Below are 122569 nucleotides of genomic sequence, written 5' to 3'. Positions count from 1 at the left end.
ACACTTTCATATGCAAAAACGTGGACTATCATATGCAATTTATGAAATTTCTTTCTCTTCTCCAAAAACGTGGACTATCATATGCAATTTCTGGAATTTCTTTCCCTTCTCCAAAAACGTGGACTATCATATGAAATTTCTAGAATTTTTTACTCTTCTCCAAAAACATGGACTATTATATGCAATTTCTGGAATTTATTTTCCTACTCCAAAAATGTGGACTATCATATGCAATTTATGAAATCTCATTCTCTTCTCAAAATTTGTGGACTATCATATGCAATTTCTGAAATTTCTTTCTCCTCTCCAAAAACGTGGACTATCATATGCAATTTCTAGAATTTCTTCCTCTTCTCTAAAAACGTGGACTTTCATATGCAGTCTAAGAAAAAAATTTCCCCTCTCCAAAAACATGGACTATCATATGCAATTTCCTGAATTTCTTTATCTTCTCCAAAAATCTGGACTATCATATGCAATTTCTAGAATTTCGTTCTCTTCTCCAAAAACATGGACTATCATATGCAGTTTCTAGTATTTCTTTCCATTCTCCAAAAACATAGACTATCATATGCAAATTTTGAAATTTCTTTCCCGTCTCCAAAAACATGGACTATCATATGCAATTTCTGGAATTTCTTTATGTTAACCAAAAACTTGGACTATCATATGCAATTTCTAGAATTTCGTTCTCTTCTCCAAAAACATGGACTATCATATGCAGTTTCTAGAATTTATGTCTCTTCTCAAAAAACATGGACTATCATATGCAATTTTTGAAATTTATTTCTCTTCTAAAAAAATGTGGACTATTATATGCAATTTCCGGAATTTCTTTCTCTTCTCTAAAAACGTGGACTATCATATGCAATTTCTTGAATTTCTTTCCCTTCTCCAAAATCGTGGACTATCATATGCAATTTTTGGAATTTCTTTCTCGTCTAAAAAACGTGGACTATCATATGCAATTTATGAAATTTCTTTCTCTTCTCCAAACACATGGACTATAATATGCAATTTTTGGAATTTCTTTCCCTTCTCCAAAAATGTGGACTATCATATGTAATATATGAAATTTATTTTTCTTCGCCAAAAACGTGGACTATCATATGCAATTTATGAAATTTCTTTCTCTTCTCCAAAAACGTGGACTATCATATGCAATTTATGAAATCTCATTCTCTTCTCAAAATTCGTGGACTATAAGATGCAATTTCTGAAATTTCTTTCTCCTCTCCAAAAACGTGGACTATCATATGCAATTTATAGAATTTCTTCCTCTTCTCCAAAAACATGGACTATCATATGCAATTTTTGAAATTTCTTTATCTTCTCTAAAAACGTGGAATATCATATGCAATTTCTTGAGTTTCTTTCCATTTTCCAAAAACTTGGACTATCATATGCAATTTATGAAATTTCTTTCTCTTCTCCAAAAACGTGGACTATCATATGCAATTTCTGGAATTTCTTTCCCTTCTCCAAAAATGTAGACTATCATATGAAATTTCTATAATTTCTTACTCTTCTCCAAAAACTTGGACTATTATATGCAATTTTTGAAATTTCTTTTCCTACCCCAAAAGCATGGAATATCATATGCAATTTATGAAATCTCATTCTCTTCTCAAAAATCGTGGACTATCATATGCAATTTTTGAAATTTCTTTCTCTTCTCCAAAAACGTGGACTATCATATGCAATTTCTAGAATTTATTTCTCTTCTCTAAAAACGTAGACTATCATATGCAATTATGAAATTTCTTTCCCCTCTCCAAAAACATGGACTATCATATGCAATTTCTTGAATTTCTTTATCTTATCCAAAAACTTGGACTATCATATGCAATTTCTAGAATTTCGTTTTCTTCTCCAAAAACAAGGACTAAAAAACCAAGATAGGTTAAAGCTTAGTCCAGTATTAAAAGCATCACAGGTTTGAGATCATCCCGGCTAAAATCTCATAGGTTTTTGGCTAGCCCGACTAAAACCAAAGTATTGAGCTCAAAGTTTTTTTGTACTTAAAGACTAACTGCTCCAATATCATGTTCGTAAAAAGAAGACTAACTGCTTTAATCCACCATTAGGAAGGAAGATCGGCCGCTTCACTCTCAATAATATATTGAAGAAAAAATACAAACATCCATATCCATCATCTTATAATATTTGGTTGAAGATCAACCACCATTTCCTTGTATGAGGGGTTCGTGAGTCTTTCCTACTAAAAGTTCTAAACTATTATTGGAGACTCTTAAGATCAATTCTTGGGGACATGATTAGGTAGTTTTTTACTAAACTTGTACAACTCTTGGTGAGCTTCTTCTTCCCTTGAACTCTTTAAATTATGCAATTTATTTTCTGTTATTTACTTTTCGTTGTCCAAGTTTTTCAAACGTTGTTTTTAAATATGAAAAAGTTTTAAAATCACATTTTTTCAAACCATGCAATTCACCTCTCTCTTTTGTGTGAAGTCTCAATCCCAACAAGTGATATCAGAGTCTAACTCATGTTTAAGGACTAATCGTCTCAAGAGGAAGATGACTTCCAATACATGATCTTTTCAAATACGCCACCACTTTTTGAAAATAGTAGTTTTTATATTTCTTCAAATCTTAAATCATAAATTATGGGAAACAATAGTCAATGGTCTAGTTTACTCTACTCATCTAATATATGATGAATTGGTGGAAGAACTCTATTCTCTTTGGACTAACAAAGAAAGGAGTGAGATAGATATAGATATTAAAACCAATAATTTTATAATATTGTCTTTAAATGATAATAAACATTTTGATGTTTGTCGGTGTAAATCCGCCAAGGAAATACGAGATACTTTTGAAAAGATTTATGGAGGTTCTTCAAGTATCAAATAAGAGAAGATGAATACACGAGGTGGAGAATAAACATATATTAGTCAGGAATGTTTTCCTAATTTTAGAATTTAGGAAGTTTTGTTATAAACTGTTTTACTAACAAATATCTAAGAATTAACATTTGGAAACTCAATCCAACTCTCAAATGAGTATATAGGAGTCTTCATGAATTTCAGCAAAAATCAATAAAGAAAGAAATCATAGAAAAGATAAAGCAGTTGTTCAACTATTTAAATACGGACAAATCCAAACCAAAGAATCATCATTCTCTTCTTTCTCCTATCATAGAACTCAAGTTCAACCCTTCGAAAGACCTACTTGGTAGTTAAACGATCTTTGGAAAATTCAACACCAAATAAAGGATCCTCTTGTTCAAAGATCGACAAAGAAGACGAATAAATTTACTTAAAATTTGAATAAAGAAGAGGGGGAGAGACATAAACCTCAGGGAGAAACGTGAAAGAATTGTCTTCTAATGAAGAAGATATAACATGCTCAAAGGCACCCAACGAGGGAGATACATTTTCAAGATTGGAAAAAGAAGATCATAGAGAAGATAAGTTTCCATTATATAAATGCACTCACTGTGAGAAAATTGAACACTTGAAATCTTTTTGCTTTAAATTAAAAATATCTAAAGGTAAATCACCTTAGATCTTATGTGACTAATGTGCATGGGCCTAAAGAGATTATATGGGCATCAAAGGTGAAATCTTAAATATTTTGAAGGTATGTTTTGGAGCTTGAAACTTTAAAGATTATTTAAGAAAGTTAAACAAAGAATCATTATACTCTAAAAGTATACAAATATTTATGACAGCATCTGATCCTGAAAACAAATGATGTCAAATGTCAACTGTTGTGATCAAAGCAAAATATTCGAGAATATCTCAAATTGATGATCTGAAATGATCATTTGAATGAATAAGTTTGTAATAGACTTATACATTTTGTGAGTTTACCAACTCTTGCATCTAACGATACGCGAAGAAGGATACACCATACGGTGTCTTCCCTTTTGGGAAATATTTATCAAGATTTTTCTTGATAAGAGAGATACTATTATTTTAAGGTTAAAATGATCAGGAAAATCTGATTAAACCCTTAAAATAATAATTTTAATTATTTATTCATTTAAAATAAATTATGTCTAACTAATAAAGATGAGTTATTTTAGTATTCTCTATGAAAGGGGTGCAAGAGAGTGATTTGAGAGTTCAAAGCTAAAAGCCCAAATGGAAAATGTTAAATTGGGATGATCTAATATATTAGTATGTTGACTTAATTGATTAGATCATTTGAAAACTGAAAAAATCGAACATTTGAGATCCCCTCAACGGATAGTTGGAGGAGTAAATGCTCTAACATACACTTGCAACAGAAAACTCTCATTTTTCACCGTTTCTAATCGATTAGAATGTGGCTATAAAAGGAAATAAGTTCTCACTATGTCATTCCATATTTGTTTCACTTATTTATTGCATACAAATGCATAGTTCACTCAATCATCATCATCAAATAAAAAATGGCCAACAAAAGAATTCATTCTTCTCAACCATCATCCCCATACTCCTCTAAAAACTTCACCTTGCAAACCCAAGAAACCAACTACAACCTCTTCTTCTCTGAAATAGAAATCATTTCCTTCAATCATCTAGACGAAGAGCTCTTAATAAATTTCTCTTTCATAGAAGCATTCACCACTCCAGGGCTAAAAGATTACATCTTTGAGAAAGCCGAAGAGAGGTACCCATATTTGGTAATTTTTACGCAAATATCTCTTACACTGGTGGAATCATCAACTCCGAAGTCAGAAACGTCCAATTACCTTATCCCTTGAAGACTTCGCCAACATTTGCAACCTCCTATTTATATAGCAAGATTATGATGAAATGGATCTTAAAGATAACAAATTTAAGTTTGACATTCTTGCTCACACAATCCTCGTTGATCCCACCTCCATCACTCCACCGCCCTTTAATGTTAAAAAATTTCATCTAAATGTTAGATTAATTCACTACACCATAAACCATATTTTGTTCCCAAAGAAGGGAAACTATAACACAGTCCTAAAATTAGACATCCTAGTTGTCTGGTTCTTAGAAAGCTAAGTCCCAGAAAATTGAGCAGATGGTGTACTCACCCACATGCTAGAATGAAAAAGGAGAAATAACACTCTACTCTATGTTAAACTCATCACAAAAATCCTACACCACACTGGTTATCCTTTTGTAGAAGAACTCATTCATGTACACACAAAGATAAGGCAAGTCGTAATAAGCAAAATCGAATATGCAATTCAAGAAGGAGAATTTGTCCCTCAATGGCCAAAAAGTACAAAGGAACAAAGAAACACTTATTCATCCAACCCTCATAATGAAATCCATGATGAGCAAAGAAAAATTAATGCAAAAATTAACATGATCATCAAAATAATGGAAAGGAAAAATATCATATCTCCAATGGCCTCTAGTGAAGACGATGATGTTGAGATAGATTAAGTGTTTCTCAGTTGTAATAATTCTTGCAAGGTTCTTTCTTGCACCCTTTAAATTATGAAATTTCTCTTTTCCACTTTGAATGCTTCGTTGTACTTTTGAATCTTGTGCAATTCCCCCTTTTGTATTTTTAATTATTCGTAATAATGTGAGTATGACATTTTCTTTTTCAAAACATCTAAATTTCCCTTGTTTTGCATATTTACTTCTCGCAATGCATCTTTACCCGCCTTTTTGATTTTAACAAAGGGGATAAGTATACTTTCAAGGGGAGGGTATATCCTCTATCTAACTTAGGGGGAGTTTAATCACTCAAAATATATCTATATTGTTTCTTTTACCACCTCCCTTGATAGATGCATTGTCATCATAAAAAAGGGGGAGAATATGGAACCTTGTTTTGTTGAACCACCTTGTCGCGGCTGGCAAAAAACACAGAGACGCCACCATATTTTATTCATTCTTAAGGAATATGGAAAATAATAATAAAACCCTAAAGAAAAAGATAAGACAAACATCATAATCAAATAAGGGTTCGGGAGTCGGTTACTGAGCAGAATGTGTTAGGCATCCCTCACATTCCATGTACTCAAGGGGATCCTTCTTTAATTCTAGGGTTAAGGCATGTTTTCTTAGGGAACGTTTGCCTAATTATTTCTTGCATAATTATTTACTGAATATCTACGGAAGAAGAATTTAAAGAGGGAAAATGTTAGTTTTAGATTAGGGGACTCATCGTGGCTTACAACCTTGTGCCTACATATCTCTCATCAAAGAATGAGAGAAATCAAATTCGTTGTAGTCCGGCTCTTTGTTGGTTGGTTAATTTTATTTTAAAAAGGTCTCAACACTCGGGAGCAGAGAATATTTAGTTTGAAAAAGTTCTCAATGCACGGAGGCAGAGAAAAGAATGTTGGATGAGTTTGATTGTTTTTAAATATTTTTTGAGTCGAATAGTCAACCACTAAGGCATTACGCCAACCAATTAATTACTCGAGAACATTGTGGAAATCTTAATTGAACTTATGATAACAGCTGACAATTAGCTCCTTGTTCTACTTGTTCAATAACCTAAGCATTAGATGCATCAATTTCAGGATGAATATTGGCTTGAGTAAGTTTAACCGAAGCAACTACATCAATCTATGAGAGTTTATTGTACTCGTTGAAAAGCATCTAATGTGCCAGAAGAAGAGCTTCAACTTCTTCAAGTTGCACAGAGTCAAACTTGTTCTCAATCACTTAAACAACATATGCAAAGTCTTGAGCACCTTTAAGTATAACATCATTATATTATTGAGTAGGTAAGTGATCTTTAATTGAAGAAAGTGAATCAACTAAAGCTTTTATTTGTACATGATATTCTTCAACAGATTTATCGTATACTATCGCATATCTGAATTCAACTCGAAATTGCCTTACATTAGGACATGTTAATTTTTGGAAATGAGCAAAGATTTGTTTCCAAAGTTCATACAAATTCATACAAATGTACACACCCTAGAACTCGAGAAAGAATGGAAGATGATAACAAGGATTGAAGACACATCAGAAGCCATTGATCTTGTGTGATCCAAGTACAATATAAAGGAGTTTTGCAGTTAGCAACACGATCTTCTTCAGTGAGGAAATGAAGGTATGTCACAAAGATATAGGTAATTCTGGAGATTATTGGTATTGATGAATGGATCAACTTGTTGACGCCAAAGAAGGAAATTCTTTTCATTAAGTTTCCTAGTGATCTTCAACTAGAACGACATTAAAGCCACCGAAGCTAAGAGAACCTGATTATACACCAGAGTAGGCATCAAAACTGATGTTAGAGAAGATGACGACGTGGAAGCCATGAATCAGAATCTAAGCTTTATGATATCATATTGAAGTGTGAGTGTGAGTGTGTGTGAGAGAGAACTCAAACTGAAATTTGTTACTATGATTATGATAATTACTCTTACAACCGAATAGAACTTATAAATTATATGAATCTAATCCCGTGCCACTACTATCTTATCCTATACCCCATTATAACTAACTACAAGTTAGTTAGGAGTTAGGATGACATGGCACGCTAGAGGAATATACTCTTATAGATTTATTTCTAAATAACCATGTTTTCCAACAAAACTACTCAAATAACAATGTTTCTCCACTGTTTTCCAAAATACCCATGTTTCAAACAAAAATTATTTTGCAACGTAAAACTCAAACCAATTGAATTGGTGTCTGCATTGTAACCTTGAAATTTAATATAGATAAAAACTTTTTGGTTACAACAAAAAACGTACACAAACATGCCTAAAACAACAATATAAACAATAAATAAAAAGATTTAACACTACAACACATTTAAGAGCTTACAACAGTTAAAACAATATCATCTAGTGTAGACATCATATCCCTAACATCATTATCATTTTTAAATGGTACTCATGTACGTTAAATATCACCATTGTTATCCAAAATAAAGATCTACGAGACAAGTCTGTCAATTCTTCTAACTCTTTCACCATCATTAATCTCAACGTTTAACCAAGTTCCTCTCAAGTTGTTCGAAATTCCAGATGTTCTAAAAATGCATCTTCATCAGAGACCTATTACTCGAATAAAAAACATGCCTATTTCTTTTACTACTTGTGTCAGAAGAAAAAATAATACAAAAAAAATGGAAAGTGGTGTAAAAAAAATTGTTCATATTACATCTCTATTTATACAAAATGGTACCTATTGAAATATAATATCAATTAAAAAAAGTAAAAAATAGCAAACAATAGAGACGTTAGAAGAATTGACGTCACCTTTGAAGAAGAAGGTGGAGACGCCAATTAGATTGACTAGGTGTATTGGAAGCACCAATGCATATTACTTATCTTTTAAAATATCCAATAGAGATGCCAATTTAACTGGCTTGAGACATTGCAAATTTTTTTATTTGAAACATCCGTATCTTAAAAAATAGTAGAAAAGAATGATTATTTAAGTAATTTTGTCTATTACCCCTCCCTTTTTATCTCTCGTATCCCTCTTTTTATTTATAATAGTTGCTATTTATAAAAAAATGGTAAAAAGAATTGGTAAAAAAAACAAACGAATATTTAAATATTGGTAACGAAAACAATGTACAATATGCATTGAACCTATTCACACAAAAGAATATTTAAATCTACATATTAGAATAATTGTACATTATTACATTTATGTCTCTTAGAGCACCTTTTCATACAAAAGAATATTAATACAATTAGAGTATATTATTACATTTATATGCATCAATAATATGAAGTTTTCTTTTGTAAACAAATTGTTAACTAAATATAGAAGTAAGTAGATTGGTCAGTAGCATTTGTTGTGTCTTTGCAGAGGATAGATCTGGCTTCAATCACTGAGCGAGGAGGCTCAATATCTTTCTCTTGCAATGCATTTCCTCTTAACCTTTGCATCTGGGAAGCAAATGTGTCATCCAATATCTACAAATTTAAAGAAGAATCAATCAAGAATATTAGTTATTGATTATAACCAAGTACTACAATATTGCCTATTGAATCCAGCAAGAACACAAGACAAAAAAGACAGCATAAGATGATTCTAATATTCACTTACCCCCAGAGCGTAGCAAGATCCGTTGTACCATATTCTATTTTCTTTCCTCCCTTCTAGAAATTTCAAAATAATCTAGCACATTTGTTCATAATAATTTAGATTAGATCCGAGGAAAAAGTTGGAGTCAATGATGAAGTAAACACGTAAGTAACATGTAAGGTTGATTCACCTGTCCCATTCTGTCCCATAATCCACGACATATTGCTATGAAAATTTGGCTGGTAAACACCTCATGAAGGTTGGAGATGAAGTCAATGAGTTGTGAATTCAACAACTGCATTCTTTCTCGAACGTCTGCTTCTCCATCCGATTCCCTTGTTTCCTCAAGCATCTTTTTTAGCCGCGTGCTCTTATTACCTTGAACCTGACCGATTCAAAATGTTTTTTATGGTATAGAAATACCATGTTTTATACAAGGACATAGAGCTATATAACACAGAAAAGTGGAGTCTTAACGAGTTTCTTACGTTGTTGACAATATTCCCTATTATTGCTTGCAAATAAGTTTTGTATCTGGTTCTTAATAGCACGGTTATTCCGTTCATTTGCTCTCCAAACAATTTCTTGTCTCCCATGACAGGTAGACAGGATGCCCATGAATTTAGGATGTCTTCCACTCTACAATGAAGTATATCAAGAATCCTCTTAATGGTGTTCAAGAATATTCCTAACTGGACATTGAAATATCAATTGTAAGAACATGTATCAGTAAGTAAATACTTTAGATAGATAGAAGCAACCTAAATATATAAGAAGCATGAATGCACAGAGCTTACTTGGTTAGGAACCAACTGAACAGTAGCTGACTGTCTTCTTGCTAGCTTTTGAACTTGCAAGTGAAGTCTCTTTGGTATGCTATCTTTCAAAGGAGTTAAGATGTCGCTATATTGTTTTTCAAGTGATTTCACAATCGCCCTTTCAATATTTGCAACAGCCTTCCAGAAAGAAAAAGGGAAAATACAAAGTCAAGATATTGCTATTTATTAAACAAGATCTTAAATGCAAAGACGTGATTTAGGACTTACATTTTCCAAATACAACGAGTATTGAGGCCATCTATTGATTACTACTTCATATTGGATTAGGTTGTCTTTAATGTCCTCATACATTTTCTCAGCAAATGGAGAGGTGGAATGGTTTGTTGTTACTCCAGCCCATGGAACCTGTGTCATTTGTTTTTATTAAGGAAATGTTAATTCACTCATAGAGTTAAGTGTTTTGTATATAGAATAACTAATATAATGACTCCACTACCTTTTCTGCTTTACAAAGATCTAGCAAATTAAGTTGCATATCCTGTATCCAAACCATGATGTAGTTATGGAACAGATTTCTGGAGTCTACACCTCCCTGCACAGGTCTGAAAAGAAATGATATCGTTATCTTGTGAGGTCTAAAAGGTATTGTGCTGAATGTAGCGGTGCGAGGGGAAATGTTCTCATTGACAAGCAAACCTTATATTCCATGACTCGAGATCTCGTTCAAAGTCAGCAGTTGCAACCAGAAGCTCATTCACGTGTGCTTGTGGACTTGATGGTGGCCATGCAGAAAGGAAAGTTCTTAGCCTTTTACACAGTTCTGTGCTGTATATGGCTGCTGTGATGTTTGCCAGGTCAATTGAACTGAAAATTGAATAATTGATCTCAAAATGTAATCAAAATTGATATTGTATGAAGCAAAAAAGAAGCTAACCGCAAGAAACTAAAACCAAGAGAAATTTTAAAAACGAAAATTCTTGTGATACTTAAGACAGACTAACCGCATCTCCTAGTGTAGAAAAACAAAATTTGCATGACTGTAAAATTGTATTGTCTACTTGTAAATAAGAGACGGTGTAGAATTATGCCAAATACCTGGGAAAAATATGCTGACCGTGGATTGTATTATGGCTGTTGATCTTTATGTCTGCCTGAATTTCATTCCTTATAGAAATACAAAGATTTTTCATTTTCAGGTATGCCGTTGAGATAGTAATGGTGTCCATTGGGTAACTTTCAGGAGCTCCCGACATAAATTCATCGGTCTCCATCATATGTTTTCTACACCTTTTCCTTGCCGCGGTCTGTCAATATTAACACTCCATTTAGATTTCAAAACAAAAAATCTCATACTGATGTCGTTGCACGAATGATCTAGAAGGTATCCCTAAATCTTTTCAAGACTTGAAATTACATTGAACAAATGCATCGTCTATCAATATAATGACTATATAATTACCTGCAAATAGTTCTTTAGAATAGTTTGAGCATCTGGAGACAGTATATCATGAAGACTACTGAAGACCTGTAAAGCAGGATGTAGAGCTGGTGCTGCAGAATCGGCTGCTGGACCAAAATGATCGGTTAGACCCGTTGACAAGTTTTCATCGAGGGATTTGTAATTCTCAAAAACAGTCGCTAGTAGTCTTTCAATTTGAGTTTCACAATCCAAAAGTATACTTCTCTGTGAGAACAAACAAGCAGAGGAATTGTTAACCACAACTAGCTAATTCCAAAGTGATGAATTACATTAATTTAGATCTGAGATGGCAAATAAGACAACATCAGTTATTCAAAGAACATGAGGAGAGACTCCGACTGTTTCCACTTTTACAAAGGATTTCTCCTATCACAAACTCTCAAACTCCCAAATATTACAGAATGTGCTTCCTCTTATTTTTAAATATAACTTACTTAACTTCTTCAAGTGTTCTCCAACTGTTTCCTATATCTAACTGTGGAGCACAAGTATAAGGTTGTCTACTCTAAGTTCTAAGTTAATCCCATTGTAATATCATGTTAAAAACATGAAATTAAGTAAACTAAAGTATAATTTTGAGAAGTTACCTCTTGCCTGGTCAGACTCCTCTCACTTCTGGCCTTCATTAAGGGATCAAGCAACTCTTTCACAAGCTCTAGGCAGTCCTTGGTTGGAGTTGCCACATTCATCACCTGTAATAGATATCTACAAGAAGACCACCACAAGGTAAGTGAAGGATAAAAAATGAAAAGCAATTTTATGGTGTGTGAAGAATGTTCATAAAACTGATTCTTTTTAGCTGTCAGGGGGCATCGCCAAATGACATTTCAGTTACCTCAATTTTGAGTATGAATTAGAAACTCCATAATAGTCCGCAAATTCATCTAACAACCATTTCCATGGCCCATTTAGCCGCAAGTTTCTGGAGTGGAAACGCTGTGCATGCATCGCACCCTCCAACAATATATCATAAGCTTGAGTTTCCACAACAGGACCACTCTGCAAGAATTATAAAAAACAGGAAAAAATGACAAGATCGAATATGCTCAGACTTATAATGAATAGCAAGAAGCAATTATGTTGGTGGTTACTGGCAGTAACCCAAGTAAAACTACTTATAAGACGTGCCTTTAAAGTAAATAACTCCAATTAGTCCTCATTGTAAACAAACTGGAATAACTTTTTTATTTTATAGCTAGATTGATAACAACTTCATCTCCATACTCAACATTTAGTCTTTGAAAGAGGATACATTTCATCTATAATGCTTGATACAATATCAGTCTTTATCCGGTTGTCAACTTGGAAGATTTTCTTATATTTACAAACTAGAAAAATTTCTTTGTTAAACCAAGACTCATTGAACACTAAAGTAAATTTTGATATAAGTATAACCTTTATATGATTGTTGTCATCACTTGTCATTGTACTTCCAATGGAGAGCTGGATTTTGCCAACACATTCATTGTCATCATGATTTATTGGCCACCACCGTATTTTGTCACTCTGCGCATATGTGATTCACATAATTATTACATGAATTTGGATTATATAAGGGGAAAGAAGAGTAATTTTGATTAATGAATATGGCAGTGGAAAACATACAGGATTATCATTGAGGTATGAAATTGGAATTCTTGCTTCACCATGGATTGTCTTCTTAGAATCTTGGACTTCCACGAGTAAGGCATCCCCTTGGCTTAAGGGGAAACTGAAATTATATGACAGTTATAAGATCCTTGAGATTATCAAAAAAATTAAGTGTATTTCTACAAGAAACATCGGAACTTAATGAATAATGTTTGGCTTTCAACTGTTAAGAATTGTTCCTTATGTAAAGTTCCTTCAACAATAGTCTAAAGACGTATATCATGCTAAGATGTATTTTCACATGTTTCTAACCACCTGTCAGCAGGTCAGTTAGAAGTAGTATTACTAGTAGGAACATAAAATTATGAAGTGGAAGATGAAACTTACAAATCATGATAATCTCCACTCCCAGGGCGAAGAAAAATTGCAGAACACGACTCTGATGCATTTTCTTCTGTTGCACTCTTGAGTTGGATCAAACAATACAGTGGCTCTACAAGAATAAAACAGATTCCTTAAACTCATTTATAGATATGCAATAGCAGGATTAACCTTTTAAAAGCAAAATTAAAAAGCTCAATTTATCAGCTCGTGAATGGTAAAGCAAAAAAGAGTTGCAAAAACCTTCCTCAAACGTGCACTAACCTTCTGTCGTCGCTGAGAATGATGATGACTTCATAGAATTTATACCACTTTTCACAAGGGATGAAACTTGCCGGACATACTCCATTCCAGCTTCCTTATACATTGATCCTCGGTTTGAAAATGTTCCCTTTAGTTTTCGTCTTTGTATAATACGAAGTTTCTTTACTGCAAGTTTCACATGATACCTCAAATTTAGTGATTATAAAATAATGTGTCCTAACAGTTCAAATGTTTCAAACACTATCATAATTATATTAGTCATTTTTCATAGTGTGTGTACAAAAATAAAACATTTACATTTTATATTTACCTTCCACTCTTATTTTCCCTACAACCTTCTTAGTCTTGAGAGGTGCTATTTGCTCTGAATTCCTTGTACATCCTTCAGTTGGCTTTATACCTCGAGGTTGTAATAAAAACTCATGCAATCTACAAAATTAAAGAAATGATTGAGCATAAAAAATGAAGTCAAAGAAGTGTTTTTTGAACAACCGAACAAAACCTACCCAAAGGCACTTCGAAGAGCCATACACTCATCTTTAAGAAACTCCGGTGCCTCAGCACAGCCTCTTGCCCATGCTTGCAGGCATAGACGAATGCAGGCGTCATAAGTGATAAGGGTTTGCCAGGCATGTTGACTATTGCAACTGCTGAGATGACATGCCATCAAAGGAAAAAAGGATATCAATTTAATATTCAAAATGATAATATGTAGATTCAAATATCAGACTTAAGACACTTGAATTGATAAAAACAGCTCTGTGATAATTGTTGCATAAAATAGAAAGCAAAAAAGTTTATGCAACAGCACCTGTTGTTGAGATATTGTAAGCGTGGATGAGCATGCCTTTCTATGTCTCCTGTAGAAGTTGTTTCCCGTCTGCACAATTCAACATCAGAATGTCACTCACTGCATTCAATAAGGAAACAAATTCCAAAAAGGAAAGCAACACAAGCCAACAAAAAGAAGGGGAATTAATTAATTGCACTACAGCAGTACCTTTCAGCAACATTATTAAATTTTTGTTCAATTGAACACTCACTCCTTCCTCCATCATCACAATTCACAGAATCTTTTGAAGTCCAAGATGACCTATGCGTCAGAGACGTCTGAGTCGTTTCATCCACTTCATTCGTCACAGAGCCTTCTGAATAAGGAAGATCAACTCCACTGTTAAAAATAGGAGGAGCACTCGGAGTGGCCAAATCAACCTGATCACTCAAATTACTCAGATTTCGAAACCGAACACTTCCTCCTCCCACTCCAATTCCACTTCTACTCCCACTTCCACACGGAGTCATTTGCTTTTGAGCATATTTGTTAAAACCCAATTCTCCATCAGTAAATCTCCTAGCACTAACGCTATTCGGAATTTGAATAGTTATATTTTCATTAACCAAACCTTTCCTCAAAATCCCACTAGGTTTCAAAGATTTAAGCTTTGTACCACTGCCAAATCCAAACAACCGATCCTCATCATAACACTGCGCAATCGGAGTATTCAAAGAATCAAGAACCCTCTCTTCATCTTCATCATAATCATCATCACTCTCAACAACCGGACACGACAATGACGCCACACTTTCATCATCATCACTTATTACACTCCCATCACGATCATGACCAACATGACGATCACTAAACCCGAAGGCGAGGTTCCGGGTCGGTAGAAAAGACGAATGGAACTTCAAAGGAGGCAAAGAAGGAGACTTTGGAGTTAGATTACTGGAAACAGTGGCAGAAAGAGATGATCTTGGAAGGGTTAATTTCTCTGCTAAAGGAGAGCGTATGCTTGGACTGTGAAGATCTTCAAGTTTTACTTGTGATCCCTGTTTTTTGAAGGAAAAAGTTGCAGAGACGATTAATCAAACAGTTAGAAGGCATATAAAAAAAGAAACAGAAAGAAGGTTACAAACCCGATTGATCCATTGGATAGCGGTTTCGTCTAAACCTTCAGTGAACATTGTATGAGTTAAGAGAAGAAGAAGAAGAAGAAAAGGTTGTTTGAGCTCGGAGAAGAAACAATGGAAGGTGTATGAATGAAGGTGTTAGAGAGAGAGAGAGAGTGAGGAGAGAGAATAAGATTATTATTATTATTATTACAGAAGAGCGAAGCCAACGGCTAGTTATTTTCCTGTTCTTATGGCTTTTGATTCGTTTCTTTATTACAATATATTTTGTGTTTTTTTGTGTCATAACTCAATCAAACTAAAAGTATTACTTTTAGGAGCTTTTTGAGGAATCTTTTACGACAATAATCTATTTTCACCCACAAATTAAAAGTTAGCTGATGTGAGTATTTGGTTAATATTACCATGGAGTCATATATAAATACTGGAGTTAATATTTGGTTACTATTACTAAACACACTTCTTTATGTCTTAATCTAATTTCTTTATATCATTCTCACTACTAATGATTTAGTTGATTTAGTATATTTTTAGAAGAATAAGGAGACTTGATATTTTTCGTACAACCATCTTCTATCAATTTGAACAACATACTTTCTTATACATGTTATTTGTTGTGATTTTTGCATCATCAATTTATTTGTTGTGATTTGCATACGTTGTTGATTAACGGAAGATTTTTGCATCATTGACCTGTGTGTTGTGATTTGAATACGTTATAGTAAATGACTAACTAAAGATTTTTGCATCATCGGCTCATATGTTGTGATTTGAATACGTTATTAGCCATTGACTAACTGCTCCATATGGCTGTGAGAGTTAAATGAAGTGTGTCAAGAATAAAATGTGACACGATTTTATGAAATTCTATAAAACCTTTGGATTTCATTATGATTTCTTATTCATTTTTCTTCTTGGATTCAATATTCATTTTGAACAATATAGATTTGAGGCAAATGCAAGCAAAGCTAATGGTCCGTTTGGTTGGGGAAAATGGAGAGAAAGAGAGGGAAAGTGAGAGAATATTTAATATTATATGCGTTTGGTTCAATTTTTAGTAGTGTGTTTATTTTCACGGTAGAATATGCTGCAGATGTGCGTATAGCTAAAACTAGAATTTCTAACTTCTTAAATTCATGATAAAATGACATTGAAACATACTTTTTTATTCTAAACGTCAAACTGGATTCAGATCCTCTTCGATTGGTTTTCTACTGCCAAGCATTCAACTGAATATCCAACCATTCATTGAGTCTCATAACTTTTTTTTTCTTTTAATTTATTTCTTCTTACCAATTTTTCAGTCCTTAAATTAGCATATGAGAGGCCGCATCACCAAATCCGCAACAAGCAATCTGTTTTCCGTCAAACCTAACACACCGTAAAAAGAGGAGATAAAATAGATGGATGGGGAGAAAAATGTCAGTCAAACCATTTTTTGCTCTCTTGATTTGAGAGGATTCGAAGGAAAAAGGAAGTATTTCATATTAATTATAATTATAACACATGAAGATTTCTCACCTCATAAACTTTATCTCTTCTTCTATTACATTTGATATTTCTATGCTAAATATTACTATGTATTAACATAATCGAATTAATGCTATTTATAATAAAACCTAACATACTAACTAATGGGCTTTTTTCACAAGGCTCATTACACAAGCTAACTTAATAAACAAGCTAACTTAACAAATTAGGGTTTAAACACTAAAACCTAATTTAACATGCTAACAACCCTAACATCTTTGACACCAGCATGTGAACAACCTTCGACTTCATGCTTAATCCTGTCGAACCAAGAAGCTACCCTTCAACCATACTAGAGTTCGATTCAATATCTCACAAATCTCCACCTTGGATATAACTCTACATCAAGGGAACATATTAGCTTTCTTCAAGCAGCTTTATCAACTGCATACAGTGGAAAAACTTGCAACTTGCCAATGACTTGGTGGGCATATCAGCAGCATTGTGATATGTCGAAACCTTCAGCACTTGGACTTCTCCATGCTCGATTACTCCTTTGACGAAATGAAACCTCACATCGATGTGCTTAGTTCGCTAATGATATGTTGAGTTCTTCGACAAGTGTATTGCACTTTAACTATCACATTTAACAGTGATACCTCGACCTTGAAGTTTCATCTCCTTCGCAAAATCTTCAAGCCACAATGCTTCTTTCATAGCTTCAGTTAGGGCAATATACCATGCTTCAGTGGTTGATAGAGCAACAACCTTCTGAAGTGTTGCTTTCCAACTAATTGCAGTGCCAAACATAGTATAAAACAGTTAAGAGTCAAGGGCGTACAAACTAAATTATACGCCCTTGACTTAAATACTTGTGATTACCTTTATCTCTTTGGAGTTAGATAATAATGAAGAGACATAGAAAAATTAGATGCCATTGACCTAAATACTTGGGATTACCAAGACAAAGATATAAGTTTGGGGTTGCTTATAAAATAACAACATTTTAAGTTTACGGTGGTAGTCTTAAAGAAAATTCTAATAAAGAGACTTAGAAAAGCATTGTGAAAAGAATGAGTAGCTTTAAAATTGAAAGTCAAGTCTCTATAAGCTTAAGATTATCACTTTAAAATGTTGCATGATTGGTAGAAAAAAATCGTGTATCCGAAAAATCTGGTGAATAAAAGGATTTAGTGCCTAACTCCATGAACTAAGCCTACTTTCAAAAATTCATCTTACCTTTAATCGAAGTCATGTTACAACCCTTTAGACATCAAAAGCGTGTGCAATAATTTTGATTTGATAAACTATTTGGAAACTGTTCAAACTTATGGTAAAATAATGTTTACATGTTGGTTGAGTGATATTTGTTATTAATTGAGAGAATCTACGAGGAAGATAGAAAAGTTCATTAGATATAAACATGATTAGTGTCTTTTGATTTACCCCTCTTGAAGTTGGAGAATGAATGTTGAACTTGAGCATGATCGTGAAAATACTCTATTAAATAGCATTGAACTTAGACATTATTGCAAACTAGGTAAAGTTACTAAACTACCTCAAGGATAAAGAAAGATTCAAGTTTGGACTTGTAATAATAGTCAATCATAGCATGCCTTTTAGCATATTTTACTTTAATTTTAAGGGATTTTACATCTAATTATTTATGTTTCTGCAGTTTTTATTATTAGGATTATGAAGAATTATGGAAAATAACATATTTGTGCCGAGATCGTCCTAATGAGAAATAATCTACAGTATTTTTACTATAGAAGTTATTGTGACAAGAATGGAGAAGACAAGAACAAAATAACGGAAAGAAAATAAGCAAAATAAACAAATTGGAGAAATTTCATGAAGTTGAAATTTTTTCGGAGTCACTAGAAAAAACACACTACACCATATAGGAAAGAGTAACACATTATGTTGATATCGTAGTTAACACGTCAAGTAATTGATAAAAACACATAGCGTAGACAGGTCAATGTGTTACGTTTAAGAGAAACTAATTTTTTTCTATAAACTGTCGAATTCGTTCTATTGTTAGGGTTCTAAATTTTATCTCTTTTGCCATGATTTCTCTAAAAATGATTGGTTAGTTTTATTACAATCCAGTTTTTTAGAAGAAAAAAAAATAGAAAGTTGTATTTTCTTCACAAATAACAAATCTTCCATATTGCCCTTCTACAAATGCTAATCAGTAATGTTCAAGCTCACCATCTGAGGATTGTGCTCTTACCTAGTCTTTGCTCTCTTTCTTTTTTCATTTTAGTTAGTTGCTTTCCACTTTGATACTATCTTTATCCGGTCAAAATGAAGGAGGTTGCTATTCCCACCTACTTACTTCCAACAACAACATATGTGACAATGATTTCAAAATTCTAATGAAGTAAAACTAGAATACATTATAGGGATGAGCTGTTAAGGAAAAAAATTGTCTGTTACTCACTGCAAGGAGGTTTCCTAGTTTATAATACTTAGTCAACTTGTACCTACTCACTTCTCACCAACCAAACAAAACAACCACTGCCTACATAAACCTCAAAAGCCTTTTGTTCCTTAGTCATATACAACTCAAACTCTACAAAGTACAAACATGACAACAATTAATCCACAGAATGACTCAAACTTGGTTATTGACTCAGTCTCAGACCCTTTGAACTGGAATTCAGCTGCGAATTCACTCAAGGGTAGCCACTATGACGAAGTGAAACGCATGGTGGCAGAGTACAAGAAACCAGTTATCTGTCTTGGTGGGGTGGAGACACTAACTATATCTAAGGTTGCTGCTGTTGCTAACAGTAACTCACATGTTAAGGTTGAACTCTCAGAGTCTGCAAGAGGTGGCGTTGAAGCCAGCTGCGAGTGGATCGCGGAAAACATTGAAAAAGGCACTGCCATTTATGGTGTCACCACTGGCTTTGGTGCTGCCTCTCATAGAAGAACTCAACAAGGCTTAGCTCTTCAGAAGGAGATGGTTAGGTAAGGTTCAAATTCAACTTTCAAAAATTTGTGCAGAGTTCCTATTTGTTATGTAATTGAAACTTTTATTGTTTTCATAAGGTTTTTAAACTGTGCAATATTTGGGCGTGAAACTGAGTTGTCTCATACATTACCTCAGTCGGCAACAAGAGCAGCTATGCTTGTGAGGGTTAATACACTTCTTCAAGGCTATTCAGGCATTAGATTTGAAATCTTAGAAGCTATCACCAAACTTCTCAACAGTAATGTCACCCCAGTGTTGCCATTACGCGGTACAGTTACTGCTTCCGGTGATCTAATTCCTCTGTCCTACATCGCTGCATTGCTAACTGGTAGGCGAAATTCCAGAGCTGTTGGACCCTCAAAACAGCCCCTTAATGCCAAGGAAGCTTTCGGTTTAGCAGGTCTGGATTCCGGGTTCTTCGAGTTGAAGCCTAAGGAAGGCCTTGCTCTTGTGAATGGCACAGCCGTTGGATCTGGTGTCGCTTCTACGGTACTTTTTGAGGCAAATATATTAGCTTTGTTATCAGTAGTTCTATCAGCAGTTTTTACCGAAGTCATGCAAGGGAAGCCCGAGTTTACACATCATCTTATACACAAACTGAAGTTCCATCCGGGTCAAATCGAAGCTGCTGCTATCATGGAACACATTTTAGATGGAAGCTCTTATATAAAAAACGCGAAACTGCAGCAGCCAGATCCATTGCAGAAGCCTAAAAAAGATCGCTACGCTCTTGTAACTTCTCCGCAGTGGCTCGGTCCACAAATTGAAGTCATCCGGTTTTCAACCAAATCGATCGAACGAGAGATAAATTCAGTGAATGACAATCCTCTGATTGATGTCACAACGGATAAGGCACTGAATGGTGGTAATTTCCAAGGCACCCCAATTGGAGTTTCGATGGATAACACACGTCTAGCTATTGCTTCAATAGGAAAACTCATCTTTGCGCAGTTTACTGAGCTAGTCAATGACTTGTACAATAACGGGTTGCCATCAAATCTTTCTGCGGGTAGAAACCCGAGTCTTGATTACGGTTTTAAGGCTTCTGAAGTTGCCATGGCTGCATATTGTTCTGAACTTCAATATTTGGCAAATCCTGTAACAAGCCATGTGCAAAGTGCTGAGCAGCATAACCAGGATGTGAACTCTTTGGGGTTGATTTCTGCTTTGAAAACTGTCGAAGCCATTGAGTTATTGAAGCTCTTGTCTTCCACATATTTGGTTGCACTCTGTCAAGCTATTGACTTGAGGCATTTGGAGGAAATTCTTAAGAACAGTATCAGAAATACTGTAAGCAGAGTTGCAAAGAAGACATTAAACATAGATGAAGAAGAAGAAAGTAATCCATTTAGAAACAGTGAGGAAAATTTGCTCAAAGTGGTTGATAGAGAGTACGTATTCTCCTACATAGACGATCCCTTTAATGTTGCGTGCCCGTTGATGCCGAAACTAAAGCAAGTACTTTATGAACACGCACATATCAGTGCCATTGGTGATAAGAATGCGAGCTTGTTGATATTTGAGAAGATAGGAGCTTTTGAGGAGGAATTGAAGTCTCTGTTGCCAAAGGAAGTTGAAAATGCAAGGGTGGCATTTGAGAAGGGAAATCCAGAAATTCCAAACAGAATTAAGGAATGTAGGTCATATCCATTATACAAGTTTGTGAGGGAAGAATTAGGGATAAGGTTGTTGACAGGAGAAAAGGATGTCACACCAGATGAGGAATTTGAGAAAGTGTTTACAGCAATGTGTCAAGCAAAGATTATTGATCCAGTTTTGGAATGTCTTGCTGATTGGAAAGGAGTTCCAATTCCAATATAATCTCCAAATATCTAAGAATAATATGCTGGCATAACCTTTTCTTTCTTGTGTTATCCATGTAATGGCTCTTGATGTAAACTTTATACAAATTATGAAGAATGAATCAATAAAAAAAACTAGCATGTCATCATCACTTTTAAATAATGGTCATGAATTATCATAGTTTTTTACTATCACATAATCATTTCTAAACTAGCTTGTAGGGTGATGATTGTCCCCACTTATAAGTACATGTGCAAATTATATGGTGAGCGATTGCAAAAACTTGATAGCAGGCGATCGACCGGATATTAAACGAGACTCTAATATTATATTAAAAAATATAGTTGGACCTAACTCAACTCTACAAAACCGATTTGTAGGTGATGATTACCCTCACTTATAAACACATGTTCAGGTCATATATTGTCTGATGTGAACTCTTAAAACAATATAAAAAAAATTTAATATCCTCTCCATTTTGTATTCTCTCCAATTCTTCAATTACTAAAGTTGTGTGTTACTAAAGTTGTATGTAAATAACACACATTTCTAAAACATGTTACACATATTCAGGATTTACATGATAATTAAGGTAACAAAACACATGCAACTAAAAAGTCCTTGAAACTGGAACAAAATAATGGCAGAAGCATAAGAGCATAAATCATGAAGAAATCTACAAGTAACTGTTTAATATTTGTTATCAAAATTGAAATGAAGAAGAGATGAGACAGTCTCACAATTACAACTTTACTAAACTAAAGCACATTAAACAAAATGGTTTGAAAACACTAGTGGAATGAGTAAAATACTCATAGAAGACAAATACAAGGGGAACAAAGTGCAGATTACATTGCAATATAAAATATATGACATCTTTTTAAGGCAATAAGCAAAGCATCTGATTTCCCTAGTCAATATGCAGAAGTTATATCAATTGAGAAAAATTCCCCCTTCCAGCATGCCTTTTGTTCAGTTGATAAGAGATGGAAAAAAGATCAGCCTTAATCTATCTTTACCGATGAGAACAAGTAATGCACAAAGTAGAATGAGACAAGGAAACCAATGGTTCCAGTTGCCAGCATGATTGCAATTGCCATGAGCAGAGAATAGCCAATATAAAGTACAGCAGAGATAGGTCCACTCAAACTCTGCAGGTCAAAAACCAAGTAGTTAATGGAGTACAGAAAGACATAAAGAGAAACAGAGCCTGATGCATAGAATGCCTTCCACCACCACCGCCAATCTTCAACACAGAGATGCATATATGTGAGGACCACAGACACTTCAGCACAAACAATAGTCAACAATAGAAGAACAACCAACAGGAAGCCAAATACATAATAAAACCTCCCAAGCCAGATGCTAGAAAGGATAAAGAAAAGCTCAATGAAAAGGGTTCCAAATGGAAGTGTTCCGGCACCAAGAACAAGAAGCCATGATGGATATTTCCGTGCAGGAATTTCTCTTGGAATCTGGTTAGTTCGCACGGGATATTCAATTTGCTCAGCTTTCGTCCCCATAAATCCTCCAATGAGAGTGAGTGGCACTGAAATGCAGAACCAGAGGAAGAACAGCTCAAAATACAAGTAAATGGGAATGGCACCAGTACTTTTGCTGCCCCAGAGAACAAAATTCAGTGCTGTTAGAATCGTAAAAGCAATTCCAGGAAAAAAGCATGCAGCAAACCATGAAATCGATCTCCACCCTTCTGAAGTTCCCTTCATGGTTCTCCAGAGACGTACACTTACATACCCGGAAGCAATCCCCAGGAAAAGATACAAAATTATCATCCCTGTTAGCAGCATTCCCCGAGAAGCTGGTGACATGAAACCCAAGGCTGCAAAAACAATAGTAACAGCAGCCATTCCAAGAATCTGAACCCCATCTCCAACCATCACACAGAGGAGCCTTGAGCAACAAGGCTCCCTAAATACATCACCCACAACAAGCTTCCATCCAGAAAGCTCTTCATTCATCTGAGCCTGTGTCTCTTTGTCCAATTCCTCATACCTTGCTAAATCCCTTCTCACTGTTCTTAAGAAAATAACAAAAACAATACCGGCTAGGAAAAAAATCACCATAAGTGAGTTTAGGATAGAGAACCAATGTACACGGGAACCCTCCATCTTCAAATAAGCATCCCAACGAGACGGCCATCTTATATCACTTTTCACAAACTCAACTTCATACGTAAACGATATCCTCTCTTGCTCTTTTATAGGTTGATACTTGTCAAGCTCAGCCGGGCAGTTTATCGAAGAGACATTGTCATACATGTGGAGCTTTGTCATAACTTCAGGATCACGTTTGACACTACAAGGAACAACATGAAAACCAACAATTTCAAATCCAGATTCTTTCTTACTATCCCTTTCAATAACACCCATACCTTCCTCCCCAGTACCAATAATCTCAACATCATTTCCTTCATATTCATGAACCAAAACCCTAAACTTGAGATGGTTAATAATGTAATCAACACTACCATCCGTCGGCGTGTACCCAATAGGAAACCCCGTCCACTGGATTTTAATCCCATTTTGACTAGCAAACCTCATAACAGGCAAATTATCAAGGATCATATTAACTTGATAAAGATCTCGGGTTCTCTGTTTCAATAGCTTCACCTCATGCTCATTCAACGGAGCTGTCGTACATAGATAAATCGACTGATTAACATTCATCCGAAAAAGGTAAGGCGAGTTATCAATCTGATCACCCATAAGAAGCTCTCCAAGATTCTCGGCACTCTTCTTAATACCGCCAAGAGGTTGGCAATAAGGAAGACTATAGTAACTAAATGGAAGCTCAGTTTCAATAGAAGTCAATGAATTAACTTTCGCAAATATTCGATCTCCATTCGAATACGTATGCATGTAACTCCCCGGTAAATAAAAAGCATTGCTAATTTGAACAAACCCAATAACAAAAACACAAATCCAACAAATCAAAGACTTTCCCATTATTCTCATAGTTGCAAAAATTCCAGCTTTCATGCAAGAAACTTCGAATATTATCAGATAACCCTAATAATGCATTCAACGCCAAATCTACAATATAAAAAAAAATACACAGGAAACAATTCAGAATGAAAATTAATCAAAAATAAATGAAAATTAATAAATCAGATCACGGAAACTAAGAGAAAACGGATCGGATTAAGAATCAGATCAATATTGATAATCAAAATAGAAAATAATACGCAAGAATTGAGAAGAAGAAATTGGAGATTGTGAGATTAGGGTTACCATTGATTTTGGCGAAAGAGATCTGAAATTTGAAATGAAGATCGTTGGGAATGGGGAAGAAAAGAAGAAACAGAGAGTTGAAAATAGAAAAGTCGGTTAGTGTAAGGAGTAAGTAACTAACTTTGGAAACTCTGGCCTATGGTAAAATGGGCCTTATATTGGATATTAAATGCTTGCATTAGCAATTAGTAGGAGGTGTGTTTAGCATGGTTATAATTTTTGAAAACAAAAGAAATTGGACTGAATGAGATCAAGTGTTACAATATTTTAAAAAAAATACACTTTGATGAGATGGTAAGGCTTTCTTCCTGTTTAGTTAGAGGTTCTGAGATCTTCGTTTAATACCTAAAAAAAGTCATATAATATTCAAGTATAAGAGACTTAAATATCTCGCAAATAATAAATTATAATCATCGTGAGACTAATTAAAAATAAACATACAATAACCATTTTACTTACCATTTTACTTGTTTGTTGTTTTTTTATCAACAATTAATAAATGAGGAAAAACACACTAAGAATATACTAATATTTGATACTAGTTTGAAAATCCACCAAAACCCCTCTTCTTTTTTTTAAAATAAGCTTGAACACGACCATTTCTTTCAAACAAATTTAGAAGGAAAACCAAGAAATAGTCTTTGATGTAACTAGGTTTTTGGGAATAATAGATTAAGTGTTTGAATACTTTGTACGACATGCTTGCTACAATCCAATAACTTAGGCAGATTTAACCTATCTTTGCTATTATCTATATCTGTGCTTCTCTTATACAACAATTTTTTTTAAGGCACTAGTCAAAAAATATTTTTTCAATAAATTAAAAGTTGATAAAGTGCAACATAACTTAGACTTGTTGTAAATTTTAAAGGCAAAATACCTAAAGAACTTAACACACAAAGATGCCAAATATTTCTAGTTCTTTTACATGTCATTTCTTACAAGGATCCATCATGATACAACATGTTCACTTTCCCAAACGACAAGAGAGTGAACTAAAACATGGTTGAGTTTTTTTGATAATAATAATGTCTTACAACAACCAAAGAGCAAAGAAAAGAATATATGTAATTAACAAGATACATATAATATAATACATTCACTCAATGAAACTTAAGACTGGTCAAGACATTGTTGTTGACAGGATCAGCCAAATGATCTAACAAGTTTTGGTATGGTCCAACTCCTGTAACAAGACCTTGAATGAAGTATCCCAATATTGCCAACATAGCTAACCTTCCATTTTTCACTTCCTTAAGCTTCAAATCCTTCAAAGATTTCTCGTCTTTACCGAACCCGAGAGGGTTAAAGAAAGGTCCACCAGGGTAAGCAGGGTTACCAGAACCTCCAAGACCTTTTTCAAGTCCTAAGAAGTATTGTTTTCCCATGGAGCCAGGTTTGTACCAATCTTGGAACCTTCTGTGTTCAGCAAATCCCATGAGCGCCATTTCCAAGACGAAGAGTGTGTAATTGTCTGCCCAGTAGCTGTATGTTCCTGCAGGTGGGATCACGCCGGTTTGAAACCAAGCGAGGGCGGTTTCCTGTGGGATTAGACCGGCTTTGCCGAGTATTTCAGGCGCTATTGCTCCGACTGCTCCCAACATTGCAAAGCGACCGTTGATTATCTCGCCATATGCTAGCCATCTTGGCTCGATGAAACCTCCTGTTCCTTCTGGGTCTGATAGTCCTAGAGGGTCAAATCCATAGTCACCGGGTAGGCTGCAAATGTTTATGCCAAATTAAGTCAATTTCGTAACCAACAAAGTTGCATATCTAAATCTTCTCAGTTAATCATAACCGTCAGATCATTAGAAACGTTTTACTTTTATACACATTTGATCTGTGTGGATAATCAACTTCATTAAGAGCTTATGGTATATCTGCTTATTATGTTATAAGGTATTTCTATAAGAAAAGATAAAATACATTCAAAATATTTCATATAAGTTATGAGTTGTTTTTATAAACAATCTTAAAAAAACTTACAAAATAAACCAAAAACATCTTATGAACATGTTTTACAATTAGAGTTTCGCCTAACACGTTTCATCTATGGACATAAAATCTGACATATATTATTTGACGTGAGACTCTTAACACGCACTCTTACACACAAGACTGGACATGTTAAGCATGGACATAAATGTTAAGTGGCTCGCAATCGAAAACCTAATAGCAGATGGTCTATCGAATCTTGAACCAGGCTCAAATACCATCTTAAAAAATATGATTAAACCTAATTCCACCTTACAAAACCGATTATCCTATGCGTGACTTTTAACAACATGTTATGTCATAAGCAGTTTCTATGAGTTCTCTAAAACTATGTAAGTTACCTTCCATCCAAGTAAGAAAGACTTTGCTTTGATGCAAACCACAAGGGTCTATCAACTCCACCTTGCTGAACACCAAAAAGAGAAAAGAAAGTTATTTTTAATAAACCCTTAGATCAAAGCACAATGAACTATACTTGAATTGAGTAAGAGAGAAAAAGAGACCTTGACAGGAGGAGTAGCAGCTGCCTTGACAACAAAGGAACCTTTTCTAGAACATCCAACTGAAGAAGGAAGTGATCTTGCTCCAAAACTCTGTCTCACAGCCTCAGCTGCAAAAGTAATAGATGATGACGACACTAGAGCTTGTGTAGCCATTTTCTTTCCCTCTTTGTTACACCAAGAGAGTTTTTTTTTCCTTCTTCAAGATGGTAGTAGTAGATGGTTAAGAATGAATAATGGAAGAAGATATGAAGAAGTTTAAGCCACTAGTTCAAGTCTCTAGATGCATGCAACGTGGAGATTCTTGTGGTGAATATTGAATGGTGTGATATAGTAAGGATGAGAGTGTGATCTTATGATCCAACCATGGTTATACACGTAGTTTGATGAATAGGATAAGAGATTTTATTTTGTTGCGTTTTTGTTCTATGCAAAATTGTAGTATTTGTAATGTAATCTTACACGGAAACGGATTGTCTAACGTTGTGGCGGCAACGTTACTCTACCTTTCGTTATCTATTAGCCTTTGGATCAAATTAATGTCTGAAACAATGCCACGTATGCCACTTATGTGATTTTTTTAAATAAATAAAAATGAAAAATTACACATAAATCCAAAAACAAATTTCCTTATACCATATCTCTGCTACCTCTCCTATCCAGAAGGGCATGGTTGTCGGCATCATCTTTTCAAGCCGGCATCATCTCTCTGCAAGCCAACACCATCACACCATCACAACGTCTTTCATTAAGATCACCTCAACTTGCATGTGCTTCATCTTCTCCAAGTTCATGGTTCCATGGCCGATAAGCTATATCTTAAAACTGAGCTGAAATTTTGTAACAATCATTCAAAAATAATGTGAAAATAATTATGATCTTTCATTTTGGCTAAACATACTAAAACTAAAAGAATTGCAAAATCTGTTTTTATTTATGAACATATCTACCATGGAAATATGGGAGAACAAAATATAACAAAGTTGGAGTTTTTATTGGTCATCATCAACTCTATAATGATGACGGTGGTCTTGGAAAAATGCCGGTGACAGCGGTGTATCCTGTGCAACATCAAGCCGGCGGAAGGTAACCCAACCCAACATATTCTGGGTTGTTGTTGCTAATGTCTTTTACTTAAAAAAAAATAGTAAAAAAGAAAGATATGTTGCATATTATGCACCTTTAGATTGATCTGACGGACAATTGTTTTTGAAAGTCAGTCTAACTTTCCCGCTCTAAAGTTAGACAATCCGTGTCCAATCTTACACCTATTGTACGCTAGATTCACTTGTGGATAATGTGTGACATTAATATTTTTATAACTCTTTATTCTACATCCACGTGTAACTTTTTTTTTGCGTTGCAAAATTTGAAAGAGGAAAATTGATTCAATATTTCTTTAGTAACAATTTTTTTAAATAATGAGATTCATACTAAAATAATTGTGAAAATATAATTTTACTTTTGTTTGGTAACATAATTTTATATTGTATAATTATTTTTTTAGTTTTTTAATTTATTATATTATTATATTTTAAAATTAATAATAAATAAGTTTAATGAGAATGTATTAATAAAATCTCCAATTATAGAACATATAACTTTCTTTTACTAAATTAAACATCAAAAAATTTCTGGTGGAGATGGTAAAATTACACGTTTGGTAGTTTTGGAAGATCCCCATTTGGATTCTTAAATTTTGAAAAAATTTCAATTTTATAATTTGAACATTATTTAGTTATTGTAAATAATCAAGATAATTATAAATATTAAAAAAATTGGATTTTAATTTTAAAAAATAAAAATAGGGATCAATATTGTAATTGAGTCAAAAAATAAACATAAAAAATCAATGTCAGATCAATCTAAACAATTAACAATTGTACGATCAATTAACTTACGATTCAATCCATGACTACGAACACCGCAAATCATACTAAATATTCAGACATTAATTATCTTACGGTACTCACGCAACTTAAAAGGACATTTACATTTCCTTGTTTTGGTGTCATAAATTTCAACTTTCGAATAATTTATTTAGATTCACCACTTCTTTCGTATCTCATTGTAGCAAAAACACGTCTTCTATCTGAACCAAAATCCGACCTAGTGATTACTATTTCAAAACCTAATTTGTCAACTTCCGCACAAATCCATTTAAGCATATGATCATGTAATGTAAACTCTTATTTAATGCTAAATTATTTTCCAACATTAATGTGTACAACACCGGGGGTTAGGAATCTTTCGACAAACCATCATCTAATGCATTAGCTTGGTTTACAACATCAATGTGCATGCCTACAACCAATGAAAACTAACGGAATATAATCCCATGTTTTGTTTTGTTCATGTGGCAAGATTGATACATATGATCAGGTTGCAATGTAAAATGTGTTATACATGAATAAAACAAATCTATTTAGGTTCTAGAGTTGATAGAGGATGACATTAGATGAAAGAGTAATTGTCATCAAACATGTTCTGGCTAAATGGTTTAGAGATTACTAGAAAAACTTTGATGAATTCATCCTATAAGCATAGTTGCCATGAGCTTTTGTGTATATATGAATAAATGTTTGTACCAAAAAGAATAAGTGTACATGTTTTAATATGAGCTTTTGTGTACATTTATAAATAAATGTTTATTAAATACGTGACTAATTAAAATTATTTACCCCAAACAAACATTGAAGTCTAAAACCATGACCCAAAAGCTATATTTATTTATTTAGTTATAAAATAAAATACAAGATGCAATTTCCCCCAAAAGACTCTTGTACCAAATTCAATAATATTCTGCCTAAAATTGTAAGATAGGGTATGGAAGGGGGAGGATCGGGATAGAATAGCTTTAATACCTTAGCAAAGAGATTCCCAATTGCTTCTATTTTTGGGCTAACTTTGCTGTTTAAAATCTAGCATTAAAAATGACAAACTTTAGTGTGTAATAATACATCCATGGCAAAATTCAATCAATAATGCAACAATCTTTTGATGAATTGCCCCAAAATAACTGACATGAAATGTTATTTCTTTGTGGGGCTAGGAGTTATGAGCCTTGTGACAACATAGCAATCTGGTGGTGTGATGTTTGTGTAATAGATGTTATTTCTTTGTTGGGCTAGGAGTTATGTGCCTTGTGACAACATAGCAATCTGGTGGTGCGATGTTTGTGTAATAGTTCTGGATTGTTTCTGTAATTTCAAACTCAAACTTCTTATAGAAATTAATGGCTTCTTCGTTGTTTGTCTGCACGTGCAGGTAAACCTCGGAAATGTTCTGCTTTGAGCAAAGATCAAGAACATGATTCAGCAGCTTGGTTCCTGCATAAACCAAACGATTCATGTCACGTTTCTAACAGCACTTAGATAGAAAGCTTAGAGGACTTGGCACATTTCGAAACACTAAACATGGATAGGCGTAAAATGAAATGTTCCTAATATGAAGCTAACACGTTACAACGTGATCTTAATATGTGTTTAAGGTATTACGGCAGAAATGCACACTAAAATGAGTCATAAGCATATGTATGACCAATTAAACTTTCAATCATCAGTAAACAGCAAGGGGAATGTATTAAATTTGATTCTTACCAATACCAAGTCCACGGTAAGGTGCTAAAACACCTAAAGTCATAATGTAAACCCGAACTTGGCCTCCACCTTCCTTCTTCTCAAGCCGGCAAGCAATTGCGCCAACACAAATGTCACTGTAGTAAGCTGAAAGAAAGTACAATAATTAATGTGTTAGACACACCCTAAAGGTCCCTTATATACCCACATCTATGTATCATCGATATTATCATGCAAACTGAAAGCAGAGAGATATCAAACAGGACAGTTGGATTAAAGCAAAGCTTGCATTCCAAGTTCTAACTAAGTCAAAACATTCAGAAGTATACAAATGTAATGCAATATAAAGTAGTGAAGATATATAGAACTCGTGCTGGATTAAAGTAAAGCTTCCACAATTTTTTCTGGATGTGGATGAAAGATCTTTTACCATAAGTAAAGAGAGCTTTCAAAGAAAAAAACGATTCCTATAACCTCCTTAAATCAAGCAGTAAAACAATGAAAAGAATCAATATAAACGAGTTCTACCATTAGCATTCTGCACATACACCGAAGAAACCGCGAGAACTATCCTATCATATGTATTCTATGCTCTTCTTACAACTCTTAAAAAGGGGTTACTGTTCAGTATAGGGAAAATGAGTAAATATGTTTGAATAAAAGAACCACGGACACACCGAATATGACCCTGACACTGACACGGCTAATAATTTGAAAAATGAATAAATTAAAGTAATAACAACTGTTGGTTCAAGAGTCTGATACCGACACGGACACTCCTTTTTTCAGAGGTGTCAGTGCTACATAGGTTTGAATCTAAATAAGTTAGACATGAATTCATAATTTTATGTATGCAGAATCAAAATTCCTAACAGAAATCAACAATAAGAATATCACAGAAGCCAAAAGATAGCATGTAGCAATTTTGAACTGTGCAGATCAGTTGCAAAAGAAAGTGAAATGCAAATCAAACAAGTACTACTAAGCCTTATCCCACTACATGGATCAACTTTGGCCGTAATGTTCTATCCAAGTTATTCATCAACAGATCTTTCTTAATAACGTAAAAACAGATAGTAAATTAGAAAGAAACCTAGTTTGGTGAAATCAGCGGAAGCAAGTGCATCGGAGTAGTATTTATCGTTGTAACGAACGGGGAAGAGAGCAAGATTGAGCTTCTTGAGCTGCATAATGTTCTTGTCCCTTACTCCATCCAGTGAGATTGAGACTTCTCGTCCAACTCCCATTCTAGGTCAATTCAATTCTGCAAATAACAACAACAACAACGACGATGTGTTAGGAAATGGAAGTTACGGTGTCGACTACGGCGGCGCAAATCGGATTTTCCGATGCGCTGCCGCACCGGAAAGGGGAAGGGAAATTAGGAATAGAAATAGATGTTAATTGATTGAAAACCTGGTTGTTTCTGGTGACGTTGCGTCTTACGAGGGTTACCTCCGGGTGCGTTTTATGGGAAGTTGAGTGCGACTACAGCTTGCTTGAGAAATGATAATGGAAAAGGGCAAAGCGGTAGTAGCGGCAGCTGCTTGCATTTTGTGTTTTGTTTTTATTTCATGATGAATTGGTGAATGGATGGATTGATGGGCTTCTTCACAAGCTACTGAATTGGGCTTGTCGGGTATTTTGAGAAAGAGGATTACTTTTTCCACCAATGGAGTGTTTCCTCACCCCTGTGAAAAATTTTAAGGCAGGGATTTGTTCTCCGAATTTGTCTCAAACTGAATTTTGGTTGAATTTGTGTATTTGTTCTACAATTCGATTTTTCTTTGTGTTTGTTTGTAAGGCAAGGATCTTGATGTGACATTGGAGGATTTCGAGAGTACTTGGTGCGAGAGAAGTATTGTATGGTGCTAACTCCTTTACAGTAGGCTTATGCTAACGACATCATGACATAGTTTTATAGGATGTCACACCATATCATTACACCAAACACTCCTGAAAAGGCCACCTAGACCAGCTAATTAAGAGGTACTTGAGGCTAGGGATGACCGCACTGAAGACGAGTTAGCGGTCTGTCGACGTATTGTGGAGATAGGGAGATCAGGCATAAAGACAGGACTTTTTGAGGATGGCAGTTCTAGTTGGCCCTCACGGAAGACATAATTGTCGAAACACATAATGCCTTGCAGTATAGGCGGGGGATTAGACATGCGTGATTGATTTTTGTTTGGTTGTATTATTTTGTATTTTTGGAACAACTAATATATGGTCGATACATTTTGATAATTGTATGACTTATTTCATAATTGTGTATTATGTTTGAATCAATTAATTTATGTGTTTTTCTTCTAATTCATCGCATAAAATGGCCTAGAATAACCTACAATGACCTAAAATATGTTGACTTTATAAAATATCAAATTTAGCGCATAAAACCAAACAATTCGGTACAAAGGGTATTTCGGAAATGTGTCTCTGATTACACTCAAATATCATACGGAGATGCATCTCCGGACTATATTTTATTCAAAATGGATTGGATATCAGAAAAACAAGGATTTGTGTGATTTTGGGTGCACCTCTAATGTTTTTAGAGGTATGGGGTGCACCGTTAAGGTTTGAAAGAGCATTCCTCTTTGAGAAATCAGCGGCCCTATAGGTGAACCTAAACGATAAATTTTTATCCATTTTTAAAAAATTAGTGTGAGTTTTAACAGATTTTTATAAATATATGATGCGTATTTTGGTCCTACCAAAAATTTCAAAAATTCGGTATATCATATTTTTTCCTTACACCTAAAAATTTGATAGTTATATTAGATGCTCTCCATGAATGTGTTTAGGATGGATGACTCTTATACATATTTTTCACAGTTCTTTATCACTGGCTTGGTTTATGCTGATACACAAAATAGACAAAGAGGTAGGACCGACAAATTGATTATTGGTTGTGATATGGAAGGTAATCACAAGAAGAAAAAAAAGTCAGAAGTTACTTGTAGTAAAGGAGTTAAATGCCCCCTTTAAGTTTAGATTTGCGTCAAGAGGTTATGGTTGCAACATAACACTTAAATGTGGTATTCAAAACCATTAATTAGTTGAAAATTTAGAGGGTCATGATATATTAAGTCATCTAAAACCCAATGAAAGACAATTTGTAAATGAAATGACAAAATACCACATGACGTCGAGGTTCATAATGGTTGTATTGAAATATAAGGATGTTGATAATCTGACAAATGTGTAGCAGATGTAAAAGGTAAGATCAAAATATCAATTTACTAATAGAGGTCCATACACGAAAATGCAACATTTATTAATCCTAATTCATGATTGGAAGTGCATGTGTTGGACTAGAAACGGGGAGGAATTAGATGTTATTTATGATATATTTTTGACACATCCCGATTCTATAAAATTGTTGAATATGTTTCATTTGATTTTGATCTTTGACTACACATACAAAACCAATAGGTATCGGCTCCAATTACTTGAGATTGTTGGTGTTACGTCAATCAAGTTGACTTTATGTGTTGGGTTTGCCTAGTTATAACATGATAGGGAGGAAAATTTTACATGGGTGCTCGAGAAGCTGGAGGATTTGTTCAAATTCGAGAAGTAGATTACCAAGGTCATGGTGATGGGTCGAAAATTTGTCCTAATGAATGCCATTGAAGTTATTTCCCGTCCTTATTCCACCTCTTATGTGTATTCCATGTTTCTAAAAATGTTGATTTGAGAAACATCGAGTCTTAAGCTATTAGAGTCGATCTGGATAATCTTCATTCAGTAGATGACTTGATGCTTTATAGAAGCAAATTTGTCATTGTAAATACTTTTTTCTTCAACAGTTGAGATTGCGTTTTAACTACCTAGAGTCTAGACGATCCAAGAACAACTTAATGCAGAGAGATAGTGTCGATAAGGATCTACTTAGGCGAGGTTCCACGGTTACTATGTGGAGCCACTTTGTGGGACAAGCAATCTTGAGGAGGAACACATTCGCCCCCTTACATGTCTAGATTGGCTTGGACTTGTTTGAGGCTTTAAAGCATCTCTGGTCTAGGGACTTATGTTGTGACTATTTGGAATTTGGCCTTAGAATAACAGTTCAAGAGGTTGGAAGATCAACAAGATTTGGAATATACTCTGACTAGTAGGCGGAGGAACCAGAGCTTGAGGAGTCAAAACAGTGGGAGAAGTCACGAGACTTACACAACTTCGATAAGAAAAAATAGGGTTACCTATATGCAAAACAAATTAAGATAATCTACATTCAATAGAAAACTACAATAATTAATTAAAAATATTGGAAATGGTAACAAATCTGGTCTGAACAAGTTTAACATTGGTTTTTAATGTTAAGTCGAGTCCGGTTATACATAATTGAACCTCTAATACCTTTAAGCTACAAACAACCACAAGCTCATTTCCTAATCTCATCTCCCAACATCACTTCCAAATGGGCCTAAGATGGACGTCACATGTACTCGTTTTGACCGAGATATATAAATGAATGTCTTGTTTATCGGTATATCGAGACTAAGGAATGGCGTGTGGATATTTTATGTATTGTTTTGTCTCTTTCACCTCTCAATTTAAGAGGTTTTCATCATGAGATAGTGAAGAAGTTAATGGAGAAATTAGCCTTCTAATAGAATGAATCTAAAAACCTACCTCTTGCCTTACTATTTGGATTCAACTGAGATATTGGATTATCCATTTTAAATATATATGCCATAATCTCTTGATGAACCAGTTTGAATATAGATGTCATAATCTTTTGATGAATGAGAAGTTAATATTGTTCAATCTTAGTCTTTTATTCTCATTGCATTTAACCATCACCGAATCAACCTTAATAAGACTAAGTACATGTTTGGTTTGGCTTATGGAAAGGTAAAAAACAATTTTAGAGGTGTAAAATTGATTCTGGGTGATTTTAAGATGTTTGGTCAGACAAAAGTATAATTGACTCTGTCTCCAGAATTGATTCTACTTGAAGCTAGAATTTGTAGCTTCTGCATCCATAGTTGATTGTGGATGATTTTTATACTGTAATTTATTATTCAACTCACTTTACATAAATGTATCAAAACATAAATCAATTCTGCTAAACTCAATTCTGACAAAATCAATTATACCAAACTCAATTCTACTCGAATCAATTTTGTCCACCGCCAATCCAAACACATATATTTGACTTCGCGTTACAAAACCAAATCACGTTAAAATAAATCACATTCCAATGCAAAATAACATGAAAATAATGAAGCAATTATTTAGAACTTTTGAATTGATGTACATCCAAACACATAAAATTATGTTTGAGAGTTTGGAGGGGATGAGAGGAGAAATTTTTTGAAAAAGTGTATAAAATGATAAAAGAGTGTATATCATTGCTATATTTTTTATTTTCCGAATACTATAACAACATAAAAAATATTTTGAAAATTTATATAAGCTCCCAAAAATCATTGTTCAATATAAATATTGAGTTCCCCAAATTGTGGAGTTTTTGATAAATCCTTCTATTTTTTAAAACTCAACCGAATTCGATATTCTCCGAATCTTCATTCCTTAGTATAAGCGCGTTTACCACTCGAGTCCAATTATTTTGTTTTATTTTAGTCAGATTTACACACTCGAGTCCAATTGTTTAATTTTATTTTATTCAAATTTACACAATAAGTATTTGATGAATTTTTCAAGCGTGTGATACATTAAACACTACAATAAATTTAATTAATCTTTAAGACGAGTTAAATAAATATCCTTAGCAACCAAATCTTGTGTTCTGCATGAAACGAGAAGACATAATGTTCCAAACCAATGTGAGAGAGGTGGATTCAATTTCCATTTACTAACCTTGTTTCCACTTTCTATTTTCTGTGGGCGTTACTTGACATTTGGCTAGCGCCGGTAGATACCAGAAACAGTGTGCAGTTTATTTATAGAAAAAAATCCAAATAATTTATTATAAATTTCAATTAATTTCTGTAAAATCAAAAGTCCTAATCAAATTTTAGTTGAAATTATTATATTCTCCTATAATATTAAAAAAAAAAAAACAGTAGAGAGAAGAAAGAACACCTTATCGATATCGTTACTCTTCTCTTCATTTCTCTTCTTCTTCTTCTTATCTGTAACTAACTCTCGCCAATCACAATCACCGTTTTCTGTTTACTTCAAATCAAAATCCAACCGTAACTGAATTCTGTTACAATGCCGTGTATTAGTTCCGTCACAGCTCCGTCATACGCCGTTATCCCCTTCACCTTCACCTCTTCAAAATCCACTCCAAATTTTCCACCAACAAAACTCTTCGCCAAGCTAAACCCTAAACCACTACTCCAATCAAATTCCTCAAACTCTCATCGAAGATTTCTAGTAAAAGCCACCGTTTCAATAGAGAAGGAAACTCCAGAAGCTGAACGACCTGACACGTTTCTCCGCGGCGGCGATGGCGACGGCGGTGTGTCTTCCGTTAGGGTTCGATTCGAGAAGATGATAAGAGAAGCGCAGGATAGTGTTTGCAATGCGATTGAAGCTGCTGATGGTGGTGGAAAGTTTAGAGAAGATGTTTGGTCTAGACCGGGTGGTGGTGGTGGGATTAGTAGGGTTCTTCAAGATGGTGAAGTTTGGGAGAAAGCTGGTGTTAATGTTTCTGTTGTTTATGGTCAAATGCCTCCTGATGCTTATCGTGCTGCTAAAGGTGGTGCTGATAATGATCAGAAGCCAGGTCCTATTCCGTTTTTCGCCGCCGGAATCAGCTCGGTAAGTTTTCCGCATTTTGATTCAATGCACAGATGTATTGGAAAAATGTCAGAAACATACATGTGGAATTCTGTGGGTTTTTTTAAAATTTGATTCATGATAGAAGTGCATATACGTGTTTTGGAATTCTGTAAGTTTTTTTTATCGATTCATGTTTGGATAGTTTAGATCAGAATTATTTTGTTTAGGTAGAATTGATTTTGAGATTTGAATCTATTTTGAATCTGGAAATTGAAAATGATAATTCATGGTTAAATCAAGTTTGACTTACTGAAACACGACTCTGGGAGGTTCAAATATGGAACCAAACATATATTGAGTTGGGTATATGAAATTTCAATTTCAACTTACAAGTATAGAATAAAATTTTGGAGGTAAAATCAATTTTACTTGAAATCAATTGTATACTTTTAAAATCATGTTTGTTTCTCTCAAAATTGAATCCAAACATTCAATAACTCATCTGTATTTTTCTCACTGTCTTTCTTTCTATATGTTCAGGTTTTACATCCAAAGAACCCATTTGCCCCAACCTTGCATTTCAATTATCGCTATTTTGAAACTGATGCCCCTAAAGGTAATGCGATATATTTTTTGTTTCTTTTATTCAAACACTGCCGTGTTCATTTCTGAGCTACTTTTTCTCATTATAATCATTTTGGGAAAGATTATTCGGAATTCTCACTATACTATATTATTATATACAAGTACAATATGCATCTGTCACGTACTAGAAATAACACTGCTAATTACTCCTAGTGTGTGTCTAATACATATACTATACTAGCAAGTATGAAACTTGTAGCAACATTGGATAACAGGCTCTTGCGTTTGCTTATATTGATAGTCATGCTATTGCATTCTGCAGATGCTCCTGGAGCACCTAGACAATGGTGGTTCGGTGGGGGAACCGACTTAACCCCTGCTTACATTTTTGAAGAGGATGTCAAGCACTTCCACTCAGTATGTTCTTAACATAATATTGGTATATCAAATTTTATGGTTAAGAGTCAAATTCCTTGGTAAACGGTTTTTTTAAAATAGTTTCCTTTGTTTTAAAATACCACCTTACGACGTCTCAGGTGATTAGTTTTAATATGGTTTTGCATTTTTAGTCAGGTTTTCTTGAATATAACATGTGTAGTTTAGTTCCTTTGAAATGGGCGGCGCTGAAATATTAAGCATAATGATTTGGTTCTGCGTGTTTCTATAAAATGTATCTTCAAATGCGTGAGAAATCTGCTATATCTAATTTCAAACATTTCTTTCTATGTTATATCTGAACTGAACCATGAAAATGGAAACGAAATATTCATTCCATGTTTTCCTAAATTTCTTCCGAAATGTTAACTTGGAGTCGGTGATTACCTTCTACACCCCACCCCTTTCAAATAAGAATCTCTTGTCCAAATTGGTTTAATAAAAGAGAGAATATAGTAAGCTTGAGAGATTCTTCCATATGATTTTCTGTTTAAATTTTATTTTTTTTATTGTATTTATTTAAGGCATTCAAGAACAAGTGCTTGACTTAGTTTACTTCATGCTTTTGTTGCAGATTCAAAAACAGACTTGTGACAAATTTGATCCTACATTTTACCCTCGATTCAAGAAATGGTGTGACGATTACTTCTATATCAAGGTATAGTCTTATCCTTTTTCACATAATGAAGTGTTTTTGTCGTACGGTGTGTTTGAAAAAGTTGAAACGGATCATTAAAAAACAATTAATGTACGGTGTGTTTGATAAAAGTTGAAACGGATCAGTAAAAAACAATTAATGAGCATTCAGTGTTCAGTTCATCAACCTTAAGTGAAAGAGTAGATTTGAAGTTTTCTTGTCTATCTGTTATCATTAGCTTTGATAAATTTTATACATGATGAATTGAAGGTTATAGTAAACATTAAAGCAGTCTGTGTAGTTTGTAGCAATGATGACTGTAGGTTAGAGTGATTTGATAAGAAATGGAAGAGTGTTTGTGATGCTGGGGCATCACGAGCTAGATGGAGATATCATCGCATGAAGTATATGCAGATTATAATACGAATAGATAGGTGGTGTCTTAGATAGGCTGATTCTTTTGCATGCATTGTAACTGCAAGGTTCACTTGATTTCTAGACTCATAAATCCTGCAACAGAAAGTGATAGGACCCTGGGGTCCAATAACGATTTGGGCCATGAAGAGGACCAGGTTTTGGACACTAGCCCTAACCCAAACCGTGGAAGGTATGCTATAGAAGATGACGGAACCTGGCAGTTATTGACATGGCATGAGAGGTGCCGCTTTTATAGGGGGATCTGTTAGGGTTGAGTGTATAAATAATTGGAAGGATAGTAGTACTATTTCATCCATTCATTCATGTAATAGCTTGTTAACTCTTTGATTGTTCAGCAGAGGTAGAGGTAATATTTCTCTCTGAAGGAGCCTGTAATGCTCATACTTATATAATATAACAGTGATAATGATGGCAGAATTATTTTTGTTCTCTAGTTTGTCGATTTCCGTGAACATAGTGTACCAGCTGAGTCAGTATAGTGTCAATTTTTGTTCTCTAAAGTGGTGTAACTATATATTTTTTGCTAATGGAGTCGTGGTATATACTGTTGCTGATTGTATTTCCTTATTTTTTCTGTTCATTCTAAATTCAGCATCGAGATGAAAGGAGAGGGCTTGGAGGAATATTTTTTGATGATCTGAATGATTATGATCAGGAGATGCTCCTTTCCTTCGCTACCGGTAATTGTTTATATATATATATATATATATATATTTGTTGGTTATCAGCTTTTTGGCTGAAAAACATTTAGTTCTTTGATTTATGTGCTTGCCTAAACTATGATTACTCGCAGAATGTGCAAACTCTGTCATTCCCGCTTACATACCTATTATAGAGAAAAGGAAGGATTTACCCTTTACAGAACATCAGAAAGCATGGCAACAATTGCGAAGGGGACGATATGTTGAATTCAATTTGGTACACTTTTTAAGCTATCTTATAGACCAAAATGTTTTGCTCTACTCTTTTTAAGATCATGTTTAAGTTTATGTTACTACTGCTTTTTGGCTACAGGTGTATGACAGGGGTACAACATTTGGACTGAAAACTGGTGGGAGAATAGAGAGTATTCTTGTTTCTCTCCCACTGACTTCTCGGTGGGAATATGATCATGTAAGATTTTATAATCTACTAAAATGTAAACAAGTTGAATATTAGATGCATTCCATTTATAAGTCTTGTACTGAAATGCTGATATATCATTTTGCATGCAGAAACCAGAAGTAGGAAGTGAAGAATGGAAACTCTTAGATGCGTGCATCAACCCGAAGGAATGGATCTAATTTATCAGTTTTGGTAGCTTTTTTAATAATAAGATAAGATAGCTTGTATTCTTTTTCCGGTGTATATCTTGTACTTGTAATATGAGTCGCAACTGTTTTAGCGGTGGGTTGTAAATCACATGTCTTACACTTTTCACCCATGTTGTTAACCAATGCCAATGACAATTGTTTAGACTGCGATGTAATTTACTCACTGTACTATTGTTAATCGAGAACCTACCTATTTTGAGAGGAAAAAAAAAACAAAGGCAGCTTATTCTTGAGTTATAATATCTATTATATATATTAAATCAGAATTTCAATCTCATTGTTTTTTATGTCACATATTTTCATTTGCATCATCTCATTCAGTGTTTGGTTCAGGTGTTACCATGTTTAAGTGGTTTTCTCTCTTACTCGCTCTTTTTATTATATTCATATCATATGCACCCCTTCCTTCTGTACAGACTCTAATACCATACTGTTCGGGAGCCTTACATATCATGAATATGAAACCCAACCTTAAGTGTTTTGTCATCAAAAGTCAACCATAGACATAACACAGACTAACAATTAAAACTGAACTTCCATAACAACAAGGATTGTAGTATGGATCAATGGTCAGATGTTTTATGATACACAAGATTCTCATTAAGAGGCAGGTGTAGAGCATACTTCCATCTATGGGGGAATCATATGAATACAATAACTAAAACTTTAAGGGAGAAATAAGAGATTTTTAGAACATGTTTGTTCTTAAGCACACGAGAGAATTTATGTGACTGCTTGATGAAAATATGTTACAAGAGTTCTCCTTTTATAGCCAAGGAGGGGCAAATAGGACAAAAGCAACACTATTCACAAACATGGCATTCTAAATTATATAAATACCTTTTACGACATACTTATCCCTTATGGATTAGATTATTGTAGTCTTATTACACAAAAAGACAAAAGTTACTATTCATAGAGATTTTTGAAGGACACTTGTCCATTTATTGTGATCTTTAATGGGCACTTGTTCATTTAGTCTTTGAAAATGAGTTCATGAAAGGGAACATATTCTGATCGGATAAATTTCCATCAGAAAAACAACCTCCACATCGAGATGACTCACCCAGTCAGATGTCATCCATCATGTAAGTGTTATCCGCTAATCTCGTATTAGCTTCTACCACCTGTCCTTCAGAGAATTCAGCTTCCATTGGCGAATCTTTTTTCCTGTGTGGCTTGGGCCGAGCTTTCCCCAATTTTTGGTTTTCTAAATTTTTCATGATGTATGCAAGTTGAACTATCGTCGTAGCTTTTTGAATCATAGAGATTGATGCAGTTAACATACTCCAATAATTTCCTTGTGACTTTTAGATTGGGAGGATATTCATCAATGGTTTCCCATAGGTGAACATAACTCTTGTAATTAAGCAGCTTTGTTGTAGGATCTGTCATATAGGGCCTGTGTAGAAAGAAAACAGACTTGAGTTTGTCAATATCTTCTGAAGATAATCTTTGTTATGTGACTTCGTCCATGTCTGGTTTTAATTGATCTCCCCACCATTGTAATGGAGAGTACCATTCAAGAGTAGTCCAAATCAAAGACTTGTGTTTCTCAGGGTCCATTATGTGTTGATACATGGCCTCAGTGGGAATAAGAACATGCATATAATACAAATAGGTGACACATCAGATATACCACAAATGATTCTTTGTGAGTTTAGTATTTGAGTTTATCATGACTGGTAGCAGGAAAGGTGTATCTGAGAAATAAGGACTATGATCTGACAGTTTATTCCTTATGATCTTTGTCATATAATAAAAGAGATTGTTCTTGGCATACTATTTGATATTACATGCGGATTTACCTACGGAGTTACCTAAGAAAAATAATCCGCACGTAAATCCGCAGGAAACTGAAAAATTTTGAAAAAAATAAAGGAGGCGCCACTCCAAATGACACCTTCCTAGTGTACACGCCATCCCAAATGGCGCCTCCATGCTTTTTTAGGAGGAGGAGCCATCTCATATGGCTCATCCTTATTAATTTTTTCTAAAACATGATTATATGCGTAATTTTTTCTAAAACGTGGTTAGTTGCGTATTTTTTTTGAATAGTTGGTTATTTAAATAAAAAATGTGTATTATATCAGACACATAACACAAACTTTATGCGAGAAATTAAAGACAAAGACATTTGCAAAAAACTTGTTAACATGGGTAAGAATCTATGTCTACCCTTATTTAAATATCTTCAACTAAGTTCTGTGTTCTAATTTCTTTTCAATTTTAATAAACAATATATGTATTGAATGAATCTACATATAAATACTATAGGAAGCAGATATGTAAGGCAAACATACAAGCGTTTGATGAAGGGCAACAATGGACCCACAAGACTACAAACCTCGCCGAATCAATGAATTATGTTTTGAAAGACACTAGTAACATACCTATTACAAATTTGGTAAGATCAACATAATTTAGGTTGGATGGGAAACGAGGACATGATTGGACAAAAATGTTGGCTTCGTGGCAAGTGTACACCGATAATTGTATCAAAGGATTGAAAAAGAGGTAACCAAATCCAACACTCATATGCCATGCAAATTGATAATCAAAGGTTCCACTTCTTGGTTCAAGAGACAGTGAATCATAACGACCACCGACAAACCAATAATTTCAACGTCGACCTCCAAAATCAAACTTGTGATTGTGAAAATTTTTAAACTTTCTATATGCCTTGCTCACATATTATTATATATTATTATAGTGTATTCCAGTTTAGGACAAGACTATTATGGACAAATGGTATATTAGAACTTTACTTTTAAAAAGTGGAATAAAATTTGAGAAAAGACTCTATATTAGCATCCAAATGACTCTAACTTGGAATCCATTTCCTCCATATCACTTATATGGGACCCTAGAGAGTATTAAATATACAATGATAACCTAGAAATGGAATAAAGAAGAAGATAGGGAGACATCAAGAATAAGGAAGGAATGATCCACTAGTGCTGTTTGGTTTATTCTGTGACTAGAAAATCTGAATACATATAATCACTGCCAAAAACTCAACCAATCAGCGACAACCACGATGGAGATGCAACAGCTTCTTTCCATGGGTTTTCCCGACGAGTTAGCCGCCCAAGCCTTAGCTGCCACCGGCGGTAAATCCACCGTCAAAGCCACCGAATGGATTCTCACTCACAAACCTACCTCCTCCACCACCACCACCAACAACTCTTCACCTTCACCATCTCCACCACCACCACCACCGTCTTCATCATTCGCATTCCAACCGAAACTCGACCGGTTCTTCCAAAACCCAAACCCAAACCCATCTCCACCACAACACATTGAAGAGCAAGAAACTGAAACAGAGGAACCAACCAAACGTATAAAGCTCTCACAGACACAATCTCAAACACCTACACTGCAAAACAACAAACCCTCCTTTTTCTTCAACCGTTCCAAGAAACAAACTCAAACTCAAACCCACACTCATGAACCCTTATACGAACGCTTACGTCCCAGAACATTGGACGATGTTGTCGGGCAGGACCATCTTCTATCAGCAAATTCCATTCTCCGTTCCGCAATCCAACGCAACCGTTTACCTTCTATCCTCTTATGGGGTCCACCTGGCACAGGTAAAACCACTATTGCCAAAGCTATTGTCAATTCTTCAACAACCACTTCAACATTCTATCGTTTTGTGTCTTTATCTGCTGTTACTAGTGGTGTTAAAGATGTTAGAGAAGCTGTTGATGAAGCTAGAAAACTCAGACTCAAAACAAATCAAACTACTGTTCTTTTTGTGGATGAGGTTCATAGGTTTAATAAGTCTCAGCAAGATTCTTTCTTACCTGTTATTGAAGATGGTAGCATTGTTTTCGTTGGTGCTACTACTGAAAACCCTTCTTTTCATTTGATTACACCCCTTTTGTCGCGTTGTCGAGTCCTTACTCTTAACCCTCTTCAACCGCAGCACCTCAGTTTGCTTCTTAACCGTGCTGTTACTGATAGAGATAAAGGGTTGGTGAAAAGTCTCGGTTTTGGTTCTGATTCTGGTTCTGGTTCTTCCCGAGTTGATGTTAGTGTTGGTGAAGATGTGGTTGGTTTTATAGGTAATAATTGTGACGGGGATGCTCGTGTTGCTTTGAATGTATTGGAGATTGCTTCTGTTACAGCAGCTGCTCGGGTACAACATGATAATGGAGAATGCAAGGATGCTGTTATTGTTGTTGCTGTCAGTGTAGAGGATGCAAAGGAGGCACTTCAAAGTAAGCATCTTGCATATGATAAAGCTGGGGAAGAACACTATAATTTGATCAGTGCATTGCACAAGTCTATGAGGGGAAGTGATGCTGATGCAGCGATTTATTGGCTGGCAAGAATGTTAAAAGGAGGTGAAGAGCCACTTTATATTGCACGTAGGCTTGTACGGTTTGCAAGTGAGGATGTTGGTTTGGCTGATCCTTTAGCTCTTAATCAAGCTGTTTCTTGCTACCAAGCTTGTCATTTTATTGGAATGCCAGAGTGCAATGTGATTCTTGCACAATGTGTTGCCTACTTGGCTTTGGCTCCTAAGTCTATAGCGGTTTATAGAGCGATTGGAGATGCTGAGAAGGTAGTGAGGGAATCTGTTGGACAGAATGAAGGGGTGCCTCTTCATCTCAGGAATGCACCGACCAAGTTAATGAAGGAAGTTGGGTATGGGAAGGGATACATATACACTCCTGATAACCCTTCTGCAACACAGAGCTTTTTGCCACCCTCCCTTCAAGGGTTCAAATTCCTCCATTGGCCTGACAGGAATCCTTCTGAATCTGACGGATGAAAATGTTTAATTCCGATGGAAGTTTTTATGTCATTTTGTTCCTTTTTTTTGTTTCTTCATACATATTTCTCTCCACTACCACCTTTTTGGCATTGCAAAGAAGTGTGTAGTATAGGTATAGGCAGTGGTGGAAGAATGGCTAATGCAAGTGTAATGCATGATGTAGATTTTGACTCAATCAAATGCTCGTTTTGATAAATTTGCCCCTAATCTCTTTTGTTTAGTTTATTTGTAATAATCACTCATGAATAAGCTTCTTCTTGGAGAAGCTTATTAACTCTGGTCTAGAATTTGTAACCAATATATGCAAAAAGAAGGTCTGCTAATGGTCTTCTGTATCCAATATTGATGCATAAAATCCGCTGCTACACAATCTTATACAATTGCGGAATTTCCTCTGTCTGAAGCACAATTGTAAGAAACTTTTGCTCTATGTTATAAATTTTACCATCATTTAGTTTACTGTGTGTTGATCTACAAAGACGTCCTAGTTTGGTGAGTTGCGAGGAGGGTACCATTGCATCCTTGAAGATTTAGTGATGAATGTTAAGGTTGTGTTGTGTCATGGAATTGGTTGGCCTTTAGCAATAGAGGAAAGCATCTCACAAATTTATACAATTGGATGCATTCTCCTTTAGATTTCTTGAACAATGTATAAGGCTATTGCTAAGATGGTTCCCTTTGTATTGAGTTGAGTACCCCTAGTACTCGATTTAATATAATTTTGCTTATAAAAAAAAAGTTGAAAGTCTTTGCATATGTTGTGTGTTGTAAATAAGTTATTTTTATTATTCTTAGTAGAAATTTATATTTGGGCTTTTAGTCCATTAGTTAGGTCCATTAGATTAGAAAAGTCTTATATAAAGAGATTACTGCTTGTAATTTTAAGATACTTGAAATATATTATTTTATTCCAAATATGGTATTAGAGCATGGTTCGAGAGGGTTTTGCTTCCGCATAAAAAAACTCTAACCGCCATAATTGTGGTTCTTTTTTCAAAATCCTAGCCACCTTAATTGTGGTTTTTTTTCTTCAAAATCCTAGCCGCCATAATTGTGGTTCTTTTTTTAAAACCCTAGCCGCCTTAATTACGGGATTTAGGTTCGAAAATACTGTTCATCTGAGGTACTGTTCATTGGACGAGCACCTCAGGTTCAAGTACTCGCCCATCCAGCCACGGGAGGCTTCGTTTCACACTGTGGTTGGAATTCAACTCTTGAGAGCATATATTATGGTGTGCCTATTGCCACATGGCCACTCTTAGCTGAGCAACAACTCAATGCTTTTGAACTCGTGCGTGAGCTAAAGATGGGAGTGGAGATTGCCTTGGACTATAGGATGGAGTATGATGTTGGAAGTAACTATCTTTTAACTACTGACAAAATTGAGAGTGGAATAAGAAGCGTGATGAATAAGAACGGAGAGATAAGGAAGAAAGTAAAATAAATGAGTGAACAAAGTAGGAATACATTGTTAGAGGGTGGATCTTCCTACACTTGTTTAATCCACATTCAAACAATACTTTATGAATTTCACTGTACTAAAATAAATAGTGTATTTTAATTTATATTATGGAGTGCATAACTATATCAGTTACCAGTAAAAAAACAGTTACTTAGAAAATAATGACCAGATTCTGTTTTTATGATGGAATTATATACCATAGTCTGTTATGTTTATGCATGTATTCTATTCTATCATAATTTAAAATGTTGATTTTTCAATCAATTGTAAATTCTGGACATAACTTTCTACAACAGACCTCTTTTCAATGAAGTGAAATCAAGTTGGATTGATTTATTTAGTAATTCAACTAATACCCTCCAACCCCATTTTGTATGTGGTCAGGTGCATAGTTTTACACTTGATTAATAATATAATCAATCAAACGACTTAAACAAGTGTAGGAAGATCCACCCACTAACAATATATTAGTAAAAAAAAGTAATAAATATTATATTAATATTCTAATATAAAAAATGCAAATATGAGGGAGGGAGTATGAAAAAGGTGATACGTGTGTAATTGATATTTATGTAAGGAGAAATAAGGTATTTCCTTAACTATAGATAGCAGTAGAAGTAGATAGATGAGAAATTATGGTAATCATCAGTAGTGTTCCATGAGCCACGTGGATGCATGAAAACAAACCATGAACGGAAAAACATCAACACCGATGACTTCTCCCGCCATCCCTCTCCCCGTCTCCACCACATCCCCACCGTCAACCTCCGCCTCTCAAATCCGCGTCGCCGCTAAACAGAAAGAATGGAACAAAGCAATTAGCACAAGCATCCGTTCACGTCTCAGCAAACTATGCCGAGAAGGCCAGCCTCACCTCGCTCGTCATCTCCTCGAAACTCTTCCCCGTCCTTCCACCGTCGTCTGGAACTCCGTCATCATCGGTTTCATCTGTAACAACATGCCTCTCGAAGCTCTTCTCTTGTATGCTCAAATGAGATCCAAACCAGACATTCGTTTTGATCCTTACACTTTCTCTTCCACTCTCAAAGCTTGTGCATTAACCAATGATGTTATTACCGGTAAAGCTATTCATTCTCATTTTCTTCGTTCTCATTCCAGTTCTAACCCTGGTCCTAGTAGAATTGTTTACAATTCGCTGTTGAATATGTACTCTTCTTGTCAACATCATTATGTCCTCAAGGTGTTTGGTGTAATGCGTAAACGGAATGTTGTTGCTTGGAATACTTTGATTTCTTGGTATGTTAAGACCAATCGGTATCACGAAGCGCTTAATGCTTTTGCTACTATGATTAGTCTATCTGTTACTCCCACTCCTGTTACTTTTGTTAATCTCTTTCCTGGTTTATCGAAATTCGGTGATTCTAGAATTGCTCATTTGTTTTATGGATTTCTTCTCAAATTTGGTGATGAGTATGTTAATGACGTGTTTGTTGTTAGCTCTGCGATACTTATGTTTGCTGATCTTGGTTGCATGGATTATGCTCGTAAGGTTTTCGACCAATGTTTGAACAAAAATACTGAGATTTGGAATACTATGATTGCTGCTTATATTCAGAATGATTTGCCAGTTGAAGCAATTGATGTGTTTGTTCAAGCCTTGGAGTCAGAGGAAGCAGAGGGTTTATGCGATGATGTAACTTTGCTTTCTGTTATTACTGCTGTTTCACAGGTGCAGCAAATTAAATTGGCCGAGCAGCTGCATGCGTTTGTTCTAAAAAGTTTGCCTGCCTCGCTAATCATAATTCTCAATGCTATAATGGTAATGTACTCGAGATGCAATCTTGTTGATACTTCGTTTAAGGTTTTTGATAAGATGTTGGAAAGGGATGCTGTTTCGTGGAATACAATAATATCTGCCTTTGTACAAAATGGATTCAATGAGGAGGCACTTATGCTTGTTTGTGAGATGCAGAAGCAAAAGTTTTTGATTGATTCTGTTACCGCGACTGCTATTTTTTCTGCAGCTTCTAATCTTAGGAATTTGTATATTGGAAGGCAAACTCATGCATATTTGATTCGCCATGGGATACAGTTTGAGGGGATGGAGAGTTATTTGATAGATATGTATGCTAAATCTGGCTCGATTAGGACTTCCGAATTGTTGTTTGAGCATAACTGCTCGAGTAATAGAGACCAGGCCACTTGGAATGCTATGATTGCTGGTTATACTCAGAATGGGCTCAATGAGAAAGCTATTCTTCTTCTTAATGAGATGTTGATGCAAAAAGTACTACCAAATGCGGTGACACTGGCATCAATTCTTCCTGCTTGTAGTTCAATGGGAAGCATGGGATTTGCTAGGCAAATTCATGGATTCTCCATACGTCATTTCTTGGAGAAAAATGTTTATGTGGGAACTGCTTTAACTGACACATATTCCAAATGTGGTGCAATTAGTTATGCTGAAAATGTTTTTGTGAGAACACCCGAGAAGAATTCGGTCTCATACACCACAATGATGATGTGCTATGGTCAACATGGGATGGGTAAGAGAGCTCTTACCCTGTATGACTCTATGCTGAGATCTGGCATTAAGCCTGATGGAGTTACTTTCGTTGCCATCTTGTCTGCTTGTAATTATTCTGGATTGGTTGATGAAGGCCTTCAAATATTTGAATCTATGGAGAAAGTACATAAAATTAAGCCTTCAATGGAACATTTTTGTTGTGTTGCCGACATGTTAGGGAGGGTTGGGAGGGTGGTTGAAGCCTATGAGTTTGTTAAGGGACTGGGTGAGGATGGTAACAGCATGGAAATCTGGGGATCTATTCTTGGGTCTTGTAAAAATCATGGGCATTTTGAATTGGGAAAAGTTGTTGCCAAAAAATTGCTGAACATGGGTAGGGAGAAAAGAATGGCAGGATATCATGTTCTGCTCTCAAATATTTATGCAGAGGAAGGAGAGTGGGAAAATGTTGATAGAGTGAGAAAGCAGATGAAGGAAAAAGGTCTGCAAAAAGAAACAGGATGTAGTTGGGTTGAGATTGCTGGGTTTGTAAACTGCTTTGTGTCTAGAGATGAGAAGCACCCTCAAAGTGATGAAATATATTATATGTTGAACAAGTTGACTTTGGACATGAAAGATGCGGGTTACAAACCACTTTACAGCTTAAATTAAAATATGATTTTGGATTCTATTGAATGAATTGAATAATTATCACAAGTGTTATTATAGTGAGGTATTGGTTGCTTTATGGTCGGAGTTGTTACGAAAGTAACAACTGATAATAGTTTCATGACCTTCATAAATTTATCCTATGTATACCTCAACAGCCACTGTTTTGAAACTCTTACTTAGGTTGTTCATTCATTTGAAACAGACTGTAATTGGTTAAAAAAACAAACCATTCATGTATATTACAAATGTGCAATGATAACTTACAAGTTTGATCATATTTTTATCTCCGATTCAAGAAGCGGTGGCTATATTTAGGTATCATTCTTCCACTTAGCATTGTTCCCGTTATGCAGGATTTTAATACAATATTTGGCTGTAGTCTTGGGACCTTCAGATACAACTGAACCGAACAATTAAAAGCCAGTACTAATCAATCAGTATTAAGTTTATTCACCTTTGATAAAAGTGTACACAAAAAATTGTATGCAGTGGGCACGATATGTTCATTTAAGTTCGGTATGGAACTTAGCTCTTAGATTTTATTTTCTTTTCCATATTAGGTTGAATTTTTTGTTTCAAATTTGTTTTGGCTACAGGTACATGATAAGGCTACAACACTTGGACTCAAGTCTAAAAACAGGATGAGGAGTACCAGAGTTTTCTTGTTTCTCTCACTGGATGCTCAGTAAGATTATCAAGTATTATTTTGAATTTCTTTTTTACACATTGAGTATTTCGGAATGTGGCAAGCTGTCAGATTCTATCACTAGGACCTATCTTTCAATAAGGAGGAAAAAGGTTCAAAGAAGGTTGTGTTTAACAACTCTAATTAGTGTTTTTGTTAATTCTGTTTCTTAGTTCTTCTCCAGGAATACAGAAGTTTTCTAGGCGCTTTGTCCTTAACCATCCTCCATGGTTGTCATTAGATTATGTAAACTTCTGTCTGTCATAGTCACTTCTAGAAGTCCCTAAGAAGGCTTGAGTGGCTTAATTTGACACTTCCAGATAAACTACACAGTAATATTTAGCCTCTCTGCTTATTTAGTTTAATAATTGGATTTTGAGTTAAAACACTTGTGTACTTTTTGGAATTGCAGGATATTAGATATTTGAACAAGGAGTGCAGACTATGTAGAGAGAATTTGAGAGAACTATAACTCTGCTTATCTGTATTACTTTTCTATTCAGGTAATGTGGCAATTACAAAAAGATGCAATCTACTTTGAATTCATCAGTTCAATAATTAGCAAAAATCTGAATGACTGACTACCTACCTGCAATACCGTAATTTTATTAAGTGTATTCGATGCTATAGATAGATGACTTCCTCTTGTGTCTCGAAGCCATGTAATTTTGATCTACATTCAAATAATTTTTTATGAATTTGACTTTGTTAAAATGAATAGTGTATTTAAATTTAGACTATAACGTGTAGAACTATATCAGTTACCTGTAAAAGATAACAGTTAATTAGACTAATGGCTGATTTTTTTGAAAGAATTTCATAGACTTTAATAGCATAGTTTATTATCATATGCACCTGTATTCTATTCTATCATAATTTAAAATATTGATTTTTCAATCAATTGTAATTTTTGCAAATAACTTTATAAAACACACCTCCTCTTTTCTATGAAATGAAAATCAAGTTGGGTTGATTTATTTATAGCGTGTTTGGTACTGAGTTTCATATGTCATTCTCGCGTCCCTATGCTTTTTTGACATGGTATTATAGAAGCTACAAGTTATAGCTTTTGGATAAACGCAAGGTGGCGTTTTGTTAAATGAAATACCAAACATATACTTAGTAATTCAACTAGTACCCTCCAACCATTTTGTATGTGTGGTCAGGTGCTTAATTTTATACTTGATTAATAATATAATCAATCAAATGACTAACACAAGTGTAGGAAGATCCACCCTCTAACAATGTCTTCCTACTTTGTTCACTCATTTCTTTTACTTTCTTCCTTATCTCTCCATTCTTATTCATCACACTTCTTATTCCTCTCTCAATTTTGTCTGCAGTTAAAAGATAGTTACTTCCAACATCATACTCCATCCTATAATCCAAGGCAATCTCCACACCCATCTTCAGCTCATGCACGAGTTCAAAAGCATTGGTCTGTTGCTCAGCTAAGAGAGGCCATGTCGCAATAGGCACACCATGATATATGCTCTCAAGAGTTGAATTCCAACCACAGTGTGAAACGAAGCCTCCTGTGGCTGGATGGGCAAGTACTTGGACCTGAGGTGCCCATCCGACAAACCTTCCAATCTCCACTGTTCGATCTAAGAACCCTTCAGGTAAAACTGCGACCATATCACACAAAGGATAATCAGACACCGGACCCATGGTTCCCTTCGGCGGAGGTTTCCGCATGGACCACAGGAAGCGGGCTCCACTTTTCTCAATAGCATGTGCAATCTCCCTAACCTGATCCTCATCAAAAGCACCCATGCTCCCAAAGCAGATGAAAATTACCGAAGAATGAGGTTGGTCATCGAGCCACTTAATTGTGTCATTAGAATCAATAATACCATTAGGCTTGGGCTCAGGCTTGAGTTTGGTCTCAAGGTTTAATATGGGGCCCACCGGATATATGGGTAAACCACACAGACCCGAGTCTTCCAAGAATGAGTGAGCCGCATGTGGTTCTAGCTCATGAAACGAGTTTACTATAATACCACTAGCTTTCTTGAGTCCTCTTACATGGTTGATGAAATCTGATTCCCACTTCTTGCGGAGTATCACAGTGGGCAACGTGTTTGTAGGAACTGGATTAAAGAAACTCGGGATGTCTAGTTCGTCCTGCTGCAACAACAAACGAGTCGCTTCTAAGTTGTTTTCCAAAAGTCTGTGAAGATGAAGCACCAGACCAAGGTAAGCAATACCAGAAGTGAAGTAGAGAAGGGACGGAACACCAAATTCGTTGGCAACATCAATCATGGTGGTACAAAACATGTCAACAACGAAAGCAGCAAGTTGTCCATTGATGTTGGAAACAGCTTCTTTAACGTTTGGTTTTTGGGTTTCAGCGAGAGCACTGGCAGAGTAACTTCCATCAGGAGTGGAGGAAACATAAGTACATTCAGGGAGGTTAATGACATGGAGATTTTCCAAGTCGAATGCGGACGAAAGGGCTTGTATTTTTTCATCAGTGTTTGGAAACTTGATGACCAAGACGGTTATACTGAGACGGTTATCACGGTTGATAAGAAGCTTAGCAAACTCAAGGGTGGATACTAGATGTCCCACACCTGGAGAAGGGATAAACACCACTTCTACTCTCTTCATCCTAAACACAACACTCAATACAATTACATTACATGTAATTGTTAACTAGCTAGAAGCACCTCATATAGATATCAGTATTGTGAGTAATGGGTTTGCTTGTCCAATAGTGTATTGTGAGTGCTGTTTTTGAACCTGAAATTTTGTGTGGTGAGCAACGATTTAGAAACATGAATTATTATTTTGTCTGTAACTTTAATGGTTGTATGATAGTATGATAAAGCATGGTCAGTGATGCCTTTTTATTGCAGGCTTTTCAGATTTGAATTGAAAATATCTTCTATAGTTGGTTTTCCAAATGTGTGAGGTGACTGTAATGTCATCAAGATTTTAACTTTTCACTTTTCACTTTTTCTTGGAATTTTGTAAAATGAAGATTTTAATTCAACTGCAAATCATCTCAATCTGGTGAGGTATTTCAGAGTTAATTAAAGGGATTGAAGAAACATAGCAGAGACATTGTTAATCTGCGAAGAACAATTAGTTATGATGTTTCAATAACCCTCTTTAAATTATCAATTTTAAACAAATTTTAGTTGTTTTCTACCAACCTTGTACTTACCAAATTTAAACATTTCGTAATTGTTTTCTACAAACCTTATTCTTGAAGCGAAGCTTGTAGTTTTCAATATAAAATTAGACTCAAGTAAGCAACCAAATCATCCCAAACTATAAAACATAGATCCCGAAAACAGACATTTTAAACGCAATCATAAGTGTTTGTGTAAGTGTCCCACAACGTGGCAAGACACATTTTTTTAGAAAAATCGGTACTAAATAGCTCCCAAATAAATCTCTAAGATTGACTGGTTTCAACCATTTCCTATCACTTATGGCTTTATAGATCTGATCTAATCACATTTTAATTTCTTATAATTTGATCTCTCTTTTTATTCACTTACAACATTACGTTGAAAGAATTAATAGTAAAGTTTAACAATACCGAAGATTATTTTGGAATATCTATAATTTCAGTGACTCGTTTGAGAGCATTTAACAAAATCAAAGATATATAATATATTTGTAATTAAAATTCCTCTACTCTCATTTCATATTTTAAACCAAATATATAAATTCATTTCCCTCACATTGCCTCACTTCAATAAAATCTCTTCCCTTCCCTCCCCTCCCATTTCATATTTTATACCAAATATATAAAATTCATTTCCCTCACCTCTCCTCTCTCCCTCCAATCGGTTGAACCAAATAGAATCTAAACAAACCTTCATTTTAGAATATAAATTAAAATTAATCAGCGTTACAAAATTCAATCTCAAAGAATTGCACAAATCTCAAGCAAATATATCAACACTGGTAATAAAAAGGTTACACATGTATACAACAAGAAATAGCCATCCATGTCAAGACTTGGTTTTTATCTTTCTTTTCTATTTTACAAATTCAACTTAACAACAATAAAGATGGAACATAGGCATAAACTATAAGATCACACTTCAATCGCACCAAACATTTCTCCATTCCTAGAAATGCCATCAATTACAACATCTGATATCCTTACTTTGTAGCTTGTGCGATAATATTACTCAAAGAACTGGCTTCTTCCTTAGCAGTCTCCACCAATGAATCCTAAAAGTCAATGTCATGCAAAATTGGATTAGAAAACTGATTGAAGAATCAAAACATATCCAAAAGAGAAAGACCGTTGTTACCTGTGCAGCTATCAACCGGGCAACAGTTTTTTTGCTCGACTCCTGAAGCTCCCCGGCAATTAGGAGTTCATCAAGTATATAATAGGCCTTCCATGATTAAAAACAAAGAACAGATCAGAAGGAACATTACTAAACCAAAACTAATTACAGGTTACATGTAATTGAGTCTCACTCAGTGTAGAATTATTAATAAGAGTTATAGAAAAATAAGTAGCCATTAATTTGAATTTTGGACAAATCATTATACTTGGACAGACCTTATGGAAATTGAATATCAAGTCCAATTCACAGACCTACAAATTGACAAGTGACCATTATAAGTTAGAGATTTCCACTTTCCACTAGTGAAGCAAGCAGTATTATTCAAAAAGTTAACTTTTAATAGAACTTACACTGCCAAAATACCGATCCAGAATCTCCACAAAATGATGAATCATTTCAAGGACTTCCAATTCGTTGTCAGCATCATCAATACACATACAGAAATAAAGACTAGCATACCTGCAGCATATGTTCATTATAACACTGTCAGTTAAAAATCAAAAGAGTGCATTGCAAAGGAGTAGCCTTCTTGTATGACATAAAGCCGTGTACCCTTGCCATAATACCTTTTATAAACAACTTTATGTCCTCTCCATTCTACAAAGTTACATAGCTTGGGAGCACGACTAAGAATCACTCCACTGAGTTCACGGATTACCTTGTCAAGAAAAGATTAGATATAAATACGTATGAAGAATGTTTATCAAGGAATGTAGTATGCTCAGCATGCAATGCCCATCACTATCATTATATATAGATAGATAGATAGATAGATAGATAGATAGATAGATAGATAGATAGATAAAAGGAAGGGGCCGAAAATAACAAATTACCATAATAAAGTGAATAAATGATAGGTTGTTAGTTACCTTACTTCTTTCCTTCTGAGTGTAAGGTGAATACCATTTTGTAAGCCTGACCTTCCCTTGACGACTAATGAGCAGCACAAAGTGTATCTACATTTAGGAGGAGGAATTAAACATGCATGTTCAAATATGAAATATATAAATAATAATATTACATCACACTTAGGAGGAACTCTGATAATCACAACCACTTCTTTTACTTAGTTATCTTATACACTTAGATAGAAAATCACAAATAAACAAGAGATGCTAGTAAATTAAAATGTTCAATTTCAATGTCTTAACAATAAATATGGAGCCTTGTCAAAGAAGAAAGACTATGATTAAGTAATGTCTAAACAATATTGTTCATCATACATATCATCATAATTAATGGGAAATTGAATGAAGAACACACACTCCTTTGGGACATAATTTTTCACACACTGTCGCATATTAATCTATTTTTGAAAAACCCAACACATTAGTATTATAAATTTATCACTTTAGAGTTTCAGATGTCTTTAAGCAATTTCATGGTATTATGCAAAACATACTAAACATCAAAACTGTCAACAATCATCTTATATCCAGTTAATGGTGCGAAATTGGATCTTACTAAATGTATTCCATACAAATATGCATATATACCCTAAACCCTACACTATTAAGCATGAATACATACAAACATGTATTCCAAGAACAAAAATGCAAGTTAAGAACCAAGTTCAACTTCATGATTGATAGTAATAGAAATCCAAAACATAAAAGAAAGCTGTCAGTGCAGTTTCAACAATTACAAATTTAATGGTAAGGCAGCCATTAATCACAAGCAGACTTTTCTTTTCCGAAATCAAGGTGACCAATTGTGATTTTGCAAATGCCATAATAGTCTTTTTGGTTCTACGTTGAAAAAAATATTTTGAGTGAATTGATTCTTTAAGTTGATTCGGGTTTAAAGTGGGTTGAATGCAAAGAGATTTACGTTTGGATAATTTTATGCAAAATTAAGTTGAACAGTAAATTTCAATGTAAAATTCACATTTAAACTCAAAAGCTACAAATCATAGCTTCAAATCAGAATCAATTCTGGAAGTAGAATCAATTCTACTTTAGAAGAACCAAACACCTCAAAATCAATTCTACACCTCTAGAATTGCTAAACCAAACATACACTTGCAGTTATAGCAAAATCTCGGTGGCTCTTACAAATTATGGAATTGGCAATGTACTGTAATTAAGTCCACACACATTCACACTGAAGTCTCAACTAACTATGTCCCGATCAGATCACAAAAAAAGCATTATTCAACAATTAACTGGATCTTGAAATTAACAAAAACCTAGAAAAGCATCTTCACAACAAATCATCCGTGCTTTTGCATTAGTTGTGAATCATAACTGAATCAGATCAAACGAATCTAACAAGCAATAGCACAGAATCAGATAACGAAACCTAAGTACTAGTTGAATTGAATAATTCACAGTAGCAAGTAAATCTAACGACAAATCTAACAGGCAACAAAGAACAACATGAAGAAACTAAAATTCATTGAAAAGTTGACTCACCATTGAAATAAAAACAGAAAACAATGAAAGTAGAAGAAAAATAAGCTGACTCACCATTGAAATTGGCGAAGGAGATCTCAATATTGCAGAGAGAGAGAGAGAGAGAGAGAGAGAGAGAGAGAGAGAGAGAGAGAGAGAGAGAGAGAGAGAGGTGGAAATAGAAACGAAGATGGTTAAGATTTACGAAAGACGAGAGTTTTGTTTTTTTGGTCAAGTGGGTCACTTTCTGGACTTGTTTCGGAAACTAGGGCCCAATCAAGCCCACTATTTCTTTCTGGAAAATGTTAAAACCACCATCCTGTTTTAATTTTAATACCCCTACTACATACAATCTTCCTTCCCATACCAATATGTACATTAATTATTTATTAATTTATAGGAAGCAAGATTTGTCATCTTTTTTAATTGTTAATGTAAAAAATTAACTGGCCTTTAAAATCTGTCAAACACTAGTTTTCAAGCTTTCGCTTCATTGCCAAAAGCACAAAGCAGACACATTAAAATCTACGGGTTTAATAGATATGCACTTGACAGTGTAAAATAGTTTTACACTGTCATTCAATAGAAAACAAGCAATCTGTCATATCATTAAAACTTTTTCAAAATAAAAGTGTGATGTAATTGGATGCATGGTGTGTGATTGGTTGACAGTGTAAAATTATTTTACACCATCACCCCTTTTCTATAAGATATACATGTATTATTTTGGATGATGATTATTTGCTTAGGCTTTGAACAAGTTCACATAGATTCATTACATCTAGTCCCTTGTAAATTTTTCTCATACAAACTCTTACATGTGAATGAAGCAACACAATATTATTCATTCAACATCTTACCTTTTAATAACCATGAATTTAAAAGCAAGATCTCTAATAGTTTCTACATCATTTTCTCCAAATTGATTTTCTCTTGTGGCATTACAACAGAAAGAATATTATGCATGAAAGTGTCACGAAAAGCATCTTCATTGTAGTATTTCAGAAGCTCAAATCTTGATAAGATCATAAATATTGATTCCAACTTTTTCTGGACATGAATAATGTATTTTCCCTAATTGTTCAGCATGAAACCCAAACTGAATTGAATAATTACAAACCACATATTTTGTGATGGTTAACAATGTTGTTGTTGGAATGAAGGTTGAACGATACAACAACGAAGTGTTCACTTTTTATGAAGACACTCATGACTTTCTTATCATGATTTATTGCTCTCATTTCTTGATAGTGACACAAATTGTTATCTTCATGCTTTTTTAGACGGATTCTTCATGTTTAATGTTTTGTAGCACAACAATATTGTCATTGCTTTTATTTTTCTGTGTTCCTGTGTTAGTGTTAATGTGAGTGTGAAAGAAAACATAGAATATATGATGGCGTTGGGTGCAAAAGTGCCTTCGTACAAAGTTGATGACAATTGTTGTTGAGAGTGCACTATCTTTAAACTCATAAATATTTTTGATCGATTGTATGTGTAAAACTATTTTACACTGACCGTACACTATTTTTAAACTCATAAAAAATTAATAATTATAAATGGCATTGGTATATTAGAAGACAAATAAGAATATGAAAAATCAAAATATTTACGTTATTTCTAAATTAAAACTTTGAATAAATATTTTTATATGGATTTTACTTATTTAAGAATTTATTTTATTCTTATTTTTTGATATTTTATCTTACCAAGTTTTTTATTTTAAAGTTAAATATCACAACTTATTTGTATTAATACATAAATATAACGAGAGAAATTACGATAAGAAATTAAATGAAATATCAATTCAATTTCATCTGAATTTAAATAATCTTAATAATAGAGTTTTTCAAAACCATATGACCATGATAGCTTAAAATCCTTAACATAACTACTTTAAATTGTCTATTTGACACATGTGCCCGTTGGTATAAGATAAACTTATTAAGAGATAGTACTAGGATTCTCTCTAGATATTCAACTCCACGATAACAGCTCAATTGACAAAATCACTTCTTCAACATTATAAACAAAATATTATTTCTTGTAAACCAAATATTCCACACTATTGCTAGCCACACCAAACCTTTAAAACCTTCTGATACAAGGTTCTTCAACCTGGTTACTTGATTACAAAACTCGGTTCTGATAATGGCATCTCCTGCAGGAATATTAGCAACAAAATTTTCACCTAGCCAAGCTCCAATTCTTTTCCATATAGGGCGCTTATAGAGCAATGAATCAGAAGGTGGTGAATTTTTTCATCCCCATCCATACAAAAGACGCAGAACCTTACATGATCACCCAACGCCACTCCTCTTCTTTTCACCAGTTGGTCTCTTGTCGGTTTTCTATTGTAATGAAGTTCGAAAAGAGATATGTTCCTCATTATATTCCTAAGTATCTCATATATAAGATATTTTTATGTAAAACTTGATGATGTTCAGAAAATAAAAAAGATGGAGAGGAAACCTTAAACATACAATTTATAAAGAAAAATTCATACACATAATAACTTATTAATTTGCGCATAATTAACCGTAATTGTTATATGTGCATTTGACAGGGCACTTTGCATACATGTAGAAATCCTAATAATTAGAAAACTAACTATGAATTCCTCTGATCCTTGCAAGAAGGTTTTCTTTGTAAATTCCAATCAGAGGATAACCATAATTTTCACGTTTAATACCAATCTCATTGATCATTCGGGTGCTTAAATTAATCCAGACTGGTTCATTGTTTTGTTTTCGGAAATAAATATGGCCGTTTTTCCAAACTCCAATGGGATACAGAATGGAAGGTATAAGCCTAATAATACAAAGTTTGAACCATGATTTTTCTTCCCCCAATTCACCCAAAATTGAAATGTGAAAAACAGTAGTGTCGTAGCAAAATGAGATAACACCAACAGAGTCATTTAACACCATAGGTACAACACCAACACCAACAGCATCTCCCCAGTCTAACATCATAGGCGTTTCGTAAAACACCTCATCAGTAAAATCAAATGACAGCAAATAGCCTTTCCTGTTATCTTGTCCGCTACGTCTGCCCTCCAATGGAATATCTGCCCACCAATGACACATTCCATTCAAGTACACTTCTTCGTCGTGTTTGTCAAAATAATAATCATTCATATTAGCATGAATTATCCTCCAAGAGTTACTCCTAAGACTATATATCTCCAACATGGGTTCATGCCATCTATCTTCCTCTGGTACATTTATGTCAAATTCATAATCAAATTTTACATATCGAATCACCTTGTAGTCATCTCTAACAGGATCATAACCAAATCCACGAAACTCGCAGTCACGATTATGATAAGGTGGTACTGACTCATCATCGGGACTGGGAGGAATCAAGATGAATTCATGAGTGGCTGGGTTCCATAATACACATCTGAATCTCATCATCCTATTTTGTCCGAGACACAGAATACCATTAACACTAACTGAATTGAAAATATAAATGTTAGAGTCATCCCCTTCAAATGGAGGTGGCAAATCTAATTTGATCCTATCGTCAAACTTCTCATTGGGGAGCAAATACAATGCATCATGGCCCCCTTCAGATAGAAGGAGAAAAATATCACTATAATCAGATCTAGATCTGTTGTTATTACACAATAAATTGTTGCGAAACTCGTTCATGAAATTTGGATTTTTAAACAAGAGTGACCATGATTTGCGTACACATCTAAAGCGCTTACAAGATTTGAGAGGTAGTTTTGATAGAATAGAGAAAGCAAGATCATCGGGAATATGAACATTGTTTCTTACCTTCTTCACTTTAATCGTCCTGCCCACTTGCACAAATTTTTCCATCAGATCTGGATGTTGCGATCAACAAAGAAATTGGAGAGGCAGAGTTTTTTATTTTTGATTTTTAATTTTTAATACAACAAATCGTATATTTATCTAGTATATATTTTTTGAAACAGCAAAAAGGAATTAAATCATGTATTTATATGAAAAAGAATATAAATAGAATAAAATATTATTTTTTTAATTTAATACACTTTCAGTTTTTGATAAAACAGAAACTTATAAAGTAATTAATTCTAAATAAGTAAATATTATACCCGTATTCAACCAAATCACATCAAAATATTAGCTTATAAAATTATTTTTATTCAAACTTACCTTTGATATATTTTTTGTGTTGTTTTTTTAAAATTTTACCTCATAAAATTAATCTCTACCAAATATTTCTTTAACTTAATAGATAAGTAACTATAAAGTATATTAAAAGTATCTTTTATTTAAATAAATTAAGATTGTAAAACGTAGTTATATTATTTATTATACATGGTAATTTTGGTTTTAAAAGATTTAACTTTGTGAGTAGTAATATAATTAAAAAGAACTTTGCAATACGAAATTTAGGTTTGGGGTTGATTGATAGAATGTGGTAGAACAAGTTTTATATAATGAATTAAGAAAAGGGAAATGCTAACAAGTGCCCCAGGGGCACTCTTTAATAGCTTTAAAAAATAAGTTTTTCTTGGAAATATGCGTAATTAATGCATCGAAAATTGAAATGGTAAACTTTTGAAAGAATATTTTCTTTATTTAGAATGCTTAAAGAGTGCCCCTGGGGCACTCGTTAGCATGACCCTTAAGAAAATATAAAGTTTCTTTTAACAATTTATAATTAACTAAATAGTATATATAGTTTTGAATCATGTTAGAGAGAGAACGTCTCTCTTCTCTCTAACTTTGGTTCAGTTACACAAAGGTTAAAAGAGGTATCGTCAGCTGGTAACATCCATGGAATGGAACAGAGTTCGGAGGAAAGGCTTCAGGAACTTGGTGGCAAAATGGGACGTTTTCCCAGGGGGAAGATCGAAACTCGGAGAGGGGAAAGGAAAGTTTTTCTCAGTTTTTTTCTCTGAAATTCCAGATAGAATAAAAGCTGTTGACATTTTTAATTTGTTTGGGTGCATTGGGGATATAGAGGAGGTGGTGATTCCTCCCAAGAGGAATAAGCTAGGAAAGAGATTTGGTTTTGCAAGATTCAAGGAAGGGGAGGATGCTAGATTGTTAGCAGTTAAGCTGGATAACGTGATCATCGATGGAAAAAAGATTCATGCAAACCTGCCTAGGTTTAATAGGAGTCAAGAGGTGGCTAGAAAGGGAGCGGGAGGACCATCAGGAGGTGGAGGAAGAGGAGAAAATACTAGGTTTGAAGGTACCATCAATAGAAGAGTGGCCGGAAGAGATGGAAGGTTGGAAACAAAAACTTATGCTGAAATGGTGGCAACAAGCAACTTCAAAACCCACCAGCACCATGAGGCAGATTCACTTTGTTTTGAGGCAAAGGAAGAAGATATGATCAGATTTAAAAAGGCGTTCGTGGGGGTTGTTCATCAGTCAGGCATGTCATACAACATTCAAAATAGTTTCGATTTGGAAGGATATTTCGCTATTAAGGTGACTCCACTAGGAGCCAATTTATGTCTTCTGGAAGAGTCAGAGGAAGGAGAAATTAAGAATCTGATTAGTGAAGGTAAATCGTGGTGGAGTCAATGGTTTTCCGAAATTAGGGAATGGAAGGAAAAAGACGTAGACAAGGAAAGAGTAACATGGTTAAGAGTTTATGGAATTCCATGTCACGCATGGAGTTTCAGTTTCTTCGAGATGTTAGCAAACAGATTTGGTTCTTATGTCTGTTCGGATGAAAACACGTTGAACGGATCGAATATGGACATTGCGAGATTCATGATTAGAACTTCTGGAACCTCTGTGCTAAACGAAAACCTTGAGGTGAATATTAATGGTATTCCCTATAAAATAGCACTTCGCGAGGATTCTTATGGTCCGCTCAGATTGTCGCTGAATCAGAATGCAATCAAGAATAAATCTAACTTGTTTGTATCATCCTCTTCCGAATCTGAGGAAGGTTTCTTGTATGAGGAGAAAGGAGACAACATGGAAGGAAGTGTTGACAGTTCTTTGGGGCAGTTCGATAAGGAGGAAGAGAAAGAGATGAAAATCGTGTTGTATCCGGTCAAATCAACCACAGATAATCAGGATCAAGGAAAGATCTTTTCTGAACCTAGTCATAGGGAAGCAGAAAAAGCTATAGGAGGGAGTTTCGATGTAGAAGTTAAGGAGGCTAAGGCAGCTTCTTCGAGTAGACTGAAAGCTTGTGGGACCTCTAAAAGTAACCTTTCGGACTCTGCTTCTGGAGACACTAGGGTGAGCTGTTCAATAGATACATTTTTCAGAGAGGAAAAGAAGGAGGAAAGGAGCCTCAAACCTACGAAAAAGGTTAGATGCATTTACGAGATGGGTGGGCCTTTACCCACTAAGAAAATTAGGCCCAAGAAGAGGTTAGTAAGTTGCCCAATAGAGGAGGCCCAAAATTCTTCAGTCTTAGGTTCGGTTCCTATTTCAGAACTTAGGGAGATTCCTATGGGGGCAAGAGCGTTTTCTTCGAAACTAGAAGGGGATGAAAATTTTTCAGCAGGAACAATTTTGTGTAGTGATCCTATCTCTGATTCTGACATGATACAGTGCAATTCTAGATTTTGGGATAATGTCGAAACCAATGTGGGAGGCAAGGTCTGGAACATAATATCAAAGTTGGGGGTTAAAATTAATGATAAGGAAAAGGACTACAAGAAGAAGATAGAAGCTCTGGAGAAGTTAGACAGAGAGAAGAAAGAAGCACACAAGGAGAATCTCAAATTGTTAACATGATTATAGGTACTTTCAATATCAGAGGGGGGGAAGTAAGATAAAAAGGAAGAGAATTAGCAAAATCATCAAGGAAGGGAGAGCTGACATTTTCTTGCTACAAGAAACAAAAATGGAGTTGGTCGAGTTGTCTGACGCTTGCAGTTTCTGGAATAACGAAAAGGTAGGATGGTCCTTTTCTAGGTCAGCGGGAAATTCAGGAGGGATGATCTCGTTATGGAAGGAAGATACTGTGGAAGTAGTGATGAGTTTTAAAGGGGAGGGTTACCTTGGGCTCAAAGTTAAGAAAAAAGGGAATTATTTTTACATTGTAAATGTGTATTCGCCTTGTTCATTAGCTTTGAAGAGGAAACTTTGGAGAGACTTGTTAGAAGTTAAAACTCGCTTTTCAGATGGAGAATGGTGTATCGGAGGAGATTTTAACGCTGTTTCTGAAGGAAGCGAAAGGAAAGGGAAAAGTTCGGGCTGCAGAAATTCTGAAATGAGAGAGTTTGCAGAGTTTATAGAAGACAGTGGTTTGGTGGATATTAATAGCAAAGGCAAAAGATTTACTTGGTGTAGTGGGGACGGAAGAGCAATGAGCAGAATCGATCGCTTTTTAATCTCGGATAGAATGTGCAGTAAGCTGGATATAGTGGGGCAAATGGTTGGTAACAGAGACATATCAGATCACTGCCCAGTTTGGCTCATCATAGACGGTTCGAACTGGGGACCGAAACCAATCAGAGTTATAAACGAATGGTTTGGTAATAAAGATTTTTTGCCATATGTAGAAGAGGAATGGAGGAGAATAGACGTGGAGGGGAGAGGTGATTATATTCTAAAGGAGAAGCTCAGGATTCTAAAAGGAAAGCTATCTTGGTGGAACAAATTTGTGTTCGGAAAAATAGACTTGGAGATAGACGAACACGTTTCCAAAATTAACGAAGCAGATGATTTTCTTTTTTCTTGCAGGGACGGTGATTCAGAACCAGTTGTAGCAGCTCGTAGCGAAGCGATCGGGAAAATGTGGCTCAACATGAAGATTAAAGAAAATATTCTGATGCAGAAATCTAGATTAAAGTGGAACAAGGATGGAGATAGCAACAGCAGGTTCTTTCACAGTGTTATAAAGGAAAGAAGAATCAGAAATTATATTGGCTTTTTACCTTCGAACAAAGGCAGATTGGAAGAAGTCGGGGACGTAAAGGAGGAGGTAAGGAGGTTTTTCGAGGAGTATTATCAGGAGGAGGATTTCTGTCGTCCCAATTTGGAGGGTATTAGCTTCAAATCGTTATCTCAGCAGGATTCTACGTCCTTGGAAACGTCTTTCTCTGAAAACGAGATTAAGGAAGCAGTGTGGGCTTGTGATAGTGAGAAGAGTCCGGGGCCAGACGGGTACAATCTCTTTTTTATCAAAAAGTGTTGGAACTTTTTGAAGGGTGATTTTATTCGGTTTTTCAATGACTTCCATTCTTCCGGTTTTTTATCTAAGGCAATAACTTCATCTTTCATCACGTTGATTCTGAAGAAGAAAATCCCTCTTAGTCTTAGCGATTATCGCCCGATTTGTTTAGTTGGGAGTTTATATAAGGTTCTCACTAAAGTGCTGTCAGCTCGGATTAAGAGGGTTTTGGGTTCGATTGTCTCCCCCAACCAAACTGCTTTCGTTCCGGGAAGACAGCTAATGGATGGTGCTCTAATAGCTAATGAGGTCGTCGATTATGCAACAAAGGAAAAGAAGGAGTGTCTTCTCTTCAAGGTCGACTTCGAGAAAGCGTATGACAGAATAAGTTGGGATTATCTTAGAAGCATGATGAGAAGGATGGGATTTAGAGAGAGATGGATGAGGTGGATGGAGGCAACGGTTTTCACAAGTCACTTGTCGGTTTTAGTTAACGGCAGCCCGACTACTGAATTCATAGCGAAGCGTGGTCTGAGACAGGGAGATCCTTTATCCCCGTTCTTATTCGTTCTTGCTGCAGAAGGTTTGACGGGGCTGGTCAAGAAAGCTAAGGAGGTAGGAGAGTATTCTGCTTTTCAAGTGAAGGAGGGATGTTCTATCGACGTGTTACAATTCGCAGATGACACACTTCTAATTGGAGAAGGAGGGTGGAAGCAAATCTGGACTCTAAAATCAATTCTTAGAGCTTTCGAATTAGTCTCCGGTTTGGGTGTCAATTATTACAAGAGCAAGGTTATAGGCATCAATATGAGCAATCATTTTCTTAGTGCAGCAGCTACTTTCTTGTGCTGCAGAATAGAAGAAAAGGAATTCTCCTTCTTGGGTTTGCCGATTGGGTCTGATCCGAGTAAAATTGCTTCTTGGGCTACGCTGTTGAAGAAAATTCGTGTTCGTCTGAGCAGTTGGAAAGGAAAGTTTTTGTCTCTTGGGGGTAGAATCACTCTCATTAAATCTGTTCTGAGTAGTCTTGCAATTTTCCATCTTTCTTTTTTCAGGGCGCCGAAGAAAGTCTGTTCCGAAATTAATTTAATTCAGAGCAGGTTTCTTTGGGGAGGGGTCGAAGGCAAGAAGAAAATCCATTGGCGTGGAAATATTTATGCTTACCAATTGATGAAGGAGGCCTTGGGTTGAAAAACACTGAGGAGTTTAATATAGCTCTGTTACAGAAGTGGAAGTGGCGCATTTTAGAGGGAAGGGATTCGATTTGGATGGACCTTCTTTCAGCAAGATACGGAAACATAAGCGTGATCATTCAAAATGAGCATACTCTCTACGGAAGTTCGAAGAAATCTAAATGGTGGAAAGATTTGATTTCGTTGGACAAAGGTAATAACGAAAAAGAGTTCATGGCTGGTTGTTGTTCTAAGGTGGGAGATGGTAAACGCACGTCGTTTTGGAGTGCAGATTGGTTAACGACGGGGAACTTGAAGTCTTTGTTCCCTGATTTATATAGTTTGAGCAATGCTAAAAGGATTTCGGTTTTTGAGGCTGGCAGTTGGAATCATGGCAGTTGGATCTGGGGAGATGTCGGTATTCCGTCAGAGAGGAGTGCAGTAGTAGAAAGCTATTGTTTCAACATGAGTACTTTGATTCAACAAGCTGCAGTGAATTTTAATTCTCTTTTGCAGGATTCGTATAGTTGGAAAAATAGTTCGGAAGGATACACAGTAAGGTCGGGATATACTTTTTTGTTCGAACAGGTTATCCCTCCAGATTCGGTGGTGGAATCGGCAAACAGAGGCAATTTTAAAAAACTGTGGAGAATATCTGTCCCTTACAGAATTAAGGCGTTCGGTTGGAGATGTTTTTGGGATAGACTTCCGACGAAAAAAAATTTGTTATTAATCAGGGGTATTGTTTCGTCCCCGTCGGATTCGGCTTGCTGTTTTTGTTCTGGAACAATAGAAAATTTACAACACATTTTCTTGACTTGCCCCTGGACGAGGAAGGTGTGGAGCGGAATAGGAAGGTGGATTGGTAAAGAAGAAGTCGACACAGATTCGCTAATCAGCAGCTTCAATCAGTGGGGAGAATTTTTCAGAAAGAAGAAAACGAGAAAAGGCAAGGAAGATCTAATATGGATGGCAGTCACATGGAGCATTTGGCTGATAAGAAATGCAGCCATTTTTAAAGGGGAAACTATTATCTTTTCTGATCTAATTTAGAATATTAAGATTCTAGATTGGAAATGGTCAATAGTGGGGGACATTACTCATACCAAAATTAACTTCTATGCTTTTTGTAAAGATCCTTTGTTTTTTCTTGGCAAAGCTTCTTTTGGTGGGTAATATCGCTTGGGCAGTTATTTTTTTGTCTGTAGCCTCTTTTGTATCTGGGTTGGAGTACCCCTAGTACTCCTTTAATATTATTCCTAGCTTACAAAAAAAAAACTAAATAGTATATATATTTATTATGTATTTATTTTATATTGTAGATGTTTTTTGCATAAGGAATCAATTTGTATTTTATTTAAAATTCTATGGTTATTATAATAATTGTATAGTTACTTACATAATAAATATGTTATTTGGTAAAAAAAAAATTGGGAGTATTATTTTGCTTGTTTTGAAAAAAAATAGAAATTGGTTCGTTTGGAGTTGAGCACTGAGTAGTCCGTGTTGGAGGCAACTCGAGGGAGCACTTTTTACTTGGGACACACCTTTGCAAGAGACACACCACATCTCCACCTAAAATTTAAAACCTTCTACCCACCACCTTGATTATATAATGCCCCCTCTCTTGTGGAGGGGAAGCTCCGGAACACCTTCTACCCACCACCTCTGCGGAAAGCGGGAAGTGTTTCGATACAAGTGAGGCTCATGATACCACTATTGGAGGTCAACGAGGGAGCACTTTTTACTTGGGACACGCCTTTGTGAGAGACACACCACATCTCACCTAAAACTTTAAGGTGATATGTGTGTGGGTTCTCTCACTTATAAAGTGTTCTTTCTTTTCTTTTTTAACCAATGTGGAACTTCTTCTTTACAATAAAAGTCAAAATTTGCCTATAATAAGAAATTGAGGGAGTACTTATAATGAAAGACGTAGAACTGTGAAGCACGGGTACTCCGTTTTACGTAAAGTACCGGTACCGAGTACTGGTACTCGTACCGTACGCGTACGGTACACACCGAAGCCGTACCAATTTTTTTTTTGTTTTGGTACACCAACCGGTACACATTTGGTACACGTACCCAATTTTTTTGTTTTTTCCGGTTTTAAATTTTTCGGGTAACATAATTTGGGTTTAAGAAAAAATTATGTTATTTATTTATTCTATTTATAAATAAAAAACTGAAAAGAAAAATTAAGAAATAGGCTCATTGAAAATAAATTGAAAGTCCATATGGATTCATTCACTCATTGAAAAGGGATATACTCAATCGAAAAAGAACTGAGGATTTAGTTTTTGTTTATACAAATCTTTGTCTTCTTTAAAGAAATAGTAAGATTTATAATGAAGGAGTAATAAAAATGTGGGATATTGATGGAGATGAATTGGATCTATTTGATGGAGATGGTATGCTGGTATTCTTGAAGTTACCACTCTTTCTCTCGATGAACGTGAACTAGATGCTGCATTCATTGGAGAAGAAAATATTGATATATTTTATTAATTATTAATACTTTTAAGTGTGATTTATTTAAGCAAACTATTTTTTAATTATATTATTTTATCATTATTTAAATAATATAATTGTTTAGTTATTTTTATAATTATATTTTTAAAGCATTATACTAACGTACCCGTACCTTAGTTTTTTTAAAAATGCCATACCCAGTACCAGTACCCGTACCGGGTACGTACAGGTACCTATGCAACGCAAACGTAGAGAGATTGCATATGTATTATTGCTTCATGTAGATGATGCAGGTCAAATAAAATCAAAATATTATGAACACAATCAGTTTAGAGTTAGAATAATCTCAATCTGACAGTAACTCTTTAGGCATCAAACAATAAATTTCATCAACAATGGAAAAATCACCTTCACAATTTGGTGTGCGTAAGCACAGTTTTTCAGGTTATAACTGATTCCTATAAGTTGGTGAAACAAAGTGCATGTGCTATCTACTCCACCAGTGTTGATTGTCTCTCGGCATATTTTTTAATTCAGGATTCAAACGTTAGTTTTCGCTTCCCAGCTCAACCTTTATACAGAACTTGGCACCCTCGAATTAGCCCCCACTGTATACAATAAACTATGATCCTCTAGCACCTCGTTGCCTCTTTTCTTCCAATGCAGCTGCCTCATTTAACATGTCAGCTGCATCCTTGTGCATGTTCAGCTTTGCAAGAGCAACCGACTGAATGTAGAAAGTCGTGGGCCAGTCTGGATAAACGCATTGTGCTTGCATTGCATCTCGTAGAGCAGGATCTGGTTGATCACATAACAGATAGCATAGACTTCGCCTTGCAAAAACTGTGGGTGAGACCATCGTTCCCACATCAATGAACTGCACATAAGCCAAAGAGTATCAGAATAACCAACAAGTACATTACTATGCTACAATCATATTGAGCATGTCAAACAAGAGTCGAATTGCACCTGGGAATAGTTATCAATAGCTGTCTTAAAATCCTTATCACGGAATGCATAGTCCCCACGTTTCCTTGCCTCAAGCATATCTCTCATCTGTTGAGTCCACTCTTGGAACGACAGCTGAACCAATCCAAATTCAAATCTTATAGCATAGCATCAAACTAAAAGTAGTAAATTTAAAACAACTGCATCATCAGTTACCTCATTAGTCCCTTCATCGTCTCTATAGTGCGTTGCGACTAAGATCTGATGTATTGCAGTGAGGTCCATTCTTGAGCAAGCCTCACCCATTGCAGAAAGAGGACGTTGTGGGGTAGATGGAGCTTCCTCTTGCTTTGGAATTCCAAGCATGATGTGAGAACGAACCTAAACCGTGCAAAATAATAACAGTCAACTAGAAGTATTGTTGCTTTGATCCCTTTTATAACAAGGATATGTATTCACGACGTAAGAGAAGATATTTGCTTTGCAACAACCCAATATGTACCTTCAATCACTCATTTGCTAAGGAGCAAAGATGATAGAAATAGTTGCATGCATGACAAATTGACAATAGTATACCAAAGGCATGAAACATCATTGTTTAGCCACATCTAATGCGGCATAGAAATAACTTGGTATTTGCATGAAATGACATATCTTATATGCACTAGCCTGAGATCTTTTCAGTCGCAACTAAAAGCAGACTCAGAGAAACACTGGCCTTATCTAAGTCAGAGGGAAGTCAGGCATTAAACATTTAGAACTGGCAGCAATCAACCATTCAACCAGGTGTAAGACATAAACTAGGAGCATGGAATCAAGTATAAGAAGTGGGCCATACATATCCAAATGAAAATGTCTACAATATAAAAATGCAGTACAATAAACAGCCTCTACATGAATAATTGGAAACTAGTCGAAAAATTAATATTTATATTTTTAATGCTTGCAATATAGAATTGAAGTTTAAGGAAAACATGTTGGTTAGTTATCAATAAGTACCTGGACAAAACTGTTTACTGGCGAAGTATATTTAAAGAAAAGATTTCTCGTAAGTCACATGCCACTATTTTAGCATGATATCACATGGTAATCTATTTATTCATATAATTCCAAAACAAGTACCAAGTCAACAAACAATAATCAATCCTATGCTAAGACTTCAGAAGAAGTCAGCTAGAACAATACACAATTTATTTAGGCTATTTGAGAACTTAGACTGACATATCAAACACACCCAACCTCTTAATCTGGCATACACAAAACCCTTGTCATATTGTGTAATTTGAAGTAGAAAAAGTTAATGACCTAAAGGTACCCTAATAGGAGTCAAACAAACTTATGCAGACCACTCAAGTTCAACGACATTTTCATCAAAAACATTTGTTATTATTGTACAACAACAACCAAGCCTTATCCCACTAAGTGGGATCAGCTATATGGATCAAATTCCGCCATAATGTTCTATTCAAAATCATGTTTCTATCCAATTCATTAAGGAACACAAAAGCAACCACCACCAAAGCCTTATCCCACTTGGTGAGATGGGCAGATGGATCAAACAACCTCACAATGTTCTTTCAATGATAATCAATCAACTTCAAAGGTAGACCATTTAAATATGAATCTCCTAAACGATTAACCTGAAATTTTCCTTGATGTTCCTGTAACTCTAATAACTGAACTTTCGTCCATTTTGTCTATCCTCCTTATCTGTACTTATTCATGTATTTCCACACATGCCCAAATTGTCTTCGACGAGAGTCAACCATCTTTTTTGCAACAAAGACTACCTAAAGCGTCTGTGTCCATTGTAACATTTCTGTATCTGGAACACTAAGCTAACTCTCTTATTGTTTCTTTATTGATCAACAATCAGCCTCATACAAGGCCTTATAGCTTTAGAGGTACTTTTTTTTCAGAATTCACATGTGCGGTATTCTCCATTTTTTCCACCCTACTTAGATCCCATGGTTTACATTTCTCTCCAAAATCCTACCATTTTGTATGATGGACTCAATGTATTTGAGCTGTGAGACTTCGACATGTGAACATGGCATGTTTTCAATTTCACGTCTAACGTATGGTTTGTATGCTAGTGGCTACTACCCAAGCATTCCATATACTCAATTTTACTTGTACCAATCCGAAGAGCACGGGCTTTCAAGGCTTGTCTTAATGTCTAACATTATTTATTTCTTCTTTCAACTCTCCAACTAGGTTTCTGGAATTAGGATTTATCTTATAATTTAAACACTAATATAGATGATTATTTAACTTTTTATAATAGTCCACTATCTGCCTATAAACTCAAAAGAGCTTATTCCAACAAATTCCTCAGATCACCTAATGAATAAATTCTTATATCTACCTATAAGATATTTAGAGTTTATCTCAATAAGATCCTTTAGGTTATTAGATTATTATCCGAATAACCGCTTGCTTAATTAGATTATTATCCAAATACATCAAAGAAAGGAACATTCGAATATTATTTGCTAAGGAATATTTCTATCAAAGCATATAAAATTCAAGAGGATATAAAATATCAAGTGGAAGGAATATACATAGAGGTTATTAAATATCATGTGGAAGGAATATACTTATTTTTAGTCTCACTTGCAATTTTCAAAGTCAAAGAAAGAAATTATACATAAAGAGTTAAAGACTACATAAATATTACTAACATTTCTTATAAAATACAAAAGGCTGAACTTATTTATAGTCCTATGATTTTGTAGTACCAAATGTAGGATAAACAAGAGATAACCAAGCAATGCTAAAAAAAAAACAGGAAAGCCGATTACTAACTAATGTTGATGCCGATCAAGCTGAATATTTGTACAAAATATTGCAAACATCTTTTCTCAAACTCATGTGGATGTGTAAGCAACTAACTTGAATTAAAAAAAAAAAAAAGTATTACTTAAAATCTAGGTTGGCACCAACCCCACTTAGTGGGAAAGACTTGGTTGTTGTTGTTGTTGTTGTTGTTATAATTTAGGTTGACAACTCAACCTTGCAAAAACAGATTTTAAGGTGAGGAATGTCCACCACTTGTAAACACTTTTACATGTCATATCCCATCCAATTCCAATATGAGACTTCTAAACAGACAACCCTCACACCTAAGACTAGACATTTGTAGAGTGACCCGAGTGGCCCGACAATAACCCAATTTAGCTCAAATTGTGTGTACAAGGTTCGAGAACCAATTCATAGCAGGTGGTCAAAATGATCTTGAATAAACTCTGATAATTTAGAATTCGGGTTGGACCTAACTCAACCATTTCCTTCAATGTGAGGTGACAGATATCCACCAGTTATACACACTTTTGCTGGCCATTTCATTCAATGTGACACTCTCGAAAACCAAAGCATACAAAGTCAAATTAGCTGGTGGAGACAAGCCATATTGCACATTTGGGGAGCCAGATCGCATTAGAGCAGTTGATGGACAAAAAGACAGGTGGAAACAAAGTTAAATTATGGAAAAATAGACTAAAATGAACCCAATTTGCCGAAAGACCTGCTGGAACGGTAATTCAGACATGGAATGGAACAAGATCTAGAAACTGAAACTTGATACGGCAAAAGTTGCAAAGAAGAAACCCAGATTTAACAAAAAACATAGAATATGGTTTCAGACTTTCAGTGATAATCGTCCCACAAACTCGACAATGAAAGATAGAAAAACTATTTTCAAGGTGAATAACAATCTCTGTTCCATCCTATATCCATTTCCACAAACCTCAATTGACACAAGTGTTAAGCTCCGCCTAATGCTTATCACATATGGAAACAAATAAAATGTTACAAGGAAATCTAGAAACTAATCCTAAAAGATAATCTAAGATGCTATAAATTACTGATAGATAAAATCAAGATACTATGGGATATTTGTTATCACATATTTTTAGACTATCCTCCATCAAACTAAAGCTTTGTTAAAACCCCACTTGCAAAAATTGAAAAAATATAATAACCAAGTGACGCGAAACGATGCCACGACAAAAGAGAATATCTGGCACCATCTAGAACTGGATATTGGATGGAACAGAGATTGGCCAGATTGCGTCGTAGATCAAAAACATGCCAAATTGCACCCAGGTTCGTAGACAGACTAGATTAAATCTAAAATAGGTCCAATCTGTACTAACTAACGACTATGTAATTAGTTGTATTCCTTACACTCACAAAAATGCCCCAGATATCTAGGTTACAAAGCTCAATGTAATTTATGAATATTGAGCTAGATTCTGTTTTGCATTCAGCAATAAAATGACAAATTTTTAATATTGGAGACATATAATTTAATACTATACATTAAAAAAGTTAAACATCCAATTTGATGGCTTATTTAAGTGATAGCGGAATATTGGTCAGGCAACAAAGGTTTATTCTCTAGATAAAGTAAATAATGTGTTCCATTTTTTATAAGAGAAGGGATACATACATCAGGTTTAGTGTGCAATGGAGCAAGTGTTGTGACCAAATCCTTTGTATTAGGCCGCTCTCGCGGTTCATATTGCAAACATTTAGAGGCAAGATTGACCACCACTGTTGCCTCTTCTGTAGAAAATTTTCCCTCTAAATGAGAATCCATCAATAGCATGTTGTTTTTACCCTGTATCATATCAAGTGCCTGCAAACAGAATCAGATAATTCCATATGGCACCAATAAAAAACTAATGAATAAATCTGTTTAAGAAAAAACACATCAATGTTAGGATAAAATTTGGAAGTTCCTTCAAGTTCTCAAATCAAATAACGACATGTAGACATTCGTTTAACATTAAATTACCATCATTTAGAATATGTTGAATATTAAAGAATCATCCCATGTATTAGTTCGATTTGAGAACTTCATGGAAATCATATGAGAAACTGGATGTAAATTTGTCCTTGATGTTAAACTTCAACACATATCATAGTAATTGCAGCTTCAAATGTTATTAGGGGAAATTGCACTCACCTTCTTGAAGTATGCTTAACACACAGACACACACTTCTCATTTATTTATAAAAAGCACTCACCACACCACCGTTACTTGTTAGCACTCACTTTCTTAGGATCTTGGATGAGCCTAACTCTCAACCCATACAAAATCGGATAAATCGGATGGTAAGATGAGGGGAGGCCTATCCGCCGTTTATAAATTCTTTTTCTTATTATCCAGTGTTGTCATACCAGTCACTTTCCGGCGCCGTTATAGCAGATTCTGGCGGAAAAAACCGCAATATCTGCCAATATTTACCATTGCGGCGAGCCAAAAAATCGCCATGTATATCCGCCATAGCAGCCATGGCGCCGCAATTTGATAATACTGAATTCTCATCCAACATAGAACTCTTAACACTTCCCCTCAAGCATGTTTAAATAACACCACACTCTAATTTAACAAAATTGAGGAAAGCGCTGGTGTAAGAGGGATTACACAAAATAGAAGGAGTTTACATGTTATTCAGACATATCACGGGGACGGGAGCAATTTCTTCATATTATTAAGTATCAATCTAACTGAAAGGATTCCATACCTCAAATTGTCGTTCATAAAAACTCATATTAGATGCATTGAACAACATTGTAATATCATTTATGATGCACTCATAACTTCAATGCCACAAAGTAAATATGGTCATAAGTCATAACAACCAATGACTATAGGCAATGTGCAGGAAGTAAGAAGTACTACCTCCGTCCCTATATGTATGAAATTTTTGTGAAAAAAAAAAAATTCCCTTTCAAAATGCATTAATTCGTTTTTCACAAAAATGCTCATAATTAAATAGAAAGAATAAAAAAGACCAACTATTTTTCTATCTTAATAATTGAACGATACTTTTGGAAAAAGAATGTACATCGTTGACTAGTTAATCATGTATTTGGTTCCGCATCCACACCACAACCCTTAAAACCGCAGCAGAAAACCACGTAGACAAGGAGGCTACGCTTTGTAGTTTATCGAAGCTAACCCAAACATATGCTGAATGTAAAAACTATAATTATCTTTTCTTAAACTTTTGCACTGGTCAAGAGGGTCTTCCATATAGGGACGGCGGTAATACATGTTTAAGACACAAAAAGTTGAGTTAAAAAAATAAGGACATTTGCGACTATGTTGAAAAGGGTGGTGAATGAAAAGCCGGTTCATGACACAAAGCTTTCAATTTTAATTTTTAATCAGTTCTTTAATCTATGTTAGGTATTTAAGGCGGCTTAGTGAAAGAAACTGACACTGACTGTTAAATGGGTTTAGATCTCACTCTCGAAGTCTAGCCCAAATGAGAAGGACGCCCAAGCACATGTACACATTGCATTGCCCAAGGACCTTGACAAGGTGGGACATAAAAGTAACCTCAATGCTGAAATTCAATACAATTTGAGAGAGGAATTTCATTCTACATATGTTAAGCCCGTGAATTAATTGCAGTGAAATCCATTCTGTGAAGCAAATTGCAATTCAATAATTACTAGTACTACTGCTTAAGCGAAAACTAGTTACTTGATATTTAATTTTTCGCGGAGGTGAGTTTTACGCTGAGGGAGTCGGTGGATGAAGTTAATAAAAAAAACGAGCTCACTTGTTTGCAAAAGAGGTGTTAAAGGTTAAGAGCACATAGGAGAAACTTACATGACTGGGAGGGATGTGCTTTCCACTCAGTAGGTCAAGAAGAACAGTTCCGAAGCTGTAAATTACACTTTCAGGGGTAACCCTTCCTGCAATAAGAAAGGAAAATATTTATTAAAGTTAATGCAATTAGTTTAGTGTGCGATAAAACAAAGAGTATTAGTAATAGTAAGCAACCATTTCTTAAATATTCAGGAGGTGTATAAGCAAGATTTGTGCTATAACTTTTTCCATCCCTACTGTTCTTCATTAATCCAAAACAAGAAAGACGCGGATCACCTTCCTGAAACAAACAACGATTAAATGCAACACCAAATGCAACAACATCTCTCCTAAACATAACTCAAACCTTCGTTAACATTTATTAATTACCTAATCAATCAACTAATAATTCAAATCAGTATTAAGCATAAAATAGCCAGAGCAATGATAACAAAAATAAAACAAAAACAAGAAAGACGCGGATCACCTTCCTGAAACAAACAAAGATTAAACACAACACTTCTCCTAAACATAATCCAAACCTTCATTAACATTCATTAATTACCTAATCAATCAACTAATAATTAAAATCAATACTAAGCATAAACCAGCCAGAGCAATGAAAAAAAGAAGCAAAAACCTCATCAAAAAGAACGCGATAAGCATTCAAATCATGATACAAAGGACGACCCTCAGAAGTACAATAATGCAAAGCTTGTGCAATATAAAGAGCAACTCTCAACCGCATGGCCCACTCAATCGTCTGATTTTCCCCTGAAACATTTCAATTCAGTCATTCATTATTCATCAATCAATCCATTAATTAAGCAACAACAACAACAACAACAAAAACAAATTCAGCATAAACAAAAATTAATAAACAAAATTACAGTGAAAAAGGTGTTTAGCGAGAGTATCATTAGGCATAAACTCAGCAACGAGCAACCTCTCATCACCATCGCAACAATAACCGATCAAATTAGCAAGCCTAGGATGACGCAATTTCCCAACACCAGAAGCTTCTTCAACGAACTGCTTCGGATCCGGCCAAGCAGCTTTACCGAACTTCTTAACAGCAATCCACCGCTTCTGATTCTGTAACCTACCTTTGTAAACCAAGTTCGGTGCCTTCTCGCCGCTCTCGGAAACTATATACTCCGAACTGAAATTGTTCGTAGCTGATTTCAAGTCGGAAAGTGAAAATTCCGAGAACGTAAACGAAGAAGGATCTGAAAAATCCTTCTCCGTCTCGTTGGTGGCGGTGCTGTGAAATTGCTGGTAGGGTTGTGGTTGCTGTTGCGGTTGTTTTTCTAGAGGATTGTTTTCGGTTTCTTTTACTCTTGAAAACAAAGAGGATTGGCAACAACCCATTATTTTTGTTTCTCTCTCTATCTCTCTTGTTGAATTGAAACTGACTTGAAATAATACTACTAGTATGAGAGATTATTACACCTTGATTGTTTTGTTTTGATGATATGCTTTCATTATTTTTCTCTTTTTGAGTGTTTTTTAGATAGATAAATTCTCAAATCTGGACTACTGTAGAGTTGAGTTTTTTTATTTACTTTTTTGACTTGGAAAGTGGACCCTACACTTCAATCTTCGCAACTCTCATTGCAGTAATAATAATGATTTCGGAACTTACTTCTTCTACTATTATCATACTCTTTTTTATAACTCAGTTTAATTATTTATCTACATTTAGTTCTTGTTCATCTAGAAGAAAGAATAAGATAGGGGAATAGATAGGATAGAACTAGAAGTGATGTATTTATGACATTTATTAATTTAATTAGTAGTATTAATATTAACTACTGATTATTTTATGTTATTACATAGTCTAAATTTTATTTATTAATTTTCTTACAAATTTACTTATTAAAAAGTAATTGTGTTAGTAATAATATTTAATATTTGTATTGTGTCGTTTAATATTGTAAAAATGTATTAGACTTAAAAGGAAAAGACATTTTAATTTAACTTTATAATAATAATTTTGAATTAATAATTTTTCATATAAGTAAAGGGAATTTTTTATAATTTTTTTCTATTTTCATTTAGTGTCTATTTTGATGATGTGGATGTGGAAAATGTATTAAAAAATTAAACTCTAAACCAGCTCATTATATGTCCACTTAAATCAACAAATACTTATCAATTTTTTTAAGCCGAAATACATATCAATTAGTATGTGGTTAAACTAAATCACCTCCTCAAATACAAGTGTTTATGAAAATAACTTACTTTTACTTTATGTTTTACTTCTTCCATTCTTAATACAAGCGAATGATTAGTCAATAAAATAAAATAAAAAACTGATGTATTCAATTTAAAATTTTAATTTAACAAATTTGACGAAGGATTTACTCACCTTCAATATGCGGACGACACATTGATCATTGGCGAGAAGGGATGGAAAAATATTGAAATTATCAAGGAAAATTTGGTGTTGTTTGAAGCAATATCAGGACTAAAGGTCAACTTTCAGAAAAGCAAGCTAGTGGGAATCAACATCAACCGAGAATGGATTGAGGGTGCAGCCGCTGTGTTAAGATGTGAAATCGGCCAGACACAGTTAAATTATCTCGGCTTACCAATCAGTGCGAATCCGAGAAGAAAAGACACTTGGAAGCCCGTAATTGAAGCTGTTAGAGCGAGATTGTCGAATTGGAGGAACAATCAGCTATCCATAGGAGGTCAGGTGGTTGTTATAAAATCAGTCATGTCTGCTTTACCAGTATACTTTCTCTCTTTTCTCAAGGCTCCGTCAGGTATTATCCATAAACTTGAATCTCTTTTTAAAAAAATTATGGGGAGGGAATGAGGATAAGAGAAAAATTAGTTGGATAAATTAGAATACAATTTGTAGACCAATTGAGGAGGGGGGCTTAGGTATTAGAAACTTAAGGGCATTCAACCTTGCTTTGTTGGGAAAATGGGGCTGGAAACTAAAATGAGAGGGAAGATCTTTGGTTCCGATCACTACTTAATAGATACGGGTCGAGAGAATTGGAGCAGAGGTTGGGGGAAGGGCTGCTCCACATGGTGGAATGGTTTGTGTATGTCAAGCATGGAAGTTCGGGTTACTTCGAGCGAGTACTCGGTCAAAGAGGTATATAAAGACATAATTCGAAATATATTGAATCCTTCCAACCCAAGTTGGTCCAAAGCTTGGCATAAGGGGGTACCATCTAAAGTATCGTGTTTGGTGTGGAGAGTGTTCCAAAACAAAATAGCAACTAAGGATAACTTAAGTAAGAGAGGAGTGTTGGGCCAAGGGGCGTTGCTTTGTGATAAGTGCCGAAATGTCGATATTTTGAGTATATATTTGTGGCACTTATCGATTCTATTCTTATGATTTTTGTAATAAAATCATAACTTTTGTGTAAATATGTGCATACTTGTGTTTTTTATTCATTTTTATACCAATTAATAGTTTTCCATTCATTTTATAGGTATTCATGCATCTTTGGAGCATTGAGTAATAAAGACCAAAGGCTAAGCTTCAAGAATGCAAATTCTACCAATTCATCAAAGAATAAGGCTCAAAATAAGGATGATAAAAATCATCATTTTGGTTTCCATTCATTCATTATTGGATAGAGCATTGAATAAGCTTTCCAACGCTTCGAACCGGGCGCAATTCGGAGTTACGGTTCTCAACTTATGGCGAAAACAAGATTTCGCTTTTGCTGTCAGTCCGCTGAGCGGGGGGGTCCGTTGAGCGGAGCTCCAGCGGAGCAAATCAGAGTCTGGATGCAATTTTGAGTCCGCTGAGCGGAGGGGGTCCGCTAAGCGGACCTGCTAAGACAACAGCTCGTTAAAAGGGGCAAAAATCACATTTTTAGGTTATGGGTTGGGTATTTTTGAGTCACAACACCATCAATTTCATTCTTAGATCAAAATTAGCTTAGAAAACAACTTCGGAGGTTGCATAAGGATGATCGGGGGTGGATTGAGCGTCGAACGGAGCTGACAAACCGGGAGATCTTCGGTTCATTTCTCTTCTTCTTTGTGTATTTCTCTTTGGTTGGGTTTGTTTGTATATTTACTTGAATCTTATGTATATTTACCAATTATAATGTTATCTTTAACTTGCTTTACAAATCTGTGTTGATGTCATCCTGGATTTTTGCTCTATGCTAGGGATTTGGGGTGCTTTAGAGATAAACTTCTTGAATCCTTATCTAGGATGATAATATGTTGGCTCTGAACTCTAGAGATGGATTTAGAGCTAGCATTCACTGTTTGTATCTGTTCTTAATGCTTTCGTGTTTGAGCGGCGCGCGAGAGATCGCGGACGCGAGAATATGGATGTTCTCGCGACTTCGCGTTAGAGATAACCTTAGTTGTGAGATGAACTCGTTTGTGCTCCAAAGATGGACGCTTATGTGAGAGATACGTGATGACATAGATGAGTATCGTAGGTTGAGTATAACGGGTTGGTAAGTGTATGTTGGTGAAGAGTGAATATATTTACATTCCTGATAAGTTATTTCTCTTCTAAGAATGTGTTTATTCTTTTCCTGTCTATATCTTTGTTTACTTTTTGCTCATTCAAACTCAAGCTCGAAATCATAGAAACTATTGAATGGCATCTCTCCATCTCTGAGGACGATAATTCCCGGATCAATATTTCCAAATCTTTTTTGTTGCTTGCCCTATACTGCATTCAACACTTTGTGAGGGCGACTGCGGTGGTGAGGAATCGGTATCTCATATGTTTTTCGAGTGTCCATCTTTTGCAGGCATTTGGTACTCAATTTGTTAATGGATTGGGATTAAAGCGGCATTTCAAAAAGAAAGTATGGCACATTTGGAGCAGTTTGTTGGCATCATGGAACCGGGTAAATCATCTACAGGGACTACCATTGTAATCTAGATCGCTTGCATATGGAATATCTGGAAGGCTAGAAACAGAAAGGTTTTCGTAATAAGAAAGTTTGTCTGGACAAGATGTTGGAGAATGTGAAACTTACAACGTGGAACTGGCTGAAAAGTAAGTCTAACAACATTAAACATAACATAGCTATGTGGTGGCAATATCCAATGGTCGAATGACTCGGAGTTTAATGTTGGGGTTTGGTCGATTCGCCGGAGCTCAGAGGTTTCGTGAGAAAGAGGTGGATCGTGTGGCAGTGGTTTTCAGCGCTTGGAAGCATCGCGTCGTATCAGTAGGCTTCACAGAGCTAGCATGGTGATCGATGGTATGCTGCAGGATCTGCATCATAATCCTGGATGGAACAGAGATTCAAGATCTGAGTGTGCTGAAGTGTATGGCAACTTGGAGTTTTTCTAAATTGGTTTTGGTGTAGTTTGGGGGCTGGTTCTTACGGTCCTTTCACCGAATTTTCTCACTCCGGTCGGTCGCAAAAGTTTTCAATAGTGGTGCTCTAATTTTTCTACTGCTGTATTTTGGTGTTTTATTTTTATGCTCACCTGCTGGATTCTGTTTTAAAGGGTAGTGGTAATGTCTGAATGTTATCTTCTGGTATAGGCAGGTTTTTTGGGTAATTTAGTGGTACCAATTGGAGTGGTTTGGAGTTTTTTTTCCAAAACTTAATAGTTGGAATTCTGCTATGTATTATTTTTGGCATTCTTGATGCCATAGTTAAATAATTATATTTTGCCCTTTAAAAAAATATATATTCTAAATTGAAATTGTAGTATTTAACAATTAGTGTGTGTGACTTATAGTGGTGAAAACTCGGGTCTTTAGGGTATGCTCGCTTTGAAGTCTTAGTTTTAAATTTTACTAGATCCAAATTACCTATTAAAAAAAGTAGTATTTAACATTAAATTGTTTTTATAGGAATTAAAAATAGAACTTGATTATTTTATTCAACTTATGTTTTTTTGATCGAAATAATAATTTCTAGTATGTTTTTAAATCTGTCATACCTCAAAATTTGCCCTCCCATATTCCATTCACAATGATGCAAAGCTCAGGGTTCAGTCCCAAAGACCCCTCACTCCCACCTTCTTTTTTTTCAAGAAAATCCTTCTCTGATCACATGCACCCCAGCCTGTACACCTACCATGCGTCCTTTAAAATCTGACCACTAGATCATCATTCAGTTAGATCCAAAGGCCCTAGGACGAATGCCCATAACATGCACCTCAAAGCTGCCACACAGGATTTAAATCCTAATATACTTAAATATTTTTTATTATTTATTTTTGTTTTAATTAAAATATCTTTTAATATTTATTAATTATATAATAATTATTTTTATAAATAAATTATTATATGATATTTATATTAAAATTCCTAATGTGTTGTTCGAGCCGATTAAATCGATTAATCGCCATGGGCAATGATAATTTTAATTAAAACATTATGTAAATAAAATACAAATCAAACTACATTCGATTAAATGGTTGCAATCATCTTATTGATTGTGATGATTAATCATCCCTCGTTCCAAATTTAATTTGTTACTATTCGTAATCGAATCAATCGGTTATGAGAGGTAACAATACAAAACAAAATTCACAAAATTAATAAAACACAATAATTCATTATTGGTGATAATCGAATCAATCGATTTGAATCGGTAATGGTGCAAAAAACCCCTAATCTTTTGACTATGGTGATCAAACCTATTGATCATTGCGGTTAATTGTGCCATATCAGGGTTGTACGCCCAAACCCTAAAATAATTCTAAAATCCATTCAAACTTCAAGTTCAAAATACAGATTTTTATCTACAATAGGCTATTCAAAGCCTCCAAACCTTCAAATCAAACTTCAAACCTTAAGGGCGTACAACCCGTCACCCGAACTACGTAGACTCTGATCCTCCCTAAGGAGGTACGTAGGCACTTGGCAACAAGGCGAGTCCCCTTCCTTCAAACCCTAATCATGTCAATGATTAAAATTATTAACCCTATTCTGTTTGTCACTTTTCTTTATATTTTGCCACAAACCTGCATCTTTGAAATGTTAGCCTTTAGGAAAGGGTTGAGGGTGCCTAACACCTTCCCTCGACCTGAATATAGTATCTTACCCTGATCTCTATACTGCGTAGGGTTTCCTATTCGCCCTTCAGAATAGGTGGCGACTCTCTAAGTTATAAATTTTAGGCAGGTTGCTACAGCTGGCGACTCTGCTGGGGATACACTTAACGGGGAATTACTATGCTCCTATAGGTTTTAGGTTTTGGCAGGGTTTAGGTTTGGCAGCTTTTTAGGGTTTGGCTAATGCGCCTTTTTCAGGGTTTACAATTTTTTTTTTTTATTTCTTAAAAATTGTTTATTCATTTTCGTCTAAAAATATTTAATTATTTATAATATGTTTATAATTAACTGTCTATGTGAATATATTTATATTTTTGTTAACTATTATATTTTTATATACTGCTGGATATATTATGTAGTGTTAAAACCCTAAGTGTGGGAGTTAACTTTGAGACCAAAAGGGGACATGAATCGCCTTACGAGTCTCACTGATAACTCCACTCGGAGTGGGTTAGGTATTTGGAAAGGTCCGAAACGAAGCTTGACTTTGTGGAGGGCTGGATCGGATACTTAGCTGATCTCTTCGGGAACCTACCCCAAAAATTCGAACCTCATGGATAAAATGAGTTGTTCCAAAATCCGAAAGGACGAAAAAGTCTCGGAGGCTACGAACGACCCCATGAGACCTTCTAGAACCCCCCCTATAAAAAGGTTGGCTCCCAAGAGCCGCTACGTCGAACCTATGAACTTATGTGATTGTGCGCTATATGTATATATATGTGTTGATCATTATTTTTATTATTTCTTTTTCATTCATCATTTATCATGAGCATTCTTGCATCATATTTTATTCAAAAAAAAAAAAGGGAAAGAAAAAATATCATACATATCATGCATGGCATGCACATCATTTTCATGGCATTAAGAGAAGATTTCCCTTCTATCTCCAGAGCAAGGAACCATTGGGAAGGATAATCTAACATCCCGCCCATATTATCAAACAAGGTTTCAGCAGAAGAAGTCAATGGATCAACTTGAACAGAATCAAGCCGCCCTTCGTGAGGAAGTGGATCAACTAAAGGGTAGCGTGGAAGAGGTTAAAGGAGGTATGGCTCAGATGCTAGAATTCATGAAGGCCCTCCTAGACAAACAAGACAAAGCAAAAGAGGTTCAGTCTGGGGATACCCTGGTTCAGGATGAGATCCCTAATGACGAAAACCCGCTGCTAGGGTTTGTTTCAGGCTTTGGCCCTGCTAAGGACAAACCTCAAGTCCGATCTGTTAGGAGAGCTATCCAATTCCAAGAGAAAGGAGGAGTCTCCCAAGGAGGATTTGTCCCCACTCTACAAACGAAAGGGACAACCCGCACAGTTCGCATTCCTGCTGACAATGTCCCTAAGGACGAAGACTACCTGGATCTACAATACGGAGTGCAAGAGGTGGACAATACAGACCAAGCACCTCAGACGCAACAGTCTAATCCCGACTCTAGGGAAGACTCCAAGGATAGTGAACAAATCAAGGCGCTAGAAGAGAGACTAAAAGTGGTAGAAGGATATGATGCCTTCGATGTGGATGCCTTCGAAATGAGTTTGGTCTCAGACTTGACTATCCCTCGCAAATTCAAGATTCCCGACTTCGAGAAATACAAAGGACTCACATGTCCGAGGAATCACTTGCGCATGTATGTGCGAAAAATGGCTGCCTACGCCCACGATCCAAAGCTAATGATACATTTCTTTCAAGAAAGCTTAAGCGGAGCGTCTATTGACTGGTACATGCAATTAGAGAAGTCTTCTGTCCGAAGCTGGAATGATCTGGCCAACACCTTCTTAAAGCATTACAAGTACAACCTGGACATGGCACCCAACCGGATGCAATTACAAAACATGTCACAGAAGAAGGGTGAATCATTCAAGGAGTATGCTCAAAGGTGGAGGGAAATGGCTTCTCGAGTCCAACCTCCCCTAATGGAAAAAGAACTGGTGGACATATTTATGAGCACCTTGCAAGGACCATACTACGACAAGATGGTCGGAAGCATATCTTCAGGGTTCTCGGACTTGGTAGTCATTGGTGAGAGAATTGAAGATGGAATCAAAAATGGGAAGATACAAGGGGCACCCTCAGGTTCCTATCATCCAAAGAAGTCATATGACGAAAAGAAGGACTCCAACACTGTGGGGGCAATCATGGGTAATCAGACCCCAGTATCACAGCAAAGGGATCAGCAAAAGCACCAGGGTGGCCAACGCGCCTGGAGGTCCAAGCCAAAACGATCATTCACTCCGTTGCACATGCCATTGGCTCAAGCCTTGCAACGTCTGCTCAGTCAGAATCTGATAACTCTGCTACCTCCATACTCAGCTCCAGCTAACCCCGCTCCTGGGTACAAGCATCATGCTAGATGCGCTTATCATTCAGATAGTCCTGGTCACGATACTGAGGATTGTGGGCCGTTAAAGCACAAGATCCAAGATTTGATCGAAGAAGGACTCGTTGAGTTCGAAGATCCTCACAAGTCTAATACCATAGGTGGCTAGAATGAGGATTTCTTAGATCATTAGTTTTGTTTCCATTTGCAATTTCCTTCTGTTTGTTTAAACATTAGTCTTATGACATATGCTATGTACTTTTCAAAAATCATTAATGCATTGCTTACGTTTGTCTTGATTTACTTCTGGTGTTCTCACTATATCTAAAACTGTGTTTCTACTCGGTTTTCTTATCTGTGATATTCAACTCTAGTGGAAAGTTTTACACCTTTTGAGGGAGAATGACGAAAACGATACCACAATTTCATACACTATGCTTTCGAACAGACCGTGTTGACGATGTACAGGCATTTGTTCAAATCCCTAAAAAATGGAGATATAAGGATGTTAATCCCTTGTCAACCCCTTTGAGCCCAAAGAAGTAGGAGTTTTCCTTCATACAAAATAAAACCCTTCATATATAACCTGGGGTAGGGTAGCTGCTCAGTTAACTTAATCATTCCAAATTGTTCCTTTGAACATAATCACCGATGGTTCCCCATCATCATTAAGTCCGGCAGTCAATGTCCTCAAAGAAAAAGAAAGCAATACAAAAGCCTGCTGAGTCAAAACCTATTAAGGAGACTTAGGCAACATTGTGGCATCCCGCTGACTGCAGTTTTAAAACAAACAGTTCAGGCAAAAGTTAGGGATAACAAAGTCGAAAAAAGGTTACTATGTACCTTCGACAAAAGGAAAAAATTACAAAAAAGGAGAATGACTGCCTTTGCAGAAAAACCTTTGGTTTTGAACCATCACAAATGTCAATATCACAATTCCCAAATTCTTTTGGAGACTAAATGCATAGCTAACTGAGCATAGGACTGGAGAACATCACGAAGATTGGGATGGGTACAAATAAACTTTGAGCCTCTATCTTTTGTTTCTTTAAACCGTGAACCAGGCCACGTTACAACCTTTAAAAGTCCTAACTGAAGCATGGTTAGTTCGAAAGCGTACCGTTACCAAAGGTATCCCGACTCCTTAAGGTCTACTATAACTCTTGAGTTGATATCACTTTCTAAAAAAAAAAACTTTGTTTTACTCAAAAAATGTTTTCAAACTTTCAAGACAGACATATGCATTTGCATTTCATTATAAAGTACACTTGTCTATATAGATTTAAATGTTAACATCAGGGAGAAGTTGCATGGGGCATGGCTAATGGCTAAAAATCCTACTGACTGATGAAGTAGCTTTTAAAAGCTTGTCAAAAAAAAAGAAACATCTCTTACGCATGACCGGGATGACTAATGTGTACACATGGCATAACCCGTCATCATCCCATTTACATGGGGCAATCTAATCAGGATCCATAGAATCTCTCAAAGACGCTGAATAGCCCATGGGGCAAGCCCATTACATGGGGGCACGTTGCAAAAGTCACTCAGTATCAGATGATGTCAATGCCACTCTCACATCCTTTTCAGGAACATTTATAGGATACTTCTAAATCTGTCCATATAGTCTTCTTTAAGACGTGTTCAAATACTTCTTACCCTTTCTAGGAACCTTTGTCAAACAGTCTTTTAAAGACCCGCCTTCTTATCCTAACCATTTTCAAGCCCTTTCAGACAGTCTTCTCTAAGACAGTTGCCTTTCTACGAATCCTTTCTACGTAGTCTTCTGTAAGATATCTCTTAACTTTTTCAGTTAGTCTTTTAAGACTTATTCAAACTTCTCTTACGCTTCCAAAAAAAACCTTGTCAAACTTTGTTTAAAGTACAGAGTCTTTTCTAAGACAATTCACCGTCCTTTCTAGGGGTAATCTTCTCCAAGATGTCTTTTCCTAAGTTTTGTTTAAAACACCACAAAAACAGTCCTTGTCCTCTATAGGAATATTTTTGACACTCCTCACAAACATACCCCTTTGAGCTTTGTTTAAAGCGCAGTCTTGTTTAAGACAATTTCTCATTCTTTCCAAGGACCTCTTCAGGTAATCTTATAGCAGACATCATCTCATTCATGAGTACTCAGCAAATCACTATCCGTCAGGCGCGACCGAAACGCATGACTCAGCATCTGCTTCATATTCAAACCAACACTTAGCATCAAGGAGACCTCTAAATTGGTCTAATCAAAGACGATCATTCCTGATAAAAACCCTTAGATGGGGAAACCACGTTCAGAGGGTTTTCCTAGAACAGGGGCATACGATCCAGAATCCTATTGACTTGGGGGAATATCTTTCAAGAATTCAAACACTGGGGCAATGCATATCAGGCAAGACATGGTGAAATTCGAGTTCCCTCCAATATTCGGGAAGTCACATTGGCATCATACAAAAAGCATTGTTGCATATTTGATCTTCTCACGCCTGTACCATTCACATCCCGCAGTGTGGGATAGGCATACATGCATAATTCTCATTGAGAATCTCATTACATGACACATGCATCATGACATTGCATAAAACTAACGCTACCTTTTCAGGTCACTTCACTTCAAAAAAGATGTTATCATCAAATTACCACGCAAACATGATCGTATCAATGATTCAATCTTAACAGATACAATTCCAATACTTCATTCCAAGTCTTTCTTCAAAGGCAATCCAGAAGCAATCAAACAGTTTCTTACCTTTCCAGGTAGTCTTGTCCGAGATAACTATCCTAACCTTCCCAAGCAGTCTTGTTTAAGACATATCCCAAACCTTTCTAGGTAATTCCGTTTAAAACGCTCGCATCCTTTATAGGAATCTTTTTAGATGGTTTTGTTTAAAACGTTTCATATCCTTTATAGGAATCTTTTTAGATAGTTTTGTTTAAAACGTTTCGCATCCTTTATAGGAATCTTTTTAGACAGTTTTGTTTAAAACGTTTCGCATCCTTTATAGGAATCTTTTTAGATGGTTTTGTTTAAAACGTTTCATATCCTCTATAGGAATCTTTTTAGATATTTTGTTAAAACATTTCATATCCTTTATAGGAATCTTTTTAGATAGTTTTGTTTAAAACTCATCATTCCCTTTATAGGAACCTTTCTAGTTAGTTTTGTTTAAAACGTATCTTATCCTTTATAGGAACCTCTCTAGGTAAATCTTGTTTAAGATATCTCGTATCCTATCTAGGAGCCTTTCCAAGTGAGTCTTGTGTAAGACGTATTACATCCTTTTCAAAAAAAAAACCTTTTCTAGGTTAGTCTTGTGTAGGACATATCATACCTTTCTAGGTAATACTGTTTAAGACGTTTTCATTTCCTTTCCAGGAACCTCTTTAGGTTAATCTTGTTTAAGACATCCCATCTCCGTCTAAAAACCTCTCCAAGTGAATCTTGTTTAAGACACATCTCAGCCTATCTAGGACAGTCTTGTTAAAGACACACCATGCCTTTCTAGGTAGATTTCTTAAAATATTTATCCAATCTTTTCTAAGATACACCTAGTTCTTTTAAAGAACTCCTCAGTTAGTCTTCCCCAAGACATTCTCCCTAAGCATTGTTCAAAGCCTAAGCTTCTTCGCATCAACTTGCGATACATCCTATTCAGGAACCTCTTCAAGTAGTCTTATGTAAGACATTACTCCGTATCTTCAGATACAATTAATATGATCCTGGTATGAAGAGCATATGCTCTGGACAAGCATCTTGTCAAACAAATGGGTGGCATCTATAAGCCCATCTCCTGCGGAACTCCGTTCCTACGCAAGCAAATTTCAGGGCATTTCAGTGTCCAATCATCTTCTACCTCTTCAGGTTCAAGAAGATTGAACAGGGGCAGCTGTCATACCTCAAAATTTGCCCTCCCATATTCCATTCACAATGATGCAAAGCTCAGGGTCCAGTCCCAAAGACCCCTCACTCCCACCTTCTTTTTTTTCAAGAAAATCCTTCTCTGATCACATGCACCCCAGCCTGTACACCTACCATGCGTCCTTTAAAATCTGACCACTAGATCATCATTCAGCCAGATCCAAAGGCCCTAGGACGAATGCCCATAACATGCACCTCAAAGCTGCCACACAGGATTTAGATCCTAATATACTTAAATAATTTTTATTATTTATTTTTGTTTTAATTAATAATCTTTTAATATTTATTAATTATATAATAATTATTTTTATAAATAAATTATTATATGATATTTATATTAAAATTCCTAATGTGTTGTTCGAGCCGATTAAATCGATTAATCGCCATGGGCAATGATAATTTTAATTAAAACATTATGTAAATAAAATACAAATCAAACTACATTCGATTAAATGGTTGCAATCATCTTATTGATTGTGATGATTAATCATCCCTCGTTCCAAATTTAATTTGTTACTATTCGTAATCGAATCAATCGGTTATGAGAGGTAACAATACAAAACAAAATTCACAAAATTAATAAAACACAATAATTCATTATTGGTGATAATCGAATCAATCGATTTGAATCGGTAATGGTGCAAAAAACCCCTAATCTTTTGACTATGGTGATCAAACCTATTGATCATTGCGGTTAATTGTGCCATATCAGGGTTGTACGCCCAAACCCTAAAATAATTCTAAAATCCATTCAAACTTCAAGTTCAAAATACAGATTTTTATCTACAATAGGCTATTCAAAGCCTCCAAACCTTCAAATCAAACTTCAAACCTTAAGGGCGTACAACCCGTCACCCGAACTACGTAGACTCTGATCCTCCCTAAGGAGGTACGTAGGCACTTGGCAACAAGGCGAGTCCCCTTCCTTCAAACCCTAATCATGTCAATGATTAAAATTATTAACCCTATTCTGTTTGTCACTTTTCTTTATATTTTGCCACAAACCTGCATCTTTGAAATGTTAGCCTTTAGGAAAGGGTTGAGGGTGCCTAACACCTTCCCTCGACCTGAATATAGTATCTTACCCTGATCTCTATACTGCGTAGGGTTTCCTATTCGCCCTTCAGAATAGGTGGCGACTCTCTAAGTTATAAATTTTAGGCAGGTTGCTACAAAATCAGCATATGTTTATTTTATCTTTTAACTTTTCAAAATTGATTTTTCAAGAAAAGAATTAGAAAAATGTATTACTTTTTGGCTTGACAGTGATTATAATTAAAAAAATATACAATTAATTTATATTGCAAATTTAGCATTGAAAATGAATCAAAAATTTAAGCTATAAAAGTTTATATCTATAGTTATCTATGTGAATTCATAAATAAATACAATATTATTTAAAAGTACGTGATTGATGATAATAATATTTTTTAAATTTGTTCTGTGATTTGATTTATATTTATCTTCATTTGATCAATTGTAAATTTAATCTTTTAACATTTTTAATTGGTCATATTTATCAATTTATATTTAGATCAATTGATTAGTCGAATCGAACTAGATTTTACAATACAATAAATAAATCTAAAATTCTGTCAATTTAGTTGAATATCTAAAATAATTTTTTTATAAGATTCTTTTTTCAAATAAGAGTAGAGAAATAATTAAAGTTTTGTGTGATAAAACTAGCTGATAGCTGATAGTTTATAGCTGGTAACTGATAGTTTATAGCTGGTGATTGATAGCTGATAAACTAACACGAGTGTTTGGTAAATTAGCTGTTTCATTAGTTGATAGATACAAAATGACGTAGAAGCTCATTTTAATTAATAAGGTTAATAATATTTTGTTAAAATAATAAGGGTATAAATGGAAAAAAAATCACAACCTAAAAGCTACTTCAAATAGCTTTTGAAAAAAAAAACTAAAAGCTAGTAAAAAAGCTACAAGTTAAAAGCTAAAATAGTGTTACCAAACAAAACTTTTTCATTAATGTGAGCGGAAAAGTTAAAAGCTAAAAGATCTTTTTTGGGTCTTACCAAACAGGCCCTAACATTGAGGGTGAAACAGAAGCATTTTTGGGAATCAACTCTGGTTTGATTCTTGTAATCAAATTTTAGATGCATTGGGAATCAGCTCTGGTTTGATTTTTGTAATCAAATTTTTGTGTCTATTTTGTCTAAGCTTTGTTCTGATCATTATTCTCTTTTATTGGACTTTTATATAACATATGCTAGAGTGGTCTTCCAATTCAAATTCTTGAAGATCTGGACTTTACACAATGAGTGAAGAAATTTGATTGAAGTTTGTTAGAATTTAGACATATGTATATTCTCAGTAAGTAGCTACAACTGCTAAAAAGATATTTTAAAGGGTGGAAGAGAAGCATTTTTGGGAATGTCTCTGATGATGTGGATCGTTCAGAAGTGGTTCGAGGGGAATTCAAAATCAAATCCATCAAAGGGGCATAAATAATAATCTCAAAAAGAAAGAGTTTGACGCTCAGAGTAACCTCTCGAAAGCTTTTGAATGGAGGAATGCTTTTGGAGAGACAAATCCAATGTAGAAAGTTGCAAGGAGATAGGAATATAGTTTTTTCCACTGAATCTCCAAGATCAAAGACAAGTTGAAGCCCATCTTTTTGCTTAATCACGAGAATAATATGTATTTCGAACCTAAAGATATTGTAGACTGCACTATGAACTACTTTAAATCTTTGTTTTCTACAAACGTTTCTATTTTGCAGAATCTCAAATTAATGGATGACATGATTCTCATCATAGTTAATGATAGCATCAGTGTTGTCCTAACTATTTTGCAGTTGCTTTCACTCTATACAAAGACAATGTGTCCAGTTCCGGTGGGTTTGGAGGAGTGTTCTATCAAACTTACTAGGATATCATCAAGGAGGATGTTTCAAAGGCGGTTCTACAATTTTTCAATTATAGATGGATTCTTCTGGGTTTAATTTAAACACCATTGTGCTTATGCCTAAAATAAAGGGAGATGACTCTCTGGATCAATTCCGACCTATTGCTTAATTCAATTTTAAGTTTAAAATTATATCAAAGATTTTAGCAGATATGCTTGTTATTCTTATGCCAAATTAGGTTTCTCAAGAGCAGCAAGGTTTCATTCAAGGCAGACACATTCATGACTGCGTTGATTTAGCTTCTGAAGCAATAAATTTTCTTGACTCCAATGCTTGGTGCGGTAACTTAGCTTTGAAGGTGGATATTTCTAAGGCCTTCAATACACTCAACTGGAAGTGTCTTCTTATGGTGCTGTAGAAATTCAGTTTCAATAGTAAATTATGTATGTGAGTTAGTAACATTCTTCACTTAGCTCATATGTCTATTAATATTAACAAGGTTTTGCACGGTTATTTCAATTGTATGTGGGAAGTCCGACAAGGAGATCTGTTTTCTCCGCTTCTTTTTTCTTGCTGAAGATGTGTTAAGCAAGAAGATTTCTCAACTTGTTTATTCTAAAAATTTGGAACTTATTACTGGACCTAGAAAGCTCTTAGTGTCATCTCACATTCTTAATGTTGATGATGTTTTGATCTTCTACAAGGGTAAAGTTTTTAATATTAAGTGTCTCATATCTACTTTCAAATATTATGCGATTGTTTCGAGGCTGGTGATTAATTATAGGAGATCGTTCATTTTTGGAGGTATCGTGTCTTCCTCTCGCCTCAACATTCTTGCTGAGATGTCTAGCTTCAATAAAGGGGCTTCTCATTTCAATTATAACGGAGTTCCCATCTTCAAAGGTAAGCCTAAAAGTGTCAACTTGCAGCCAATAGCTGACAAAGTTATAAATAAGTTATCTTCTTGGAAAGGTTATTTGTTATCTCTTGCAGGAAGATTGGAGTTGATTAAGTCCACCATTCAAGGAATGCTAACTCATAGCATGTCCATTTATTCGTGGCCTATATCTCTTGTTCGTGATCTGGAGCATGTGGTGAAGAGATTCATTTGGAGTGGAGTGATTGCTAAAAAAAAGGTGATTGCGGTGGCTTGGAAAAAACCTTTGTAAACCTTTAGAGAAGGTTAGATTGGTCTTAAATCTTTAATCTCTATAAATGAAGCTTCAAATTTGAAGCTGGCGCAGGATCTTCTTAATTCTTCTGATAATTGGTTTGTACTTCTTAGGCATAAAATCTTTAGAAATAATAATTTCATATAGCATCATATTTTCTCTTCCATTTGGACAAGTTTTAAACATGAAATGTCTATTGTTATAGATAATTCTTATTGGTGTGTCGGTGACAACAATTCAATCAGTCTTTGGTTAGATAATTGGTGTGGCTCTCCGCTTTATCTTCACATTGAAGCTCTGAATTTGATTGAAGACCATAAAGTCAGGTGTGTATTATTGTTGTTACGGTAAAGCAACAAGCAAAAGTAAGTATTTTGTTTTATGTCTCCACATGAATTAGTGTGAGGGATCAAATGTCATTCAACAGTCTCCATGTTTCTAAGCTTGGGTGTGCAAGTTGTTTACAAGTATAAAGTACAAAATATACAAATGAAAAAGTAAAGTATCAGAGAGAATATCGCTTTTCGGAATTGAGTTTCATTCGCCCATAGAATACGCATTCTACCAATCACTTAAACTCAATCTAAACATTCATCAATATTATCACGTATCCCTCACATTAGTGTTCATGGATGAAGCACCGACGAGAGTTCTACCATATTTTCTCGTCAGTGATTCTCACTCAACTAAATAACACTGAGCATTAAAAACTGATACTCATGTGAATGTTAAACCTAAAGCTATCTTTAGCGCTTATAATCTAACAAAGACAAAGATGTCCTCGATACTAAAATAGGCAAAGATTAGATATAACCCAAGGATCAATAAAAACCTATAACAATATGAATTATGCTGATCTAAGCATGTGAACAAAGTTATTCATCGCTATAATCATGTATCACTCGTTAACACAGTCTATGTCTAAAGCAGTGTTCCGAGGTTACACCGGTTGTTTAACAGGCGATGTCTCAACAAATCAAACAACAAGTAACATGAAAATCTGATACCAAATGAATATCAACACCCAAATCTATATGTAGAGTTTGGTTATCGATATATGACAAATCTTAAATAGATAGTTTGAAACATATTTTCCAACAATGTCTTTGTAAATGTTTGTAATTTGGTCTTCAAACGTGTAGGACTTGAGAGCTGAATTTTTTTAGTCACCTATGCTTCTTCGATGAAGTTGTATTAAATTGTTATATAGTTGTTGTAATTAATGTATTAATTTCTTGGTTATTGCTATTAGTGATTAATTGTCACAATCCCAACTTTTATGATTGGTTGCCACGAAACTCCCAAAAGTCTCCATGGGTCGTGAGTTCTGGCCCACGCCCAAATGCGCGTTCTCTGGCTACGAGTAAAGAGGGGGGTGTGGAAGTTGGTGAGACAAAGAGGGTATGGGATAATATAACGTTTCTATGCATGAATCATTGTTATTCATTATAAAATGAATGATTTTGTCTTCTAAAAAAATAGCAGAAACACAACACATGTTGGAGTATCATGTTTTATAATATTATTATTAATTATAAAATAAATTATGATTTAAATATTTAAAAACCGATTTTAAATAAACTGCATTAAAATTGGATTTGTTCATATCAAATTATTTTAAATTGTCAATTAAAATTGGAACAAACTATATATTTTTTTATCTTTTGATTGAATGATTTTTTTTTTTTTTTTGGTAAATTTTTTTTCATAATTCTTTAACGATTGAATGAATTTTTGATCCAAAATCACATGCAAACATCCATAATTACATCATGAGTAAAAAGAAATACGCCACAAAATACAAGACAAAGTAGCCACACAAAAATAAGAAATAATTCAAAGCAATAATAAATAAAAATTAATGTTGCTCACAAGAACTAAAAATACTACCATATCCAAGACATGGCTAAAATATAATTCCATCAATAATTTGTGGCAGTATAAATCTTTATGATTGAAAATCCAATTATTTCTTTCTTTTTAAACACTTCATGCACATGTCAATCACAAAGCATCCATACTCACTCACTCTCATATTCTTACTGCCCCTAAGAACATCACAAAATTGATGAGTCTGAAAAAAAAAACATAATTAGGTAAGAGACAGGATATTCATAACCATTATAAAATATGATCACAGATCTCCTCCTTTTCACACCCACCACAACACAGCAGAGAATCTGAATTAAAAAATTCATAATAAAAGAAACTTTTAAGAGAACCACTTTATCAATGGAATTCTCTATTCAATCTTTGTCTTTGAACAGCTATCACCCATAACAAAAGAGGAGTAAAAATGACACTTTATTCCAAATGTGTTTCCATTAAAGCTTGCCCAGTCCTCAATAAGTAATCTGTACAGTAATTTAACTTAAAAGAACAAATAATTTTATGAAAGGAACATAATTTTATACAGGAATTAACAATAATGGGCATGCATTCTTGCGTCACTCGGATGGATAGCTTCTATGTTCATCATGCGAGCCGAGACATGTCCATTGCTCAACAGAATTTTCATTTGTAAGCTCATTCTACTGCTTCAGTTCGAGCACCCTTCCAATATCATCACAGGATTTTCCCAGGGTCAGGTAGCTGAAAGTTTGTCTTTCATTTGAACACATATTTCTGTTTTCTAATACAGAAAGATAGACCCTCTAGATGTGTGTAGGATCTTGTCTTTTCATAACTCAAACAATCAAAACCTGTGTGGTTTAGTCAGGGTAACTTCCATTGTAGACTCTGATGAGTAACCAAATACCAATTGTACATACACTTCCGGCCTCCAACTTTCGAACCCTGAAATATCTCTCGTCTGACAACAAACTCCGCTGTCCCGTCTTGCATCTAAAGCATAATTCTGCTTAGCATGTTGAAGGGTTTCTGCTGAACTATTCTTTCAAAACATGCATGAATCACTGCCCGGACACAATAGGGAAGTCAAATCCAACCCCTCCTCCCAAAACTGTGTTGTAAAGAAAAGCAAATAGCAGGAGAGATTCTATTCATTAAAAACATTGAGGATATGGTTTAAACTTTGATTAAAGTACAACCTCAGGAACTCATTCATGATTTCGAGGGGCACTAACTTCTTCACTACGTTGCAGCAGCTCTTCATAAGCTCTCACAGATTCATTAGTAAATTTCTCCATTGCCTCGAAAATCCGCTGCAAACTAGCTTGTAGATTACTGCTTTTGTCACTCTGATATAAGATATTCTCAGAAACTGAGAGACCTTTGCCTTCCCCAGATGGCATGATTATCTTCCGCTCTAATGCCTGAATTTGCTTTTGCAGCTTCTGGTCATCTCTATCTATATTTCTCACTTTTCTCTCGAGATCCTTGTTCTGTACAAGTTGTTGATGCAATTCTAGCTTATCTTGTTCCCAGATATGAAGGACACTCATAGTAAATACATGCATGGTATCAACAACTTCCCGTTCAGATATTCTATCCAAAGCTTGAGACCACTGATTACATATTACAAATATTTGGGGAGCACCAATCCTACCGGGGGAGAAAGGGACTATGCCATCAGATGTTTCTTCAGGTTCATACAGGAGACATTTCAGCAGCCAATTATTCAATGCTCTGACATAACCTTTCTGGGCACTTACCCAACCAGCAAATTGGAAAGTCCAATTGATAAGCTCTTGTTCGAGCTGCTTGGTAGCTTGAAGATGACTATCACCGCTTTTCATTCTGGATGCAACGGAACTCAGGATTCTGGCTTCTCTAATTGCTTCGCACTGATTATGATGGCATTCGAGCATGGATTTCCACATTCTGTTAAACCTGAAAATAAGTATGTTATATATACCGCATATATACCAAATGTTGTACACAAACAACTCAAAATTTACAGTGGTTGAATGAATATCACTTGCATGTCTGGCCATACATATAAAATGTCAGCAGCTTCAAAGAAAATGAGAATAATAATTGATGTGTTTATATGCCCATCAATTTGATAAAAATCACATTGAAAACCCACTTCAACTCAAAAGCTCTAAATAGCTGTTTCATTATTTTCCCTTTTTTTTTTGCACTGGGATGTGGTTTTCCACAGTGATTAGGTTTTCTAAATTCTAATGTGAATCCAAACATATACGAAGACAAAAATAAAATGAATAGAGATGGGCATGTGTGACAACATTACGTCTAGTTAGTCAAATAAGGACACCAGTGGTGACAACAAGGAATCTTGTACATTGGGTAACTGGAGGATCATCAAAAGAGTCTGAATTCAATTGTCCACTCCAACCCACTTATTCAAGATATGATGTCAAAAGATGGAGAAGTATTTGCTTCTATCAGAAATTGCACGTAGATTGCAGATGGTTCACAATACTCGTTTCATAATGGTTATCAAAGAATTATGGACATATTGCATCAATACTTCAAACTCATTTCATGAGAGTTAAAATATGGAAGAGATACACTGATAGAAAAGAATCTTAATAATCAAATAATCCATTTCATTAAATCTTTCTCTAATATTCTATAGGATTCAGGCTCGTAGCTCAGTTGCTGGAAGAAAATCCAAACTAGTAAAACTAAAAGTGGAAAGTACCCTTGGAAAGAATATCATGCATGAGCATGACTAACTCATTATACAACAGCAACAAAGCTGTAACTCTTACGGGTCACCAATATAACTAGAAATTGCTTACCTAATCTCCCTTTTTTTTTTATCATAATTGAGAAAAGTTGATAACTAAAGCTGAACGGTCAAAATAAGTTTTTAATGAGGTATTGTTTTACCAACACCTCAATGATAATGATTGATTTCCAAAATTGCAATTATATCAAGCAAAATTTTGTACAGAAGGCACATGAAATAACATTTTTCTAAATATGAATAATGATATAAGTAAAGGAGGCATTTATAGTATAGAACAATAGGAATAGATAAAATTTAAGGAACTGGTACAACAAACAAGATTGGAAAGACTTAAGTTGACATACCCCTGGATTAATCCCTTCAGCTGTGGCCACAGTTCTTCATCCCTTATTTTATTTATCGTCATAGAAATCTTGTCAACAACATTGATTGCCATACTTATTTTTGTGGACAGATCCCTAATCACAGTTCGAGTCAAATCAACTTTGTTAAAATCGGCACCCCTTTCATCCAATCGCTTCAGTTTACGACACTTCCTATCATGCACGACCCGCATCTTTTCCTCTGCCTGCCAACAAATAAACATTGAAAAAGCCTTGTTTGTAAGAAACTCATAAATACTTACTAGTTGTCAGTGCGGGAGAGTTTAGAGTACACAAGTGAAATGAAACAGCAGAAAAGCATATAAAAAGTCTCGTGAAGGACATGATAGCTAACAAAGGGAACATTTGGGAAGGAAAATCATTACTTAATTTAGTAGTATGATTGGATTTCATACTGAAAGAGCAACAAATCAATTATTTCTCTCTTGATGTATGGATTCAAACTAGCTCTTTTAGACTAAAATGGTTGGAACTTGGAATCAGACTGGTGATTTAATTTGGTAATAGATATGACATAACACACCTTAACTTCATTATAGAGTTTCTTCTCCCAGAGATACAGCTTGTGGAGCGTAGAGGAAAGATTACGCGACCTGATAGTGAGTTCAACATCAAGATCCGTGTTGTTAGGATCGGTGGATTGGGCATTTTTTGAAGCAGAAGACACCACAGACAATGAGGGTGCAACCAGATGTAACATCTTGGAAGTAGCTGTTTCATAAGTACAAGTCAAGTTAAGTCAATTCAAGTCAATTCACCAAATCAGGAATGAAAAATGTATCATCTTAAAAAATTGAAAGAGAAAAAATGTATAAAAATAGCAACCTTTGTGATGATATCGAAGCTTTCCAACTTCAAGGATATCCGCGATATGTGAACCGGAATCAGAAGCCCTCTGAAAAAGAATCTGAATTTCTTTGGCAACTTCAAGGGGATTCCTAGAACCGGGTCGAAATGCGGAATTGGGCTTGGGTTTAGGCTTAGGTTTATCATCATCATCTACAACTTTCTTATCCACCACATGAACCTCATATTCCACTTCAGACTCGTCCTCTTCATCATGAAGATGACCACCATGATCATGAGAATGATTAGGAGGGTCAACAAGCTTCTGATCTCCATGAACCTGCTTAACAACTTCATCCTCATCTTCCAAGTCAGGGATCCCTTCTTCCTCCCTCACCTCCTTCGAATCACGGCTCGGACGACTAGGCGTGGCGGACGGCGTGTAATTAGTCTGAGGATAGTACTTTTCCTCACTGTCAAAGAAATTGAGAAAATCCCAAGTTGAAGTTTTTGGAGGAGACGGCGGAGCTGGTGCCGGTTTCGAAGAAGGAACCACCGGAGGCGGTGAAGATCCATAGAAGGAAGAAGAAGGAGGATTTGGATATCCATAGTAGTTACTATTGTAATTATTGTTGTTGTTGTTATTGTTGTTATATGGATATGGCGGTTGATATGGCTGTTGATATGGTTGCTGATATGGTTGTTGTTGATAAGGGTTGTAGAAGGAGGAAGATGATTCACCGACATAAACAGTTTCGTTACTCATGGGTCTGTGTTCGTACACGATTGAAGAAGCAGGAGGAGGTTTATTCTTCATGAAATTCATATGAAGATTGCTATGATATTGATGCTGTTGTGGTGAATCGTTGTAGTAATTACCGTTGTTTTTGTGAGGGAGATGTAAAGGAGAAGGAGAATGAGAACGAGAATGAAAATCATCATGTTCTTCATCGTCTAGTTCGTCGTGGTCGTGGTCGTCGGAATCGGAGTGGAAATGAAGATGAGAACCGGAATCGGAGTGAGGAGGAGAAGGAGAAGAGTGTTTGGTGGCGATGTGGTGGTTTTTAGGAGGAGGTGAAGGTGGCGGTGATGCCGCGGAGGCGGATAAAGCCCTATCGTGTTGAATGAAAAGGTTTAAAGAGTGGCCAATTGCGGTAAGGGAATTGATGTAAGCGACGTGAGATGCGGCGAGGGAGTAGCGTTGGTGGATGGCTTCGTCGAGGAAGGTGCAGCGTTCGCGGCAGAGAGCGACCGCCGGGAGATCGTCCAACTTGGAGCTGGTACAACCCATGGGGTTCCTAAATTAGAAATTTAGGGTTTGAAGAGTGATTGAAAATGAAGATTGGTGTTATTATTAAACACGAGGAGATGAGATGAGATGAGATGATAGTGGAAATGGTAGTACAGTTACTGGGTGTCTGAGTGGGGTGGGAAAATGAAAAGATGTGAATGAATGAGGAAGAGAATCTTTTGCCAGCATGGATTTTTTCGTCTCTTTCTATCTTTTCCATTCCTATTTCTGACTACTTAACTTTAACTTCCCTTTTAATTTATTTATTAACTTAACTACTGATCACTTTTTTAAATAATATAGGTTTAAACAACTCATTCAATAACCGTGGAGATTTGAATCTACAACCTTTCAGATAAAAAAAAACTCAAATTAAATAGTAAGATATCGATGTGGCATGCAATTATGTTATATTTTAGATTAGTTTACACAGAGTTTTGTTCCGATAGAATTGATTTTTTGAATTAGTCGGTCGCAAATTGAATATCGAATATTATGTTTTCAATTTAAAAAATTAGTTTTTGTAATTAGTCATAAGTTAATTTTTGTTTGATTTCTATGAAAAAGAATTATTTCTTTCTCTAGACAAATCTACTTATTGAATTATTATTATTGACTTGTACTATATAACAAAAATAAAGTAAGAATGATCATGTACTCTTGTGAGTTCTTCGGAGTTTTTCTTGGTAGGTGAAACATATCAATTATTTTTTATTATTATTTTTTTGTGTTGTATGGTTAGTTAAAGTCGCAGCTAAAAAAGAATAATACCAAGATATTCTATTTTGGAAGCTTGAAGCATTGAACTTTGACGCATGCTTTCATTTACAGTCATACCCCTTTCTTCTTTCAGTTAAAATATAATCAAATCGATAATAATATTTTTTTTCATGTTTTTTTTTTTTATGAATAATTACATAGGTTACAATCGGTTGTTGTTTTGATAACATCTTTCATCTTTCAGTTGAAACACGTAATTTAAATGTAACATGATCTTATCGTTAAAACATTTAAATATTTTAAAATTTACCAAGTATAGTTCAATCAGAAATAGTATCCAAGAGAAGTTCCTTCAAGCAGAAAAAAGAAATCTACGTTTAATTGATTATTAATTCGGCACACTATAATTGAACCGAATAACAAACATAAAAAAAGGAAAATAAACTATTAAAAATAAAAATCAATTGAATTAAATTACGGTTCAAATCAATTGGGTTATAATAAAATTGTGAAAAGATCAACAATCAAACTAGTTGAATCTCATTCTAATATTTGAATAAAACTTTTATTTAGTTTTATAATGTTGAAATTAACAATGAGATCTATTACGAGCGTCCAAAGGTATAAGGCGAAGATCTAATCATTCATAATTTAATTAAGATGATCCAACTTATATAGTCACCATATATACGATTCAAAGTATCATTTTTTATCTCCAGCTTATCACTACACTCATCTTAGATTCAGTAATTAACTTGAACGTTGGAATGTTAATCTTGGACATTTATTATCCAAGATTCCCCACTGTTGCCCCCCCTTGCGCGGTGGCAGTCCGAGTCGTGTCTTAGTTCCAGTGTGGTTGATCATTTGAACAGACCAACTACCTAATACTACGCAGGCTCATCAAACAACACTTTTTAGCTTTCTTCATGATTTAGCCATTATTGTTCAACATATTCCCTCACATTACGCATCTGTTTGCCACTTTGTTTTCAACTATTCCCACCACCTGGACGAGACAAGCTACCTTCACGCTAGAAGCCTATTTTCCTCCTGCCCAGCTCCCCGAAAATAATGTCCAACTTGCATGTGTTAAGCATATAGCTAGCGTCCCCCATCAGTTTACCATGAAAAGAAGAATCAAAAGGATCTAACTACTTACTTATTATTCAGAGGTGAATCATAGAACACCAAAAGTCGTGGTATTTTATGGACCTAACATAGGTCACATCCCTCACGACATAAGATTGAAAGATTTAAAACTTCCTCTTCGAAGTAGAAATGGACGTGGCCAAAACATATAAAGATCAATGTAGTCGTTCATGGGGACATATCTATTCGAAAAGAGGATAGTCTAGATTGATTCATATATAGATTTCTATCCATATAGATGGGTATCTTCGTGGATAAAGATAAAGATAAGGATCCATCTAGATATTGCTTGATTCACTATTTCCATTTTTTTATTTTGGTTGATTTCCTTTTTGACGATAAGTTTTAAATTTTAATGCAGGCAAGGTACATAGTTCTCGACCGTAAGGGATAAGGAAATATTTTCAATTGTTACTTGCTAGGTCAGATCCTAGACAATCAATCAAAGCCCATAATATAGGGAAGTCCATCATAGAGCACTCAACTAGAAGTAGAAGATTGTTGGCCTAAGAATATGTCATAGAGAACTCAAACTGCCGTCACTAAGGCGACTGCGACGAGGAAATATTAAGCTCCTAAATTGTAGAATCACTGAAGGATCTGAAGTTTCAGAGTCCTCCCTAGAGTTTTTAGGGAGATCGAGGTAGTCACTCTCCTCCACAAGACCATGTAGAAAAGCAGGCGCCAAAGAATTCACAAAAGCATTCTTTGTGCACTCAAATTTTAGATAGCATAATACCTAAATCAATGGAGAAGTATCCTAAGCTAAGTAAGTATAACGGAAAAGGAGATCTAGACGAGCATGTGCAACTAGTCAACGATCAGTTGAATTACTTAAATGTTGACAAAGCCTCTAAATGTAAATTGTTTGCGCTAACTCTGGTTGGGTTGACCAAGCTATAGTTCAACGCTCTTTCGGACTGGAGTATTGAATCCTGAATGAATTTCTACAAGAGATTCACCGATCACTTTATTACTCGAAAAGTCAAAATAATTGTAGCTGTTTTGAGCGGGATCAGTCAAGGAAAGAAGGAGAGCTTACGGTCTTACATCGACCGGTTTACACAAGTAGCAGTGGAAATGGAGGGAGTCTAAAAACTCCTTAAGTGATGTACATTAAAGAACGACTTTATGTGAGATCACCCATTCAAATTGAAGCTAGGGAGGAAAGGAGCGCGGACCACACAAGAAATGTTGAGCATGTCTAATCGTACATCAGAGTAGAGGAAAGGCTGAATACTCGTTTTGACAACCCCACCTCCGCTAACGTCCACTCTAGCCCACTGATAGGAAAGTAGTCTCGCTGGCGGAAGGATGAGCTTGTTCAAGGTATGCATGTTCGATGTGAAAAATACACACCATTGAATGTGTCAAGGGATAAAATCTACCAAGATTATGCCAACAAAGAGTCCCGGAAAGGGAAGAATCAGAGCCTCATTCCCCATCCAAGAATCATCAAGAACTGACAAGACAAAGTACTCTAGCTTCCATAAGTGTCATGGCCACAACACTGACGAATGCATCCAAACGAAGGGTGTTATTGAAGGACTAATAAAAAGAGACCAATTATATGAATACGTGAAGGGAGGGAAAAGAGAAACAGAAGAGTCGCCTAAGGGTAAGTCTCCCTTAAAAGATGCATATGTTAGGAGTAGTGGTGAAGATAAGGAGGCCAGCAAGAGGAAGTGCCAGTATATTATTGCCATCACTAGTGGAGCGACCCGAGAAAACCTCTCATCCAAATGGTTGGCACTAGTGAAACTAAGCTTCGACCCCACGCACGGGTCACATGGCCACGATTAGGGGTGGCAATACTACATATATTTATAAATAAATGTATAAAATAAACCATCAAGAATTGCAATTACTAGAATTAACTAAAAAAGAGTGAATTTTGGAGGAGGGGCGGGTTTTGGCGGGCGACACACTTTGGCGGGGCGGGTATGGCGGACGTCGGGTTTTGGTGGGGCGGGATTTGGCGAGCGGCAGACCTAAAATCCCAACCCGCCATTTTTTGGCGGGTGTGCGGGTCGGCCCGGCAGGCTACGACCCGTTTTGGCTTTTGCCACCCCTAGCCACGATGGATTCGGAAGAGATGAAAGAAAAGGTTCATAGAAGGCTTTTCATTCAAGTATTCACACTAACATTGGAAGACTTTCACATATCTATGTAGCCACTATGAGATACTTAAACACTTTCATCTCAAAACATTGAAAGGCAGATGAAGACCCGGGATCGAGAAAATGCATTCATAAAAAGGAATGACATAATCACCATATTCACTGCATATTGTGTCATTTTCAATAGGGGTCAAGGCACCCCAATCCAAGGATGGACTAATATCAAGAAAGACTCCATCAAAATTACCCTCTCAGGAAAATATAGAAATAGTTGAAGAATAAAAAGAATCCATCCACAAAGACTAATATTCTTTTGTGACTTTTGACTCGGGATGTATATTATTTTTCTCTAGATACAAAAATATGAAATGCCAAAGGAAATGAGATGGAAGCAAAATGGGAAAGATAACTTATAGAAACGGGAAGCTGACTCTACAAGAATCGTATGCTAGCATATAAAGGAAAATAGACGCTATTAATGCTTTAAGTGACTTGCACACAACATTCAAGTGTTCCAATTTCCAATGGTCATAAGAGGGTACTTCCGAAAAGAGGTTTGAAGTATGGATCATTAAATGCGTGAATCTCCAAGAAACTGAAACACTTACTTTTATTCTTCCAATAGAGATGAAAGAGTGATCGACAACCAAGGCTAATACAACAAACTTTTTCCTTGCCGCACAGAAACAAGTATTTGAGGAACAACTGTTCTGGGCTGACCATATTGATCCCCGATCGACCACTCTAAAGAAATTGTGATCCTTTCAGAACCTTCTCATCCCATGAGAACTCTCATACGAATAAGTATAGGGGATCCGAAATTCAGATACATCCAACGGCTCTCCGTGACTCACGCCTAACAAATGGCAAATTGTTATTTCCTCTCCGTTATATACATAAAGCTCATTAGTTTCGGGTATTCAATTTCCAATTCAATTTTAATTCACTCTTCTCCCTCACATGCCGTCTTTGACGTTGGAGTGCTAACCTTGTAAGTCACCCTTCTTCTTTGTCATATCAAAAAGTCAGATTCGTTGTTATCACCAATCCTCACTCCATATCTAGTTTCGGAATAGAATATATATGTATATATATATATATATATATATATATATATATATATATATATATATATATATATATAAAACTATTTTCATTACATTTATTTTTGGGAATGATTACATTCACCAATATCTTACTTATTGTATTGATTATTTTTATAAAAAATCAAGTTTAATGTTAATTAAAGATAAGACATGTTTTTTTAACGCTAAATTCTTAATTCCATATAATTAATAATAATATTTTGGATACATGTTGGTACATCGATAAAATTGTGAAAACTAGTAAGAGATGGTGCCACTCGTGCCAATGCATGAGAAACCTCATTTGTTTGTCTCTTAGCGAACTTAACACGAGAGTTCCTAAATAAAAGAGTTAGTAATCAATTACATTCACGTGTAACATCACCAAAATCCGAGTCGTTTGGTTTCGAAGAATTCACATTATCCACAACATTTTTGGAATCCAACTCAAAATCCACATTACATACCCAAGCTCATGAACCCATTTAATAGATTCCATTAGACCTAAAGCTTCGCCAATATCAATTTATGTACTAGGAGAAAAACATTTCATCCGTGCTGCAATAAAAAGACCCTCATAATCTCTAATGCAAGCACATATTCCTACCTTATTATTAGAGAAAGATGCATCGATGTTGCATTTGAGGTGACCAGCCAAAGGTTTATTCCACTTAGTTTCAATTGTCATTTGAACTAGTGTTGTAATTCTTGGTCGAATTTGTTGGGCATCTCTCCACCCTAACAAGAGTTTCGCAACACGATTACAAGTAGTGTCCTAAGAGTCTTCGATAATATTCCAGGTATGGTTATTCCTACATTACCATATGCTCCACATAATAGTTGAAAAAATTACCTGTTGATCTTGATTAGATACTTACAAGCAAGAAAAAATAAAAAAAGCAAAAGCTTCTCCATTATTGATCAACTGCTGCAGCATACACCAAAATCTCACTTTTCCTAACACTCAATACTCTTCGGGCACTGAAAAAACAAGTGGTTATTGTTCTCTTCTCCTTCCATACGGAAAGCATAACTAGAAAGAAATTAGCACCTTTGTCTAAAAGACGTATTCTAGTAGACACACAATTTATACAAAGACGCCACAAAAGTTCTTAACCCTTGGGGGTCTTTATATTCCAAAACAAGTCCCATTTCTCATTAATCCAAAGGTGAGAGGTGTCAATGGCATTGTTAATACAATAATGATAAGCACTATGAACGGAGAACCTACCATTCTTTTAAAGATTAAAAAGTGATATTCTTCACTTTATTACAAGTCAATTTTGATGGATCATCATGAGGGAAAAACATTTATATTGGTTCAAATACTCACCTATAGGTTAAAGATTCCCCCGAACAAGTGAGAGAGACACCACATATTCACCAAAAACCTTAAGGTGATAGGTGTATGGATCGTTTCACTTATAAAGGGCTCAAGCTCCACTTTTCTAAGCAATGTGAGACTTAGAACTCATACTTTTTTCCTCAATACAACTAACACTTAATTCTCAACAATCTCCAGCATCAAGTGTGAGTCCATCCACTATGCTCCCCCTCAACCGAAAGCTTTTCATCCACATACTTGTACCGTCGTTGCCAGGAACCCTTACTCGTCACGGGCACTACAACGCGTCACACCGCCTAATCACCACCATGTCAGGAAGACTTTCGGTACAAGGAGTCAGTCCCTTACTTGAACCATGGCTCTAATACCACTGATGGGTCATCATGAAGGAGAATCATTCACATTGGATCAAACACTCACCTAAAGGTCAAAGACTTTGTAGAAAACTCAAACTAACTCTGACGGGTCATCATGAGGGAGAAACATTCACATTATGTCAAATACTCACCTGAAGATCAAAGACTCATCAAACAAGTGAGATACACCACATGTTTACCTAAAACTTTAAGGTGATAGTTGTATGGATCACCTTACTTATAAAATGTTCGACCTTTATTTTTCTAAGCAACGTGGAACTTAAAACTCGCCTTATTTCTCAACACAACTCACACTTAATTTTCAATAAATTTTATATGTGTTCAATCTAAAATAAAAACATAATATAATATTAAAACAATAACAATCTGACGACCTGCCATTTATATTTACTTGTTAAACTAAATAGTGATGGATATGAATGCTTTTATTGGGGAAAAAAAGTCAAGTTTTACGTAAATTAGAAATACAAATTAAGTAGCGTTTAGAATAATTTATTTTAGAAATTAAGGACTCGTAGTCTAAAATATGTCAAACGCATCAATATATTCAAAACAGAAATTGAAATTTGGGCAGGGGTGAGTTTGGTTCCTAAAGAGGTTGTTTGGAAAAATTTCTTTAATTGGAACATTAGCACTAAGAAGAAGAAAGTGAACGTTAATAAATAAGGAGTTATTTGGATGGAAGTTACATGAGAATTATGGAATTTGTGAAATGAAATCATCTTCGGCAGCGGTACGTGCAATATTTTCTATCTCCTATGAAATATCAAGTTGAAGGCGTGGAGGTGGTCGTTTATCAGACAAATTTTTAACACCAAGTGTAATTTCTACGAGTTTTATAAAAATTTATTGTTTTATTTAATCTAAATTTCGGTTGGTTATAAATTTTTCTTACTTCGAGCTTTGTTCTTATTCTTTGTAAGCGGATTCCTTATTTATAAAGAAAAAAATATTTGAATCCAAACATCTATTTATTAATATCATATTTTAAGTATAGAGTTACATATTTTTCTTTCTTAAAAAAAAATAATACGCTCAATCAATATGCTTCCACGAATAATTGTCCTTGCATAGATGGGTGTGGTTGTGGCAACTACTACCTAAGAATACCTCAAATGAGATCGTAAAAATAAAAGCAAAAGGCATGACTCAATAACTTTACTAATCTCCAAACCATGCACATGGTCTAACTATAACTGAAAATGAAGTACATCATTTTCTTTAATAGGTACCTTTTAAATATAGCAGAATCATAATTGCAATTGCAACGCGATTCAAACAATTTTTATCAATATTATAATCATTCATTTTATAAATCGATTTTGTGAAGTTAAATTAAACAAAATATTAATTTTATTTTAATAACAAAGTTTTTCAATTCAACTATAAATTATTTTCAGTTTGTTTATACACACGCATCAAGTTCAATAGTATTGAGTGTAAGAAGGTACCTTGAAAAAATATTAAGTCTCATATTGACTAAGGCTCTGTTTGGTAAGACATATTTTCGAGCTTATAGTTTATGTCTTACTCCCTCCGTTTTTTATTATAAGTCGTTTTAGACTTTTCACACAGATTAAGAAAAATAATAATTGTTGTATAAAAATGAGAAATTATGAAGGTTTTTACAAAATTATCCTTCATTAATGACATGTGGAAGATAAATTTATATAATTGAAAGAAGAGAGAATAATAAATATTTAAGAATATAATAGGAAAAATAACATTAATTATTCATTGGAATTGTAAAACGACTTATATTAAAATACAATTTTTTTCCAAAATGGCTTATAATAAAAAACGGAGGGAGTATGTCTTATAAGCTCAAATGATAATTTAGACCTGTTTGGTAACGGTTTTTTCATCACGAGTTTATAACTTATTTTACTAACTTATAGCTTATTTTTCAGACGTTATTTCAAATAGCGTTTTAGCTTATGTCTTATAACTTATTACTTTTTCTTCCTTTTTTATCCTTATTATTTCAATTAAAATCCATTTTTAACCTTTATAATTTATTTTAATTTAAAATAAAATAATTATATATTAAATATCTTTTATGTCATTTTACATTTATAAGTTAATTGAACCGCTAATTTTACCAAACACTTCAATGAGCTTATAAGCTATCAGTCTCAACCACCCGCTATAAGCTATAAGTCATCAGTCATCAGCCATCAGTCATAAACTATAAGCTATTAGCTAGCTTATCAGTCAACCGTTATTTTTACCAAACAGACCCTAAATATAAAATCTGAATAAAGTTTATATAAAATGACACACTTCATCGTACAAATTAATTTTATAAAATTGAATTAAGTCAAACTTTAATTTTAATATGGTAGACTCAAGATTCAAAGGACATTTACTAATGTTTTAAAAGCTGGTCTGGAAGTCGAACCAACAAGACTTTTGATTCAAGGTTTATTTGGTTCAACCATTTAAACCTACGATTGAATCATTCATTAAATGAATTAAGAATATAAAGCTATGGACAAGTCATATAATCATACGTTAACAAATTTATTTTAAATATTTTAAAAATTCATTACATACTTAATACTATGAGATCAATGATAAATATAATTACACAATATAATAATACGCTTAAAGAAACAAAACTATAACTTAAAAATTTGTATTGTCTTTTGGGATAAAGAATTTTTTTTCTGAAATGAAACTATTTGAACTATTGATGCTAATATGATACTTATTTTTGATTTTTTAATAAAAAATACTAAAATTTGTCATTAACAGACATTTCTTTAAATCAGACGATTTTACAAAATCGACTTCAATTATTTGGTTCGAATGGTTTTGAGTAGTTCAATCATATTTATTTAGTTTTACTCTGATTTTGACCCACTTGTGATTTTATAAGATTAATCGGATCATAATCACTTCCGGTTCCTGGTCCAACCACTTGAATCGAACAATTTGATTCAATTTTCAAAACATTGATATTTACCCACTAAAAAATCTTCTTATAATTAATTCAAGTTAAAACCACATATTTGTGAGATATAACTCAATTTTTTTATCAACTAATTAAATCAAATTTTATTTATTGTGTGGAGAATAGATTCCAACATAATGTGTCATAATTAAACTATTATATATATTTATTTTGTCATGATGATTAACTTATATATTACCTCAAAAAAACTTAATAAAAAGCCTTAATACAGATGCTCCTTTTTGACACATTCTTATAATTATGTTGCAAATGTTTTTCTTTGGAGGTCTAATAAAGCAACCGAAACCATTGTAAAAAGCAAGTAGTGGTTAATTAATATCGTCACACCAACTACACCCAACTCTCTATATTATCGGTCCCAATAATTTCTTAAAGAAGAAAAGAAACAAACTAAGAAAATATAACCCACACACAAGCACACACAGGAATAGGCACAAGATGTCTCATATAAATATATATTTATGTGAATGAAAATCTTATGTTGGTACATAATTTCTAACTTGTCAAATATGATGCTACATAAGTTTATAACTTGTCAAACATGACAACTTTTTTCCTTTTGCTTTTTATGGTATTCAATTTCTTAAATTGTGAACCGAATTCTACGTTCGTTTGTCTAATTAATAACGCCATAAATAGCTTTTTTTTCTCTGTAGCCATAAAAGTCTATATACTATCATCCTACCCTAAGCAACTATATTTTCCCAAGTATAAATTTCTTAGACTAAGATAACCTTCAATAAAATATAAGACAATTTTTTTATAGACTTTCATGGAGTGACGACCTCTGCTGTAAACCTCAAAATACTATAAATTTTGAAGATGTATCTTCGACATCTTTGAAGACTCTAATTTTTACATTTTTAATAATTTCGGAGATGCATATCCGAATCACCCATTTTTTAGGTGTTTTCAGATATGCATCTCCGAAATCACCTATGGACCAGTTTCGGAGATGCATCTCCGAAATATGTTGAGTTTTTCTGTTTCTTTTCAACGAATGTCCCAACATTCTGTGGCTAACAGTACCATATCCGGTCATATATAACCCACCAAGACCGGAGGTAGCTACGACATTGTTAAACCACTGAGCCTCTGATATCTCGATATCAAATATTTTTCGCGTGTGGTTAACGGATTTTATAGTCGCCCTCTCCTGTCACAACAAAAATAATAATAACAATGTTAGTTAATGTTTTCGACTATTTGTAATTAAAATAGTTAAATAAGAAAGTGTAATAAAAAACTACCTCTCCCTCCCAAACACGTCGAGCGACGTGCTCATGGTACCATACCAACATAGATGTGTCCGAAGGCCCTCCCGGGTAGCCCTCATCCTCATCGCCCTGAGCCTCCTCCCCGCTTACACCCTCCTCCTCAGGCGCCTCCACCTCCTCCTGGTGTTCCTCCACCACATCCTCCTCAACTTCACGGGAAGAAGACACATGAGCCAGTATACTCCTCGATCCAGATGAGGAACTTGCAGGCGCCTCATCCATTTGGACGGGTACTCGTACTCGACCCCGTCTCCGTGTCGCTACTAACTATGCAGCACACTCGCGTCGAGTCGATGTCGTCTGGGTCTCCCTATCATGTCTAAGTCGTGCCTGATTTCTTGGCATTTTCATGAAAAAATTGTACCAGATAGGACGTTGAAACAATTCAGAAAATAAAAAAAATAGTTCAGACTAAATTCGGAATTGCATTTCCAAAACTGGTCAGAGGTGATTTCGAAAATGTACTTCCGAAAACGCCTGCGATTCTTCATTTTTGCAGTCCCCATTTCTTACCCTAAACCATTAAAAATCTAATTTTTACCAACCAAATACTACTACATGTTGCTAATAACTTTAACTAACTATATTTTGTTAATTTCTAACAACCCTAACAAAATTATCAATGATAGAGTTTAAAGTTTAGATACTTACAATTTGTTGGAAGCTTTTAGTGTGCCTTTGAGTCCTTTGGTGTTGTAAAGCAACTTTAGATTGTGTAGAAAGTTTGGAGAAATGGGAGTAGTGGTGAAATTTTGATGTTTTGGGTAGAATGAAAAAAAGGGGGGGGGGGGGGGGGGTGATTATTCTGAAATAACAGAAATACGCATCATATTTCAGAGATGCATCTTCGAAGACGTAAAAAAAAATTATTTCGAAAATGCATCTCCGAAAATACTTTTTTTTTTAAAAAACTTTGATTTCGTAAATGCATTTCCGAAATAATATTCTTTAGGTCTTCAGAGATGCATCTCTGAATTATAGAGTTATTTATAAAATTTCGCTAGGGGTTGGCAAGAAGGCATGAGTGTCTATAAAAAAAATTGTCAAATATAATTAAAAGTCATTTACTAACAATTAAATTTATTGAGTTGTTATTATAGGTTTTGAAGTTAATTTGGAGTGTGCTTTAAGTAAATCAATATTTTTACCATTTAGTACAAACAAAATAGCCTTAGATAAACATCAATACGAGAAAACGGTACTGGAACACCGGTTTCTAAGGACGACATCCCTCTTTACTACTACGGTATTATCGTACGCTTGCGGTTTATTACCTTCAGTTATAGGTGAAGGATTGTCCATAAAAGAAAAATACTCAAATAAATATGGCAAGAATGATATAAAGTAAGGTAAATCACAACAAAAGACTCATAGTAACGATGTCCCTTCTATAAGGTGTTGTTGCTTTTCTCTCGTGATCATGGTGTTTGTTTTTTAAGCTTTGTGTGGATTTTGTTGGAAACCAGAGAAAGAAAGTGAAGGTGAGTTTCTATTTCTTCTTGGTGTGGTGTTGTTTTGTTTGTTTTATTAGAAGAATGTAAAACACGTGTCACTCATTGAATGGCCACTTGTTAATTGGAAAAGTCAAAATAGAGATAACAAATCTCTTAGCAGGTACTGTACTGATACAAAGAAGGGAGGCTGCGCCCTCCTCCTATTTGTCTTTCTTTGATGTATAAACTAGGATAGTAAGTTGGGTTGGGCTTGTTGGAAATGGTTCAATTTTGGCCCATATAGTCTTGTAGATTTGATTAATTGCTTACTCATATAATTAGTTTTTTTTTTAAATTTAAGTAATTGTTTATTTTGATCTAAATAATTAGGCTATATATTTAATTAATTTTGGTTAGTTAATTTTTCTTAATTTATTTTCTAAGACTATCACTTTGTTCACCCAATACATAAAATAACAAAAATATGTGATTTAGATTTTTTCTTACATCAAAATACTAAAAAAAAAACATTGTTTTAATTCTATTAAATTGTTGTTAAAATTTAATTTGAATTTTTAGATTTTCTTTCGTCAATTTTAATTAATATTTATCCATATTTTTGTCATTTATTGATCCATTGTTTATATATTGTTACTAACATTTTCCTGTATTGCGAGGTACAATCGAGCTATTGAACTATTCTTTTGGATATATGCAAATTCATACTTGACCTATTATAATTTTACTCCCGCATTTTTACCAATTTTTGTATCTTCTTATGGGATGTAATAGTAATTAGGATCTTTATCTTTCCGCACTTTTTTTTATCCCCATTTGACAAATTGTAATCCCCATCCCGAAGCCTTGTAATAGCGTAGGATTTTAATTTCCGCTCTTTACTTTCCGCACATTACAACTGCTATAACTGTTAGATGAATGCTTAATAGGATTGTATGGAAAGATAACAACTGAACATAGCTAACTTAATCAAGATAAATAACTAAAATCAGAACACTTTTCACACACTCACCTTTAGGGTAACCCTCTCTTCGTTGCCTTTCGATTATATGGTCAAGTCCCTCGAGCGTAGGGATACCTCAACAAATGTTGCCTCTGAATAAATCATCATAGTCCCTCCAATATAAAGATCATAGTCCCTTCAAGTTGGCTACGATAAAATGATATTGTCCCTCGATAAAGTGATGATAGTCCCTTCGAATTGCTAAGGTATCCTTACATGTTGCCTTCTATGACCATTCGATGACCCTTCGATGACCCTTAACATCCAATAGATAGGACTACCTACCCACAAAATGGTATGGATAGTACTCCCTCTCTCTCTCTCTCTCTCTCTCTCTCTCTCTCTCTCTCTCTCTCTCTCTCTCTCTCTCTCTCTCTCTCTCTCTCTCTCTCTCTCTCTCTCTCTCTCTCTCTCAAGGAAAGCCTTAAGTATAGGAAAGAGCTTACAAATTAAGGGTAAGTAACTCTTAAATGCTTGCTTACAATAAATCAAATCTTTAAATACTATTCACACCTCGTTTTTCAAAACAACTTTCAAGATAACACTTTGTATACATCTATACGAGGATCATTGCAAAGTTAAACTCTTTTACAAACTATTTTTCTAAACACACACCACATTTCAAACAAGTCAAACAAAAACAAGTGAGCTAAGCAATTAAGAGCCCATGGATAACCATGGATACAAAGGGTGCTAACACCTTCCCTTTGTATAACCTAGCCCCCGAACTCAAAATCTTTTAAAGGTCTTTTATGTTCTTTTTGCCTTTCCTAATTGGATAAAATAAAAGTCGGTGGCGACTCTTGCTAACCGCAACATTTTTTGCGAAATAAAAAAATAAAAATTCAGTTCTCCCACCGTATTACACCATCGCATGCCCATTAGCGTGAGTACCAAATGATCCTTCATGAACTTCCTGCATCAATACATCTGCTTCGTATTTTTCTACACATCTGAGCAAGACCATATCAAAGTTTCTTTTGCATACCACCTCTCCATTTAAGAAGAAGTTGATAGATAATCTTCTTAGAGTCTTCTTATCTTTGTTGGATTCCCAAGTGGGTACTACTGACTCTGGAGGAATATTCTGATGTCATGAAACCAGGGATTGTCATTGTTGACCTCTTCCACCGCAAACACATGGACAAGCCTATCCAAATGCATGATTTTGATATGAGGCATCTCATTGGGAAAATTTACTTTATACATGGAAGCCAAGGTAGCCAAAGTGTCTGCCATCTGATTTTCATCCTGAGGTATGTGATAGAATTCAACTTTGTCGAAGAAGGGTAGAAAACTCCTTGCATAATCTTTGTATGGGAGTAAACCAGGATGCTCAATGTCCCATTCTCCTTTAATTTCATTGATTACAAGAGCTGAATCTCTATACACGTCAAGGAATTTGATTCTGAGGTTCATAGCTTCCTCGAGTCCTGTGATGCAGGCTTCATATTTTGCCATGTTATTGGTACACTCAAATGTCAGTCGTGCAGTGAAAGGGATATGTGAGCCATGTGGCGTGACAATGATTGCCCAAATTCCTTTACTATAAGCATTAACAACACCGTCAAATATCAACTTCCATTTAGATCCAATTTCTAGTGCTTCTTTTGGTAGTGGTTCTTCATAATCTTTGACCTTCGGATACATCACATCTTCATCCAGAAATTCAAACTAAACGGACTGATAGTCGTCTATAGGTTGATGAGCCAGGTGATCAACTAGAATGCTTCCTTTGATAGCTTTTTGAGTATGATACTCAATGACATATTCAGATAACAACATCTGCCAGCAGGCGATTCTTCCAGTCAGCGCAGGCTTTTCAAAAAGATACTTGATTGGATTCATCTTGGAAATCAACCAGGTAGTATGATTCAACATATATTTGCGAAGACGCTTAGCAGCCCATGCCAAAGCACGCCAGATTTTCTCTAACATAGAGTATCGGGACTCATAAGTTGTGAACTTTTTACTCAAGTAGTAGATAGCATGCTCTTTCCTTCCAGTTTCATCATGTTAGCCAAGAACGCATCCCATAGAATCTTCCAAAATAGTTAAGTACATGATCAACGGTCATCCTTCCACTTGAGGGATCAAGATACGAGGTTCCAACTGATACTGTTTGATTTTGTTAAAGGCTTCCTGACATTCTTTCGTCCATTTACCACATGGGTTTTTGTGGAGCAACTTGAAAATTGGAGCACAAGTTGCAGTCATATGCGCTATGAATCGGGAGATATAATTCTGTCGGCCCAATAAACCCCTTACTTGCTTCTCCATTCTTGACGCAGGAATTTTTTTTGCATGGCTTTGAATTTGTCAGGATCTACTTCAATACCTCACCGACTAACGATGAAACCCAAACTCTTTTCAGAGCGGACCCCAAAAGTGCACTTTCTTGGATTTAGACAGAGCTGGAACTTCCTAAGATGCAGGAACAATTTTAACAAGTATTTAACATGATCTTCCTCAGTTTCTGATTTGGAAATCATATCATCCTCATAGACCTCGATCTCCTTATGTATCATATAATGGAAAAGAGTGGTCATGGCTCTTTGGTATGTTGCACTAGCATTCTTTAAGCCGAAAGGCATCAGTCTGTAGAAAAATGTGCCCCAGGGCATGATAAATGAAGTTTTCTGCATGTCTTCAGGTGCCATCCTAATTTGATTATAGTTGAAGAAACCATCCACGAAAGAAAAGAATTTGAACTTAGCAGTGCTATATACCAAAATATCAACGTGTGGTAGGGGGAAATCATATTTTGGACTAGCTTTGTTCAATTCGTGATAATCAACACACATTCAGACCTTTCATCTTTCTTGGGAACAGACACTATATTGGCTAACCACTGAGGGTATTCTGCAGTAACTAGAAAACCTGCGTCAATCTGCTTCTGTACCTCTTCTTTGATTTTCATTGCCATAAAGGATGAGTTCTTCTTAGTTTGTGCTTGACCGATGGGCATTCTGGCTTGAGACGCAAATGATGCTCTACAATATCAGTATCTAGCCCTGGCATATCACGGTAGGACCAAGCAAACATGTCAAAAAATCCTTTCAGCAACTCTATCAACCCTTTCTTGACCAGGAAATACCCTAATCTTGACTTCTTTCTTATCTTCTTTAGTACCCAAGTTTATCACCTCGACAGGCTCTTTGTATGGCTGAATAGATTTTTCCTCGTGCTCAAGCAAGCGGGAGATCTCATATGGAATCTCTTCATTGAATTCCTCTTTAGCTTCAAACACAGGATACTCAAAGTTGGGAGAGGGCATAGGGTCGTTCTTTTCAATGGGTTTTTGCTTATTTAATTTGCACACATGATTTATGCTTGTGTTTAGAAGTGAATATTTGTGAAAACTATGTGCAAACCTTTTTGAAAAGTGTTTATTCTTTTTTCTTTTCTTTTCTTTTTTTTGGTTTTTTTAGGTGTTTTCTAAAAATAAAGCAGAAAAATAAAAGAGCACTAATTGCGGAGAGAAAAATAATTTTTTTATTGATGATTGATAAACTTTTACAACAGCCCAACATCATTCACTTCCGCCTTGGACAGAGCGGAAGGATTTATTTAGACAATAACCCTACATAAATTCTCCTGTGCCTTGGGCAAAGCAAATGGTGTTTAAAAGCAACAAAGTACACTACTTTGTGATGTGTAGGACAAACAGAATGTTGACAGCAATCCAATTTTGGGTAGTCTCCCCATGAGTCAAAAATTTAGGCACGTCTTCTTCAGTGGTGTCTTCCAAGATTGCATCTATCTTTGGCTGCGGTGAGTAAGTAAAACACGCGCTGTGAAAAATCTCTTGGATGGGTTGAACGACTCCTTTTGATATGGAAATATTGGTAATTTTGGCAGTGTTTGCAGAGAAAACTATACCTTCTCGAGATTTGTTATCAGGAAAGCTCAGAATACGACCCCACCCTTCAGTCACACAGTTTCGAACCAACTTTTGTGCATTCTTGAGAGAAGTGATGGATGCCCACCTCTTTTCTCTTCCTTGTCTTTAATGGTGAGTCCCTGAAACTAGGTCTCGATCGCTTTGTCACTATCAATGTAAGAGAATGATGAGAGACTGCTAACAAGCAGAGCTTCATCTCCTCCAACAGTAACCAACATCCCATTTTTCACGAACTTCAACTTCTGGTGTAGGGTTGATGTAACAACACATGCTTCTTGAATCCAGGGTCTTCCCAACAGACAGCTAGTGTGATTTGAATCGCACATATAAAATCTCAAAGATTTGCAAAATGTACAATGCTTTTGAGATTCTAACATTGTCATGAATTGAACTATTCTCAAATATAATTTTTTGATCTAAAAACTCAACAAATTGACTTGAAACATATTGCTTAAACTATAATTAAACACTTTTATTTATGCATGCAAAAAAAAAAAAACAGATTTAAAAATTAACTATAAGATGCAAAACTAAAAGTTAAAAGACAAGCAATCAAAACATTAAATCCATGAGGCAAATAAATTGCAACTTCAAACGCCACATGTTGATGATGCAATTTTCTTTTTGTAATTTACAGGGATGTTGTAATTGCGACTTGATGTGATTCCAATTATTGACGCAACTGCAATATTGTGCCCAGTGTCAGGAAAACTAGACCCACAACCCTGGATCTCCAAAAAACGGAGGCCTCGAAATTAGTTTTTATAAATTATAAAATTGAAATAAATATATAAATATTAGTAGTTCAACATAATATGCAATGTTAGCTAGTTAGTGTAGTGGTAAAAAAATTATTTTTTACTCAAATGTTAATGGTTCGTCTTGTGGTATCTACACTTCTATACCTTTCTTTTTATTGGGGCCAATTTTTAAAATTGAAACAAACCTCCAAATTTTCAGACACCGTAGGTGTACATATATATGTGTTGTGAAAAACAATGTCAAGAACAAAGTATAATGGGAAATTAGGGAAGACAACAAGAACAACAAGGATTGGTTATAACTGTTATTCTTTTACTTTCTCTTCAAACACGATTACAAGAATAACAAATAACCCTCTCACCCTAAATTAGGATTTGCAGTATGCAATAATGAGAGACTAGTATGCTATTTATAATAAAACCTAACATACTAAACTAATAGGTTTTTTCACAAATACCCATTACAAGACAACTTAGGGTACAAGCTAACTTAAACAATTGGACATAACAAACATGCCCAATTCGAAATACTAACAACCCTAACATTTCGACACCCACATACTAGAACACACTTAGACTATAGTATGTAGGTCTTCGACACAATCTTTGTCGAACCAGAAGCTACCCTTTGACACACTAGAGTTCGAACCCATTCTCACAATATGCTTAATTCCAAAGGTGTCTATGCTTAACTCCAAAATAACTTCAAATTTCATAGCCATGTTTATTTCAATAATTTAAGAAATTAAAGACACCAAACCCAAAAGAAAAAAGACAAGTGTAAAACCTAACTCTGTTTCTTGTAGTTGCTTCTCATTCTTTCAATTGTTTTTTTCGCAATAGTGTGTGGACACAACTGTTTTTTTCGTAATAGTGTGTGTGTCCACACCATAATTATGTGGTTGGGACAAATTTTGGCCTTTTATGGATTTGGCAGTAGTAATAGTCATAAGATCTTCATAGTATCTTATAAAAACAACCTAAGAGTTTGAATTTATTTTATCTTTTTGATTAATTTATTTATCCAAACTTGTCTGAATTCCATAGATGAAACTCATTTCCTACAAACTAATGACTATATTATACAGAAAACAAAATGTCCTTTGATTTTCACCCTACCAACATCTTCAACAAAACAATGATTGATGTAACATCATATTATATTCTGCTTACATTTCAACCATACAATTTCACTTGCTCTGTTTCACTGAAGAAGACCAAAAGTCCCACCATTGGTAATCACAACTTGATTGGCCTAATAGATCATCTGTTTTAAAACCACTCCAATTTTCCGGTGAAGTTAATGATCCATCACCATACTCAGCAAAACTCATAAGTCCATGTTCATCTTCAAGGCCAAAGTATTCAACTTTTATGCTTGTGTCATCATCTGATACAACATCAAGAACATGTTCTGATCTTTCCATTGAAGTGGTTGGTTTCACCTCGGCCTCACATTTGATTGCTCCTCCATTTTCTGATTCACTTTCCATGTTGTTTACTTCTTTAACTTGTGATGAACTATGACTTTGCTCTATTGGCTTCTGTATTAGATCATTCAGCTTCTGCAATTGTTCAACATAGAAATTAGCCATATAACCCTATGATGAAAGTTATAATAAAATGTATTATTATTATTATTATTATTATTATTATTAACTTAACCCATACTAATGACTATTATAAAACCTTTACCACTAATCTGATACATATTAAATTAGTGATACGTATGAGTTACCACTGATCTGGTACGTATCAAGATTTATGGTAAGGGCCTTATTATTAATATGTACACTAATCACTTCTATCCAGATTTTTATTATATTCTGACTTTATTTTATCACGCGTGCCAAAGGAACTAGAGTTTTCAAAACTCAACTTACTTGAATTTTTTATAACAGATAAATTATGCAAAGATAAAATAAAAAATAAGTCCTTTCAACAGCCACTGTATATTAGTTTATCATTAAAATAAAAAGAATATTTTAGATAGCAAAGGCATCCACATCCAAATTCAGTCGAAAACATGACCATGAAATGTCATAACAGTTAATGCAAGTCATCACAATCATACTATATGACATGTATATTCATCATAACATGTTAACATCACTACGACCAAATCATTAACAGATCCACAAAAACAAACACTTGAATTCATTCATATTGATCAACAATCAACCCATCTGCCAACCATAACTTGCGGTCCATAAATTAAACTTATCTGAAATATCAAACAGGTCTACTGTAACACCCCGATATCCGCTGCACGCATCAACCATGTCGGCCAACCGAGCATGTTACCCGGCTTAATCAATAATCCCCCTAGGTCCGCTTATCGGCTGCCCAGGAAATATTGTTTTTGCCTCCCGCAGGAATCGAACCATGTACCTAGGGGTTAAGTACATATTCATAGCAATTCCTGCTACCAATTGACCATATGGTCAAGTGGTAGCAGGAATTGCTATGAATATGTACTTAACCCCTAGGTACATGGTTCGATTCCTGCGGGAGGCAAAAACAATATTTCCTGGGCAGCCGATAAGCGGACCTAGGGGGGATTATTGATTAAGCCGGTAACATGCTCGGTTGGCCGACACGGTTGATGCGTGCAGCGGATATCGGGGTGTTACATCTACACCTCTTGTGATAATCTTTGACCGAAACAGAAAAAAAGATCCCTCTTCGACTGTTTTGAATACATAGCTAAAACCCTTATCTCCATTCATTAACATAATATCAGAAGAAGCATGTGGGTTATTCAAATCATATTCCATCATCAAAAAAATAGTTTAAAATCACTAGCACCAGGGCTTATATTATGAACCTCAAATACTGTAAACAGTTCGGAATGTTTGTAAACTTTCCTGGCATTTTTTTAGGCGACGGTCCTCACGTTTCCA

The 122569-nt window shown here is 35.1% G+C and overlaps 15 protein-coding genes across 17 annotated transcripts; 4 read left to right on the top strand and 11 right to left on the bottom strand.

Moving 5' to 3' along the window:
- Positions 1-8508: 8508 nt before the first annotated feature.
- On the bottom strand, positions 8509-15597 carry LOC131615624 (uncharacterized). Of its 2 annotated transcripts, none has more exons than XM_058886762.1 (21): positions 15359-15597; positions 14442-15271; positions 14253-14321; positions 13948-14091; positions 13752-13870; positions 13442-13606; positions 13184-13289; positions 12812-12917; positions 12602-12712; positions 12042-12205; positions 11794-11911; positions 11186-11410; positions 10822-11030; positions 10423-10590; positions 10223-10328; positions 9994-10131; positions 9745-9903; positions 9436-9639; positions 9138-9332; positions 8969-9040; positions 8509-8835 (listed from the first exon to the last, which is right to left on the bottom strand). In XM_058886762.1, exons 1-21 carry the CDS (start codon positions 15404-15406, stop codon positions 8677-8679), a joined length of 3615 nt encoding a protein of 1204 aa, XP_058742745.1. In that variant the 5' UTR covers positions 15407-15597; the 3' UTR covers positions 8509-8676. The 2 variants fall into 2 exon arrangements, with proteins under 2 accessions (XP_058742745.1, XP_058742746.1); XM_058886763.1 differs by having other exon boundaries at positions 13948-14088.
- A 3721-nt stretch (positions 15598-19318) lies between these two features.
- LOC131615625 (phenylalanine ammonia-lyase class 3-like) lies at positions 19319-21862 on the top strand. The gene is made up of 2 exons (XM_058886764.1): positions 19319-19804; positions 19886-21862. Exons 1-2 carry the CDS (start codon positions 19419-19421, stop codon positions 21627-21629), a joined length of 2130 nt encoding a protein of 709 aa, XP_058742747.1. The 5' UTR covers positions 19319-19418; the 3' UTR covers positions 21630-21862.
- Positions 21863-22288: 426 nt separating this feature from the next.
- On the bottom strand, positions 22289-25016 carry LOC131615627 (transmembrane 9 superfamily member 12-like). Its single transcript, XM_058886765.1, has 2 exons — positions 24863-25016; positions 22289-24664 (listed from the first exon to the last, which is right to left on the bottom strand). Exon 2 carries the CDS (start codon positions 24608-24610, stop codon positions 22616-22618), a length of 1995 nt encoding a protein of 664 aa, XP_058742748.1. The 5' UTR covers positions 24611-24664; positions 24863-25016; the 3' UTR covers positions 22289-22615.
- Positions 25017-25853: 837 nt separating this feature from the next.
- LOC131615628 (chlorophyll a-b binding protein 3, chloroplastic) lies at positions 25854-27610 on the bottom strand. The gene is made up of 3 exons (XM_058886766.1): positions 27361-27610; positions 27199-27263; positions 25854-26581 (listed from the first exon to the last, which is right to left on the bottom strand). Exons 1-3 carry the CDS (start codon positions 27511-27513, stop codon positions 25966-25968), a joined length of 834 nt encoding a protein of 277 aa, XP_058742749.1. The 5' UTR covers positions 27514-27610; the 3' UTR covers positions 25854-25965.
- A 2448-nt stretch (positions 27611-30058) lies between these two features.
- LOC131615623 (uncharacterized) lies at positions 30059-32508 on the bottom strand. The gene is made up of 4 exons (XM_058886761.1): positions 32352-32508; positions 32029-32199; positions 30957-31082; positions 30059-30686 (listed from the first exon to the last, which is right to left on the bottom strand). The coding sequence occupies exons 2-4, from the start codon at positions 32180-32182 to the stop codon at positions 30469-30471; spliced, it is 498 nt and encodes a 165-aa protein (XP_058742744.1). The 5' UTR covers positions 32183-32199; positions 32352-32508; the 3' UTR covers positions 30059-30468.
- Positions 32509-36916: 4408 nt separating this feature from the next.
- On the top strand, positions 36917-41308 carry LOC131615621 (oxygen-dependent coproporphyrinogen-III oxidase, chloroplastic). The gene is made up of 8 exons (XM_058886760.1): positions 36917-37673; positions 38175-38250; positions 38542-38636; positions 39229-39312; positions 40322-40409; positions 40523-40647; positions 40744-40842; positions 40944-41308. Exons 1-8 carry the CDS (start codon positions 37122-37124, stop codon positions 41010-41012), a joined length of 1188 nt encoding a protein of 395 aa, XP_058742743.1. The 5' UTR covers positions 36917-37121; the 3' UTR covers positions 41013-41308.
- A 2560-nt stretch (positions 41309-43868) lies between these two features.
- Positions 43869-46027, top strand: LOC131615620 (uncharacterized). The gene has a single exon (XM_058886759.1). The coding sequence runs from the start codon at positions 44083-44085 to the stop codon at positions 45826-45828; it is 1746 nt and encodes a 581-aa protein (XP_058742742.1). The 5' UTR covers positions 43869-44082; the 3' UTR covers positions 45829-46027.
- A 1836-nt stretch (positions 46028-47863) lies between these two features.
- On the top strand, positions 47864-53986 carry LOC131615618 (pentatricopeptide repeat-containing protein At3g22150, chloroplastic). The gene is made up of 2 exons (XM_058886757.1): positions 47864-51620; positions 52461-53986. The coding sequence occupies exon 1, from the start codon at positions 47982-47984 to the stop codon at positions 50430-50432; it is 2451 nt and encodes an 816-aa protein (XP_058742740.1). The 5' UTR covers positions 47864-47981; the 3' UTR covers positions 50433-51620; positions 52461-53986.
- LOC131615619 (putative UDP-glucose flavonoid 3-O-glucosyltransferase 3) lies at positions 51937-53730 on the bottom strand. The gene has a single exon (XM_058886758.1). The coding sequence runs from the start codon at positions 53728-53730 to the stop codon at positions 52294-52296; it is 1437 nt and encodes a 478-aa protein (XP_058742741.1). The 3' UTR covers positions 51937-52293.
- Positions 53987-55008: 1022 nt separating the features above from the next.
- LOC131617729 (AP-1 complex subunit sigma-1) lies at positions 55009-58011 on the bottom strand. Its single transcript, XM_058888985.1, has 7 exons — positions 57908-58011; positions 56309-56395; positions 56006-56097; positions 55790-55898; positions 55655-55690; positions 55398-55484; positions 55009-55314 (listed from the first exon to the last, which is right to left on the bottom strand). The coding sequence occupies exons 1-7, from the start codon at positions 57908-57910 to the stop codon at positions 55243-55245; spliced, it is 486 nt and encodes a 161-aa protein (XP_058744968.1). The 5' UTR covers positions 57911-58011; the 3' UTR covers positions 55009-55242.
- Positions 58012-60348: 2337 nt separating this feature from the next.
- Positions 60349-61750, bottom strand: LOC131617728 (F-box/kelch-repeat protein At3g06240-like). The gene has a single exon (XM_058888984.1). The coding sequence runs from the start codon at positions 61660-61662 to the stop codon at positions 60439-60441; it is 1224 nt and encodes a 407-aa protein (XP_058744967.1). The 5' UTR covers positions 61663-61750; the 3' UTR covers positions 60349-60438.
- Positions 61751-69861: 8111 nt separating this feature from the next.
- LOC131615617 (serine/threonine-protein kinase BSK1) lies at positions 69862-78640 on the bottom strand. 2 transcript variants are annotated; one of them, XM_058886756.1, is made up of 8 exons: positions 78017-78640; positions 77767-77900; positions 77322-77427; positions 77148-77233; positions 74969-75139; positions 70732-70896; positions 70537-70650; positions 69862-70444 (listed from the first exon to the last, which is right to left on the bottom strand). In XM_058886756.1, exons 1-8 carry the CDS (start codon positions 78495-78497, stop codon positions 70190-70192), a joined length of 1512 nt encoding a protein of 503 aa, XP_058742739.1. In that variant the 5' UTR covers positions 78498-78640; the 3' UTR covers positions 69862-70189. The 2 variants fall into 2 exon arrangements, with proteins under 2 accessions (XP_058742739.1, XP_058742738.1); XM_058886755.1 differs by having other exon boundaries at positions 74969-75157; positions 78017-78638.
- Positions 78641-96704: 18064 nt separating this feature from the next.
- Positions 96705-101722, bottom strand: LOC131615616 (protein ALTERED PHOSPHATE STARVATION RESPONSE 1). The gene is made up of 4 exons (XM_058886754.1): positions 100243-101722; positions 99941-100128; positions 99379-99602; positions 96705-98205 (listed from the first exon to the last, which is right to left on the bottom strand). The coding sequence occupies exons 1-4, from the start codon at positions 101492-101494 to the stop codon at positions 97473-97475; spliced, it is 2397 nt and encodes a 798-aa protein (XP_058742737.1). The 5' UTR covers positions 101495-101722; the 3' UTR covers positions 96705-97472.
- A 14344-nt stretch (positions 101723-116066) lies between these two features.
- LOC131619610 (uncharacterized) lies at positions 116067-116651 on the bottom strand. Its single transcript, XM_058890689.1, has one exon. The coding sequence runs from the start codon at positions 116649-116651 to the stop codon at positions 116067-116069; it is 585 nt and encodes a 194-aa protein (XP_058746672.1).
- Positions 116652-120856: 4205 nt separating this feature from the next.
- LOC131619609 (homeobox-leucine zipper protein ATHB-12-like) lies at positions 120857-121261 on the bottom strand. The gene has a single exon (XM_058890688.1). It carries the CDS (start codon positions 121259-121261, stop codon positions 120857-120859), a length of 405 nt encoding a protein of 134 aa, XP_058746671.1.
- Between the last annotated feature and the right edge of the window lie 1308 nt (positions 121262-122569).

The sequence above is a fragment of the Vicia villosa genome, linkage group LG7 (genome assembly GCF_029867415.1).
Source record: "Vicia villosa cultivar HV-30 ecotype Madison, WI linkage group LG7, Vvil1.0, whole genome shotgun sequence".
NCBI classification, from domain to species: Eukaryota; Viridiplantae; Streptophyta; class Magnoliopsida; order Fabales; family Fabaceae; genus Vicia; species Vicia villosa.
This window is presented reverse-complemented; position numbering and strand designations above follow the sequence as displayed.

Coding starts and splice junctions, on each gene's coding strand:
- LOC131619609 (XM_058890688.1), bottom strand. CDS start 121,261: ATGGCTAATTTCTATGTTGAACAATTGCAGAAGCTGAATGATCTAATA.
- LOC131615624 (XM_058886762.1), bottom strand. CDS start 15,406: ATGTTCACTGAAGGTTTAGACGAAACCGCTATCCAATGGATCAATCGG. Junction 15,272..15,358: donor CTATCCAATGGATCAATCGG/GTTTGTAACCTT, acceptor TTCAAAAAACAG/GGATCACAAGTAAAACTTGA. Junction 9,640..9,744: donor TTCAGTTGGTTCCTAACCAA/GTAAGCTCTGTG, acceptor TTCAATGTCCAG/TTAGGAATATTCTTGAACAC.
- LOC131617728 (XM_058888984.1), bottom strand. CDS start 61,662: ATGGAAAAATTTGTGCAAGTGGGCAGGACGATTAAAGTGAAGAAGGTA.
- LOC131617729 (XM_058888985.1), bottom strand. Junction 56,098..56,308: donor CTCAGAAGGAAAGAAGTAAG/GTAACTAACAAC, acceptor TTTCTTGACAAG/GTAATCCGTGAACTCAGTGG. Junction 55,899..56,005: donor CATAAAGTTGTTTATAAAAG/GTATTATGGCAA, acceptor CATATGCTGCAG/GTATGCTAGTCTTTATTTCT.
- LOC131615623 (XM_058886761.1), bottom strand. CDS start 32,182: ATGGGAGTTGGACGAGAAGTCTCAATCTCACTGGATGGAGTAAGGGAC. Junction 31,083..32,028: donor CGCTGATTTCACCAAACTAG/GTTTCTTTCTAA, acceptor ACTTTCTTTCAG/CTTACTACAGTGACATTTGT. Junction 30,687..30,956: donor TTACCGTGGACTTGGTATTG/GTAAGAATCAAA, acceptor TGGTTTATGCAG/GAACCAAGCTGCTGAATCAT.
- LOC131615619 (XM_058886758.1), bottom strand. CDS start 53,730: ATGAAGAGAGTAGAAGTGGTGTTTATCCCTTCTCCAGGTGTGGGACAT.
- LOC131615621 (XM_058886760.1), top strand. CDS start 37,122: ATGCCGTGTATTAGTTCCGTCACAGCTCCGTCATACGCCGTTATCCCC. Junction 39,313..40,321: donor ACGATTACTTCTATATCAAG/GTATAGTCTTAT, acceptor TTCTAAATTCAG/CATCGAGATGAAAGGAGAGG. Junction 40,648..40,743: donor GATATGTTGAATTCAATTTG/GTACACTTTTTA, acceptor TTTTGGCTACAG/GTGTATGACAGGGGTACAAC.
- LOC131615617 (XM_058886755.1), bottom strand. CDS start 78,497: ATGGGTTGTTGCCAATCCTCTTTGTTTTCAAGAGTAAAAGAAACCGAA. Junction 75,158..77,147: donor AGCACATCCCTCCCAGTCAT/GTAAGTTTCTCC, acceptor TTCTGTTTGCAG/GCACTTGATATGATACAGGG. Junction 70,445..70,536: donor CTATTGATAACTATTCCCAG/GTGCAATTCGAC, acceptor GCTTATGTGCAG/TTCATTGATGTGGGAACGAT.
- LOC131615616 (XM_058886754.1), bottom strand. CDS start 101,494: ATGGGTTGTACCAGCTCCAAGTTGGACGATCTCCCGGCGGTCGCTCTC. Junction 99,603..99,940: donor AACTCTATAATGAAGTTAAG/GTGTGTTATGTC, acceptor ATTTGTTGGCAG/GCAGAGGAAAAGATGCGGGT. Junction 98,206..99,378: donor CTGAAGGGATTAATCCAGGG/GTATGTCAACTT, acceptor ACTTATTTTCAG/GTTTAACAGAATGTGGAAAT.
- LOC131615620 (XM_058886759.1), top strand. CDS start 44,083: ATGGAGATGCAACAGCTTCTTTCCATGGGTTTTCCCGACGAGTTAGCC.
- LOC131615628 (XM_058886766.1), bottom strand. CDS start 27,513: ATGGCTACACAAGCTCTAGTGTCGTCATCATCTATTACTTTTGCAGCT. Junction 27,264..27,360: donor CTGCTACTCCTCCTGTCAAG/GTCTCTTTTTCT, acceptor TTTGGTGTTCAG/CAAGGTGGAGTTGATAGACC. Junction 26,582..27,198: donor CTTTCTTACTTGGATGGAAG/GTAACTTACATA, acceptor AAACATTTGCAG/CCTACCCGGTGACTATGGAT.
- LOC131615625 (XM_058886764.1), top strand. CDS start 19,419: ATGACAACAATTAATCCACAGAATGACTCAAACTTGGTTATTGACTCA. Junction 19,805..19,885: donor CTTCAGAAGGAGATGGTTAG/GTAAGGTTCAAA, acceptor TGTTTTCATAAG/GTTTTTAAACTGTGCAATAT.
- LOC131619610 (XM_058890689.1), bottom strand. CDS start 116,651: ATGTATCCGAAGGTCAAAGATTATGAAGAACCACTACCAAAAGAAGCA.
- LOC131615627 (XM_058886765.1), bottom strand. CDS start 24,610: ATGAAAGCTGGAATTTTTGCAACTATGAGAATAATGGGAAAGTCTTTG.
- LOC131615618 (XM_058886757.1), top strand. CDS start 47,982: ATGAACGGAAAAACATCAACACCGATGACTTCTCCCGCCATCCCTCTC.